The sequence below is a fragment of the Ovis canadensis genome, chromosome 7 (genome assembly GCF_042477335.2).
Source record: "Ovis canadensis isolate MfBH-ARS-UI-01 breed Bighorn chromosome 7, ARS-UI_OviCan_v2, whole genome shotgun sequence".
Classification (NCBI taxonomy): domain Eukaryota; kingdom Metazoa; phylum Chordata; class Mammalia; order Artiodactyla; family Bovidae; genus Ovis; species Ovis canadensis.
The window spans coordinates 107,513,825-107,658,003 of record NC_091251.1 but is presented as its reverse complement, the minus strand read 5'-3'; the positions used below and the strand labels follow the sequence as shown (position 1 = coordinate 107,658,003).

Sequence of the window (144,179 nt, the reverse complement as noted above, 5' to 3'; positions counted from 1 at the left end):
GATGAGAAATTGTCAACCTGTGTTCCCAGGACATCAGTACTATAAGCCTTTCCTTGGAAAGTCCGTACAGATTTCTATTTTTAAAGAACATTTATTAAATACCTGAATGTATGAGGCATTGTGTAAGACCTGCCTGTTGAATTAAGTAATGAACAAAAAGGATGAATGGGGCTCCATCAAAATTAAAAATTTCTGTGCATCAAAGGACATCATCAAGAATGAGAAGGTGACCCAGATCATGGGAGGAAATAATTGCAAATCATGTATCTGATAAGGACCTAGCATCAATGTCCTCATAAACAAACAATGAGACTTCCAAGAGTTAGGGACCTCTGGAAAATCTGCCCAAATGTTGGTTGGGGCAATAAACAAGTACTGAGTTACCACAAGTGGATTACAGGTAAAAACAATCAACGTTAGAAGGAAAAAAGAAATGCTAACTAGAAACATTGTTTATAATCTGTGGTTTGGGAAGCCTCGTGCCCCTCTCCTCCGTTATTTAGGTCCCGAGCACAGCGGGTTTTCTGGCAACGGGGGGAGCGTCAGTGGAGTTGACAGGCAGCCCTGCTTATGTTTGCAGCGGTCTCAGCTAAGCGTCACTCCCCACCCTGTTCTTTCTGGCTTTTCTATCACATGTATAAGCTTTTCCAAATCGCCTTTGAAGGAAGCAGTTTGACATGCTAAATTAAACGGAGCTCCAGAGACATTTGTTTTAGGCAGCAAAACAAACTCAACTAGACAAAAAAAATGCCGAGCCCATCAGATCTGAAACCATATTTCTCCTTGTCTGCATGTTAAACGGCAATAATGTAAATGAATGTGAATCGCTTGGCGAACTGTGAGAAAATAAGCTGCAAATTACGAAGCTGGCGAGTGAATGCTGAAATTGGTGGAATGTGATGATAACGCAGTGGGTGGGGACCTGCGCCTTCATTAGAGATTCTCATTTCCCACTCATTTCATCGCCAGTTATAAAGTCCAGTGAAATGGATCTTGGTAATTGCATTGTGGATTGCCATATCGGTTTAGGAGAAATGAATAAAGTTATTTCTTTCCCCCCGCTTTCTCCCTCTCTACTTCCTCTCCCACTCTTTTGTTACATCCATGGGATTTTCAGACAGCTTTTCCAAACTATCAGGAGGATCAAACTCTTTAGTAGCTTTGACATTTCCATGGCCTGTGGGCAACAGTGCAATTTTCTCTTTTCAAAATGAGGCGTGATAGCATCACCAAATGACAAATCAGAGCTGAAGACTTGGTACCCTGGATATCACAACTCTTCCTACAGCAAGAAAAGAAAACTAAGAAAATCTCAGCTTGTCTAAGTAAAGGCTCTATAAGGACAAGAAGGAGACGCAGAGTTTATTGGGTCTTGCTGGTGACAGGAAGTAGACTGTGAAATCTTTCACATCAAAGGTGACCATTTAACTTCATTCAAAGCTCTTTGCAAGTTAAATTTACTATAACTTTATGACCACTCTCCCTGGAGAAGGAAATGGCAACCCACTCCTGTATCCTTGCCTGGAGAATACTATGGACGGAGGAGCCTGGTAGGCTACAGTCCATGGGGTCGCAGAGAGTCGGACACAACTGAGCAACTTCACTTTCATTTTCACTTTCACTATGACCACTCTTAAGTAGATTTTGTGGGACTTGTCCAGTAGTCATCTTTTCAAAGAAAGCCAAGAGAAACAACGGTGCCAGGTGTTTGTTGATATCTGCTTCTTGTCATGCTCAGAAAACATGTTGAGAACTGACTAGTTCATAGAAACCACTTTTGTCATGAGAATGGCCAGATTTCAGCATGGCTGGCACAGTCCTGTTAAGGTCTGTTGGAGGCAAAACTGGAAGATGAGCAAGGTGAAGATGAGGTGCCTAGACTGTGTCTAGGGATGATATTAGTAGATTTCCAAATTAATGTAGGGAAGCCTAATAGAGCTGATAGACTTCCTGCCCAAGGCATCACATTCCTCATGATCAGATTCCACTCTATGCGTGGGATTTAATTCCTTTCCAAGAAAGGTAAAGTAGAAGCTCAGGATAAGTGCACGTTAACTGCCATGGCTCCAGGGAGGTGCACAAGGGAATCTGACCCTTGCTGATTGCTGCGATATCAGGTTTAGGACTAGCACAGCTCAGTAGGGAGTGCTGCTGCTGCTAAGTCGCTTCAGTCGTGTCCAACTCTGCACGACCCCATAGATGGCAGCCCACCAGGCTCTGCCGTCCCTGGGATTTCCCAGGCAAGAACACTGGAGTGGGTTGCCATTTCTTTCTCCAATGCATGAAGGTGGAAAGTGAAAGTGAAGTCGCTCAGTCATGTCTGACTCTTCGAGACCCCATGGACTGCAGCCCACCAGGCTCCTCCGTCCATGGGATTTTCCAGGCAGGAGTACTAGAGTGGGGGGCCATTGCCTTCTCCATGTAGGGAGTGAGTCTCACCTATATTGGTTTGCCCTGAATTGCATGACTGCAGTTTCTGTCACTTTGTTTCTCTGTGTAGTAGGCTGCAGATTATAAAAAATTAAGTCACAAGGAACACCTAACTCATATAGAATCAGGCAAACTCTATTTTTCTCAAACGCCAAGAAGACAAAATTCTATCATGTGACAGCTCTGTGCTGTCAGCTTGAATGAGTCACAGGTGCCCAGACATTTGGTCAAACATTGTTTGAGTGTCTCTGTAGGATGTTCTGCTATTTAGCCGCTCAGTTGTGTCCTACTCTTTGTGACCCCATGGACTGCAGCCTGCCAGGCTCCTCCATCCACCGTATTCTCCAGGCAAGAGTACTGGAGTGGCTTGCCATTTCCGTCTCCAGTAAGATGTTTAAGTGAAGTAAATTGCCCTCCCTTAATGTGAGTGGACTTTATCCAATCAGTTGAATATCTGAATAGAACAAAAAGGCTGAATTACAGGGAATGCCTTCTGCCAGTCTATTTGAGCAGGAACATTGGCCCTTTGTTACCTTCAGACCTGAATTGAAGCATCAGCTCTTCTTGGGTCTTGAGTTTGCCCTACATTTGGACGGATCTGCACTATCACCTCTCTGGGGTCTCCAGATGTTTGACTATAGATCTTGGGACTTTTCACCTGTTTAAGTCAATTCTCTTTCTATAATGCATATAGTTCATTATAACAGAGTTTCACGCCTAGGAACCCCCAGGGTCCTGTTCAGTTTCATTGCGACAGTAGTGGTGAAGAACCCACCTACCAATGCAAGGAATATAAGGGACATGGGTGTGATTCTTGGGTGAAAGATCCCCTGGAGAAGGGTACTTGACAGGCCATTCCACTATTCTTGCCTGGAGAATCCCATGGACAGAGGAGCCTTGTGGGCTACAGTCCTTGGGGTTGCATAGAGGGGGACATGACTGAAGTGACTTAGCAGCTAAAAAAAAAAAAAGTGGAATTTAAATATTGAGATATGTACATTTTGGCTCTGATGTTCCAACTGCCTGACTTGAGTTTCTCACAGCAAGGTGGAAAACACCTAGAGAATTTTTATATTCTATGTGTTAGGAATTATGCCAAGACCTTGACAAACTTAGCAACAGACTTGCAAATATTAAGTCATCGAGCAACTGGTTTGGCCGTAGTCATTCATTCAGTGGCTAAAATAGCATCCATATCGGGTCGACCTGATGCTCCCTGACACTAGGAGAAAACGGGTGACAACGTGGCCAGGATGTCACCTCTGATCAGGGTGAGGAGATGAGCAGCGGTCGGCACCCTTTAGTCGCCCAAACTATTGATCGCTCCGCTCATCACCTCCCCTTTTTTTTCTTCTTTGCAGATACCGGGATGACACTTAGCCCTGTGCACTCCATTTTCACTTTAAACTCATGGACAGAGCATGGAATTCCAGCCAAGAGAGATTTCAGGACTCTCCTTTTTGGCTCATTGTTGGGGCAATACCTCAACCAAAGTTTAAAAGAAATGGAAATACTACATATACACTTTTTAAAGTAATTTGTAACATATTGGAGACTCAGATGTATAATCACCTATACCCATAGCTTTATTTTGGGGGTTGGATGAGAAAGGAATAGGGCAAAGTTGGAGTGAAATTAGTCAAGCAATTTTACATGAAAGTTCTTTCTCTATTGTATGAAATAGGTGATTTGTTGAATTTATAAAATAAGGACTTTGGACATGATGTTTCTAATTTTGTCCAGGATTAACATCATGTGTTTTTATAGTTCTATTTCTAAAAGAGAAATTCCACAAATATCCAATACATCCTTTGTCTAAAATTCCTTCCTCTATTCCTTCATTTGTAATCTGACTTTTGTCCCTTTAACACTTGAGATTTACAAAATTCTTCTTGGCAAATTCAAAAGACTTTACATAGTGCCACTCTTCCTAAGCACTGTATAGTATTTGGCGCTGTAGGTCACCTGAGAATTTATATAGAGATATGTTTTTATGCAATAGTATAATCATGCAGTGAAAAATCACAGTATTTTATCAGAATTTCAAATAATCAAATTTCATGGCATACAAAAAGATCCTTTTAGTTGTATAATAATAGAAAAAATAAAAAAAAATAGGAAATCATTGGAGACCATTGTCAAAGTAGTTCTATGAAGTATTTAGAATAAAGGCAACCTATTGCAAAAATGAACTGAAAAATGAGAGAAAACTGAAGAAGCAAGGACATCAGGTATAGTTCATACTTTTCAGCAGTAAATCTCTTTCCTTGTCATCTTAAATGTTCTGCATGCATCCATGCTAAGTCACTTCAGTCGTGTCTGACTCTTTGTGACCCCAAGGACTGTAGCCCGCAAGGCTCCTCTGTCCAAGGGATTCTACAGGCAAGATATTGGAGTGATTTGTCATGCCCTTCTCCAGGGGATCTTCCCACCCAAGGATCCCACCCACGTCCCTTCTATTCCTTGCCTTGGCAGGCAGGTTCTTTATCACTACCACCATCATGAAACTGAACTGGACCCTGGGGGTTCCTGGGAGTGAAACCCTTTCTGTGTTCCCCATTTCTTATTTGTAGGGAATAGATTTCAGTCTCCAGGACCTTCCCTGAGTTCCAAAAAGCAGGTTCAAGCAGGTGTAAATCAGGTAAGGGAGAGGATGCAGAAACAAGCGTGGAGCAGACAAGAAGCAATATTGCAGCCTTGGGAAGGGATCTGGGTTCCGCCTCAAGGGATACACGTAACAGTATCTTTGAGCTCTTCTGCAGAACTAAAAACCCCAGCAAATGGAAGATGTTGACTACTGGATGAAGCATCCTTTAGAGATCAAGAGGCCACCTGAGGCCAGATTAAAGGGGTGTGGACCCTGAAACACACCCTGAAACACACCCGGATCCTTATCATCAATCCCACCCTTGAACCATGGCTATAAAACTCCTCACCAAATCCCTGCAGACTAAGGCACACAGTTTTTGAGGGGCATGAGCCCACTGCATCTCCCACTGACTGGCAAAGCATTAAAGCGATTCATTTCTACTTCACCCAAAAGTCTGTCTCCGAGATTCAATTCAGCACCAATGTCCAGAGGCCCAGTTTCAGCATCATTAGCAATTTAAGGCTTACATTCTGAATGGTCATTGGCAGGATGTGTAATAGCCACCAAATTCTCTCACTTGATAGAGTGTTTAACGAGTTTATCCAAATTGACATAGAGATTTGTGGCAGATCAGGATTTGGGTGTCCAGATCTTATTCTTTACCCAAACTGTCTATATCATTTTCTATTGCTTCTTAATGTTTTATGTACGTATTTACTTGTTTTTATTTATTTATTTACTTATTTCTCTCATACTCTTGGCTAAACTTATATCTCATCAGATGATGTGATTAAGAAGAAATGGGCTTTGACTCACAGGGCCTGAGTGTGAGCTTGGCCTCAACCGATACCAACCCTCAGTTTCTCCATCTGTAATGTAGAGCTAATTTCACATTCATCTCACTAACTTTGGGGTGTTTTGTTTTGTTTCTGTCTTTTTTTTTTTTTTTTAGTGCGTGCATGCACACAAAGCTCGTTTCAGTGCTTCAGGAGAATTCCACAGACGCTGGTGCAATCATTACTTCAGTGCTTGCATCGTTCTGCACAGTGCAACGCAGCATCACCCAGAGTGAGGGCTTTGACGGTCAAATCAAGTGTCTTCCCTTTCTCGATGTGGAAATGCAGGCAGGCCTTATTATCACAGACTTATGAACATGTAAGCCTTATTAACACATGGAGCAAATGAGTATATTAAGGTTTTCAGGAGTCACCATGCTCACAATTGGGAAGCTCTCACCCACGCCTACAAGGACTTCATGGAAAGTCTGTTTTTCCCCTCTGGTCTCAGCAGTCAGGAGTTAGAGCTGATTAGTCACCACTCCCCTCCTAAATCTCTGCAAATAACTGTTTACTTGGTAAAAACAAACCTTCCTAGGTGCAAGGAGCATGTTGCCCTTTTATGAATAAGCATTTTGTACACGAAAGTAACAGATGCCAAATGCATTGAGGTGACAGGACCCAAGGAAACTAAACTGAGGAAGGTACAAAAAGGGCTGAGGGGTGAGTTTTGCTATTGAGAATTTAGAAGGACTCTGGCTATTTTAGCCTCCTTCTCTATCACACTTCTCCTGGCCAAAATATTTTTCATCACAATATAATGCTGAAAATGTCACAGTTGTGGCTAGAATGGCATGGTGCATGGTACTGGCACAAACCCACGTGATAATTCACGTCTGCATAGCATACCCTGTATGGATAAAATAACTTTTCCAAGGACCACAGTAGTACCACATGGACCTCTCAGAAAAGAGTGTTTTTGAAATATGTGAAGAATCAAATGAAAAATTAGAAGTTTCCCTCATTCGATCTTATAGAAATAAGAACTTATCTTTACTACGACTTCATTCTAGACACCTGGCAGTAAAACTAGACATTTTAATCCTGATCAATAATTCCATAACCTGGGTGTTATTATTTCTACTGAGTCAAGGAAAGGTTAAGCAATCAGCCAGCTTCAGTGAATTGTAGAGGCAGGTTTGGTTCCCAAGTACAAATTTTAGTTTCCTGAGTCTAAATCCTAGTCTCCTGCATCTGGGTTCTGTCACCTATTGGCATGCTCTGTGTTATAGTAAATTGTAAAATCCAGGAGATCCTTTCGCAACTGGTAACTTTCATCATTGTCCTCTGAAAAGAATATCACTATCAAGATCATAGTCCGTCAGAAAATATCTATTTTGATGTAAAGACCAGCACCACACTGAATGATTAGCAATCAGATAAAGACAACACGTCTATTAAAAATGAGTCCAGATTCCCTTTTGCTTCCTTAATTCCTTGCCTTCCAGACAGTGTGTTCCAGATTCTCAAAGTTATCCCCAAAGAGCGAAAGGAATAAAAGAACTAAATCAAGGGAAAAGATATTGTTTGAGCACGTAAACTTAACAAAACAAACGAAAAAAAAAGGTAGAAAGCTTTCAAATTCATTTTCTGGACCTGAGACCTTGAAATTCTTTCCCCATCAGCCCATCAGCACCACATTTAATAAGACCAAATTAGTGTCACCCCACCGGAAGAGCTCGTTACCGCTCCTCCTCTTGATATGATAGGAGGATGCTTACTTCCCCAATGCCAGCTGTTTCCAAAGCCTGGGGCCTGCTTCACCTCTAGGAACATTAGCTTTAACCTTTCAATCTCATTGATTTAATCATATAACCATGTAATTAAATTCCAATAGTCAAGTTTCAAGGGCAGGGAGGCAAGGTCCGGGCAGGCCCACTTAGCCAAAGCAGATGGCAGGCACTGCTCCTGGGATAGCGGGCTCAGATTGCATGTTGCCAGCATTTGTGTTGAGTCCCTGTTAAACACATGCAACAAAAACTTCTAGTCCGCCCGCTTAAAGAATGAAAGCCTCTTCACCTGCTTCCCTGAGATAAGATGCAATGTATTTTTCATGTACACTTTTATCTCTCCTTGGCAGTCAAGATGGTTTCCCCATGATAGCCAAACCATAAGGTGAGCAAAGCTAATGGGTCTGATTTGTAGACAACATATGGACCCCTAGGTTCAAATTAATGTATTCATTCTTCTGTTGCCTGAGGCTTTTCAAAGAAGAGCTTTCAGGATTGAGTTTAAAGATGCTTCTTCAATTTGTATATCTGCTGTTAATAGCCAGGTGTTATTTCAACATCTGGTTGAAGTCCGTTTTATGATTTTACCAACAGGACATCAGCAACATCTCCAACCCCGTTACAATGATAATGTGCTGATGAGGCCATAGTAAACCAGGGTTTCCGTATACTGCAGGTACATCTGTATCTTAGTGCAAACTGTTGAAAGAGTGTGATAATAGGAAATGAAATTCTAAACTATTCATACCTTTGCCCAACTTTCTCAATGATTCAAGTGTACAAGCAAAAAGGTGCTGCCTTTATAGTAAAAAAATTAATCTGAATATCCTTCATTGAACCACTGACTAAATAAATGTTGGCATATCAATAAGATGGAATATTATGTTCACAAAACAAATTTTATGAATATAGATTTCCAAGTTGGAGTCAAATCAGTTTAAATGGATTATCCCAACTTAATTTCTGTAAAGAATATACACACAGATATGAAAATGATGACATTAGTTGGCTTTGGCTGATGAGACATGGGTAATTTTTATTTTGTACTTCATGTACTCTTTAGATTTTCAGCAACAAATATATACTGCAATTAGATGCAGAGAGAAAGTGATTTACAAATGACTCCCATGAAATTGTCATAGCTGCCTCAAATCTATGCTATTATTCATAGGAAGATCACAAAGCAGAAAGCTGCTCTCTTCATGGCAGCCATTCCATCAGAAACGGCTCAGGATAATATCTGGCACAAACATAAATGTCAAGGGGCATTTTTGTTTTGTTTTATTTTGCTGGTTTTAATTTAATTAGTCTTTTTGGAGAAGAAAACGGCAACCCACTCCACTATTCTTGCCTGGAGAATTCCATGGACAAAGGAGCCTGGTGGGCTATAGTCCATGGGGTCGCAAAGAGTTAGACACGAATGAGCAACTAACACACACACACACACATACACAATTTTAATGTCCTTTGCATTAAGTGAAATCATTCTGGCTTTCATCAAATGGCTTTGAAAAACCAGACTATAAATGACACTCAATCAATTAATATCAAATAAACATTAATGTGAGAGGACAGATACAATTTTGAATCTTACTCGCAGAATCACAAAAGCCAATAAAAGGCACAGTTTCTTTGTTCTTTAATTTAGAAGAAAAATAGGCATTAATTCTCTATTTTCTTCATTCATTTTTTTCTTTATTTTCTTTCTTTATTTTTTTTTTTAGAAAGCCTGCTACTCAGATCAATCTCCGTGTCTTTCTAAAGGCAGCACACAGAGGATTCAAGCACATTGACTTATTCTCAAAACATCCCTGCAACACAGGCCAGGGATGGATCTTAGGAGATCACAGAGGTTAAGTGACTCAACCAAGATTACTGTGTGGCTGAACTCTTCATACAGCCTGGGTGTCCATACACCAGGGGCAGGCTCTCTCAAAGGTGACTTTGAAAAGGGGGAACACAGAATACTCGGATTGGAGTTTCTTTCATGGTCTTCTAGGAAAAGGCAACGAGTTTGGGTAACACTGTGGGGAATACTAATAGGACCCCAGCAGAAGACTTTTTGGCTTTGCTAGAGGTTTTCCTGAAATTGCTAAATGATACAGTTAAATTGAGATTCTAGAGATCACTGGTGAGAAAGTTTAGTTCAAATGACTTAATGGGACATCTTCAGTGATGGGACATAGAATCTCTGGATATCCTTCACACAGGCATGACTAGCCAAATGGCACTCCACTGATGCCACCAGAAGATTTGTCAACTAGTTTGACCAAGTTGGTAGCGTTCCAAGTTCCATCTGTTCCCTAGTTGTGATTTTTTTTTTTTTTGCAACTTTGTTTAAATCCTTCCACTTGTATATGTGACTCAGGAAATGCCTCCAACCTATCTGTGCAAGGACTCAAGTGGATCACTAATTGAAAGTGTTTATTTTTAAAACTGTATTTTGAGTTCAGATGCAACACTGTAAATGTCTGGAACTCAAAGGCTGTTTTGTCTCTTCTAGGTAATGACAGTTATGGCAGCCATTGCGTATCAGTTGACTTAGATTAAAATCTTCACTCTCTCCTAATTGCTGTCATGTCGTTAAAAGCAATGTCCATTCATAGCATGGAATATGATACACCTTGAAAAAGTGAAAGTGTTAGTTGCTTAGTCATGGCTGACTCTTTGCGACCTCATGGACTGTAGTCCACCAGGCTCCTCTGTCCATGGAATTCTCCAGGCAAGAATACTGGAGTGGGGAGCCATTCCCTTCTCCAGGGGATCTTCTGGACCCAGGGGTTTAACCCAGGTCTCCTGCACTGCAGGCAGATTTTTTACCATCTGAGCCACTAGGGAAGCCCCATGATATGCCTTACACAGACTAAATCTAAAGGCTATAAGTTCCACAACTTCAGACGTAAGTGACTTTAGAGTGAATAATATTTTTAATCTCTTTCCTTTGTTAAAAAGAGTTGGGGAGACTTGTGAAGAAAATATTCAAAATAATAAAAATATCAAATTCATTGGTAATTTCTATTTTTTAAAAAAACACTAAATGCATTTTTATATTTACTAGTTGCATTGGGCACATAATTTGATATTGCTTTTTGCCTCATTTTTTATTGAAGTATAGTTGACATACATTATTAAATTAGTTTCATGTGTACAACATAGTGCAATTTGACATAACATCAACAAAAAAGCCGAATATTCAAATCTTACCATTGGCTCAGTAAAAGATGAAGATTATATTTAAGTTGTAGAATAAAACCAGTGATTTATTCTTCAATTTTATGCTTTATAATATTTTATTAGATTTATAATATAAAAATTAAAATGACTGTTTAATCAGATGAAGAGCATCACAAGAAGAAAATTCTCAGGAAATATTTTTTGTAGTAATAAACAAAAACTAAAACCTGCTTTTGGCTAGAAAATGAACTTTGCTTCTAAAAGAAAATGTGCAACATAAACGAAGCAGGCCAGAACTCTTTCTGGAACAATCAGAAAAAAAGCTTCTCCCTAATACAAATATCACTGCATTTGAGAGCATCTAATAGTCCTACATAATGATTCTCCAAATAATACATTATTACAAATCACTGAAACATCTTCTCAGCTAATAAGACTATTAAAACAGAATTCTAATTAACTTCAGATAATACATTTATGAAGGAAACTTCAGCAACATCAAATATGGAAAACATTTGAAATAAAATATGATTTTTGTCCTCACGTCTAAAGAATTTTATACATTCTTTGTTCATTGCTTTCCTTATAAAAAGCTGCTTTAATGAGAGCTAGCTAGTCTAGATTGTGTTTTTGGTGTTGATTTAAATCCCATATTTAACACAGAAATCTTCTTTTTTCAAATGTCGTATATGTATGGTCCCAGCCCTAGTGAGAAAATATATATAAGTTGATAAGTGATGAAGGACAATAATATAATTTGAAATTTCTTTTATTAATATTATTTAGGAGAAACAAGAAAGCTTTGATCAATTTTCAAATTTAAGTTGAAATATGCATGCTGAGATTTTCAGAAAACCATTAAAAGGAATAGAAAAAGAACAAATATCTTCAAAATCAGTTCAGGAGAAAAAAAAAAAACTTCCTCATAAGAGATACAGTTTAAGAATAAGGACCTGGAAAGAATAAAAATGAGAGGAAGAAAATGACATGAACATATTAGTCAAAATAAACCTGGTAAAATTGTGCTAATAATAAAAATAGAATTTAAGAAAATAAAACAAAATGTCCTTGTGAGAAATTAAATGGGTCATACCTAATCATGAAAGCAGTATCTCATCAACAAACATACAACTATTCTAAAATCTACTCACTGAATAACATAGTCAAAATTAGGACACAGTGAACAATCTTTTAAAACATTATCCGAATAATTGATTAAACAGGCATGCATAACAAAAGTGTAAGAAATAAAATGAAGTAATATTTACTCAATATAATGAATCCTGTAGACAACATTAGGAAAAGAACACTTGTTGCAAGCAATTGACCAAATTACTAAGTCATAAAACACAACAAATACCAAAGAACTGATAGTTTATATATTCAGGTCACATTCTCCAACTTAAATAAAAATAAATTAGGAATAAGTAATTAAAGATATATCTCTCAAACAAAAACAATTGAGACTTTCCAAACAATTTATGGGTCAAAGAAGAAATCACAATCAAATTAGAAAAATTGAAGATCTGAATATTAATTTAAAATTACATACTAAAAATTGAGATGGTCAGCTAGACTGGTACTTAGAAGGAAATATATAGCCTTACATTAAGAAAAACCTTTAGGAATTACTGCAGATAATATAGAAAGTTAATGTTTTATATTTGGCAGTAGAAGGGCCAATAAGGAAAAAAAAATCCTGAGCAGACAATGAATAAAGTAAAAGAAGCTCAAACGCAACAGGAATCAGGGAAATGCAAATGAAAACCAAAAGGAGACACCATTTCCATTCCTAAGATAGACAAACATTTAAATGTTTTAAAGTAGGAATATCAAGGATGTGGAAATGAGAACTCACATATTTCTGGTGGTAATTAAAATTTGTATAAACACTTTGGAGAGCAATTTGGTAGTATCTACTAAAGTTAAAAATGAAAATTGAATGTTCAATCTAGCAATTCAGATCCTAGATATATATGCCTAAGGAATTCTCATCCACGATACAAGATATTTAAAAAATGTTCACTGAAAGAGGTTTTATGGTACTGAAAAATGTAAAATAACTAAAATGCTTATCAATATGCTAAAGTAAAATTTAAATTCTTATGTACGTGTTAAATGCTTTTACACAGTAAAATAGTATTCTATACTGAAAATGAGTGAATTAAAACAACATGGTTACATTTCACAAATATGATACCGGGCACAAAAAAGCAATACTAAAATGATTCACAAATTATAAAATGATTTATGTATAAATTCAAAACATAAAACACTATATACTGTTTATACACAGGGACATAGTAAATATTTGAAAAAGGAAACAGGCTTTGTGTTAAGTGGGCACAAGGGCTTTGACTATATTTGTAATTTTTTTAACGAATAGAAGATCTGAAGTAAGTTTAAAATACTATTTAGATCAAAATTTGTTGACAAGTACATGAATGTTTTTGTAAGCACTCCCTTTACATTCCTGTGTGGTGAAATAACAATAATTTCCTAATAAAAAATAAAGAAATAATAAAATAAAGCAACAAATTTTATGATGAGCTAGTACAGAACTATTATATTCTTCTCAGACTATGAGAAAATATTCTAATTGTATAAGGTATGTATTTTAAATTAATGGTATGTATTGCCTCTGCCCAAAACATAATTGAAATTATTGACACAGTTTAAAGATAAGTGAAGAATTCAAAGTTGACACACAAAAATAATGATATCTTTTATTAAACTTTATAATGAAGTAAAGTGTAGACAATGTGAGAAATTTCACTGTAAGGTAATTCGTCTTCAAATCTTGTCTAAAACTAGTCTGATAAAAACAATGTTCTGTTCTTCAGGCTGAGCTTTTCACTTGTGAAGATCAGCCTGACACCCTTCTTGCACATTATTCAAACACTTAATCCAGTATATTCTGTGCCCCTGATAACAAATGTGGTTAAGGAGTCCATCTGACAAAACATTTTGCACAAGTTTGAATTAAGCTCAGCCTCAAGACACGCATATATGTCTTGCTTCCTGATTATCCTCTTGTTTTCAAATTATTAAAGCACATAAACCAAAAGACCAATGGTTGCAAATAGGAGTTATAGCATCTGTGACAGATTTTCGTCATCTGCTTCAGGCTAGTTCTTCAGATGAGCTATTAAATCATCGAAATTTGGGTCAAGTGATTTTTGCTCAAGTAAATTGTTAGCCAAAATAAGTACATTGGGGTTTTCTGGAGGAAACTGTAGAAGATTAGTTATTAGAGCACTTCTAGATTTCTGCATCCTGTCTAAAATGTACTTTTGCATTTATGATTCTTCAATCAGACTTCAGGGCTATCTTCAGTCACAGAGAGGAAGTGGACATGTTGACAGGGACAGTAGCAACTCTCCCCCAGAGAGACAGGATTTCTGTCCATCTCAGTGATCGAGCAATGTCTCTGGGCGACATACACTACACGGATGCTATGAGTTCAAAGAAACTAGTAAGCTATAAACAGAAAGACAAACTCTGTGCCTGCTTGCTGCTGCTGCTGCTAAGTCACCACAGTCGTGTCCGACTCTGTGTGACCCCATAGACAGCAGCCCACCAGGCTCCTCTGTCCCTGGGATTCTCCAGGCAAGAACACTGGAGTGGGTGGCCATTGTCTTCTCCATTGTGCCTGCTCACACATGGCTTAAAATCTATTGATTCAAAAAATTTTAATCATTTTTTTAAGAATATAGATCTTATTTGCATATTAAACATTGGTAAAGCAAGTATACCTTCTGTGCACTGAGCATAGACATGGAGGGATGGGAAGACCAAGAGTCATTTAACACCCATAATATATAAATATACAGCAGTCTCCTGAAGTACCACATATTCTTGACACAGTAAATGTACATAAGACATATGAGGTATTCAAAATGTAAGAGGTTGTGATCAATCAAGGGCTTCCCTGGTGGCTCAGTGTTAAAGAGTCTGCCTGTCAATGTAGAAAATGCGGGTCTGGTCCCTGGATCAGGAAGATCCTCTGGAAAAGCAAATGACAACCCACTCTAGTATTTTTGCCTGGGAAAACTCACAGACAGAGGAGCTGGGTGGGCTATAGTCCATGGGGACGCAAAGAGTCGGACACCACTTAGTGACTGAACAACAACAAACAACAGATCCATCGAACATTAGTAACACTCCTCCTAAATCCATGTAAATGAAAATAACATCCATACCTGCTCATCCAGAAACTGGCATCTACAGCTGTGTGCACATGCCCCTTAGCATCCAAGATAGAGTATACTGCCTTGGACAACTTCGGTATCTTAGGGACCTTGCCTTAAATCTCAGCTCTGATCCTCGTAACCATGCCATTGGCAGGGAAGGCTGAAGGCTAATCTATTCAAGAGGGAGAAACTACAGATATATTCAACTGGAGATTAAATACTAGGGTCCATCTAGCACACTTGCCCTTTATTCTGAGAAGAACATTAACTGAACTCAGTCCTTCCCTTTGTTTCCAATTGAATATGTCAGCTGATTTGAGCATCTGAATTTTGTTTGCATGTCTCTTTGTTTAAAGACCTCTGGGAAGGTTAAGACAACTCCCCACATGACATTCAACCACAGAAAAAAAGTATCATCTATTGGTCACTAATTTAGATCATATATCTTATTATGAAGGACAGCACCTTCAATCTCTAAGTGAATCTTCTCCCAAGTGGTGCTGCAACTGAATTTTCATTTGTTCATTCAGTTCAGTTCAGTTCAGTCACTCAGTCATGTCCGACTCTTTGCAACCCCGTGGACTGCAGCACGCCAGGCCTCCCTGTCCATCACCAACTCCTGGAGCCTACTCAAATTCATGTCCATTGAGTCGGTGATGCCATCCAACCATCTCATCCTCTAGTCCCCTTTTCCTCCTTCCTTCAATCTTTCCCAGCATCAGGGTATTTTCAAATGAGTCAGTTCTTTGCATCATGTGGCCAAAGTATTGAAGTTTCTGCTTCAGCATCAGTCCTTCCAATGAATATTCAGGACTGATTTCCTTTAGAATGGACTGGTTGGATCTTCTTGCAGTCCAAGGGACTCTCAAGAGTCTTCCTCAACACCGGAGTTCATTGGTTCATTATACTCTCTTAAATGGTGGGTTGCTTCAGGCAGCTAGTTGCACATGATACACAAGTGAATCCTATTGACCTGAGCCCACTTTTAAAACTTCTTCGTGTCTTATAACCGAATCCACTGTTCAAAAACAATGCTGCATGAATTACCATCATGGGGTACTGTTGAGTAAAATCAGAGGCCTGGTAACAAGAAGTGCAAATCCATAGGCAAAATAATTGTCTATCCCACAATGAATAGTTGCAGCTTCCATAATGGAAAGAATCCCATGTCATTATCTGTCATCAGATAAATTACTGGCACCCCCAGGGCATGGTTCAATGTATTAGCATTTATCACTGGGGTTAGCAGCTTGGGTATTCAGTACTGGCCATATCAAATTAGTCATGTTATTTAATTTGTGTTTAAATTACATCCTTGCTGTCATGAACTCTTTATTCAAGACACCTTCAGCAAGCAAGGGATGGTGCCTAATTAAAAAAAAAAAATTACTTAACATTCATACCTTGGGCAATTGTATTCATGCAGTCATTGAGCGATTCCTCATCTAAGAATGTCCTCTAAGGAGAAATCTCCTGGGACAGGAATATCCCACGTAAGCTCTGCCAGTTCTGGAAACTCCTTTTACATATCTCTGCCCTATACATGCTAAGTCACTTCAGTCATGTCCAACTCTCTATAAATCCATGGACAGTAGCCCACCAGACTCCTCCATCCATGGCCTTCTCCAGGCAAGAATACTGGAGTGGGTTTTAAGCCCTCCTCAAGGGGATCTTCCCACCCAGGGATTGAGCCCACATTTCTTATGGTCTCCTGCATTAGCAGTTGGGTTCTTTACCACTAGTGCCACCTGGGAAGCTCTATACCTCTTGTCCCTCTTCCTCCTTATTATCATTTCTCTAAACTGCACCCTTACTCTGTCAACTTTTGTTTCCAAGCAGAGGAAGCCAGCAGATGTGCCACTCAAATATCTGTGCACTTGAAAGATTTCTCTTCCCTATAGCTATTCTGGGAAGCACGTATGATTAAAGTGGCAATGCAGCAAAATAAAGTCCATTGAGAGGGCAAAAAATTGCTCAAGTGACAAACTTGAGCATTCAGCCAATCTTATATATTCCATTTCCAATTGCTGTAGGTGGTTTGTCATCGGAGCTCACATTTATTGAGTTGATAGAAAAACATGATCATCGTGGTTTCATGACCACGTGGGAGTCCAGTGGTCAAAGGTTTGGGCTTTTCCAGCATCTTTCAGCATGGAAGGATCTTTTCTTCAAAAGAAGATTAATAATTTCAGGAAGAAGATATGATTTTGTCTTAAAATCCCAAAGATCTACATTATTAATCCCCTCTCGGATTTGCAAAATTTTCCAAAACGCATGACCATCTGCACACACACAGTTTAGGCACTACTGAGTTTGCTGAATCATTCTGTCCAGTGGCAGAGAGAACAGTTGGTACCACAGCCTGGATGAGGTGGAGAGTCTCCTCTTGTTCTGCAGCAAACCGATGTCCCACAGCCATAGTGATTACTCAGGAAACGTTTGGAGGAAGTGCATTTAAAAATGGCGCCTGTTGCTTTCAGACATCCAAGATGGCAGAATCCAAGATGGTGGCCACCCAAATGGGGCCTGTTTCTTTCAAAGAGATGTCAAGGCATGCCCCCACCAAACTCTCAGGATTTTGAAAAAGATGGCAGGTCCTGAATTTTCATGGGGAGGGGGGATTTATCCTACTTTCTGCCATTGCTGTTGTTTAATTGCTGTTATTTCCCACGCAGTGCAACCCCATGGACTGTAGCCCGCCAGGCTCCTCTGTCCACGGGATTTTCCAGGCAAGAAGACCGGCGGGGGTTGCTATTTCCTTTTACAAGATCTCACTTGCTGTGGAGCAGCAAAGCCCTTGCACCACAACCATTCAGCTTGTGCTGTGGAGCCGGGGAAACCACAACTACTGAAGACCGTGCACTGTAGAGCCTGTCTCCACAAGAAGAGAAGTCGAGTCTGTGAGAACCCCACCTGTAACTGGAGATTACTCCCTGCTCCTCACAAGCAGAGAAAAGTCCATGCTAAAAAGACCCAGCACAGCCGAAATAAATACATACGATTAACAGAGAGAGGAAAAAGAAGCTAAAATGAGTCACGTGATAAACCACTCCAAAGTTCTTATCCCCCAAGTCTCTGGTTCTATAGCTAGGCTGAGGAATTTCTTGCATCTTGACTTCATTTGGTGTGAACCACCACTGAGTCCATGTTTCAGTCAACCAATCCACCACTTATATAAGTCCTCTTGACTTCTTGGGCCAGCATATTGGATGCAGATTCTGGTATGAGCAGCCATACTGGCTACTTTGGCCTAATATGTTTATACTTTTTCCCATCTGATGCACCTCCTTTCAAATCTATTTGCCACACACATTCCTCAGGTCTCTGCTGATAATGAAAAATAACCAACTCTTGCCATTTGTTAATGTTTTCAGATATTCCCCCTGGCTCACACTTTGTATTTGATCTCTACTCACACACTGGGAACCAATTCAAACCTTAAGTCTGGAGGCAGTGAGGTGGTAATGACAAGCTATGAGGAGAAATGACATTCCTTACACATTAGCTACTCAGGTGAGTCAGCTCTCTAATAAAGGAAAAATCAATCTAACAGAATAGGGATGAGGAGGCCTCTACTGGCAAAGATGTTTCAGCAGTTAGACATTCAGTGTGGTTAAGAGAATCTAAATCCGTCTAATATTCCCATTCAAATTCTTTGAGTTCTCAACCTTTCTCATCTAATGCTGTAAATTTCAGAGAAAGCCTGGTAAGGCTGTGATTCAGCACTTGCTACAATTTAGTAATAAACAAGGTCACAAACAGTGTGCATGTTTTTGCCAACTGCAGCCCTTCAGCTATGAGATATAAAAATTATAGGAAGAAGTCATGGACACTTCCTGGACTCCTGACATACCTTGAGCAAAGTATTTAAAACTCTGAATTTGTTGTTTTCTTTTTTTACAATCTTCAGGCCAGAGAGCCAGCCTACCTTTCAATTATTATATTTATATTTCCGTCATAAAATTCTATTGAAGAAATCACAAAACCTAGGCTTTCATAGGTACTTCATTCCAGGTGACCTTTGGTAATGATAACAAGCCAAGAATCAGCAGTGTTTTATTATGCACTGACAAGATTGTCTCCTTTCATATTTTGCTTGTTTGCTTTTTGTTTTTTGTGTTTTTGTTTTTTTTTTGCATGCACATGTGTTCAGTGGTGTCCTACTCTTTGTGACCCTATGGACTGTAGCCCTCCAGTCTTCTCTGTCCATGGGATTCTCCAGGCAAGAATATCAGAGTGGGTTGCCATTTCCTCCTCCAGGAAATAGTCTTGATCCAGGAATCGAACCCACGTCTCTTGCACCTCCTGCATTGGCAAGGGAGTTCTTTACCCCTGCACCACCAAGGAAGCCCTACTCACCCAGATTAGGCAATTCCAAATTTATATCCTCATATAAAGCAGATCTGCAATCAGTTTTGGAATTAAGTACTTCATCTGATGAGATAAAATGCAAGAAAATGATAGCTTAAGGTTGTTGGATTCTTGCTGTCTGACATTTAGCTTTGGGACCAGGGACCAGGCTTGATCACTCAAGAGCTTTTGTGTAGCAGAGTTTTATTAAAGTATGTAAAGGGACAGATAAAGCTTCTGACATAGACATCAGAAGGGGGACAGGGAATGCCCCCCTCGCTAGTCTTAGGAAAGGGAGCTATATATTTTTTCAATTGGCTATTACAATAAATCAAAAGAATGTCTCAAGGTTGTAAAGATCTTACTAGACTCATTCCCACAATTTACATTTTAAGATGACAGGATTAGAATTAACAAGAAAAAGGTCTTCCCAGATCCACTTCCATAATATAAATTTTAAGATGACAGGATTAGTCAGAAGGTTCTCAAGAAGGAAAAACATGTCTTCCAGTAGGATACTTTGTTGTCATTGGTACCGAGTTTAAGGGAAAACAAATTCTTGAGCAAGATTAGTTGTTTTATTGTGCAATCATTAGCTCTGGGCTTAAAGGAACAAAAAAGTTTGTCCTTTCCTTCTCCGTGAGAATCCCAGACTCCTATTTCCTCTTTGAGAGCCCCAGACCCTTTTCTCCTCCTTGGGCACCCTGGACTTCTTATCAACCTGCCAAGGAATTGATGCTCTCAAAATGAAAATGATTCCAGGTATTTTAAGCAAGAGAGGAGCTAATACAAATATGAAGTGTGTATAGAATCAGTGAGAGAGCCTGGGGGTGGGTGGGTGGGGGTAAGGAAGGAAATCCACGACCATTTCTTACACTATTATTTACATTGGTGCAAAAGTAATTGTGGTTTTGGACCCTGAATTTCAAATCATTATAAATAGACTCAAATATATCTTTATTAATAAAATAGGAACCATTGCAATCAACACATTTTTGACAATAAGAAATAAGTTTGTTTATTCCTACAGCATAAAAATCCATGCCTCAGGATTTGACGGACTCTCAGAAAGCTTTTTCTGCATCAGGCTGGTTGTGAAAACTTTCTCCCTGCAAAAAGTTGTCAAGACACTTGAAGAACTGGTAGTTGGTTGGCAAGAGGTCTAGTGAACATGGCGGATGAGGCAAAACTTTGTAGCTCAATTTGTTCAACTTTTGAAGTAATGGTTGTGCAACTTAAGGTTGGGCACTGTCTCAGACAAGAACTGGGCTCTTTCTATTGACTCATGTCGGCTGCAGGCATTGCAGTTGTTACTGGAGCTCATCAATTTGTTGAGCACACTTCTCAGATGTAATGATTTCACCAGGATTGTGAAGAAAGCTGAGCTCCAAAGAATTGATGCTTTTGAAATGTGGTGTTGGAGAAGACTCTTGAGAGTCCCTTGGACTGCGAGGAGATCCAACCAGACCATTCTGAAGGAGATCAGCCCTGGGATTTCTTTGGAAGGAATGATGCTAAAGCTGAAACTCCAGTACTTTGGCCACCTCCTGCGAAGAGTTGACTCATTGGAAAAGACTCTGATGCTGGGAGGGATTGGGGGCAGGAGGAGAAGGGGACGACAGAGAATGAGATGGTTGGATGGCATCAGGGACTCGATGGACACAAGTCTCAGTGAACTCTGGGAGTTGGTGATGGACAGGGAGGCCTGGCGTGCTGCGATTCATGGGGTAACAAAGAGTCGGACACGACTGAGCGACTGAACTGACTGACTGACTGACTGAGAAAGCTGTAGTGGATCAGATGGGCAGCAGATCACCAAACAGTGACCATGACCCTCTTTTGGTGCAAGTTTTAATTTGGAAAGTGCTTTGGAGCTTCTTCTTGGCCCAACCACTGAATCAATCACCAGTAGTTTTCATGTAGTGATGATTATTGTCACTTTTCATCATAAGTCACAATCTGATCGAGAAATGGTTTGTTGTTGTTACCTTGAGTAAGAGGAAGATAACACTTCAAAATGATCATTTGTTTGATTTGCAGTCAGCTCATGAGACACTATCATGAGCTGGGAATCCTTGATAGCTCAGTTGGTAAAGAAGCCACCTGCAATGCAGGAGACCTTGGTGCAATTCCTGGGTTAGGCAGATCCACTGGAGAAGGGATAGGCTACCCACTCCAGTTTTCTTTGGCTTCCCTTATGGCTCAGCTGGTAAAGAATGTGCCTGTAGTGTGGGAGACATGGTTTTGATCCCTGGGTTGGGAAGATCCCCTGGAGAAGGGAATAGCTACCAACTCCAGCATTCTGGCCTGGAGAATTCCATGGACCATATAGTTCATGGGGTCACAAAGAGTCTAACATGACTGAGCAATTTTCATTTTGCTTCACTCCATGAGAAATGTACCAAGCTTTTCCACCGTTCTAGGTGCTTCAAATGTCAAACGACCATAGAATGGTCGATGTTGAGTTCTCAGGCGACTTCTCATGTAGTTGTAAGAGGATCAGCTTTGATCATTGCTCTTGCTAGGCTTCCCTGGTGGTTCAGATGCTAAAGAGTTTACCTGCAATGCAGGAAATGTGGGTTTGATTCCTGGGTAAGAAAGATCCCCTGGAGAAGGAAATGGCACCCCACTCCAGTATTCTTGCTTGAAGAATCCCACGGCCAGAGGAGCTTGGCTGGCTGCATTCCATGGGGTAGAAAACATCAACTACCAATGGGTGGCCACTACGCTTCTCAACTTCAAGGCTCTTGTCTCCTTTGCAGAACTTCTTGAGCCACCAATGCACTGTACATTTGTTATCAGTTCCTGGATCAAATGCATCGTTGATGTTGTGAGTTGTCTCCACTGCCCTACTACCCATTTTGAACTCAAATAAGAAAATTTTGCTTGAATTTGCTTTTTGTCTAACATTTGTCTAACATTACCATAGTCTAAAATACATATATAAACTAAACAGCATGTAGTAAGTCATTGGGCTTCCCTGGTAGCTCAGCTCGTAAAGAATCTGCCTGCAATGCAGGAGACCCTAGTTTAATTCCTGAGTTGGGAAGATCCCCTGGAGAAGGGATAAGCTACCCACTCCAGGGGCTTCCTTGGTGTCTCAGATGGTAAAAATTCTGCCTGGAATGCAGGAGACCTGGGTTTGATCCCTGGGTTGGAAAGTTCCCCTGGAGGAGGGCATGCAACCCACTCCAGTATTCTTGCCTGGAGAGTCCCTATGGACAGAGAGGCCTGGTGGGCTACAATCCATAGGGTCACAAAGGGTCAGACATGACTGAGTGACTAAGCACACACACACACACACATACACACACAGTAAGTCATTAGCAAAAAGCATAAAGTAAAAAATTCACATTAGAATGGTGTATAACACAATCACATTTATTTAAGAATTATTCCAAAATCAAATGGCAAATTTCAATAATGCAAAACTGCAATTACTTTTGCACCAATCTAATATATCCAAGAACACTCTGCGGTAGCCTTTATCTTGAGAGCAGGCCCTCCTGCTACTGCTTCTTGACCTCAGTGAAGTCTGTGACCAGACACTGGAATACTGAGTATGCAATCATGCCTGACCTCTACCTGAGCCCAAACATCCAAAGGCGGACTTCACTTCGACTTCACTTCAGCCTTTGAAGGGGCATAATAAATTGAGAATGATGAATACCGCACCAACTGACCATAGTTAGGACTTGTCTAAAGGAGCTGACTCTCAGAACTTGCCACACCAACAATAATCACTGTATTCCCTTCTTTTTTCCTTTGAGGCTCTTATGTATTTTAAAAGCCTTCTCTACTTTTAGTTTTTACTTTAGTGGGTTTTAGCAGAAATAAATTATACACTAAATACATTATGGGGGGGAATGAGAATATTGCCACCCACGTGATAGAGAATTGCACTAGATAGCCAACGAGCTTTATGTGTATTTAAACTCATTTAGCCCTTGCACCAAATCTACGAGGAATGTTGGCTACAGTTTAAACAACTTGCCCAAAGTCACATGATTAGTAAGAAGCCAGGTCAGGATTTCCACACCTCATCTGTGCTATAGAAAAGCCTAAGGTGATCTCTATACTTTAGAAATATTCACACTAATTATCTCATGCTCTTTGAGATAATTATCTCATGCGTCTTTGAGAAAGACGAGGAGGCAGCTTGTCATGAAATATTTGCCAGGTCATTTTGGTTGTTTGCTATGTTCTAATCAAGGGGCTTCAATTTCTTTGCGAAGCTAGACTCTAATAGAAAAGACTGAACCTGATCACTGAGAATCCAGAACATGTATAAAGATGTAGTAATATTCACAAGACACATTATTTAAAAGTGGGAAACTTATGGCAGCCAGTGCTTCTGGGCTTCCCAGGTGGCACTAGTGATAAAGAACTCGCCTGCCAATGCAGGTGTCCTAAGGTGGCAGGATCAATCCCTGAGTTGGGAAGATCTCCTGGAAGAGGGCATGAAAACCCCCTCCAGTATCCTTGCCTGGAGAAATCCCATGGACAAAGGACCCTGGTGGCCTGTGGTCCATAGCGTTGCAAAGAGTCAGACACGACTGAGGCAACTTAGCACAAGACAGCACAATGGTTCTGTAATGGCAAAGACCTTAATGAGACAACTTAGTCTTTATTATCATTATTAATGAATTAAGCCTCTTCCTATTTGCTTCTAGAGAGAAACCTGTCAGTGGCTTTCCTAAGGATTAAATAAAACAAAATCTCAAGGTATATAACACTTGCTACACATATACTTTTGTGACTAAATTTTACTTCCCTGGGGAATCTGGGTCATGATCTTCATTAAAAGCTGGTAATTGCGTGACTGCAAGTTCCCAGAAGGATGGTTGGGTCATTAATCCTTGGAGTGCCTTGCTATCCTGATAAAAGATATAGTTTTGGAAATATAGAGCGCAGGTTGGTCATTTTTATATTTCCTCAGTTTTATCTGCGGAATGGTCCACCACCTTACAGTGGGCTTCAGTTATCTCATCTTTAAAATGGGTGATGCCCTTGATGATAGCAACAGTCTGTAAGTATGATTCTCAATATCCACTCTAATTCTAGCAATAATCAGGAGAAAACTCAAAAGCTCTCCAACAGGAGTGGAGGCAAACCATTCACTGCTACCATTCTTTGGGCCCCTTAAAAAGTAAGTAGCTGAAAGTAAATCATAAGTTTCAGAATTATTGGTGGGGCCCCATCTTCTGTTTGTGTTATAGAAAGCAAATGTGGTACCTTGAATACCTGAGGGCCTTTAATATTCATCTTTCCACCCATGAGGGTAAACTGCTACCAAGATGAGCTCCTTATTTTAAAAGCATAAACCACTTCAGATAGAAAATTCAATTCGCTTTCACTCCTGTCAAGATTGTGTCGACATAATGAGAAGGTATGTTCATAAACAGCTTGCCATCTGCTAAACTGAATTTGTCAAGGAGTACTGAGGCTGGAAGAAGCAAATAGGACAATGGTGAATGAAAGGGGCCATTTTCCCAGTTTCCAGAGGTTGATTGAGAAAATCAGGGGATCCTGCAGGGATAGTTAAAATAAGAGAACATTGTTATTCTACATAATTTAAGAGAAACATAAGAGAAAATTGTTTCAGAGTAGCAGCTGCCTACTACGGGAATTCTTTTGATTTCATTTGAGTTTTCATCTAGTCACAGGAGACACTTCTCTTAACAATCATTTTGATTATCTTTTTCATAGATATTTTTATTTTCATATAGAATTGATAAACTTGGTTTCACATGGCTTCAAAGAATTGAATGCTGACTATTTTTGTTTCTTATACTTTGTGTTTTAAAATTTTCACTCAGGGTACATTAGGGTGAGTTTCTTAAAAATTTGACAGTCATCAGAGAAGGGAAAATGCCAAATACTGATTAATCAAAATAGAGTTGCTATAAAAATAAATCAAAACTTGGGCCATGCATAGGTTCATGAACATCATTTAAATACGTAGAATTAAGCAGTCATAAGTTTTAACATGAAGATAGTTGTACTTTACGTTTTTCAACAAGTAAGGAGCACCTTTAAGTTCAGCCTCACCCTTTCGTAAAATGATAGTCGGACCTGCAGTGAAATTTAAACCTTGAGCAGGAGGCTCAAGAAGGAAGCTTCCAGGGAAGGCTGCCAGATTAGCATGCAAAAGACTTATTCTCGAGGACTCTTGCAATCCACAGCTGTGAAAGGATGACTAAGAAGGAAGGTCAGGGTAGGGGGAGAAATGAAGCTGCTATGAAATCTTAAATGAAGCCTAAACTGAACCTTCAGTCCATTTGTAAGAAGACTTGACCGCTCTGAGCTGATCCAAGTTGCAGTGAAATGCCCAGACCAAGACAACAGTCACCAGGCAATGGTGATGATGACCTGGAGAAGAGCATAGAGGTGAATACTCTTTCTCGGCCTTTGTTTAGTCACTAAGTCGTGTCCAGCTCTGTTTGCCACCGTCTGGACTATAGCCCACCAGACTCCTCTGTCCATGGGATTTCCTGGGCAAGAATACTTGAGTGGGTTGACATTTCCTTCTCCAGGGATCTTTCCAACCCAGGGATTGGACCCATATCTCCTGCATTGGCAGGCAGATTCTTTACCACTGAGCCACCAAGGAAGGCCCACTCTCTCTTTACGCTCAACAGCACCGGAGCTCTTCCTGGCCAGCCGGCCACACAGGCATATCTTGCTCTCCTTAATGTTGCTCCCAAATTTGGCATCCCTTCTGGTGGCTATTTATCTTAGTGGCCCCTGCTCCGAACTTCTCCATCTTTCCTCAATTGTCTTGTTCCATCCTCTACTGCTAATTGTTATGCTGGGATAAGACACATATCCCCAACTTCCATCATAATAGCTAGTAAATGCTCCACTTTTTGAAAATTTTGATAACATGGACTCCTTTTGGTAATGATGCCTGGTATCAAGGGGATGAAGACAAAGGTGGCAACTCCAAGCAGAATAGAGAATAACGGAACAAAGAGGAAAATCAACAGAGAATTTAAACTCCTTTTAAATGACATAACTATGGGCTGCATATGGCTTCCCTTGAGACTCAGATGCTAAAGCATCTGCCTGCCCTGCAGGAAACCTGGGTTTGATCCCTGGGTTGGGAAGATCCCCTGGAGAAGGAAATGGCAACCCACTCCAGTATTCTTGCCTGGAAAATGCCATAGATGGAGAAGCCTGGCAGGCTACAGTCCATGGAATTGAAAAAGAGTTGGACACACCTGCGCGGCTTCACTTTCTTTCTTTTTATGGGCTGCATAGAGTTAACCTTACTGATATACCGTTGAGATATTACATCATGTGAAATTTGCAAACATGCCTCACCAGCTCTCCCAGAGATATCTACAGAAATGCCAAAGGAAATGACTATGTTTTAAATCTTAAAGTAATAATTCAAGCAATAAATGAGCATACCCAAACTATGGCAGCATTAATGGGTCCCGCTCAAAGCTGCATCACTCTGGACTAATGAAACAGCATCTCTCTCTAGCTGAGGGTCTCATGGAAGGGCATACCATGAGCACCTGTGACAGGAGTACAGGAAGGCACTTAGTTCTACCAGAAGGGATAGCAAAGGAAAGGAAAGAGACCAGAAATTACAGGAAGAGGTTGGATGCGGTAAATACAGCTAAGTGACTGCTATAAACTAGACGCTCTTCTCGTAACTTTCAACGAATTCTCACAGCCACACTATGGTAGATGTTTTTATTATATCTTTAAATATATATATATATATATATATATATATATAAAACAAGTATTAAAGAAGTTAGTTATTGGCTAGGGAAAACAGCTGGTAAGTGAATGAACAAAGCCAAGTTCAAAGCATTCGAACTCCAAAACCAAGGCTTTTCCCATCATCTCACACTCTCATATGTCTTATGCTGTGGAGATTCTTAACCAACCTTTTTTTCTTTTTTAATTTTGGCAGCGCTGGGTCTTCACTGTGCTGCATGGCCTCTAGTTGTGGCTTTGTGGCATGTGGACCTAGTTGCCCAGTAGCCCGTGGGATCTTATTCCCAGAGCAGGGATGGAACTCCTGTTCCCTTCACTGGAAGTGGAACTCTTAACCAGCGGACCCCCAGGGAAGTCTCTTAAGCAAGTTTCAATAACAGCAGTTCAACTTTCTCGTACTTAGAGGATTAATATTTTAAACAACTTGTCAATATTTTTAATAACTTCCTGGCTGAGATGTAAATATTCTCATATATCATAAATTATTTATATAATTAAATATGTTAACTCTTATGTCCATAATACACATTGCCTCTTTTTATGTAAAAAAAAAATAAATGTACTTAACACCATTATTTCCTGGTCTGTACTTTGATCACTCTCCTGTAAAATATATATGTTTATGTTCTTTATTTGTGTGTGTGTGTATGCATTTGCCTGTTAAAATAGTAGTAATCCAGTATAATCATTTTGTTTTTCTTTCTTTCTTCCTTATGCTGTTTTTGTTGGTTTGTTTTGGTTTACTTTTTACATCACCTTAGCTTTTTAAAATAGACTCAGTATAGTAATTCTTTCATTAATAAATTCTATCTTTATTAAAATAAATGATTTCCAAAACATGTCTCTGAAGTTTTGAATTTCCCTCACTATGGAAAAATAGTTAAGATTAATAAGAATGTGTTTTTCCTTGAGGTGACTCCATCTATGATTTATTTATATTTAAGTAGTATTAGAGATGTTTCTAAACTGCTAGGTAGAATTTTAATGTTTGAAAAAATACTATTAAATAATTACATAATATTTACTTTGATCAATCATTTTTAAAATGCTATTTTGGTCTTTTATAAAGGCAGACCAATATTTACTTAACTAACATTAAAAAATAATTATTTTTCTAATTTGGTTTCATTAAATTCCCTTTCTAGAATTAATGGACTTTAAAAATTTAATAACAAAGAGCTAATGAATAAGAATCGTAAATAGCAGCTTGGCAACCAATCCATTCTGAAGGAGATCAGCTCTGGGATTTCTTTGGAAGGAATGATGCTAAAGCCGAAACTCCAGTACTTTGGCCACCTCATGCGAAGAGTTGACTCATTGGAAAAGACTCTGATGCTGGGAGGGATTGGGGGCAGGAAGAGAAGGGGACGACAGAGGATGAGATGGCTGGATGGCATCACGGACTCAATGGACGTGAGTCTGAGTGAACTCCGGGAGTTGGTGAGGGACAGGGAGGCCTGGCGTGCTGCGATTCATGGGGTCGCAAAGAGTCGGACAAACCTGAGTGACTGAACTGAACTGAAAAAGGTAAACAGATAGAGATGCCTCAACCTGAGCTCCAAGGATGACTTTCCAAACATACAATTAAAAGTCATTCATTTAAATTCCACATATAACTGATAGATGCGATGCCTGTGTCTATGGGAAAATAGTCGGAAAAAGTGCGTATTTGTGCTTGTATCGCTGCTTCGCTCTGCGTGTCTGTGCTGCCACGTTAGGCTCTTTACAACCCCATGGACTGTACTCGCCAAGCTTCTCTGTTCATGGAATTTTCCAAGCAAGAATACTGGAGTGGGTTGCTATTTCCTACTCCAGGAGAAATCACATAAATGCTCCAATAAAAATTATAAAGTTATTCATTTAAAGTATCAGTCAGCCTGTTATAAGCTATTATAAAGTCTGCAGTAGGGAACATCTTTAATAAAACAATATATCCATTATTAAATTCAGATGTATGATGTAATCAAATAGAGGTACTGTTTACTATTTGCTGCAGGGATTCTTAGGTAATGATATCGAGGCTAAACATTTTGAAATTAATATCTCACTGTTATCTAAGCAGTGGTTCTGTAAACATACTGAAGGTCCTGAAAAGAAGCATTTTCTAATTATTTCAAATGCTTGTCCTTTTTTTTTTTAGACTACAACTGTATACTTTTTGAAGGTTTAAAGATAAGAAATGGCAGAGTCAGGGAGAGAATCTGTTTCATTTCATCTAAAATAAACATTTATCAATCATCACTTTCCTGGATATTCTTCTCATAATTTTCTGTTGGATATTTAAAGTTTAATAGCTATTGTATAAAAGGCCAGCAAAGATACAGGTGAATTTAATATTTTAAGAAACAATTTTGCCTCATATAATTGTAGGGAAATCTACCTTTGATATATTTCATTGAGATGAAGTATTTTATAAATTGTCTACTTAGTAATATTGCTTGAATTTTCCTGTTTTAAAGGGAAGGTAATTGCATTAATCAGAAAGAGCTTTGTTCCACTTTCTTCTCTTTTTATTCATTTGTAATTTTTCAGCAGCAGTGGTTACGAATGAATTTCTGTCACTGCACTGAGCTCTTGAAATAAATTATCTCACTGAGTCCTCATACGTTTTAGTACCCTGTTTCACATGGGAGGAAACTGAGGCTCAGGGACTTTAAATAATGTCACACCGGTACAAAGCGGGAGTTGTGATCCCACAACTTGTACTCTTAATGACTGTGCTTGTTGCTTCCCAGACATACTGAGTTTACTCCTATTATAACTAATAGGAGACATGCCAGTCTTTATGATAAAATTAATGAAACTGAGGGAATGCTCCCTGATTTTCCACTCCATACACATTTTTTGTAAAATTGGTAAGAACATAGGACATAAAGCAGTCTAATTAAACAAAGCTAAACTTAAAAGAAAAATTAACAAGGGTGAAACAGAATTTCAAAAACTTAAAAGATCAACCAAACTCTGATGCATTCAAATATGAAAGAGAAGCCTGAGAAGTGAATGGTCTCACTCAAAATGCAAGAGAGACTTGAGCTATGTAGCCCAGAGTTTGGACATTAATTCCATATATTTCCAGGAAGTAAGTGACAATGATTGAGCACTTGGTATGTGTCAAGCATGGTGCTGTATTGTTGCTGAGATAAATTTTGCAATTACCCTTTGTACATACGGGAGAATTGAAGCACAAATGTGTCCGAGGCCCAAGCATTAGTCTGGGATGTAGCAAGATGAATCGGGCTCTCGAAAGCTTTGAGCTCAGAATGAAAGCAATTCACCATCTTTCAGTAATTTAGCTTCCCACCCAGCAGGCTGTATAGAAGCTGCCGGTCTCTATCAGGTGTCATTGGCCTCTATGACAAAGCAATTGTTTTCCCCTTACTTCAGATATACTTCAGGAGCATCCTATATTCCAACTAACCAGGGCCTCCACTATGTGAAATATTTAACAATAGAAAGAGCTGTGGGCCAATCTATTAAAACAGACACTGACCCAAACAGAAGAGAAATTGGCTCCAGACCATGGGATTGGTAGCATCATCTTACAACTATCAAAGAATTGTCCTGAAACCAATTACACTCTGCAGTCTAGGACTAGAATAGAAAGTATTTATTTTTTCTTCCCTTAGCATCAGAATATTTGACCTTCTGTATTTATTGATCAAGGAAAGATGGGATTAAAAAGAAAATAAGGCTAATATAAACCCCGGTGAGGGAGCTGCTTTGAGACTATTTTAACAACCATGAGCAGAAAGCATACAGAAGAAAAAAAAAAAAAAAACAGCTGAGGAGGATGCGTGTTTCTTAATTACAACTAGATTATGAAACCAAGAATGGTATTGATTGCAGAAAGGAACTGTGTGACAGCTGGTAGACTATCACATCTGCACTTCAGAGCCATTACAACCCTCTTCCGTCCGGCTGGCACCAGCCAATTCTCGATCAAGCGTGGATGCACACTGCCATAGTCTGTGGTGTAGCAGAATGAAATACACCTATGTCATTTACCATTATAGATTTCTGAAACAGAAAGTTATTACCTTGATTTTTTGTTAAGCGTTTCAATTTCTTGATGTCTTTGGAACACTTGTTTTGATACTCACCCATGTGAAACAGTTCCTGAATTAATTTCAGGATAACCATGCCTACATGTCCTCTGCAGATCAGAGACGGAATAGCTACACTACGAAGAAGTTGATCCTCTTTGTAGGACAGTGTTCTATCCTGTTCGATGGATCCCACTCACCAATGAGACAGAAGGCCTGGTATTGCTTTGTGTTGTGCTAAGGAATCTCCTTTTCCCCAACCGTTCAAGAAAAAAGAATGTGTGTGCTCAGTAACCTCTGACTCTTTGAGACCACATGGACTGTAGCCCACCAGGCTTCTCTGTCCATGGAATTTCCCAGACAAGAACATTGGAGTGTGTTGCCAGCTCCTTCCAAAGGCATCTTCCTGACCCAGGGATCGAAGCCAAGTCTCTTGCGTCTCCTGCACTGACCCTTTACCACTGTACCACCTGGGAAGCCTGGTACATGAAAAAAGAATAGAGAAAAAAACTTCCTGTCAAACTTGTACTAAGAATGGTTATACACAGTGATGTGGGATTTTGAATGCTAGCTACCTCTAAATAGATGACTCCTAACAATCTGATTTTAATAATTCTAATAATTATTCTGACCTTAATCCTCAAGCAGCTTCGTTTCACTACTTAAAGTTGGCAACATATCACCCTGTGCTTGTGAATTGGGTGTCTGGAAAATACAGAGGCTGAATGTCATTTCTTTCAATCCCAGATGATGCATTAACTACTATGCTTGTGACCTAGGTCGCTTCAGTCATGTCTGGCTCTGTGATCCCATGGACTGTAGCCCACCAGGGTCCTCTGTCCATGGGGAGTGTCCAGGCAAGAATACTGGAGTGGGCTGCCATGGCCTCCTCGGGGGATCTTCCCAATCCAGGGACTGGACCTGAGACTCTTACGTCTCCTGCACTGGCAGCAGGCTCTTTAGCACCAGCGCCACCTGGGGAGCCCTGCTCTGTGTGTCAGTCACTCAGTTGTGTCCGACTCTTTGCAACCCCATGGCCTGTGGCTCGCTGGGCTCCTCTGTCCAAGGGATTCTCCAGCCAAGAATACTGGAGTGGATTGCCATTCCCTTCTCCAGGGGATCTTTCTGACCCAAGGATCGAACCCAGGTCTCCTACACTGCAGGTGGATTCTTTACCCGCTGAGCCACTGGGGAAGGCCACTGACTGCTATGCATGCCTCCAGTTCTGTCGGCCACCACATGCGTTAGTCTTTGCTGTCTCCATCTAAGGTAAAAGAAACTGATAGCCCTTTAAAGTGTAAGTTATTAGCAAGGCCAACTGGCAGGTCAGCGACAGAGGCAGATTTCAAAAAAAAAAAAAAAATCAGCTTGATACAAATTTGAATAGTTATCACTCTCCACTGCTTCCTTCTTTATGGGAATATCATTTCTAGGAGAGACCATTTACACTCATGGTAATAACCAAGATAATACAATGTGAACTTTCAAATGATATACGCTGTATTTTTGGTATAGGATATGACACGGTGAATAATGACTGTTCCTTTTGATATTGCTGATGGAGACAAACAAAAAAAATATATAACTCTGAAAAAAAAATATAACTCTGTTTTTCATATGTGAAGAATTCATTCTGACTAGCAAACTGTCAAAATGTTTTTTTCTTTGACTCTGTGTCATCCAATACTTTGCATATTTTTCCTGACGGTGACATTTTGTTGCAAAAAGATTCTTAAAGATAGCACTTTATATCCCTTTTGCAAGCTGGCTCAGTTTTGAGGTTGTGTGTAAAATATTCTTCAAATAATTTTAATAGTTCTCTTAAGCATATCCTGAGTCCCTTTCAAACTTTCATATCAGTTAATGTGTGACTATCGTATAGTCACAAAAACAAAATTCTGCAAAAAATAGCAACGGGTTACCAAAAAATATTACAGAAAATATGTGTTTTACTTTTGAGCAAAACTTATTCTACATAATTCACAATTCTACAGCTCTTTCTGAGGCTTAAAAAGAAAAAAAATCCAGCTTCAGTAGATTGACTGGGTATCTGTTTTCTGAGATGCTGCTGTGTTTGTAGAGCTGACTCCACAGAGAGCCTGACATCACCGCTGGGCCCCCTGTCCTCCAATCACATTTTCTCCAGGACCACATGTGGGGTACGTGCCAGGGGCTGGACACCGTACTCAGCACTGGATGAGACACAACTGTCGATAGAATATGTGCTCTGTCTCCCAGAACCCAGAGCATAGGCATGAAACAGACCCATGAAATATTCCAAACTATCAGTGCCACAGACAAAAAAGTAATTCCTGGAGTAACTGCACAGAGAGGTCATATCGTGGATAGGTGTGACCCAAGAAGCTTTCCAAGTCAATGCTTGTTGGGAGTGGTGGTGCATTTGAATTGTAGAAAAATGTCACCAGACAAGGTGCTTGAGATCTTTGGAGTCAGACTTAAAGATTTTAATTCTTTTGCTCATTTAAAGTATATATCTGATCCAGAGTCCATAACGCACGAGGAGGAAATACCAGTAAGCAGTATCAGGCAGCAATGTGTGGCAGGACATGTATGTCACACAAAGAGTTTGATTTCTCTGTTAAGGTCACACTAATGAAACATTTTGAAATTCAGATACGGTCACACCGGGTATTCTTTATAGATTACCCTTTGTCCCTCTGGCAAGACTGAAGTGGAGAGGGGAGAGGAAAGGTCTTAACCGTGTCACACATTTGAGAGATTAAGTACTGGAACTAGGCTTGTTAGCCGATTGTTTTATAGATGCCTGAACTCTCCAAGGGCTTCTCTGATAGCTCAGATGGCAAAGAATCTACCTGCAATGCAGGAGATTCAGGTCTGATCCCTGGGTTGAGAGAAGATCCCCTGGAGAAGGGAAGGTCTACCCACTCCAGTACTGTTGTCTAGAGAATTCCACGCACAGAGGAGGGGAGCTCTCCAAGAAGGCAAAGAGGGAGAAATAGCCTAGGCTATGAGTTGAACACTAGCAGCTTCCAGGATAGATTTTTGATGATGCAAAGTTAAGTCTGCTGGAAAACTGTCTTACTCAGCACCAAAACTTACCTGGTCTCAGCGAATATTTGCTGAATGAAAACAAAACTAACGAAGACCCATACTAACCCAAAACAGGGAGTTTAATAGACTCTCTGATCCAACACAGTTTTATATTTGATTGGGTAAAGATGGACCCATGAAAGAAGCTTGTTATGGCAAAAGATAAGAATTCCCCTAAAGGGTACATTGAAACGTTCATCTAGTTTAGACCTCATACCAAGAACATGGACAAATGAGATCATCAGTTGGTGTGTATGTTCCAGTGACACTCGGTGTGGAGTTAAACATTAAAAATTCTTTACCCTTGACTTTCTGTAACACTAATGAAATAAAGCTTGTATAATAGCCTCCAAAGCAAACATTCTATATTTGTGCTATGAAAAAAAGGTCTAACTCCAGAAGCCAGTTTGCTAACAGCCTAATAGATTCTGACATATGAGCATCTTCAGCAGGATTTACAAAATATTTAAAGCAACCTCTCAAGTATGAAACAAATTCATTACCCAAAATAACCTGACTCAAGTCCTTTTAATACTTCTCTCAGCTCACCCTGTGGATATACACAGAGCTTGATTCCATCTGAAGCTTTCAAGTCACATTAGTGTGCAGACATCAAATAATCACAAAAACAGAACTACTGTTAAAATTTAGGAGTGGATGACCAAGGAAATTCAAAGATATTTGGAGGTTTGTAAAGATATTCCGTTGATTTGTCACACAAAAAATAATGTGTCCACTGGGTGAAGTTGTGATACCTCAATCATTAAAAATTTTAAACACTAAGAATTTGTCCTCAGGACTAGTCAGTCTTAAGGCTAGTCAAACAAGTTAGAAGCAAGAAAACAGTTAAGAAGGAGTCAGGCACTGTTATTATTATTATTTTGGGTTGATTTCCATTCTGGTGCTTAGAGGTTGCTGTCTGTAATCACCAGACAATTCTGAAATTTTCAATGACTTGGTGTAAACTTGAAAAGTTAACTCAATTAAAGTCTGATTTTATTAAGGCACTGTCACTTTGCTTCATCTACTAAACACCAAGGTCATTTATCATTTTTCTATCTAACATATAACTTTGATGCGTTATTACATTTATCAACAGGTATGTACCCCTCTCGTATCTTAGATATTCCATTGAGTTTTCAATGAGAATGTCAAGTTATTACATGAGCTCTGAGACACTGGGATGTGTTAAAAAAAAAAAAAAAAACAAGTTTATCGCACAGTCTGTGGGCTTCTTGGCAGCGAAGTTATGTTTTTCTCTGAATCCCCAGTAGAACCTAACAAGTGCTGTGTGAAAAGTAGATGAGAAGTAAATACATGGGGTGAACAAATGAAGTTCTTTAGAAACATGGTAGAGGGGAAGATATTCTTGACTTGGCCACGCCTATATTTTAGTCTTCTATCAAACCTTTGAACTCAGACCAGCGCCTAGGGCAAGGTCGATGTCTCCTAAACATTTTTGAATGAATGGTATCCGTTGACTAAGGATCTAGTCTCCACAGAGTAAAGTCTGTACCTCTTGGCAAAAGTAACCAAGAATACATAGATGTTGTATGTAAAATCTCCCAAATTTAATATGGATCACCCTCTTGCACTTTCATAGTTAATTCCCCAACAAAGATTTGCAAATCATTAATACTAGTAACTGGACTGTCATCACTTTATTTCCTGGTTCCGTCTCTGTCAAATACATTATTAGTAAAATGGCCAAGAGGGGTCAGAGAAAGGGGGTTCAAGAAAAATCAGGAGATTAATCCTGAGTTGAACTTGAGCATAGGAATAAACACGTTTCCATGAGTGCTCAGTGAATGTATGGGTGGATGAGCCATAAACAATTCTGACGTAGAAAGTACCATGAGGATTTTTAAGGGAAATGACATTTTAAATTGATATATTATGAAATAGGGAAAATGACTATTCTGATGAGGTGACTACATTGGTATTTATCTATATTCTAAACACAGATTTCACAAACATAAAATAATATGCTCAGGTAGGTGTGTATATTCAAAAGATATTCATAGGAACATAACAGTTTAGCCAGGAAGTAGAAAAGAGCATGAAGATTTCATATAAACCCCTCACACAAAACAGGAGTCAAATGACCTTAAAACACAGAAGCTGTGTTCAAGGAAAAAGAAAGTGAAAAACTCTATTATCTCCTCCACCCTTCTCAACCTCCAGCATCCGGAAGCATCTCTCATTTCTCTTTGACTTGAACCCAGATATGATGGGCAGCAACCCAATGAACTTACTCAGATAAACACAATGAGGTTTCTTTTTAAAATAAGCCTTTACTGAATATATCAACAAGGTACTGTATAGTGTAGAGTGAAGCGTCTGGTTAACAAAGTGTGCGACGCAGCCGGTCTCAGAGGATGTGTGATGCACGCTCCCACCCTCCTTGCAGTCCCTTGTCAGCGAGAACGCACTACACAGAAACCAGGAGCAAATCGGCACGTGGCTCAGACGAAAACAAATCATCAGGACTAACTGTCAGTGGCTATATACTGGTCCTAGAAGGGGCACACAAGTGGCGATGCCTTCACCTTGCCTCAGAAAGGTTATACATCTTCCATTCCATGGATATAACTATGAACACCCCAGTGTGCGTGTGCGTGTATGCAAGTGTGTGTGTTACACTAGCTTAAAAACGCCTGTTGTGATGGCCTTGCTTTGTGCTCTTCTGGTGAGTGTGCTGCTAGAAAAGCTAAAACTATAGCAAGAGAAGGTGATATTTTGTTATAACAACAGGATCCCATGTGTACAAAGCTTTCTCCCATAATCAGGGACAAGCACCCCCTTTGTCAGCTCACTTTTCACCCTCCCCCACCCCAGGAAGAAATTAGAGAAGGGGGGTAAACTAGTGCTCCCTACATGACTTAAAGAAAGTGCATCATGCAAGGCTGGACAAGACTAATAAAGAAGGAGGTTTGGGGTTTGCTTCGTGTATCTCTTCCTCTTTGGGAAGCTCTTTTCTGTTCTGTTTTCCCATGAAGTTGGAAAGGTAAATCACGAACAAAACCCTTATGCTCACATTCTAAAGTGAAACACTCTCCTTTTCATAGGATAGTGAGAAAAATGTTACAAGCAAAGAAGTAATGGAAATTGATGACTTCTAGACCTAAGGTTGCAATGGATGCTGCAAGTGTGATTAGCTGACCAAGCCATCTGCTTCAGGTGGACAGCAAGTGTATCACCTTGTGTCTGGAATGGATACTTTGCTCACAACATCCAGAGTTTGTCTTCCTCAGTGGGGAAGAAGTTCTAATTCCTGTGGAATGACTAGGACCATTATGATCCAGTAGGAAATGGAGCCGTAATATTAGCTATTTTATTCATCCTTTTTACCAGACTGGTCACATTATACCTTTTTTTTTTTTCTTTTAAATCTCAGGGAAAACATCCAATAAATATTCAACAAACATCCAGATAACTAGAAACTGCATGATTTCTCACGGTAGACTTTTCTCCACTTTTCACACAAGAAAAATAGTCAGGGGAACACCCTTTTTTTCTCTGCTTTTGCTTCTCCCATGTGATGAGCGGCTAATGCATTTGACAGTTTGAAAGAAGCTAGGGGCCTCTCCATGTTCAAACACATCTCCCTAAATAAGTAGGTATCCATGACAACCCTGGGTATGAATAATGGTCAGCAATATCTGTATGCTCCCGGTTATGCCTCTTCCTTTTGGAATTTTTTTTGCACAGTAACAGTTACTAGCTCTAAAAGTAGACACATGGTATCTGACATCACCACCATTGGGTCAGACAAGCATCAAGCTCTTTATCAACTGGAAAGTATGGCTTTGTTCACGGTCTTGTCCTGCACCTTCAGTTTTGACTCTTGTTAACCCCAAAATGCATAATAATGATGAGCACAAGAGAGGTCCAACATTGAGATGATGTTTCAGCAAAAATTCCCATGACAAAAGTGCCAATCAAAGCAGAATCTGCCACTGATGGTCCTTCAGCAGTTTTCCTGAGACACGTAAGACAGTGCAGATTCCGTGATGTGCTTTCTATTCTGGCGTGGGTGAGAGTCCCAGGTATGCTACTACAAACGGGAGACCAGTCTTGATTTGAGCAGTCTCTGTCATGTCGTATACAAGCTTAGAATTAAGCCTCTAACTAGATTCTATCTCTTCAGGAATGCCTTCCAGCAAAGGAACCATTTCAACTCATCCTAATCTTTTCACATGACCAGGTCTCCATCATAGGACTTAAGCGCCAGAGAATTCTGCGAATCTCATAAGACATTATAGAAACCTCTCTAACCTTGGTCTTCTTGGCTCAAAGCAAAGACATTTGTTTCAGCCGCCACATATCCCCCTGGAGGTTATACACACAATACAAATAAATGAGAATGATTATTTTGTAGATAAAAGGAAAAAAAAAAAAACTTCAAAAATCAAAGTACCATCATTTGAACACATAGTTTTATCTACACAGCCAAGGAGAAAAGGACAGTGGAAGGGAATTATCCAGTTAAATACACAAAGCCCCATGTCATGGTCCTGCATTTCAGATGCCTTACTGCTACACTGATCATTTTCACAGACTGTCTTTTCCCTTCACTGTGTGGACCTAGCATTAAAAAGGCAACAGTCAAAATGAGCTAGCTAATAGACTAAAATGAAAACCAAAGTCACTTTAGAATTAATTCAAGTTAATTCATAGTTAATTTCAGCTTGACTGCACAGTTTCAATTCTTGTGTCTGCAACATTATAACTTCAGTTATATTTTCGGCTTATTCTGAGGGACAAGGGAGATTAAAACATACTACTCGGGGATATATTATTAAAGAAAATAAAGCTCTTACTATAAAGAAAAACTTGCATAGCATTTTATACCTAAACTTTTACAAAGAAGACACATCACAGTTCTATTTTGTTAAATGTAAGAAGGACAGGAAAAGCCAAAGCAACATGATTGTGATGCTAACGTCATAGGTTCTTAAAATAATGACTAGTGATCAAGGAAATATGCAATACAGAAGGAAATGCCTGAATTTGATTTTCAAAAGAATTTTCCAAGGGTGTACTTTTTAGATAAGGTGTGTATGTGATCGATAGCCCTTCTAGATCTAAGGGATGGAAAGGAGGACATTATACACGCTTTCTGAAGACGGACGTTGCTTCAAAAAATATCTAGAATTAAGCCTGGACATCCTTCTCTTCTCCATGCCCTTTGCTCAATGCCCTGTGCTGCCAAGATTAGGGGAACAAGCCTTCCCTCCCAGGCTTGTTCATTTTTCATCTGTTATCCTGTTAATATAAGATTGATTATCCCTCACAATTCCCAAAGAAGAGGAACATCCACAATTTAAAAGGAATAAACGAAATTTAAAAAAATGGAAGCGGATCAAAGTCAGTTCAAGGTGGAAACACAGTATTGCTTTAAAAAAAAAATACGGTATTTTGCCAGCTTTGATATGTCCTTACAGGATTATTAGCAGGGAAAATTAGTATATATTTTAAAGTGAGTGTGGATATTTTGTGCAATGAAGACTGGCATCCATAGTTTTCTTTCAAATTTTTAGCAGAGGGGTGACCAACAAATGTATATCATCAACAGCTAATTATGAAAATATATGTGAGGTGATTGGAAGACAAGAATTTCTGAGGGGATAAAGATATTAATTCAAGCTATTTCAACATGATACTGACAAAGTTAGTTGATATAGTATAATGGGACCACTGATTACGTGCTTTTGTCTAAAGGGTATCAATAGTTTTTAAATAACCAGTTTAGTATGTTCCAAACATTGATCCCTTGTTGGTCTAAATATCATGTTGACATAGCTGCAGTGAATCTACCCAAATAATTCTCATTATCAAAAATAATTCCATTCAATATAATTCTTCCCATTATTTTATTAGCCTCTTCTAAAAAAGTATTCTAGAATATATCTCTGTTGAATGTGATTCAACCTGATGTATAATTTGAACAGTAATACTTTCAAAGGGAGTTTTCTTGCTGGGGTATCCTACCTGTCCCGAAGATGACTGAAACCAGACTCAGGCTTCTGTTTCACATAGGGCCAGGGGAGCCTGAAGGTGATTTTTCAAGTTCCCAGTCAGAAAGCCAACCCCTGGATTCAAAGGTTTTTTCCAAATCTTGTCTCATTTTCCTGATTCTGCCAGGATGGGTTAACTTCTCTCATAGGAACTGATTTCCTCCAGAGATGCCTTCTGCATTTGCTCCTTCAGGTCAAAACAGGGTGACTACCTCCTTTCTTAGATTCGACAAGTTTTCACTCTTCCTCCAGAACCGGAAGTATACAAATAGTAGAAAGATATCTGGGGAGCACTTCTTGTTCTATGACTATTATCTGCCCTACTCTGATGAGCCCACTTTAACCTGACCTTTTATCTGACCACCAACTCTAGGAAACGAATTTGTTCTGAAGCATCAACAGTGAAGTGGTGAATTGCATCAGGAGGAAGAATCACTCATTCTTTCACCCTGGCATTGGGTTCTCATTGTACAACCCTGTACAGTACTTCAGCAACTTTTTTTTTTTTTTAAGATTTAAAAAGCAAAGAGTTACAAAACTGTTTGTAATTAACTTGGAATAGAAAAGATAGCACTTTTTTTTAAATCCCATTATATAGTACACCGTATAAATTACAGAGTATTCAAATGCACAAACGCATCAGTGTAACATTTATCAAATGTAACTCGCGTGTCTTTCTGTGCACACACGTGCGTGTTCTCGAGAGTCTCCATGTCCATCCGCTCCGTAGCTCTGGGCCTCTGTCTGTCACGTATGGCAGTGCTCCAGGTCTGGCACGCTGCTGTTGCAGTATCGCATGTTGTTGGGGATATGGCAGTCTGTGTAATTAATGCCCCCATTTGGGGTGTAAATGGGCTGCAGTCTGAAATCTCCTTTAAGGAGCTGATCGTTATTTAAGGAGACGATCTGGAAACTGGTCTCTGTCATCTCCAGGATGGAATTGTCCTTCTTCGTGCCTGCCTCACAGTAGTCGTCTTTCCGCCTGCCTCGGTTGTATTTCCACTTCTGGGAGGTGTAGCGCCCCTTTCTGTGCATGTGCCAGCAAAAGACACTGAGCAGGACCACGAGCACGAATATCACGGCACCCCCGATCAGGCCCGCTAGCAGAAAAGGGGAGCCCAAGCTGTGGGAAGTTGTCTGCTCGTGGCTGGAAGCCGTGTTGCTGCCATTGTTCACATAGGAGTCATGGGTGGTGGCCTCCGAACAAATGGTGTCTTCTACAGCTCGGTAGTTAAACGCATCCAGGGGCACTAAACAAATCCGATAGGTGGATCTGGGCTCCAGATTTATCAGGCTCAGATGCTGCTTCTCACCGCTGACGATGCGTTCCTGAACGATGCCCCCCACCAAACTGTGGCCCATTTTCACCCATGTGAGCTTGTAAGCCATCACAGTGAAGAGAGACAGCCAGCCGACTTGGATGGAGGTGTCATTCACGAAACGGATAGAGAGTTGGATCCGTTCAGAAAGCGGTGGGGTCACCCTTTCTCTGCCATCCCAGTCGGGAATTGTGGGGGGCTTGGATGGTGTGGGACTCAGGGGTGTGTAGCTTCTGCTAGGGACCGGCACGGAGAACGTGGTGGGCTGAGTCACAGGAGAAGCTGAAGTCGGGGCTGGGGTGAGGGGAGGCAGGCCAGGGGTCGTGGTGGGGCAAGACAACAGATTCATATTCAGCTCCCGCACGGCCATGCCCCTGACTTGCTCGGGACCTTGGCACATGAAACCTCGTACGTTGAGCGAGGCGGGGATGTGTCTGAGCCACTCCGTGACCCATTTAATGCTGCAGTCACAGAACCAAGGGTTGTTCCGAGCGGTGAGCTGCTTCAGGTTGGAGAGGTTGTCGAAGACCCCTTGAGTCAACATGCGCAGCTGGTTGTTGGAGATGTCCAGCCGTTCCAGCTTCCGGAGGTTGGAGAAGGCTGTCAAAGGGATGTGGTTGATCTGGTTGTCCTGCAGGTAGAGCCTGACCAGGTGTGTGCCTGGGAGGTCAGGAGGCGGGCGGGAGAGTGAGTTCCGGACGATGGAGAATTCCTTGAGCTTGGTGAGGTGGCTGAAGGTGCCCTCGGCGATGCCCTTGTTGGTCAGGAGGTTCCCGTCCACGATCAGACGCTCCAAGCTCGTGAGGTTCTGGAAGGCCATGTCTGAGATGACGGCGATGCGGTTCTCATCCACACGCAGCTCCTGCAGGTCCATGGGGAGGCCCACTGGCACACTGCTGAGATGGTTCTTGGACAGGAACAGCAACTTGAGGCTCAGGGCCTCGCGGAAGGCTCCATCTTCCACGCCCACGGTGGAGATGGAGTTGTCATCCAGGTGCAGCTCTTCCAGCTTCAGGAGCTGGGCCAGGGCCGCCCGTGAAATGGTCTGAATGTTGTTTTCCTGCAGGTGGAGGACACGGACGTTCTTGGGGAGATTCATGGGGAATTCGTCCAGTTGGTTGCCGTAAAGGTAGACGGTGTGCACAGACTGAACGTTGTGGAGTTCTGCAGGAAACCCAGCATTATTAATTTGGTTGTTATGGAGGTAGAGTACAGTGACGCCCTCCGGGATCCCAAGAGGCACTGAGGTCAAGCTTCGCTCGTTACAGTAGACGAAGTTCCTGTCACAGCGACACACACTGGGGCACGCCAGGAATTTTGACACTTGTGAGGAGAGCCCCAGGGAAATGAGAAGCCAAGATTTCAGGAAAAAAGCCCCCTGGCCGGGCCCCTGTGTGGTCTGTAGGCCCATTTCTGAAGTACGGAAATCAAACACAATGCTGTCGGGAAAAGAAAAGTAAAAAAATAAAAATAAAAAAATAGAAACAGATAGCTAAACCAAAATAATTGAGCAGGGTTCTCAAGTCCAGAACTCCAACTAGAGGAAATGTCCTGAAGGCCAAGGGCAAAGAATATTCTTGAGGTCTCTGCTCTTCTCAGCCTATGTTGGCCTCTTTGCTGTTGTCCTCCATGTGCAAAAATATTTCAAGAGGAAGAATTTTCCACCCAGGCAACAAGTGAAGCCAAGTTATCCACGGCCAAGAGGGGCCCAACCAGGCCGATAGAACCTCTTCTGTGGTCAGGCAGGTCAGCGTGGATCAGCCCACGAGCTTCTTGGTTAAGCTCAATCTGCAATCTATTGTAGGAAAGAAGAGAGAAAAGAGTCAGTGATGGGTAGATAATGGATTAAGTGCTGATCTGACTGTAGGTTTTTCAAAAATGCTGTGATTGGGACTAAACACCCAGAGGCTAGGAGTTGGCATTAAGTAAAGTGTTAAGTAATAATAATTCACTTGAAAAGGTATTCAAGAAACGAAAATGATTTGTCTTCATCGTCAAAAGAAAATCATAGTGTTGCCTCTTATTATCAATGATCATGCAGTGAATTTTACATCACAGTCAGCATCTTCTCTCAGAGATCTATTTGCATATCCAAACAGAGAGGCATAAGAGGCCTGGGGCCGAATCTACCGAATCAAGGATGCCTATTTATAAATGCAACTGGTCACAGTCATATTTCACCATGAAATGACTGACTGAGCAAAAAATACAACTTAAGGGGAAAAATGTGAAACCCTTTTCAGTTATAAACAAATGCAAAATGGAGACTGATAAAGTTATTTGGAAAGATGCTTCTTGTCATTTGCCATTTTTTAATATAAAAACTGAATCAGTACACCTGAAACTAAAACAACATTGCAAGTCACTTATGTTTCAATGAAAAATTATCAAGTAAAAAGTGGGAAGCGAAAAAGATGCATCTTTCTACATAATTTTATCTGTTCCCAATTTGCATTTGGCTTCCCTGCTGGCTCTTAGCACTCTGCTTCCCTGGGGGCTCAGATGGTAAAAGCGTCTGTCTATAGTGCGGGAGACCTGGGTTTGATCTCTGGGTCGGGAAGATTCTCTGGAGAAGGAAATGGACCCACTCCAGTACTCTTGCCTAGAAAATCCCATGGACGCAGAAGCCTGGTGTCCATGGAGTCACAAAGAGTCAAACACAAGGAGACCCGAGTTCTATCCCTGGGTCAGGGAAGATCCCACTCCAGTATTCTTGCTTGGACAATACCATGGACAGAGCAGCGTGGTGGGCTACAGTCCATGGGGTCGCAAAGAGTTGGACACAACTGAGTGACTAAGCACATGAACATATATCAACTATATATAAAACAGAAATTTGCATCCTTTTGATCTGACACTATGATGAGGCAGTTTAAAGGTGACGTACAGATGCATGTGTGAAGGCAGAGAGAGGACTTCTTTTTCCCTCCCCACTCCTTGCCTCCTCTCATCTGTCTGCCTCCCAAATAGCTCACACTTGAGTTACCACCTAGAATGACCAAACTCCAATCCATGGCACATTTCCACTTATCCCCTCTTTTGAGACCTCTAGGTACAGATGAGACACACCACTGTGATTCCTTTGAGAGCTGACAAGCTCATGACTAGGAATAAATTATTTTTCAACAACGCAACCTTCCTCCCACCTGTGAGTGTTTTCCTGCTTCTAGAAAAGGACTTTCAGCAAACTTTGAAATGATAGGAGACGCATTTGGGGAAGTAAAGGCAATCTGAAGATACTAATCAAAGCTTCTTGCTCCAGAACTCTTCCATCTATTTTTATATTAGAGAGGTAAAGACGTTAATTGAAAGGTGTCAGATTTGATTTCCCTACAAAATAAGCTAACATGACAGGACACGGCAAGCTAGAAGTCACTTAATTCTCACCAATACACAGTAATTGAAACAACTTGCATCTAATGCACAGAGGAACTATTTGAAATTGTTTCCGTGACTATCTTTACATGCATGAGAACTAAGTCACTTCAGTTGTGTTTGACTCTTCGCAAGCCCACAGATGGTAGCACGCCAGGTTCCTCTGTCCATGGGATTCTCCCGGCAAGAATCCTGGAGTGGGTTGCCATGCCCTCCTCCTGGGGATCATCCTGATTCGGCGATTGAACTCTCGTGTCTAACGTCTTCTGCATTGTAAGCAGGTTCTTTACTACTAGCACCACTTGGGAAATCCACTGTTTATGTTTTTAAGCATAGTTTAAAAAGACAAAAAAAAAATGTAACCTCTATTCAACTGTCCAGAATGTTAAATTTGTTCTACCATTAAAAAGATCGTGAACCATCTAAAATATGCCTTTGCTGATCAGAAATGGTAATATACATTTTCAGTTGTTCAGAAAACGCTGGAACAAAAAGGAGGCTGGTCGAGAGAGTCTCTTTCCAAGCAAAAAGGATGGGTGTGATACTTTATTAAAAATCAAGAATTATTTAATTGGTTAAAAATTATAAATATATGTTTTGTCACAGGAAACAGGAGCAATCCTCTCTAGCAAAAATCTCCCTATTAGCTTACCGAATAATTTAGGAAAAATAAAAAAATAAGGATAGTGTGGGAAAAGTGAATTCAGTGCCATCAGCTTGATGCCATCCCTAGCTTAGGTTTCAAATTATCAAAACGTCCCAACATTCCCTCATAGCTGCTACTGAGTGTGGTTTTTGGTCCAACAACATGAACTTGACCTGGGAAGTTGTTGGAAACACAGAATGTGTGCCTTAGCAAGGGCCTAGGGCACGCACAATAAAATTTGAGGAACACTGCCCTAGACAGAGCACCTTCTTACTTAATCATCAGAACGCTTTAATTTATTAAATGTAAAACAAATGCAAGAGTATATCAAGTGACTGATTTGAAAAGAATAAAAGCCTAAGGCATACCAATCACTTTGGTCCCGAGGAGATGGTCTCAAATTATATCTTATATGTAAATGACATCTTATAAGTAGAGTAGCACAATGACCAAATATATCACTTGGCTTCAACAGATCCTTGGAAATGTATGTTTGAATCACAGACACTAATATCCAGTAGGAGCTGAAAGAGTTATTTGTAATCAGAGGAACACATGCTCATAAAGTGTGATTTATTTAAGAACAAAAATCTGTTTGGTGCTATTAGCATTTCCTCTTCAAAAAAGGTAGGAAAGTGAGACTAAAAGAATAGAATCTAACACATTTTTGAGGATTCCACAAGAATCTTCCAAGTGTGAAAGTGGTGCACAAGAAACAGAATTTTCCAAAGCAGAAAAAATAACTTCCCCAGGGTCTTTAAATTCTTATGTAAAAATAATAGATGCTTCTTAACTGCATTTGCAAGCTTAGTTTTAAGGTCCTAGAAACAACAAACCAATGTTTCAAGATGGTAGGATTTGTTTAGAAACTTTATCCATGAATAGCCTCAAGGCACTGATGATTGAAGCATCAACTCACAGGAAAAGACCCTGTTGCTGGGAAAGATTGAAGGCAAAAGGAGAAGGGGACCGCAGAAGATGAGATGGTTAGAGAGCACCACTGACTCCACGGACATAAATTTCAGCAATCTCTGGGAGACAACGCAGGACAGAGGAGCCTGGCGTGCTGCAGTCCATGGTGTCGAAAAGAGTGGGACACGACTTAACGACTGAAAAGCGACCATGATGATGACTGGCTGCCAACAAAGGATTCAGAAATGGGGCTGGGGGCCATCATCGTGCATCCAAATGCAAATATTCCACGCGCTTCAGTCGGGTTCTCTGAAAGGGGAGGAAAGCACCCTAGCAGCCAACCCTTCGCCCCAGGTCTTGCTCTCTGGCAGGTGTGCTTTACTTATAAGTGGTTCTTGTATCATTACATGAGGATGTGGTCCTGAAGAAAGCCCCTAATGGGATTACATGGGGCAAACTGTCACTGTTTATCCCCCTCAACAGGAGAAAACTCTCATCTGCATCACACTGTGTGCATCAGCTATGACAAGTTCAACGTTGAATGTAAACAAACTCTCAGGGTGTGCTTTGTGCTTCTTGGGAATCCCACAAAATAACTGTGTATGGTAGACTTGTTCTAATTCTTGGATCGACAACAGTCTATATATTATGTCAGCCAGTAACCTGAATCTTTGTTCAAATCAGTGCAAGTGTTAAATCGCAGCCACCTAGGCAATAATGATTTTTAACTCAAGCAGGCTGAATTCTCCATATTTTCAGCTGTAAGTCCTACGAAATACGAAGGGGTAAAAGCCTTCTTTCGAGAGGTCTGTCTTGAAAATTTCTTAAGAGAAATCCCAAGATAGAGACTGAATTTATAGAGAAAGTAGCATAGTATAATGTGTAAGGTCGGTCGGACCTTGTGGGCCATGATGGGCCACCTCTTCTCCCCCGACCCTCTCCCGCCGGCGGGGGACGTCCCCAGTGGAAGGAGCCACCCAGATCCCGGGGACCAGTGACAGCACACTTCGCCAGCGAAAGCCCCCCCACCCCAGCCACGTAAAAGGACCTATTAGCCCGCGATGCCTCGGCCTGGCGAACTATCTGAACCCCCGCCCACTAACCTGACCATCCCTCGCAACAAACTTATATAAGCCGCTTCTAATATGGTCCGGACACGGACTTCCTCGACCTGCCTCGTTGGGGTCCAGGAACCCCACCCGGTAGCGCTTCACCATTAAAAACTTGTTAGACTTTTTTTTTTTTTTAATGTCCTGGTCATCTTTTTACCTAACATAATGGTCAAAAGCATAGTCTCTGAGTCCTCACTCCACCTCTGGTCCCTTACCTGAAAAACGAGGATAAAATAGTTCCTAACTCAACAGCACTGTTGAGAGGATTAAACAGGATAATATTTGTGAAAAGCTATATGAGGCCTGACACGTGACAAGCACATAATACATAAAACTGTTATTCTTGGTGTACTTGTTATGATTCACGATATCCAAAGAGGTGGACTCCAGAATGTAGAGTAAAATAAAGATCAGCTTTGACCACCCAGGTTCTCCATACTGACACCTACTCTGTGATTTCTCAACATCAGCGCTATTCAAAGTTTGAGCCAGATAATTCTTCTGCTGTGGAGCTGCTGTGAACATAGAGATGTCTCCAGATATAGGCATGTCCCCCGGGGAGGCAAAATGCCTCCGGTTAAGAACCAGTGACCTACCCCATCTTACAAGTACCTTAAAAGTTTAGTATTTTTATTCTGATTTTATAGATGAAATTAAAGATGCATTTCTAATAAACAGCCTAAATGTGTTTCATGCCATGGAAATCAAAAAAGCATGGAAACTCAGGATGTTTTTCATCTATTTATTCAGCCAATATATTTGGCGGGGGGCAATGGGATGAGGGTACCTTCATGCAGAGCTGATATGGTTTTTGACTTTGTCAGTCTTAAAAATATAATGAGGGGAGAGAAGTGCATAAACAAGGAATTATGGTGCTGTGTAAAGGTTTCTAGCCTCAGGGAATCAGGGAACTACGGTACCTTGTAAAAAGCTCTAGTCTAGTCCCCGGGATAACAGGAAAAAGACAGCAGTGGGAGGACTGCCTTTGTGAGGCTCTAAAGGATAGGAAGGCGCAAGCCAGGGAAGAGATTTCAGAAGTTCTGCCCAGGGATAGCCGTAAGGTGGATCCAGAGGTGAAACCCAGGCCCTCTCAGAGAAGGAATGGAACTTTAGCCCCGCGGCACTTTCCTCCAACTCAGTCTGCTTCCCACTAAGACTGTGCTATTTCTAGAAGCTAAGAAACAAAGCTGTTTCAGAATCATTAGCCACTTAGTAATGGTTGGATATGAAAAGATTCTACTTCACAAGATGAATTTAAAATACTGAGCAAAAGTTGTGCTTTTTTTTCTTTTTCTTTTTCTTCTTTCATCTTTGCTGTCTGTTTGAATATTGCACTGACTGTGTCTCCTCTCCAGGAAAGGAGAGATTATGAAGAAAGACTTGATGGAAGATGCTAGGTAAAAACAGACATTTTCATTTATATCAGAAAACACAGTTTCAAAAGCCTAAGTATAAGTCAACATGCAACCAGTTCTCCTTGGAGATAGCAGCAACCTGGCCCTACCTGTCTGTTAAAGATGACAATAACAGCAGCAGCTATCCCAGGCTCCTTTAATTTAACTCTTTCCATAGAAACTGAGACTTAAAAGATATAAATCAGGTAAAAGCTTTCTGGAAAGTGTTTCTCTCCTAGTGCTACCTACAAAGTGTTTTTTTTTTTTCTTTCTTTCCTTTTTTAATTAATTCCAGGAGCTTGTATTCCAGGAGCCCTTAATAAACTCAGACTATAAAAATCATAGTACAGAAAATAGGGATTGTCAATAAGCACTGCTGATTGCATAGTATAATGACATCAGGCCAAACCTAATAAAATCTTCAATGGTTCGGCCCTGAATGGATCATGCCAAGAGACAACACAATGCCTGAGTGATGCTAAGAGTGAAAAAGCTAACTTGACAAGGAGTTCTCCTGGAAAAGTGTCCCTGGGTACATCCGATTTAGAGATTCTGGAGTTAAGTTTGTGCTTAAAAGTCAGACACACACAGGTGCAGAATCCATAGGCCCAACTACACTGCGAATGTCTTTGTTACAATCTGGAAACACTAATGCAATTTATAGACCTTGTGCACTTTTCCACATTCCTCTAGATAGGTTATAAATACTGTCCCTGCAAGAATCAGGAGAGTGCTATAGTTAGCTGGCCAAGATGTGGGGATTAGCAGAGGAATTCAGAGAAAAATATAACAATAGCTACCCCCTAACTTGAAGCCATTTTTCCATCTCATTCACTGAAGCTTAATCAAGCCCCTTGCAGTTTTTCTCATTAGACAAATATTTTTCTTTGCTAAAACAAAGAGAGAGAAAGAAGGGAAAATGGGGGAAAGAGGGGAAGGAAAGAAAGGAAACACTTTATTTAAACAGTTGACAATTTTCTGGCACCAGTCAGTCTAGAATTGAAAACATTAAAATTGGACAAAAAAAATAAGAAGAAGAAGAAAAACTATTCTCCTGACAAGCATAAAATTCTCTAACACATTGGAAGAGTTGTTCTCACATGGATTTCAATGCAGTTGGTTTAAATAATAGGGGTAAGTTTAGGATTAGTTACAACATTACAAACTCAGATGCATAAACTTTGAGGACACATTTATTACTGCCATACGGCTGCTCTCAATCTACTGGGGAGCTCCCACTGACCATCCCTGGGGTTCATATAAATCTACATAATCGAGGGCTGCAAGACTCTTTAGGATATTTAATAAGCTCAATGGTGAACAGACACTAATAGAGAAGAATTTCTTTGAGGCATCACCAATAGGGGGGAAAAAAAGCATATGGTCCATAAAGGATGGAACTTGCCATAGCTCATGTCTATACAATTTTCAACCCATTTTAAAGGGAGGTAGTTCAGTCATTCATTCATTTGCTCAGATACTAACGATCTCATGGTTCAGGTAGGAAAAAAAAAATGCTGGTATTTTTTAGACTCATCTTTTGGAGAGATTTTCCCATCATCTGATCCAGTGATTTCCCATCCCCAGGGGTCAGCAAAAACACTTGGGGAAGGTGATGAACCATTAGATTTCTGGGTCCTATCCCTGTAGATCCTGGTTTGCCTGGTCTTCAAAGAAGTCTGGGCAGAGACATTTTGTCAGTTGTCTTTTCCCCAGCTGGGTCTGATGATCATTTACTTCAGTGTCCGACAGCCCAGACACCACTGATCAGAAACTGCTTTCAGGAATTTGAGACAACTGGTCCTTCTTGTGTCCAGACCAAATGAAGTGAGAGGTAGAAGTGAGGTGGGGGTGTGGAAACACCAAAGGATATCAGGATTTAATGGAACCAGAATTTAATCTGACCTCAGCTCAGAGTTCCAGAGAATAGCAAGCAGAGGTAAGAAGGCCCTTCTTAAATGAACAATGCAAAGAAACAGAGGGGAAAAAAAGAAACAGAGGAAAATTCCCATTCTAGAATGAGAAAGACTAGAAATTTCTAGAAAGTTGGAGATGTCAAGGGAACATTCTGTGGAAGGATGGGTAAGATAAAGAAAAGATAAGGACCTAACAGAAGCAGAAGAAATCAAGAAGAGGTGGAAAGAATACACAGAAGAACTATATAAAAAGAGTCTTCATGACCTGGATAACCACAATGGTGTGGTCACTCACCTAGAGCCAGACAATCTGGAGTGTGAAGTCAAGTGGGCCTTAGGACTAGCATTTCCATGAACAAAATTAGGGGACAGAATTCCAGCAGAACTATTTATAATCCTGGAAGATGATGCTGGGAAAGTGATGCCCTCAATATGTCAGGAAATTTGGAAAACAGGAGAGGCCACAGAACTGGAAAAGGTCAGTTTTTCATTCCAATCCCAAAGAAGGGCAATGCCAAAGAGTGTTCAGACTACAGTACAGTTATGCTCATTCCATATGCTGGCAAGTTTTGCTCAAAATCCTTCAAGTCAGGCTTCAATAGTACATGAACTGAGACCTTCCAGATATATAAGCTGGATTTAGAAAAGGTAGAGATGAAGAGTGATGACAATCCTGTAAATGTACTAGAACTTTTTTATTAAAGGAACTTTTTCCCAGAGGTGAACAAAAAAAAAAAGAAAAGGTAGAGAAACCAGAGATCATATTGCTAACATCTGTTGGTTCATAGAAAAAGCAATAGAATTCCAGAAAAAATCATCTACTTCTGTTTCATTGACCACACTAAAGCCTTTGACTGTGTGCTGCTGCTAAGTCTCTTCAGTCGTGGGTTACCATTTCCTTCTCCATTGACTGTGGGGATCACAACAAATTGTGGAAAATTCTTAAAGAGATGGGAATACCAGACCACCTTACCCGCCTCCTGTGAAACCTGTATGCAGGTTAAGAAGCAACTAAGAAGCAAGTTAGAACTGAACATGGAACAACGGTCTGGTTCCAAATTGGGAAAGGCGTATGACAAGGCTGTATATGGTCACCCTGCTTACTTATCTTCTATGTAAAGTACATCATGTGAAATGCCAGGCTGAATGAATCACAAACTGGAATCAAAATAGCCAGGAGAAATATCAATAATCTCAGATATGCAGATGATACCACTCTAATGGTAGAAAGTGGAGAGGAATTAAAGATCCTCTAGTTGAGGGTGAAAGAGGAGAGTGAAAAGCTGGCTTGAAACTCAGCATTCAAAAAACGAAGATCATGGCATCCAGTTCCATCACTTCATGGCAAATAGATGGGGGAAAAGTGAAGCAGTGACAAGATTTTATTTTCTTGGGCTCCAAGATCACTGTGGATGGTGACTGCAACCATGAAATTAAAAGATGCTTGCTCCATGAAAGGAAAGCTAAGATAAACCTAGAGGGCATATTAAAAAGCAGAGATATCAGTTTGCCGACAATGGTCCATATAGTCAATAGCCATGCAGAAATGTGAGACTTGAACCATAAAGAAGGGTGAATTGAACCATAAAGAAGGGTAAAGCACTGAAGAATTGATGCTTTTGAACTGTGGTGTTGGAGAAGACTCTTGAGAGTCCCTTGGACTGAAAGGAGATCCAACCAGTCCATCCTAAAGGAGATCAGTCCTGAATATTCATTGGAAGGACTGACACTGAAGCTGAAGCTCCAATACTCTGGCCACCTCATGCGAAGAGCAGATCTGTTGGAAAAGACCCTGATGCTGGAAAAGATTGAGGGCAGGAGGAGAAGAGGGTGTCAGAGGATGAGATGTTTGGATGGCATCACCGACTAAATGGCCACGAATTGGAGCAGACTCCCAGGGACAGTGAAGGACAGAGGAGCCTGGTGAGGTTCATTCCGTCAGGTCAAGAAGAGTCAGACAGAAGTTAGTGACTGGACAACAAGAAACAACAGCTCAGCCACTTCCATTAATGGAAGGACAGCAAACATTAAACCTCTTTAAACATGGCTTTTTTAATGTCATTAGGAGATAATAAGCCATGGGAATTGCTGAGAACACTAAATATAACACATATGAAGTAAATCCAAACCACTAAGTAGGTATTTAATAAACTGTGATTTAGAAAGATAGAGATTGCAGTGGGTTGACCAAAAAGTTTGTCACGTCATATGAAAGAACTTGAGTGAACTTTTTGGCCAACCCAATATAAGAGAGAGAGCGCCTGTCTCTGGGGGCAGCTGACTTGGACAGCTTTTCCGCAGACGAGCTGTGCTAACTTGGGCACATTACTTCATTTCCCTGTGCCCTAGTTCACTCATATGCAAGATGGGGAAAACAATGGTACTAATCTCATGGATGCTGTAGGACTATAAATCACTGAGAATTTCATCTAACATATGGAAAACATGCATGCAGTGTGCCATTCCTATTATAAGATAGAGCCCTTGTTTCAGGGAGCTGTTGTCCCCAATTTAGTAGAGTAGGTTCTTTTGAATTCATCAGGTTTTATTTTCCTCTGATTTTCATTCCCTATTTTTACCATAGTTCTTTCCTATCTAGACACATACACCTTTCCATACATTAACCTTACAAATATGTGAAGATATTCATTGGGTCTCTGAGGTCTTCTCCTTTCCTGTGTAAATGTCCCTTCTATTTCAAGTGTTCCAGGATCTCAGCAATGCTGATGCCTTCATTGGTAATGCCCTTCTTGATATGCATTGCTCAGAATGGAAGATAAGACTCTTAATGGCCTGACCAGCAGCAAGTGCAGCTTAGCAAATACTCAGGGAACATCCATTCCCTGCTAGGCATGGAGCTGGTTACCAGAAAGACAACTATGACACGGCCCTTGCTATTGAGTGAGTAAAGGATCATGTCAGATCAAGTAACTCTTTGTATTGGCTCTTTATGGGGCTTCCCATGTGGCTCAGTGGTAAGGAATCCTCCTACCAATGTGGGAGACACAGGTTCCATCTCTGGGTTGGGTAGATCCCCTGGAGTGGGGCATGGCACCCCACTTCAGTGTTCTTGTCTGGAGAATCCCATGGACATAAGAGCCTGGCAGGCTACATACAGTCCATGGCATTGCAAAGGACTCAGATACTACTTAGCAACTAAAAACAAAACATAGACTCTTTAATATCCAACACATTTTAATATGTTTCGTTTTATCTAATCCCACAACAACCCATCGGAGATATTCTTATCAACCTCAAATGAAGTCCACGGAGACGACATAATTTGCCTGAAGCCACATAGACAGCACAGAAAATCAGTATGATCAATTTTCTACATGAAAATGCAAACTTCAGATATAATTTTATGAATGGTGTTACAATAGTATTGAAACCAGTACCCACCTTCCTGCAAATCTAAAGCCCCTCCTCAGTGCTGAAATTTACAAAGCTAGCAGAAGCCTGGGATTTACGTGGGTACCACTTGCAAGCAGCACTGGGACAAAAGTAAAGGATAATTACACCAGGGTGCCCATTACAGCTCTCCCTAAGTGACTTCAGTCCTCAGTGGGAACGGGAAATCAAGGGCTGCCCAGCTGATGAGCAGCAGCAAGGTGCCAAGGATTGGAGGCACTAAAGGACAAGTGGCCACTGATAAGCTGGTAGCAAGACAGACGGCAAAGTCTCCTTGTGTGTTACTTGCTCAGTCCTGTCTGACTTTTTGCCACCCCATCGACTGTAGCCCACGAGGCTCCTCTGTCCATGGAATTCTCTGGGCAAGAATACTGGAGTGGCTGTCCATTTCCTCCTCCAGGGGACCTTCCCCCCCCCAGGAATCAAACCCGGGTCTCCTGCATTGCAGATTCTTTATTGTTTGAGCCACCAGGGGAGCTCCTTGCCCCGTTCATATCCAAGAGTCCCTAATTTGTCACCATTACATTCTACAGTTTGGGAAAATCTTTAGGTGGGGTCACTATAGGAAACGTAAGAGATGTGGGTTTGATCCCTGGGTCAGGAAGATACCCTGGAGGAGGGCATGGCAACTGAACCCAGTATCCTTGCCTGGAGAATCCCATGGACAGAGGAGCCTGGTGGGCTACAGTCCATGGGGTCACAAAGAGTCGGACTCGACTGAAGTGACTTAGTGCGCCTTCACGCACGTGCTGCAGGAAAACCACTGAAACGAAAAAGTAATTGACAGCTGTCTGTCATACAGCCACCTTATGTACACTCTTTAAATGAAATGTTGTAGGTGTCCTGAGTTTCTTGAATTCCAAGTGAAAACATCTGTACAAAGTGGGAAATGTAAGCTACCAAACAGTACTTTTAGGGAAAATCTTGCTCCGTCTTCTTTTACTCTACAAGAGGCTGTATTCAGACAATCCCATAAAAGCACTGACACCAGGGAGTCTAAAAGGTTTCCTCCCCCTCCTTCCACCGGAGAACTCAGCATGCATTGCTCCTTCTGAATACGTGTGCCCCTTCCCATGCTCGCCCCCAAGTGCAATCTGCCAGCATTGACCTGGAGGAGCGGTTGAGAATGAGAATTCATCCTCTCTTCCTCATTCTTGCCTCTCTCTTTTTCCGAAGGCAAGCTGTGCCGTGCTAGAACAAAAGATTCGAGCTTAAATTTTAAACCATTCCTGATAGTTCAAAAGAAGGAATAATCGAATAACTCTACCTGCATTATTCACTAGTCTCCTGTATATTGCCAACCTGAGTTCAGATTCAGCTAAATATCCTAATACCTACTGACCACTAGCTACTACTAGTCTTGTGAAATACCTTACAGAGGCCTGAGAAATAAGTCATCACTATTTTACAAGTAAGGAAACAAGCTTGGAGAAATTGGTGTCTTCTACCCATTCAAATAATAGCATATCTCAGAAATAGGACTGGAATATGCAACTCACATTTCCTGGCTAAAAAACATCAGTGCTCCACCCACAACACCACGTTTCTTTCCTTACCAGCTTAGGATATATGATCTCTCATTTAAAAAATTCCTCTGCCAATACCCCAGGGTCTCTTGTCCTCGATTCTTGCACGACACTAATCAAGCAAACACTTGACTCCAATGTCCGCCTGAGTTTCAGAGTCCCACCAGAGAAAGTCACTTAACACCACAGGCTAGGTCTATCTTAAAGAAGAAATCCCGGGCCTTTCCTGGTCATCCAGTGGTTAATAATCCTCCTTCCAATGTAGGAGAGTCAGGTTCAATTCCTGGTAGGAAAACTAAGACCCCATATGCCGTGGAGCAGCAAAGCCCGCATGCCACAGCTTAAAAAGCGTACGTGCTGCAAGTTGAGAGAAGCCTTCAGCCCCACCTAGCAATTTTCCTGTATTCAGACTTCTCTGGAAGGCACCCTCTCCATTCTCCTCAAAGATGGCGTTAACCTTCAGTCTCTTTACACCTCCACTCGCAATAAAACAATGCATTTCTACATCTATGATCCCCATAGAGGGAATGGCTCCAAGTTATTAAGTAACTTCTCCAAAGCAGATCAGCAGAGAAGAGGCATGGATGGACTTGAACTCGGGCATGGTCTGCAGGGCCTTGCTCCTTATCTGGGTTCTGTCTCCCTGTAAACTCCACACAGTCACAGAGTGGTCTGCTTGTGCTCACTATTGCCTCCCCAGAGTCTAGAGCAGCACGTGGCAGGCATTCAAGAGGTGTCTGCAGAATAAATGGACATATCAAAGGGCGACCTTCAGATGATTACTTTGTTTGAAGAGGCAGTCTGTAAAAACTCTTCCACACCTTCAATCTGAGGTCCCATAAGGAATCGTGGAGATAATATTTCAGAACTGGCTTCAAGAGTTTTATGCTACACTAACCCAGCTGGAGAGACTGATGGATAAATAGTCCCTAAACACAAAGGAACTAAATGACCTTAGGAAAAGACACAGACCACGCAAGTGGAAAATCATTGTAATTACTACAGCACTGTACTTGTTTTACAAAATGACATCAAATTATCTGCTCTTCTTCAGCAAGAGTACCACTCACATAAGATCAGTGTGATCTATATAACTACAAACTCTGTTTGAGGAAAGGCATGTTTGATCATGCTAGCTACTTAACAGCTCAGTTCTAAAATGGTGATGCTCTGAATGCAGGTAAGTCTTTACAGTGTATAGCAAATATGTGTTTGTGCTCATATATACCAACAGCTTATAAATATTTACATACATTCGGTGTGACAGCTCAACTGTGATTTAATTGTACATCACTTTACCACTTCACATAGTTAGCATCGTCACGAAACAGGCCAGTTTGAGAGCTATAAAAACACTTATGAAAAAAATAAACTGAATCCAAAAATATAAACATGGCCTATTTTCCCACCAAAATACTGCACCCCATATGTGTAGATATAATGAGACAAAAATCTCATGTCTCCTTCACAAGGAGAAGGCAGATTTCAGGCATGACATTGATTAGGCACACGAAATGAAGTTACGTAGTGTGTACTTTCAGGTACATTATCTGGTTTTGATTCTAAAAAAATGAAACACTCCATTGCTTAAGCCTATTTCAGTATGATAGGAATGGCTCTGAATGTAAATGGTGTAAAATTTCCTCACTGAATAAACTGGCTTTACAATGCACTTTCTCATCTTCAGAATACTTGTCATGCAGAAGTGTCAGGCTATGTTCTGGGGACTATTTCTGGATTTAGGAGATGAGAAGGGACAAGAAACTGCAGAAAGACAACTATTTCTTATCCTTGACCCTCTCCTTCTCTCAAGGACATTCTCCCTTGCCCTGACCCTGGATCACATTCAGATAGGGGCTAAAATTAAATCAAGGGATTTCTGAGATTTAAAATAAAACCTCAGATGAGAGGTATCAATACCATGTTCATTACGGCTACAGAATTCAGATGAGAAACAGTTCATAAGAAAGCAACAATAATAAAAAAAACCTACACAACAGATTTTGAAAGCTACCTTTAAAAAATCTATACTGGTGGCCTTTCTCATCTGAATTAATTTTGAAATATTCAACCCCCTCCCCAATTCTTAGCAATTGAAACATACAAGCAGATCCTTTTATAGGTTTATACACAGTCAGAGTCCTGCTTTCATTTATAAACTCTGCAGGTTTCTAACTTTACCCCACATGCAAAAAGCTTGTATTCTCTAAAGTATATGCTGCCAAACAATTTCAAACACTTTAGTCTTTGTTTAAATAAATAAATAAATAAATAAAAGAGCTTTCACCAAAAGGAGAAGAAAAAAAAATTAGGAAAACCTGGTAACATTTCTTTTCTTTTTTAAGGAAAACAAACCACAGCCTGACTTGGTCCATGTCACCCGGCCCATGTGCACAGAGCTGGCACCAGAGGGAGGCAACGGAGTTGTAAGCTGATCCCAGTGAAACACACACACACACACACCCACACATGCGCATGCGCGAGCCACATGAAAAGAAAGTTTTCACTGGCTTTTCATCTTTGTCTCAGCTACTTTATAGTTGTTCAGAAAAGAGTTCCTATCTTCCCTTGTAAATAAAACTAAAATCCCATATACTAGAGAGTAATGTGAAGTTTGGGATGATAACACAGATTTTAAAGATCATGAATGGGAAGCAGAGCATCACATGTTTGAAATCAGATCGTATTACTCATTCCTTCCTCAGCTACACTTTCACGCTCGACTGAAATGCAGGGGCCCCTGGTCCTTGGGAGTATTGTGGTGAGTCTAACAAGTTTTAACTTCTAAAGTATTACATCTAAATGGTAGGTCTGCTCTCTTAGACAAAGCACTCAAGAAACAGATCAAGGAAAAATACTCGTGGGTGGGCAGCCACTTAATGTGACATGGTTTCCCAATGGACCTCTGTTTCCTCAAAAACCTTTTTACACCAGCTCCCTGATACAATTTCACAACTACAAACCAATTTCTTTGGACTAGAATGTTACCCTCTCTAGAAATCCAAATATCCTTGGCAGACATTCTAAATCAAGCGAAGTGTACAGACTTTCTCGTAAAGCCAGTATTTCTCATTCATTCATTCATCAAACAAGTGTTGAGGGGCTATTCTGTGCCAGACACAGCTCAAGACCCTTGGGATACAAAGATGAACAAGACAGATAAAGTCCCGACAGTCAGAAAGGTGATATATTTCAAAAGCAAGACGGAAAAGAAATATCAAATAACAACTACAAACCTGCGACTAGAAATGATAAAATTACGAGCGATGTCATGAAGGACACAAAGGTACGATAGAGAACACAGGGTGGCTGTGAGTGCGGACTTAAACATGGCACACGTGGATGGCATCTTGGAGAATGTGATTTCCAAACTGAGCAGTCGATACCCACGGGGGAACTGGGACCAGGGCGAGCAGAGGTTAACCCAGCAGGCCCAGTCTTAGTGTGAGCAGGGGCAAAGTCAGAAGGGAAGAAGACTGCTCTTTCCCGGGAAGTCAAAGACCAGTGTGGCTGGGGATGTTTTAGGGAAGAATGGGGTGTGTAGCGGGGCCAAGGATTCTGACAGGCCTGGACGCATAAGGCCTTGAGGCTTTGGTAAACTACTTGGACTTTTATTTTAAGGGCAATAGAAAGACTGCAATTAAATGGACTAGAGCAGCCAGGGAGAAGGAAGGTAAAGATGAAAGCGAACAGCCTGATGCTGTGCAGCTTGGAGTGGAAAGAAGTGTGGGGGGAGGAGAAGTAAGGAGGAAGCAAAAGAGGCAGTTTTATCAACAGGAGGAGCCGGGGGCAGAAAAGCACCTCCAACCTGCTAAGGTCTGAATTGTTGCCGCAAACGTTGTTTTTCAGAGAACTCCCCAAGGCTGCCCCGCTCCCATTTTTTCATGTCTCCAGTTCTCTTTGGAAATAGACGCTGCCTACATAACAAATAAATAAAAGAAACACGGCTCTGCCTGAAGAATCTGGAAGACAAAGCGAGGTAGCCATGCAGCGTAAAGATACCACACCATTCATTAGAAAGCTCTCCCCACCTTTTATTGCAAGCCCTGAAGCCAGTCACCCTGCTTGGCAGACTATCCCTTCTATCGGGAAAGGTGCAGACCACCCACTGTTTCCGAGCAAGTCAATGGGTCCCTCGCTATAAGTTATTCTATGTGGTGAAGAAAAGCATTGGCTTTTAAATTTTTTTCTTGAAGCTATGAACACAGCCCGGCAAGTCACCACAGGTAATTCTGAAATCGCGGCCTTTCATGACCCCAGTGGCACACGAGTGGCGTCTGTGGTCAGGTTTGGCATCCACGCGTGCTCAGGCCGTCTCACGGGAGTGCAGGTGTGTACCACCGCCCCGGCTCCCTGCAGGTGAGGTGGGCACCCCGCTTCCTGCCTTTACCCGAAATCTGTTCACACCTTTCCAGACCTGAATCTCCTCACAAGGAGCGAGTCAGTCTTTGCGGGAGACTTCACAGGTGCAGAAACTGTGGGTGTTTGGCATCAGGATGTAATGAAGCAAATTCCCACATGAAATAATCACTTCTGTCTGCTATCTTTGAACAAGGTTAAACCCTGACCTTGGGCTTCCCTGGTGGCTCAGAGGGTAAAGAATCCACCTGCCATGCAGGAAACCTGGGTTCAATCCCTGGGTCGAGAAGATCCCCTGGAGAAGAAAACAGCTACCATCTCCAGTATTCTTGGGCTTCCCTTGTGGCTCAGCTGGTAAAGAATCCGCCTGCAATGCAGGAGACCCAGGTTTGATCCCTGGCTTGGGAAGATCCCCTGGAGAAAGGAAAGGCTACTCACTCCAGTATTCTTGCCTCAGGAATTCCATGGACAGAAGAGCCTGGGGGGCAGGCTACAGCCCATGGGGATGCAAAGAGTCGGACCCAGCTGAGTGACTAACACACAAACCCTGACCTTGGTGTTTTCTCAGAAAGTTCTGATTACCTGACTCTCCTGCTCGTGCTTCAAGGAAGCCAGAGTATGAGGATAATCTCAAAGCTAGTGTGAGGTCCTGAAGGAGCTGAAACTGGTCAGAGAACCACCCTCAGACCACGACCCACACCCTCCAACCAGGGCAAGGAGTGCACAGGGCCAAACACCGTGCCCGCCTGAAGGCTGGGCAGCATCTTCCAAGCTGTGCTCTTTATAGCCAAGGTCCAGAATTCCCTGCCCCAAACCTTCTCCCAGGGTTGGGTGATTCTTTCATGGGTCTGTCCTCTCGCGGTTCTGACACCTCTAGGTGTCGCTTGCTTCCCTGGGGGAGGAGAGTGCAGAGCTGGTATGCGTGGGCCAAGCCCCTTGTGGTTCAAGATGGAACCCCAGTGGAAACAGAAGAGGCTTGGGACCAACTCTCTCTTTTGCTACTTTCCACGCAGCACTGGTGGAGTCAGACTTCTAAAGTCAAACCTGCCTGGCTTTCCAGGACATTCTGAAAGACAGATCAATCACAGGTCCTAGATAGGAGGACTGTACACACTTTATGAACAGTCTGTTAAAAAGAGATAACTTTTCAAAGATTAGATCTGTGGCCGGCATCTCTCTAACCCTTGCTCAGGGGCCTGCGAATGTTTGGGGCAAATCTGATGATGGCAGGGGCTCTTCACATGATGAGACAACCTTCCTCCGTGAAAAGTGGTGAAGAGTTACTGAATAAATATGAACATCACCTTGGGATTTTACTTCCTAAGCATATCTTCAGGTTAATAGAAATATAACTAATTTAAGAAACTTATCAATAACTCACACGTATTGCTAGAATTGCTAATTCTTCAAGCAGCAGATATATGAATAAATAATTCATTTGTAGGACCTCCCTGGTGGTCCAGTGTTTAAGACTCTGTGCTTCCATTGAAAGGGGCATGGTTTCTATCCCTGGCCAGGGAACTAAGATCCCTCATGCTGCATGGAACAGCCAAAACCAACCAAACAAAACAAAATCCACTCATTTATTCATTATCAAATGCCCACTACCCAACTGGTAACGGATTGTTATAAACTGAACCGTGTCCTTTAAAACTCAAATGTCAAAGTTCTAATTCCTAGGGACCTCAGAATATGACATAAGGTCTTTAAAGAAGCATTGCGTTAAAATGAGGTCATTACAGTGGGCCCTAATGCAATACGACTGGTTTCCTTGTAAGAAGAGATTATAGGACATGGACGCACCCAGAAGGAAGGCCATGATGTAAGGGGAGCCTCAGAACCCTGCCTTGATTTTGGATTTCTAACCTCCAGAATTATTAAAAAATCAGTTTCTGTTGTTTAAGTCACCCAGTATGTGGTACTTTGTAACATCAGTCCAAGCAAACTAATACAGAGATATGCTCAGTTTGATGATACAATGGAAAAGAAAGATGCCAAAACTAATCGTAAGACAAGGTGATTGAGAACAGCTCACTTACATCCAACTTTCAGAGCAAGACTGCAAAGCAGACTTGTTTGTAAACCGAAGGAAGGCTTTTCTTCTAGACATCCACTTTAAACCTAATTTCAGCTTCTAGAACTCCCCAGAAGGATTTCTCATTCTTGGAGCTGAAAACGTTCTTTTCCCAGGTGCCATGGTCATGTCCCCAGCAGATCCAAGAATCCACCCACCAGATTATTTTCCCTTAAGGGTGTTAAAACCCAGTGAATATAGTTCCCTGTGCTATACAGTAGGTCCTTGTTAGTTATCTATTTTAAATATAGTAGTGTGTATATGTAAATCCCATCCTCCTAATTTATACTCCCACTTCCCCTTTGGCAATCATAAATTTGTTTTCTAAGTCTGTGAGTCTATTTCTGTTTTGTAAATAAGCTCATTTGTACCTATTTTCAGATTCCACATATAAGCAATATATATGATATTTGTCCTTCTCTATTCGACTTACTTTACTTATCATACTTTAGTATGATAATCTCTATGTCCATCCATGGTGCTACAAATGCCATTATTTCATTCTTTTATATGGCTGAGTAATATTCTATTGTATGTTTATAGCACAGCTTCTTTATCCATTCATCTGTTGATTAATATTTAAGTTGCTTCCATTATAAAGAGTGTTGCTATGAACACTGAGGTGCGCGTATTTTTCTGAATTACCGTTTTCATCTTTACTGGACATACGTCGAGGAATGGGATTGCTGGATCATATTAGGTGTGTTTTCAGACCTTTAAGGAATTGCCATAGCGTTCTCCGCGTCGGCTGCACCAATTCACATCCCCACCAACCGTGCAGGAGGGCTCACTTCTCTCTATACCCTCTCCAGCATTTATTTATAGGCTTTTTGATGATGACCATTCTGACTGGAATGAGTTTTAATTTACATTTCTCTAATAATTAAAGATTATTCAAACTCTGTATTATAATTAATAAGAAAAAATTTATAATGCAATAAAGTAGGGAAACAAAAAGGAGCTATTTATTGTATGAAAAACTACTTGGATGGCTTAGAAACATTCATGAAGACAAGTTAGTCAAAGTTTTTAGCAAATTAGGGGACATAGAAGTGAGGAGAGGGCAGAATCTTAACAATCTGTAATGAGTCTACACTCAGATTACTCTCCTCGTGCCTACTTGCTTTTGTTTTACTATAAGAAACTGGAAATCAGAGTTGATGCATTAAGAGAAGGAAAACAAGGTTAATTCAATCAGTGGGTCCACAGGCAGGCAATAACTTGGACCCTACATCAAAAGATTGGCAAGGTAGTGTCCATTTAGTTAGTTTTGTGTTTCACTGATCAAATATTTTTATGACTTCTTTACATAACTGAAATTACTATCAAAATTATGTCTGGTATTAGACTACTTGTACACTATATACATTTTCAAATGTATGACATGGTTCTATTAGCCCTATAATCTGGGGGCGGGGGAGGGGGGTGGGAAGACCTGACTTATTATTGAGGCAAAAACTTAAGCAGAGGTGCTGAGCACCATCCAATGGAGAGAGTACTGTTACTGAAATAAATGATGCTCCCTACTTCCAGTTATGTGTGTAAGTTACTGAAAGAGTAATGTGGCCAAGAGAGATAAGACAACGGACTTTCTTGACAAAAGAGAGCTGGAGACAGAGGCAGCTAAATAGACACAGAGGCAGAGAAGCGGCAGAGAAACAGCGAAGCAGGTGAGGGGCGAAGATTCTAATCAGACGGAAAGGAGCCCGGGGATAATATTAAAGGAAAAGATGAAAACGCACCAAGTCTTCCATACCCAGGCACTCTGACTACCTGAATTATTTATCAGGTTCGCTGCAATTAGGTCCCCAAAGGGCTGTGAATTCTTAGTGGTGTCTTCTTTGCAACCTGTGATGATTCTGAAACTTCGCTAAGAGTCACACCTTTGCTAAATAGCAGTGACAGCGGAAGAGGCTGAGAGGGCCACTGTGGTCTTCCCATTTTCTTTCCTAATCCCCCAATCCCACCCCTCTGGGCAGAAGCAGCAGGAAAGACTAATGTCCTCCCATTTTCTAAGCGCTCTTTGGAGGCATTTCCCTAGGACTGCTCTGAACTGAGCTATTTAGAGCAATCTGGTTTATCTGCATCCTTTTATTCCTGCTACCATTAGTCCAATTTCAAAAGCAGTAAGAACAACAACAAAAATCTCAGTTTTAAAAACAATCTTTAGGCTTATTTGTCGTGCTTCTGATTTTTCTTCTTTTTCATTTTGGTGGAGCTTTCTACCTCTCACTCGATTTCTTCATCCACAGTAATTTGTCCAAACAAATGCTGCCCATAGCAATCATTAATACTGAAGGGAGGACCTACTGTGAATAATAATGTTCAAAGACTTGGGCTTGGTTGTAAGAGGTCAAAAGAAGTCAAAGATACAATCTGAGTCCCTGAACCATGTACATTATAGTTCCGTAAACAAAATATACACATTAGAGGATATCACCAAGCAGCAGATAAACATGTGAAATATAAACAAAATAGGTATAAGTGAAGGAGGATCCGGATAAGTGTTATGAAATAAATCATGACTTTACTCCTAAACATTCCACTGATACAGGCAAGTCACTTAGTTTCCCTGGGCATCCTATCAGGCATCTTTATGGAAAAGGATGGACTCCCCATTATATCTAAGCTCCTTTCTTTCTGTCCATCCCGCCCCACCCCGCACAAAAAAAAAAAAAAACACAAAATCTTCACAAAAATGTTTTCAAAGACTAATAAAATAAGGTAGGGTTAATTTAGGTGGGACCAGCTTTCATATTCTTGAGTTCAGAGAAATATATTATAGATAGCAACAGATGGGGGTTTTAACCAAAGCAGCACATTTTAACATTGTTAAAATGGTCCCATTAAGACACAATGAAAAGTCATCTTTTGCTACCCAGAAACCTGTACTGTTTTAATCTCTGATCCCTTCTCCCTTCTTCACTCAGGATTCAAATACCTGCCAAGATTTGACAAAAAAGAAAAAGAAGGAAAAATAGAGCGGGAACCCCTTCATCTTCTATCAGAAGTTATCTGTCCTTATCTTGTCCTCAGCAGAAAGCATCACTCATCAATGAACAATAAGAAAGACAGGGGCATTTTTTAATACGCCGGTTTTAAGCTAATCAGTCATTCGGTCAATGCTGTTTTTTCTAGAAAGAATTATGACATGTTGTGGTTTTTTTTTTTTTCCTTCCTTAATAATCATGGCCCAGATCCTCAGCTTTCCTCTCCTCTATGGATACAAGCAGAGGGGTCTCCGTCGACTCTTTCCCGGAGCCCACCTCACTGGAGCAGCTGCAGCTACCAAGTGAGCGAGTATGAAGCGCAGGGCTCGAGACTAACAGCCTTCAGGGAATTCAGAAACGAATTAGTCCAAGTCCTTGCCCGCCTGTTACTTAGGAGACCAGAAGACGAGGAAGATGGATAAATGAATAATTGAAGGCAGAAGGTCATAGATGCCATAACTGGAGGTGGCAACACAATTATATCCAGGCAGAAAAGAAAGGGAATATTTGATTGGGTGTATCTGAAAGACTTGGAAAGTAAGTGGCATTTGAGATGAGCTCTAGTTCTAACTCCTTACTGAGTTGTAAGGAAGAAAACCACTTCACAACCCCCAAACTCCCTAAATAAACCTGAGCACAGTGATAATCATTAATATGGGATTAAACAGATTTTGCTCTGCAGTGTATCTTAAAAACAGTTATTAATTTGTTTCAAACAGGAATGAAGAATCCCCACACAGAATTCACATGCATCAAAGGATATGCTATACACTTAGAATATCCAAGCAACATGTTTCCTAATAAATAATTTGCCAGATATATTCAGCTAAAGGGCAAATAATGTGATGTGAAGGTTAAGTTCCTAAAGCAAAATTATGCCCACTCCCTCTATTTGAGTCTCCATAATAATCAGAGGTTTTGTGAAATCACAGTTTTCTGTACTGAATGTAGACCTCCATCCATTAGGCTACTCTGGCTTTGAGAACTCTTACGTGGCTTTGAACAAACACTGACAAAGACAAAGAGAGCACAGAGAATAATCAATCCTGATTCCTCCCATTTGTTCCCTGAGCTACAGGGTGCTGTAACGAAAGCGGAAATGCCAACTCCCTGCAGCGAGGAAGGTGGACGGAAAGAAGAGCCGAGAGTGAACCAGCGATGACTCTTGAATGATAACAACAAATCTGAGCCCAGAGACTTTCTCAAGGTTGTTTTAGCAAGATGGTTCACTTCGAGAAACTGGAATAAATGTATCATTATTTGAAAAGACAACTTTGTAGGAGAGAGCAAAGAAAACAAGGTAGTCATGTATGCATGTTCATGCAACAGACATATAAATTTTCACATGCATTTTGTAAGATGAGATCAAACTGTCAACATTTGTTGGATCATAGAGAAAGCAAGGGGATGCCAGAAAAACAGTCTGTTTCTGCTTTCTGGACTACATTAAAGCCCTTGAGTGTGTGATCAAAATACACTGCGGAGAATTCTTAAAGAAATGGGAGTCCCAAACCACCTGACCTGCCTCCTGAGAAACCTGCATGTAGGTCAAGAAGCAACAGTTAGAACTGGACATGGAACAATGGACCGGTTCAAAACTGGGAAAGGAGTACATCAAGACAGTACTTTGTCACAATGCTTTTTTAACATATGCACAGTATAATATGAAATGCTGGGCTGGAACCAAGATTGCTGGGAGAAATATCAATAACCTCAGATATGCAGATGACACTATTCTAAAGGCAGAAAGTGAAGAGGAATTAAGGAGCCTCTTCATGAGGGTGAAACAGGAGAGTGTAAAAGCTGGCTTAAAATTTAGCATTAAAAAAAAGAAGTCATGGCATCAGGTCCCATCACTCATGGCTAATAGCTGGAAGAAAAAGTGGAAGCAGTGAGAGATTTTACGTTTTTGGGCTCCAAAATTACCGTGGATGGTGACTGCAGCCATGAAATTAAAAGACTCTTGCTCCTTGGAAGGAAAGCTATGACAAACCTAGACAGCATATTAAAAAGGTCCATATAGTCAAAGCTTTGGTTTTTCCAGTAGTCATGTATGGATGTGAGTTGGACCACATAAAGAAGGTGGAGTGCTGAAGAATTGATGCTTTCGAATTGTGGCATTGGAGAAGGCTCTTGAGAGTCCCTTGGACAGCAAGGAGATCAAACCAGTGAATCCTAAAGGAAATGAATCCTGAAAATTTGTTGGAAGGACTGATGCTGAAGCTGAAGCTCCAACACTTTGGCCACATGATGGGAAAAGCTGACTCACTGGGGAAAAAAACCCAAAAAACTTGATGCTAGGAAATACTGTAGGTAAAAAGAGAAGGGGGTGGTGGAGGAAGAGATGGTTAGATAGCATCACCAACTCAGTGGACATCAATTTGAGCATACTCTTGGAGATAGTGAAGGACATGGAAGCCTGGCACACTGCAGTCCATAGGGTCACAAGAGTTGAACACGATTTAGTGACTGAACAAAAACAAGATGAGTGTGTATATGTATTTATACACGAAATACATTTATACCCTCAAAATCTACTTCCCTACCCTCTCCTATAAATATTTATGACAAATTTCAGATATGGCTTTTAAAAAAGTGTTTATTGCAGAAAGGACCTTCCTCTATATGGACAGAGATATCCTCTTTTTCATGGACAAAGAGATCCTCCAGCTGAACTTCCGGAGCAACCATGTGTATAGCCTGGTATTCAGAACACTCCGCAGTAGACTCAAGGATACCACTCTCAAATGTGAGTACTGTATGTCAGATATGGGGCAAGCCTTTTGCTAGCAATATTTCTTAGCCATTCACATCTCTGTGGCTTTTCCAACAATAAAGACAGTTGTTTAAAAAATTAACAATCGGATATAATTTAAAATTTACAAGAGACCCTCCCATACATCTCATTTGATCTTCATAACATCTCTATAAGGCAAGTCTGTCCTAAGGCAAGTTAGTCCCATTTTGTAAATGCAGAAGTGAGGCTCAGGCAGTTTCAGAGATTTGCTCAAACTTCTCTAGGTAGTGGGGGCTTCCCTGGTGGGCTCAGATGGTAAAGGACCCACTTGTAATGCAGGAGACCTGGATTCAGTCCCTGGGTTGGGAAGATCCCCTGAAGAAGAGCATGGTGACTCACTCCAGTATTCTTGCTTGGAGAATCCTCATGGACAGAGGAGCCTGGTGGGCTACAGTCCAGGGGGCCGCAAAGAGTTGGACACGACTGAGAGACTAAGCACATCTAGGTAGTGGGCAGCAAGGCTGGGGTTTAAGTCCAAGTGTTCTGCTTCCAGAGTTGTGCTCTTTGCTTTGGGGGGAGAAGAGCTTTAGAGCTTTTCTCCCCAGGCCATTAATCTACCGCAGCCTGCCATTCCGGAGCTGCTAGAGCGGCCTGCTGCCTTCTATTATCCGGAGACCTGCAGTCTCCCTGGGGAATTGGTGATGTGGGGCATGATTTCAGTTCTGGATGTCTGGCTGTGCTTCAGGACCTCTTTATTAGGATCACGCTGTGTCCTTCAAAGTTCAATAAGGCTTGTGAGCAATGCTGACAAAATGGCTCACTGACGGTCTCTGAGTCCACGCAAGTTCAACCCAGTCCTGATGGATCTGGGCTGCCGGTTCCCTGCCCGCCCTGGGCCACGTTCTGTCAGTGATTCTCTTCCGCATTTTCCTTCCCTCCAGGCTCATCGTATCCTCTTTCCAGCACTTCTGTTCTGTCCCTGCAGCCTCACTGTCTTTCTGAGCCTCATCCCCATCTGGCCATCAGCTGAACCTGCTCCTTTCTGATGTTAACCTGTGTCCTTCATCCCACGTCCTCCCCATCATCCTCCCTACCATAGGACACGGTTTCCATTTGCTTCTTTGAGATCGTGATTTTTCAAATGTATAAAATGAGGGTGATATCTATCTTTCTGGTTGGATGAAAGGTCAAATTAGTCATTCAACAAACTGGGGTGGATGAGGCCATGGATAGCATCTCGAACTAGGTCTTCTGTGATGACAAAGATGATCAGGTCTCCATGAGTCCAAAAACTCGCTCCCAACACTGGGAGTCCATCAAACGTCTAGTCCATCTTTCTCCTTGCCTTCTTGTACGTTACATTATGTCTATTTCTTACCATCTGGATCTTTACAATTCAGTTCACACTATCTTTAAGTATTTTTTTTTTCTGTCCTTAAGTACTTTTGAAACTTCTTTCTCAGAAGTCCACATTATGACTTCATAATATAGAACCCAAAAGTCTCTTTCAGTCTTCCTTCACCTTGACTTTTCTGCAAGGAGCAATACTCCTGAGCACCTTTCCTTTCCCTAAACTCCCCCTTCTTCAGTTTCCCCGATATCCCATCAGTTTTCCTTTCACTTTTCTGAACCCATTTGTTTTGTCCCAGTCTCTAAATGTGGTCAGTCCTTATAGTTCTGTCCTCATTCACCTTCTATTTGGTGCATCATTAAAACATAAATAAAATGGTACTGCTTTAATCGTATGAGTGTGGATCCCCAATCTATCTCCAAAACAGTTCCAACACCCCATCAGAAATCCAGTCCCTACATTTCCATGCCCACAGACATCAAGAGCTACACATCAAATCAGGACTTTCCTCTGACTTCTTCATTTTGACCAGTGGCATCAGCATCCTCTTAGCTACGCACAGTGAAGAGGTCACCACGGTCTCCTACTTCCTCCTAACTTACTAGGCAAATGAGTCATTGGTGAGGTCAGGTCTAACTTTAAATCTCCCTCTTCCGATACTTACTGCTAACTCCATAAATAAGCTAAACTGAATTTGCCTCATATCTTCTTGTCACCAGTTTCTCTTCTCTATTCACCCTCGACTAGTTACAGAGAAATATCCTGAAAGTATCATGCATTGCTCTCCTCAAAACTTTATTTCTACTGCTTGTGCAGATACTATAATTTAAACTTTTCTGCAGCTGGATGCAGTCTCTATATTTGGGTCTTGGCTTTAAGTTCCAGATATATCATTCCTGGCTGTATGGCCTTGGGGGAGTTTAATTTAAAATTCCTGTGGTTGCCTCATCTGTAAACTGCTCATGTGTTTGTTAACTCACTGATAAAAGAAAGCAAGGATGAATGATCAAACTGAATGTCTAAAGTGCAAATTAAGAAGGAGAAATTCCTTTTGTTGTGCATGGCATCATTAGACTACTTAATAATTTTTTATTGTTAATTAATAAAATAAAATTAACTTTTTACTTTTAATTTTGTTGGTCTATTGTGGTACATAGGGAAACATATAAATTTTACAGTTAGAGAAACCAGTTTCAATTACTAAATATTCTATTGAGTATCTGTATAACATTGCAAAATTCATGAGTCATAGTTTTTTCTGAGTAAATGGGAATAACAATACTAACACTACAGAATTATTTCCAGAATTAGGAATAGCATCACATTATATCTATGGTAGCCACCAATTCGGTGGTAGCTACTAAGGCTAGTTCAAGAATGGTATAAGGAGGGGTATTTAGAATGTGGCCATCTATAACACTGGGAAGCATTTTTCATCTATAGATTCGAGAATCTTTCATGAAGTCAAAAGCTACTTGCATTTGTCATTTGAATTTAAAGCAAACAAACAAACTCATGTCTGCATTTTATCTTAATGCATAGCTGCATAAAATTTGATGTATATGACTAAATCTATTACTCAACACTACTTTTTAACAAGAGGCTGTCTAAACAGTCAAAAGAGGTAAAGTCATGGATTCCAGAAACCTGGCTCTTTGTCATTGTTTTGTCACTAACTAGATGTGTGGCCTTGGGGAAAGTCATTCATTCTCTAGGCTTGAGTACTACAACCATAATGGGAAGGGGGTTATTATATTGCCTAAGGTCTCTTTCTGGTTGAAAACCACATAAGTCTCTTGGATGGAGTGCCACCCATTGGCAACTGGGATGCGGTTTCAAGATTTGAAGGACTTCTCTGAGCACCTAAATATCCCCAGAAGAAATCAGGGCTTAGAATGAAAGGAGTGGACATAAAGCATTGAGGAGCATGACAAAGAACACTTGATTTCTGAATTCTGTTTCTACTAAGCATCATCTGTGTACTACAACCAAAAATCACGTGAAAAATCTAAGGAGGTTCAGAATTCCAGTAAAATAGCTTTAGTCAGTTGAGAAACCTGCTTAGCTCCGGGAGGAATATACATAGTCAGAGAGACCTGTGTGTCTGAACACTTTCCCTGTCATTAATGAGCTGTAGGCAAATATTCAGCAAATCATTTAGCTTCTCTAATCCAAAACTTCCTTACAACATGGTTGTAAAGATTAAATGAGGGCATTTATGCAAAGCTTTTACTTAGTAAATGGCCTGAATGGAATAACTGCTCAATAAATGGCATTCATGATTTTCATCATTTGACTTAGATGGTGTCTATATGAAGGAACCAAATTAACAGTTTTGAATGAAACAATTACACTGAAATAGTGACAAGTGTAGAGAAGCCACTAAAGAGAGTCTAAAACTCAGGAGATCAAAGGTTTATTTTCTAACCATAGACAATTATGTTTATGACTGTAAATAAGTCTGTTTTGCTGGTGTAAAAACAAAATATGCCACCAGAGCATATTATCTCTGGAGTCCCACTCAGCGGTCACATTCTTCAGTATGAAATTTTAAGTCACACACTTTACCGTGTAATTCACCAGTGACTGAAGCATAGAGACACACCGTATCTCTGTGAACAGACCAGACTTCTCACAGGTTGTCTAAACCCCTAAATATCCTTAAGTTGACTGCATCTCAGCATCTCCAGCATTCCATTTTAACCATGAAAACAGTGCGATTTAAGAAAAATATCACCCCATAGGCTTTTAAAAAATAAACTGGGGAATAACCGCTATCCTGTGCTGTCTTCGTTTCTGCTATAGAGCAACAGTGTGAATCAGCCGGAAGCGCACGTACATCCCCTCCCTTGTGAGCCTCCCTCACCCGAGGTCATCAGAGCACCTTGAGAAAGAGTAATTCAAAAAGATACCCACATTGAAGCACTGTTTACAATAATCAGGACATAGGAGTAACCAAGATGGCCACTGACAGAGGCATGGATAAAAGCTGGGGCAGACGTGAGCCCAGGGGAATGCTGTCCAACAGGCTTTTGCCATCCAACTGGGAAGGACAGTTGGCAAAACCTAACAGAACAGACAAGAACACAAACCTACAATGGTACCTCTGAGTCTTTTCCCATAAAGAGATCAAATATCTCCAAATGACTCACCTCAGTTCCGTTCAGTTCAGTTCAGTTGCTCAGTCATGTCCGACTCTTTGCGACCCCATGAATCACAGCACACCAGGCCTCCCTGTCCATCACCATCTCCCGGAGTTCACTCAGACTCACAGCCATCGAGTCCGTGATGCCATCCGGCCATCTGATCCTCTGTCGTCCCCTTCTCCTCCTGCCCCCAATCCCTCCCAGCATCAGAGTCTTCCAGTGAGTCAACCCTTCGCATGAGGTGGCCAGAGTACTGGAGTTTCACCTCATTGACCCACATATCTCTCTCACTTAATAGGAGAGTGTGTAATGGGTCCTTTATACACATGTAGTTCATGCCTAAATGCCTAATATTTGTCTTCATTTTTCTTTCACACCCTGCCACATTTTCTCTCATTTTCCAACTCCTTATATTACATTTTTCCTTATTATATTTCAATTGACTTTTCATATTATATTTTGCTGGAAAGGCTGATCTGAGTTCAAAAGCACCAAGCGCTGTATCTTTGGAGCAGAGCCTTATGTCATATTTAATTTGATCCAAACTTTGATAGTAAATTCTGGTTTCCCTCTTTCTATGTTTTTCTTCTCCGCACAATATGATGAAGGCAGAGCTAATAATCATAAAGATGGAAGAAGTCGTTTCTGTCATTCAAACCCTCCGATTTCACCTTGGCTTTCACACTAGTGAAACTCTATCATTTTAAAATGTTTGCCTGCTTTCTGAGAATCAAATCGTTAAAACCATATGCTATCTCCCAGCCTGGCATCCTCATTACCATTTAAAGTGTGCTTAAAATCAATTGAAAGTCAACACACCACATAACAAGGCCCAGCTAACATGTTCTGATCTGTGCAGCTACACAATCACTGCTTGCCTATGAAACATCTGAATTCTCCCAGGTACCGCGGTGAGAGACAGAAAGAGCTTAAACAGTGGAAATGTTTAATAGAGAAGCAAAAAAAGAAAAGAAAAGAAAAGAAACTCTACCGAAAGATGACGGGCTAAATTACTTTAGAAATTCCAAATCTGAAGTTCTTTTATCTTCTTGCGCCTTGGACAAATCCAGAAAATAAATTCTCACATGAAAGCCCTTTTCCCCTTAAGAAAAGAAAAACGTTACTTCAAAAAGAGCCTGCCTTGTGTTCCTATCTAATCTCTAGTTTGGTCCATGGCTCAACAAGGCATCAACATGACAAACAGCAAACAAATGGGAGGGAGCTTCTCAAAAGCAGAAAAACGAAAACAAAAAAACGACATGAAAAGTGTGCGTTGGACTTCTTTACTATTTACAGTAACGTCTGACTCCTGTGAGGATTCTTCTGAAGATGAGGGCTGGTGGTTATTGAACTGACCCCACCCAAATCTGAGAGGAGAGATTCTGTGTCAGTCTCCAGATCTGGAAGAGAAGATAACCTGTGAAAACAAACCGCGGCGAAAGTTCAGAGGAGTGTGTTTCCTGGCCCCTGGGTGAGATGTGGCCTCCCTGCCCTGTGCAGGGAGAGGCTGTTTGCTTGTTGGACGTCAGTATTTTTAAAGGTCCTTCCTGAACAGTCAAAAATGAACTGTAATTTCCTGAGAGAGGCAGCCACAAGCCTGTCCAAAGATGAATGAAAAAAAAAAAAATCCCAGTTCCGACAGCAGAAATCTCAAAACCCTCCACATCCTTCCCAGGAGACTCACAGAAGTTGACTCCAAGCGACAGACCAAGCAAGGAACATGCTTGCCTCTTGCCAGTCAACTGAACCGTTCTAAGGCACCAGGAGAATATATACGTGAAGACAGGAAAATACAGCAAGACAAATATAGACGAGTTGTCCCACGGGGCCTGTTACTTGATATTGAGAACTTATCCCCCTTAGAAATAGCTATGGGTTTCACTTCCAGGCCTTTCTGCGTTAAGACTTCAAAGAAAATTCGGAATATTAATCCTATTGATGCTATTTGAACATGGTAGGCACTTATACCATGGATAGCAGCAGGACATTAATTCCTAAGCTCTTTTCATTCGGACATCAAAAGGTTCTTTCTTCCCTATCTTTGAAAGGAATCCGTGAGTTCTCCTAGCTCTGTGCATACCCATATACAGAAGAAATAAATAAGCATGAATTTACATTCAAAATGTGTCCAGGAACCACGGACACTGTCTCCAGGCCAAGCACCTTGTCGGGCGTTTCTTTACGTCTTATCACTAATCCTCAGAAAACCTGTGCAGGTACCTCATTACTGTGATTTTTTTTAAATCTAAACTTAATTAAAGTGAAATAATTTAATCAAATTCACGCAGATTATACACCTCAGTTTTGAACCTAGGATGATGAGAATACCAAATCCCAGGGTCATTCAGACATATCACAGGCTTTCCATTAGGTAACGACCAGGGCTGTGTATGAAGCTGTGGAGAAAACGGTTGAGTCCTTAGCAAGATTATGTGAAAACGGAATGGGAGGACTTTGAATCCAATGTGCCAGAAGATAAAAGCCTTTTGTACGTTTACAGACGGAAAATGACTGAGATGAGGACAACATTTTTTTTTGCGGGGGGGGGGTACAAATTCAGTGTAATATCTCTACCAGAAGCAAATTAGTTTTAATTAATTAACTTGTTTGGCCATGCCTCATAGCATGTCGGATCTTAGTTCCCTGACCAGGGGTCAAACCCATGATCCCCTGCAGCGGAAGCAGGGTCTGAGCCACTGGACGGCCAGGGAACTCTCAGGGACAACTTTTAGGGTCCAAGTCCTTTCAGAGCTCAGGAAGAACATGTCTCACTGCTTATCAAGCACCTGCTAAGGTGAGAGGGACTTGGGTTTGTGCTGAAGGGCTGAGTGGGTATAATTTTAAATTAGGCATTTGAACTGAGGCTTGCAGGAGGGAAGGAGCTGGACACACAGACCCCTGGGGAAAACGATTCAAGAAAGCTCTGCTGTCTCTCTCTCACACACACATACACACACAAAGCCACACTCTGAAGTCACACACTCACACACACTCCATTCTAGAGGCAACAAATTCTCAGCCCTCCCCAGAGTAGGGATTGCATCCACATTTCTCTGTCTCTTCCTCTGCTGAGGACAAGCTAGAAACACAGATAGAACGTGAGCAAAACTCTTACACCCATTTAAAAAGTCATCCAACACACAAACCACATTTCCATCCCCAGCGAAATGAGCGACTTCCTTGTACAGATTTGCCACTAGCCATTGGGTTAAGCCCCCGCTTCCTGACGTACATGGGGCATGTTTGTGGAATTTTTTCTCCTTTTATTCCTTTTCTGTTTCCTTCGGTCAGATGGTTTGTTCCCTTTGTCTTTTCCTTTCTAAAATCACCTCTGTGGGCTTATTCTTATTCTAAGTTAGAAATCAACCTCGTCCCATTTTAAGGGTTTATTTGTAGCAGGAGAACCCCCTAATCAAGATAAACTTTTATTGCAAAATGCATTCTTATCTGAAGAAAAACCCTGGACTGGCTCACAGGAAGGAAGTCACGCTGATGGGTGACACAGGGCATCCAGCCCGCTGTGTCTCCTGCCTCCAGCCCACGCTTCATGTCCTCAGCCATAGAAAGAGGCTCATGTCAGTCACATCTAGGCAGAACCTAGTTCATTTTTCACGTGGCTGTGGAATTACCTAGGCCTACCAAGTGTAACTTGAATTTTCTAGAGAAACTGTCCTGAGGAGCTTAAACCTAGTATTGGTTCATTAAAATATTCAGAAGGCCACAAGTTGGAGTAGACTAAAAATCTCATAATGTTAAAGACTCTTTCTAGATGAACTCGAAAACAAATTAGTAGCAGATACTTGTGACTGTCATGTTCTTAAGAAGCCAATGGATGTTAGGATCTGTAGTATATAAGATAGACAGAAACTTTTAAAATACTATTTCTAGAAATCGGATATTGAGATGTTTTAATGTTCAGAACCAGGCATAAAACAATTTCAAAGCAAGAAAAACCAACCAAACAACAACAACAACAAAAACATACAGGTAACTAAGAGCCCTGTAAACAATGCTAAACAACCGCTAAACAACCAAAAGACACAGCAAAGGGTTGGCAGTGCTGTAAAGAGTTCACAACCTATAAAACGTTATTAATTGGTTTTCAGATAGACTATAAAGATCCGACAATATCCTTCAGTTCCAATCCCCAGAAAATACACGACATATTTAAAATCCTATTGGCACCTACTGATTTTGACTGAATACGTTTAACCTTATCAAATCAACAGGGTTTCAACTGTACTTAAAAAGACATTATATGAAAGGCACAACAAGCCTTAAATTAACCTACTGGCCATGCATTCCAGAGATGAGCTACAGAAAAAGAGAGCTTGAACATCATAGGAAGAATCAGCTTTGAGTTTCATGGAATATGCAGCACAGAATGGGGCCACACAGACATCACAGAAAAATGCAGAAATGTTTAAAATAATTAGGTGCTGGGGGCCTGTTGTATAGCAGAAGGAGCCCAGCTTTGCGCTCTGTGATGATCTAGATAGGTAGGAAGCTGGTGGGGGTGAGAAGGAGACTTGAGAGGGAGGGGATATATATATATATATACACATATAGCTAATTCACTTTGTGGTACAGCAGAACATCAGAAAGCAATTATATGCCAATAAAAAAAGGAAAAGTCTAATAACTCATTAATTAAGCATTAATCTAGAGTTAGTATACATACTCAAGTCAAGCACCCCTTTTCTGCTTTCTTCTGAAAAGGCATCACTTCTAAAGTTCTTAAACATAAGAGGAAAAGAAAAAGTTACCGTTATCCAGATGTGTACTGAGATTTAGTGTAAGGGAGATGGAAATGTATTTTGTGTATTTTCCACCCACTGATTTGAAAATATTATGAGATATATTTATGTAACTTGCAAACAGTATGGAATGACTACAAAGAGAGCCCTGTGCTTGCAGAGAGCCCATGGAGCATGTTCTGCGCGTCTGGAGCCCCCACGGCACTCAGCAAGGGCAACCTGCAGAACAGGTGCAGAATTAATGTGGCTGCAGCTTCTGACTGAGCAAGTGATACCAGTCCTTCAGTGTACACACCAGGTTCCACTTACTTTCAGAGCTGATGCACTTTTATCCCGGAGGTTAAAGGATGTACCAGTTCTTACCTGATGAAGAAGCAAGGGAAGGAGGCGGTCTCCGTCTCCTACGTGTCCTACAGTTGGCAGCCCAATGTCCTATACAGTTGGGCGGGAAACCAGGGACGCAGCTACCAGTATGAGCAGCACAGAAGAAAGGAGCCACCTCTGTCTTTCTCTAGAGCTCGCTCCTTCTTTTTCTATTTTGTCCTCCATCAGAGGACAGAATATATCGACTAACACTGAGAAACCAGAAAGTCATCTTTATCCTACCACTTTGTTGTTGCTGTTAAAAAGTCTTATAAAATATTTTTGCTTTCTTTGCATCACATCTGTTTTTAATGACCCATCTCAGACAGAGTTCAGCAATAAAGAATCTGTCTGCCAAGCAGGAGACCCAACCATGATCCCTGGGTTGGGAAGACGCCCTGGAGAAGGGAATGGCAACCCACTCCAGTATTCTTGCCTGGGAAATTCCATGGATAGAGGAGCCTGGCAGGCTACAATCTATGGGGTCGCAAAAGACACAACTTAACAACTAAACATCTCAGACAAGGTGAAATCAACTACTACGCAGAGGTAGAGAAATATTTAATTTGACACTTGAAGTCAATTTGCAATTTACTTTGCTGCTCCAGTTTACTGGAGTGACTCATTCATTTCTTAACTGTTACTGTGTTTGAAGAGCTAAGATAAATGCATATTAAGTTTATATAGCATTTTATGTAAGTATATTGCCCCTTTACTTCCCACATCCGCAAGAGTCAGGGTTTAGCTCATGAAATATTTATTAGCAATAAAAATGCTATATATTCAGCAAACAAAACTCCACCTCATTTATAAATTAGGTACCCATGTATACTTGTCACACAATAAATCAAAAGCAATTAAAAAGAATTACATTGAGTTGCCTGCTAATCCATAAAGATTGACTTTACTCTCACCTAACTATTTTATGTGCTCACTGGCCAAAACAATTTGATGGCTATTTTGGAAGCCTGGAGGTGATAGGATTTCTCATCACCTAAGCGTTCACCTAGGTTACCTTTTAGGAGCTATGGGAACCCGCCCCATACATTCTTCAAGCCAGAGGTGGGAGTCTGGTCTGTCCTCTGCCTGTGTATCTTCAGACCCTCAGGGTGCAAGCATTTTTCTTTTTATACTTTTATTGATTTATTTATTTTCCTCCACGCTGGGTCTTCCTTGCTTTTCCTGCTTTTCTCCGGTTGTGGAGAGTGGGGGCCTCTCTCTAGTTGGGGGGTGTGGGCTTCTGCTTGTGGAAGCTTATATTGTTACAGAGCTGGGGCTTTAGGACGCTCAGGCTTCAGTAGTGGTGGTGCCTGGGCTTAGCTGCTCTGCAGGACATAAGATCTTCCTGGATCAGGGATCGAACCCTTGTCTCCGGCATTGGCAGGCGGATTCTTTACCACTGAGCCACCAGGGACACCCTCAAGCACTTTCTCACTGCAGACTTTCTAACCTTGAGAATAAATTTACACAGGGCGGTGTGCACTTCAAATGCACCGGCACTGAGAGAGGGCGAGACACGCCCCCCGCCCCCGTGAAATGAACGGAGACACGGACATCAAGACGCCACCGATGCGCGCTTTTACTACTTTTTTCCGAAATGGTTTTGTATTTATACCCAAATCCTCAGCTACGAGAAAGCCTGAGGAAGTGTCTACCCCTGAGAAAACCGAAACCAGCGACAACTTGGGAAAGGTGTGTGTGGCTACCTCTTGGCTTTCTTCTTAAAGTATTTTATGTACTGATGGCTGACCAATGGAGTATTTCATCTTGAAAGTCAGTTATCTCAGTGAATGAATACACTTTTCCTTTCCAAAAAAACTGTATTTACCTTTCAATGAACCAGATGTCTTAGAATTCCTTCCAAAAGGTTTAGGAGTAAACACACCACTCTCCAAAGAGAAAGGCAAAAAGCATTGTGATGGAAGGATGGTTCTCATTTTCTCAAAAAGAAAAAAAAAAAGAAAAAAAGAGGAAGCACAAATGATTCAGTGACTTGCTGCAGGCCACTTAGTGATTCAGAGGAACCAGTGATGGAAGTCTGACTCAGCAAACCCATTCAGCAAGCAAGAGAGATGGACACTTAAACATTTACTGTATGGCTCTTCATGCGTGCGGCTATGCGTATGAAGTTGCTGGTACAAGGCACAAACCCACCACCGTTTTACACTGACCACACCCACAGTGAGAACAGGAAGGCGTTTGTCAATGCACTCAGTCCGTCCTCAGGATGAACAAGCAGACGCTAACCATCACTTGCCAAGGGCTAAATCTCTGTGTTCAGGAGAAAGAAAGGAGAGAGAAGGGAAGCTGATCACTGTTGCTATGTCCTATATGAACAGGGCGTGGCAACGGTAAGAAGAGTGAAAGTGAAAGTCACTCAGTGTGTCCAACTCTTTGAGACCCCGTGGATGGAATTCTCCAGGCCAGAACACTGGAGTAGGAGGCCTTTCCCTTCTCCAGGGGATCTTCCCAACCCAGGGACCAAACCCAGGTCTCCCTCATTGCAGGCGGATTCTTTACCAGCTGAGCCACAAGGGAAGCCCAAGAATACTGGAGTGGGTAGCCTATCCCTTCTCCAGGGGATCTTCCTCACCGAGGAATGGGACCGGGGTCTCCTGCATTGCAGGCGGATTCTTGACCAACTGAGCTATCAGGGAGGCCCAAGAAGAGTTGAGAGGGAGGGAATCCGTCTAAAATATCCCCAAGCTCTGCCACGTAACTAGTACAGTGATTCTCAGTGTGGCAATTCTGCCCCCCTTCCCAGGGGACGTTTGGCAATACTAGAGACTTTTTACTAGTCATGGTTAGGGCTGCAGCTGGCATTTAGTGGGAAGAGACAGTGGATGAGACCGTGGATGTTGCTCAGTCTCCAAGAAGGCAGAGGCAGCTTCCCACAATGGAGAGCTAATTTCAGCTCAAACTGCAGATACAGCTGCAGTGGAGAAACCCTGAACGAGTGACACGACATTGAGTAAGTTATTGAACTTCGGGAAATGCAAGTCTCTTTATCTGTATAATACTATTAATAATACAGCAGTCCCTACCTTGATGGATGGGTGAGCTACTGCAAGAGATAATTCAAGTGAAGTCCTTCATTCTGTTATTGGAATGTTTAGAGAACTGAAAGTATTTTTAAATTATTTTTTGTTAATAAGCCCATGTCACTTCACATAACAGCACGTGAAGAAAGAAAAATATGTGGGCACCAGAATAATGCAACAGTTTAAGCTTAATGATAGTATTAAAAAATAAAATTCAGAATCAAACAGTCTCATTTGGTTCAGTCTAGACTATTTTAATTTAATCCCATCCCCACCAATAAGAAAAACTATAATGGAATCAATCCCCCAGAACATTCCTCATCATTTACCCTGTGAAAGTTCTAGAGATTTCCCTAAAAGGGTGATTCAGACAACACAGCCTTACAGTTTTGTGGGGAGTGTTTCATCAGGAGAAATTTATGCTAAACGAGGATGTGTAAAATTATTATCATTTTAATATCATCTTTGAAATCCGAGCTTTTATTCCAAGAATGATTTTTTTTTTTTAGTTCAAGTCTTCAGGGTTTTGATTTCATTCTTTTGAACTGTCAGCTGTGACCACATCTAAAGAGACAGCTTGCATTTGTCTGCGGAACCCATGGTAGGGTTTGAGTAACAGCAAAGTGCTCACTTAAAAAAAAAAAATTCCACAGTCAAGTCCTTTAATTTGTTGAAACAGTTAGAAGCTGAGCTAGACCTAAGAATCGAATATGTTTTTCTGCTTTAGGTGGTGAAAGCGGCCAGAAACCACAAGATTATATGTCAAATGAGCAAACAAAGCAAGTCTGGAAAATCTCGGACAGCAGAGGCAGCTCTTCCTGGGGAATCCTTTGGCGCTGCTGGCACCCTGGTGTCTGCTGCCAGCAACGATTAGAGACCAAGAGGAGGTCTGCTACTTTTCATTCCTTTGCCAGATACAAGCTAGATGACAAAGCAGCTTCAAGGCTGGGTTACTTGTGCCCATGTCCTGAAATGTTGAGCGAATGTAACCGTGCTTTTCTCTTAATATCATTTTGAAAGCAAAGTAAAAGTGAACTTCCTCCTTTGATGGTTACAAATACTTCCAGTTCTCTAAACATTCCAATAACAGAATGAAGGACTTCACTTGAATGATCTCTTAAAACCTCCAGTTGGGAACTGCATCACCTTTTCGCACACACAAGCAAGGGTCAAATAGCAAATAAGCTATTGCCTATATAACATAGTGTAGATTTGCTTATAGCCAAACTGGAGAATTCTAATCTATAAAGGAAAGTCAACTCAAAAATGAAAACCGGTACTATCTTTAACATTCACATGCTACCTGGGAATATCTTTGACTCATCTAAATTCCATAAGAACCAGCTTACCTTTCTGCATTGATTTCTTGGATCTGAACATTTTTTCTGACTTTGAGAAATACCATGGCCCGATTATATAAATGTTGGGGTCATCACTAAACTGATGCCATGCCTACCATGCCCATGAGAGTTTGCCTACTGGTGTTCTAGCTTCAAATGTTTATTTTTTTTTAATTAAACAAAAACCTCCTTTTACTTTGACACCCACACATATGGCTATATATAAATATATAGGTATATATAATGAACATCGTATTTCCAATTCCTAAACTGTGGAAAGATTGACACATAAAGATGAGTTTTACCAAGATTGTAAAATGCTGCTTTGGGACTTTATGTCATTTCATTTATTTTATTTTATTGTGGTAAGAGCACTTAGCAAGATAACTCTCAGCAAATAAAGTACAAAATGCAGCAACTGTTAATACAGACACCATACTGTAAACAGAGGACTAAAACTTACTCATCTTGCGTAACTGAAACTTCATGCTCCTTGATCACTGTTTCTTACACCAGTATTATCAGTGCAATGAGCAGAACAGATAAAAAGCTCAGGCTCCACAGCACCTGGGGCTGAAGCTGGGCTCTGCTGTTAGAAGCTGTGTGATATGTGCGCAAGTTACTAACCTCTCTGTGCCTCATTTTCCTCCTCCATAAAAATAATTAAATAAATCATATATGCGTATATGCTATATATATATATATATATAACACATAACATATATGTGCAGGAATATATTGGTATGTGTGTGTGGCGTGTAGAACTAATGCCAAGAAGACAGATAACGTAAAAATATTTGTGATCATTATCACTATCAGCAAGCTGAAGCACTGGTACACCTAAAGAACATCAAGAAAGGAAAATGCATATGCCTTTGTATTCTCATTCTAAAATGAATAAAATCCACACATCCTCGATCTCAACGAACTTTAACATTGCAGAATCCAGAACACTGAATAAAATACCCACTACATATGCACTCTCATACCTATAACACACACACACACACACACACACGCAATGATTCTGTATACTGAGATTATAATTGCTGGTGATTTCACTCTTTTAACTTTGGATTTTCCAAACTATCTACAAATAAGCTCACCTCACCTCTTCAATTAGAAGTAAAGAGGTTCACATTTTTCAAAGGAGGATAGTTGTGGAATTCTCATTACAGCTGAAAAAGATGAGCCCGGTTTGAGTGAGGGAGGCAACGTTAGCAGACTGACAATACAGAGACTGCCCTGAAAACATAATCAGCTGTCATGAAGCAGGTGGGGAAAAGAACAGTAAGAGAAATAAAACATTTGAGTGATGTCTTGCTCTTTGAACGCAGAGGACAGATCTCGAGTCAAACCTGAGGAAGGGTGGCTTGGAAACGCTTGGGCGCTGGAGACCTTATTGAATGCTGATGATGGATAACTTGACAAGCATTATCTGCCTCAACCTCACCTCCATCTGGTAGGTCGCTATTTGGACCATTTTACCAATATGGAAACCAGAGGTCAAGGTCACGTCGACCGTCAGCAGCCATGACGAAAGGCCAGTCACATTCCCCAGCTCTGTTACTTACCCTTTCAGGATGCCACAGAGGCCCTCGTCTGCGTCGTGCCCCTCCTCAGCCTTGATACCTTTTATCACTGCCTGTACCACACTGCCCCTTCATGCCCACCCTGTTCCTGGCTTTTGGGATGCAGTGAAGAGTCCACAGGAGTAAAAAGCCTCATATTGCTCCCATGCAGAAGGCCTGACTAAGGTAGGGCCAGAGGTGTCTGCACCCACCAGCATCACAGATGAGCGGCAGCAGGCATGGACACTGACTCCGTGAAGCTTCGGAAAGCATCTTTCAGCGCCATCTAGAAACCTCTGTCAGCCGGCATCTGAGGAGGAGGCTAGGTTCCGCACAGCAAGTGGGTCTCTGCTGAAGTTGGGCAGGCCTGCACGGACCCCAGAGAAGGATGTCTGTCCTCTGTGGCTCTGGGGGGCACACTGTCCTGATCCGAAAGACCCGAAGTGGAGAGAGCTGCAGAGATGACTTAGGATGAAACTCCAAGCCCGCCTGCACCCGGCCACCAGATCTCGGCAGCAAAAGTCTATTGCTCGACAGAAACGCAGAATCAAGACTTCACAAAAAATACCTTTTATGATTCTAACTGACTGCCACATTTTTTTTTCATGTCTACCTTTCAGCTTCCCCCTCCCTCCTCATGTAATTTCTCCTGCTAATTATTTAAAGAAGAAAGGAGCGCAATGCCCAAGTCAATACCGTAAGGCCTGGTATGTGCTCACGCCATTCCTAAAATGCATTTCCCAGTCCTGTACAAGTATTACTCAACTCTTGCATTTTATGAGGCAAGTAGTGAAGAAGCCCCAGTTCATCAGTGCTTAAACAGGGGTTAGGACAAGAGAGCAATGTAATTGCGGAGGCTTCCTCAGACTGAAGATTCGCAGGTAACGGACAGGGAAGCCCATATACCCTGAGGGATAAATAAATAAATCCTATTACAGGGAAAAAGACAGACCGGGGCACCACAGGAGCCCATCAATAACAAAAACCTAGTGCCAATCTCCTCCCATTCTTAAAACCTCCATATACCCATTGTTAGATTCTGATTAGCTTAAGAAAGGCGCCTTTCTCTCCTTTTCACTGATTTTCAGGACTCACAGCACAGTACAATCAACAGGCAGCACCTGTGTTATATAAAGTAAGTTGCATTTTGTCCCTTGTACAATGCCTTGAGGAAATATTCTTTAAGTAAGCCAGGAGCGCTGATCTAGACTGTATGCTTCAGAGCCCTGGGATGTGCTGGGAGGCTCCCCTCATGGCATATACCTCCTGATTCTGGGTGTACCCAGGGCTTTGAGCCACTGTTGCCAAAATAGGAGTGTTCTGCTCCCAGAATTCATGGCTTTAGCCCATATCTGAATCCTGTTCATGGGACACAGTGCCTTCAGCTGCTCCAGGAATGAGCTCCTTGACTGTTACCACTGGGGAACTCTGCCCACTCCAGTTTACCAGCAGCACAGATTTCAGGCTTCACATGCACAAGGCCCCGGGTTCAATCCTCAGCACCTCCAACTGGAACTCAGCTTCTTGCGTGGCGTTACTTTGGTGCTAACCAAAAATGGCCCTTGGTTTTGAGGACTTCCCTTGTGGCTCAGTGGTAAAGAATCCACCTGCCTAAGCAGGAGATACAGGAGACTTGGATTTGATCCCTGGGTCGGGAAGATCTCTTGGAGAAGGGAATGGCAACCCACTCCTATATTCTTGCCTGGAGACTCCCCTGGACAGAGAAGCCTGGCAGGCCACAGTCCATGGGGTCACAAAGACTCAGACACTACTGAGCAACTAACACTTTCACCTTTCTACTTCTTTCAGTAGTATGACCTAGCATAAAAAATTAAATGAATCAAAATTAAAAACAAATAAATGCCCCCAAAGTATTTACTACCAGAAGGACTGGGACATTCTAACTTTCAGAGTTGATCCCTCTCAATAATTTTCAGAATCTTATAGAGAGTATCTTTCAATGATTTTCTGCACACAGTTTCTAGAGCCCTAACTTACCTTCACAAGGACAATTTCATTCCTCACATGGGAGTTTTCTCTAGGTCTATTTTTTTTTTTTTTTATGATCGGATGATTTTCTATTTCAGAAAAGGGCTAGGAGAGGAATATGGAGGAAGCTTAGCTTAACCTCCAAAGACGTGCAGTGAGACAATGTACAACTCTTACTCTGAAAACTTGTGCAGAATATAATGGAATATAGAACAAGACAATAAGATTGATCTAAGAGGCAGAATCCTGTGGAAAGGTGCCCTTTTTTCATAGTTACCACTTAACATCTCTCAAATTAGGCGCTTTCATTCTAATAATAAAAAGCAGCTAGACTTTACTCAGCACTTTCTTTGCAAGACAAATTAATGCTTAATGATTGTATGTAATCCCTACAATGAGTACATAAGATAAGGCTAACTCTTATCCCCATTACATATATCATAATAACGATTGTAACAGCAACAATAGCTAGGATTTATCTACTTAGTGCTTAACTAAGTGCTAGACACCTTCCGGGTAGCTCAGCTGGTAAGGAATCCACCTGCAATGCAGGAGACCCCGGTTTGATTCCTGGCTCGGAAAGTTCCCCTCGGGAAGGGATAGGCTACCCACTCCAGTATTTTGGGGCTTCTCTGGTGGCTCAGATGGTAAAGAAATCCACCTACAATGCAGGAGACCTGGGTTCGATCCCTGGGTTGGGAAGATCCCCTGAAGGAGGGCATGTCAACCCACTCCATGTCCTGGAGAATCCCCACGGACAGAGGAACCTGGCAGGCTACAGTTCATGGGGTCACAAAGAGTCAGACACGACTGACTGACACCTTACTTAATCATCTTCATTTAATCCATATAATAGCATTATGAACCTAGTTCTCTAGTTGCTTCCATTGCACAAATAAAGAAATTAAACCCGCAGAGGTTAAGGAACTAACCAAGATCATTACCAATGAATGCCAGAATTTCAACCTCGATTGAAATCACTCTAGACTTCTTAATCACTTTAATCTATTGCCTCAAACAAACACAAAGTACAATGAAAGTCAATAAGTGGGATTGAGGAACATCTCTATGAGTTTTTGTTTGAGGCAGTAGGTCAAAGTGGTTAAGAAGTCTAGAGTGATTTCAGTTTCAGGCTCGTTGCCACTTTCACAGAGGTTCCTAAATCAAAAGAAACTATGATTACCCATTATACACACACGCACACATCACATAGTCATAAGGCATATGTATCAAAATAATGCTCATCTTGCTGTTGATAAGAATATAAAATCTTTATTTTATTTTGCTTTACTATCACCCTGTAGATCTAAGAGTAGGATCTAAGTCACCTTAAACAGGCAGATCCCTCACAAAATGGGATGGTAGGTGATTACGTAAATATCTTTCACTGTTGGAGTCACTGGTTCCTATAAGTAGCTTCCTCTTTAAGCTTCATCAAAACTTGGCAGAAAGATTTATTTTGTACAATTTAGAGACATGAAAACTTAGACACAGAAAAATAATGAATCACACAAATATTTAAGGTGACTTCTTCCTCCAAAGCTGGTACTCTTTCCACGAACAGATGGGGTCAGCTCCCTACTTGTCACCCCCTCCAAGAAAAAGCAGCCAGTGTAAACGATAAACTCTGTGAGCAGAGAAGTCCATATAGTAAAGCACCTAAGTTGACACCATCTGCCTCTGTGTTCACAGGTACAGCTGTCATCTGTAACCAAGTCTTCATCCCTTCAAAGACTAAAGCCCAGGTTGAAACAAAGTAACAGAATCATATTTATCACACATCCTAATTGTGGACAAATAATATGGAAAAATAGCACTGCAGAAAGACCCTAAATATCAGGCCTTTATTCACTCAAATGAAATGTGGCAAAGGGATTTTTGGACCCTATCCTCTAACCTTGACCCCACTCTCCCAACAAAACACTCTCCTTTGTTTCTGAATAAAAATAAAGAATTTTATTATTTAAAATCTAGTTTCGCAAATTAAAAACAATGGACACTGTAAAACAAACATTATAAACTACACATAATGTCACTACTGCAGAGGGAGAATGGTTGGCCTTTCGCCCCGTTACACGATGGAGGTCCTCACCCTCGGGTCAGGCTTCAGCGCCAACATGACTGGATTTGTGACTTCAGTTGTCACCCAGGAGGACTGACTGGATCTTTGAACCAAAGGAAGGGAACAGCCACCATTTTGTCCCGGGAAGAGGAGAAGTGGTAGAATTTCCTAAACTGTTTGAACTAGGACTGAATGGTCCTGTGGAACTATTGTTTTCCTTTCTTTGACCACCAAGCATAGAGGCCGGTCCTCTCTGGGGGTAAGTGGCATCCTGTAACGAGCCAAGCGAACCCACCAGCTTGTCATTCAGGGCACTGCCGGCTCTGTTCTAGAATCCTGGAACACCCCCGCCTGCCGCAGCATCCTGACCATCTCCAAACAAATGGGAAGCTGATCTGCATAAACCTCATTTCCATTTTATTTATCCTCTGCCCAAATCTAGATCAGAATGTTTAATATCATCCCCACTGTGGGAGGTCTCGTGAATTCAAAGGCCATTCGTGGTCAACGATGAGAAGGTCTGGATTCCCAGATGTGGATTTATATTCAAAATTAAAAGCAGAAACAAGAGAAAGTGTGTTGCCAGATAGAGAGCATGGAAAACAAAAGAACCAGTAAAGGATAAACGTGGCAGAAACCAGAAACCGCTGCTAAGGTCACCCGTTTCTACTGATGAGCTAGCAAGTCGCCACTTAGGGACGCCTAAGATGACACCCGGCTCTTTACTTGCATTTCCACATTTAACCATTTTTTAACTCCCAAATATACAAGGAAAGATCCAGAGGAAAATGATAACCAAAACGAAGGAGGTTTTCTCAATGTTAAACAGCCTCTAAACAGAAGAAGCAACATTCAAACTAGTGTCTGGCTGTGACCTCATTCCTTCACCCACCACCCCAGCTCCCCTCTCTTCCACTGACCCTTGGTTTTTTGACATTAGCCCAAAATACATCAGAAAAGTGTCCTAATAAAGGTAAACAAAAACTGGTGACTCATTCAGTATTTGAGTGTTTTCTTCTCCTTGAACATTAAAAGGACAAACTGTTAAACTAAACTCTAGGTTTGTGAGTCAGATTTTGAGAGTGTGTATGATTACTGGTTTCCAAGAATAAATCTGCTTAATGTTGTAATAAACACATACACACATACATATATGAGCACATAATTTCTTGAGCAAACACAGTCCCATTAGAAGGAGAAAACACAACTACTTGTGAAAACTCTGCAAAAATCCTGCAACACAAACAGCATCTCCACTGACTCATTAATTCTGGCCTAAATTTGCTGCTGTCAGGCAAATCAGGCACACTGTCCGGCAGACACCCACCTGCTATTAGGCCGAATGTGCCTGGCGTCTTGACATTCTATTGATTCCAATCCAAAGCTTATGTAAAAAAAAAGGCATCTCAGAGTCCAAAAGGAATTTTAGCCGCAAATACTTTGGGAGAAATCCAAACAACTAAACACAGAAAGAAAGACGAGATGCAAATCTGAGTGGCAAAATCGAGACAACCCAAACCAGCCTGGTAGAAGCTCAAGGACAAATCGACAAAGGATCCTGCTTCCCCTTTTGGCAACTACCGATTTTAGGACATTCCAATGGCCCCCGCATTGAGTGGGACTTCCCAGGTGGCTCTGATAAAGAATTCAACTGAGAATGCAGGAGATGCAAGAGGCTTGGGTTCGATCCCTGGGTCGGGAAGATACCCTGGAGTAAGAAATGGCAGCCTGCTTCAGTATTCTTGCTGGGAGAGTTCCATGGACAGAGGAGCCTGGAGGGCTACAGTCCATAGGCTTGCAAACAGTCAGACATGACTGAGCAACCGAACACCCACCCTCGACGAATCTGCAGTATCACTACCCTCAAAGCACGTCATTACTGCGCCATAGGTGTTGCTTTCAAAGAGGATGGCCAGTTTCTGTCCCTGGAGTCCTGTGAGTCTTCACTAGAAATCTGCTGTACCATGCATAGGATCCTGATCAGGACAAAGGTTCTGAAGCTGTTCAGAAGAACCAGAAACCACTTACAGTGCTTAAGAATACTGCATGCTTTAATCTCCAGAACAGCCCCATGAGCTAAGAGTTTTATTGCCATTTTACAGATAAGGAAAGCTGAGGTTCTGAGAGGTAATTTTCTCCAAATGACTGAAACAATGAGAGACTAAAGAAGAGAGGGCATCAGGATTCATTTAGAAAGTTGCTGGCACCTCCCCAGCCTCCCTCCACTCCTAAAATAACCTCGGCCTAAATGGGATGGGTGTATGTCCAATTTCCAAGTCCTGGCACTCGTGGCTTCAGTGGCAGCTGCTTGTCACAGTCAACTTTGCATAAACAGGCTGGCTCTAGTGGTGTTCTTTAAAACCAGAATAATTCTGTCTTTACTTTAGCCAAGGGAAGACATGCATTTCAAAATAAAAGTGAGTATCTATCTGGATAAAGAGGCAAAGGAGAAACCTGCAATCCCACGGAGCAACACGGCTCTCAGCTGGCCCCCCCGCCCCCAGCCCCCGTCCTCCCCTCCACCCACCTCCCAGCTGCCATCAGCCGCTGCAGGGCGCCCTCTGGCTTCAAAAGCAGTTCCAGGGGGAACAGAAGCCCCAGGTTCAGAGGGCCAGCTGGCAAGGGGACCGCACCCCTCGGGAAGGGTGGAAGAGGAGCGGAGATTCACCGCAGAGGTCGGTCAGCTCAAAGACAAGAATTCAAAGGGTTTCCAAAACCTGATTTCTATCAGGACTGCCAGGGCAGATCAAAAGGTATGAGGTTCCAACTGGGAGGGATGTGTTTCTGCTGCTCAGATGCCAGGTTTGCAAGGGGATCCCGGGTTTCTGAGCACCAGGCTGGATTTCAGGAGCAGGGGCGGCCATCAAGGTATCCATCAGACTCATTTCATCCCTACCACCTCAAGGCAGCAGAATTTCACCCACCAATAAAGCTGTCTGTGACTCTGAGCGTTTCTGGGAGTTAAAGCACTCTGCTTTTTACAAGAGTGCTCCTGAACTGAGCTAGATCAACGAAACGCGTGAAATAAAAAGCTCCTTAGGATAGTCTGCAGCGTGCCTCGACCCCAGCTCCCCTCACTCTGCTGCACTGTCATTGCCTTCGACCCGTGACTGGGGTTGGAGGCCCTGCCTGCAAGTCGGGCCAGCGCATCCCTCCCTTTCCTGGGGCCTCTGATTTACAAGGTGACTTTTCAGAGACAGCCGCTTAGCCATCTATTCTTGGTTTATCATCCATCGGTTATCATTGTTACTGCTGCCATTTATTCAAAATGATTATGGACTTAGAAAGATGTTCTTCTCTGATAATAATGTTTGCAATATGCTTTCACACCGCCTAGTTAACACGGCGTGCCTGTGATTTTTTGTTCTGGCACAAGTCGCAAAAGCTGCTGCAGTGGAATGTTTCGTAGCTTTCAAAATGGTTACCTGTAAAACTGTTTGGGGGCGAGGGGGAACAGGTACCCATGTACCTATCTATCCATCTATCGATATCCGTATATCTATGTAGATATTTGCATATCCACAGATAGATAGATATGTATATACATACACATATATATTTTAAACAATGAATTGTGTTAAAATGAGAAAGGCAGCGCCGCAAGCAACATTGAAAATATCGGCCCTTTCCTCTCAACTTAGTGGGACAGACTCTCGTGGTTGTGACGGCCACTTGCTGAATCAAGGCCCAAGTCTGCCCTTGACCCTCTCCCTCAAGTCCTACTGACAGCTGGGGATGTAGAACAGGCATGTTAAAGGCAGAGCATGGTCCTCAGAGGCTAATAAACTGAAAAATGGTGCACTGGCCAGAAAGCAGAGTCTCAAAAGGGACTGCGGCTGCAGGAAATTAATAAAACTCCATGCATATCTTTTTAAAGTCAGCAGCAGTGGGCTGTGACTGGAATTCACCTCTTCAGTCATGCACTCGCCTCCCCTCGATATGGACAGGAGTCCTATAAGAGCACGGCAGGAGAAAATGGATTCATACGTCATTTAAAATGAATCATTTCACTTCCTCTCCTCCATTTTTATACATATTGACAAAATATAAAAATACATTTTAAAAAATCAATTCGCCTTTGTCGTTTTCTACCCCAACAGCAAAAGGAGACATCAGAATTATAACACTTGATAGCCTTTGAATAACTACTTAAATGGGGCCACTCACAACGGGCATTCCGAGGGCCTCAGATGGGCCAACCCCAAACGAAAAACAGTCAAGGCATTACAAATCGCATCTTATTTATTTCAAGATTTGAATTTCCATTTTATTTTTAACAAGAGCTTCACAGTTCACTGACAAATGTCCTGAGCTATATTTAGAGGCATACCAGTATTTAAGATCAGGGGCTCACATGGACAGATTGAGCTTTTCACGTTTCTAAACAGAAATACACAGCATGTGGGCATTGTGTGACTTTCACGTCAAGGATTTGGATTAGTTATCAGAATTTCTGCTCTCCTCTGAGCATAGCATATCATTGCTCTTGGGGGTTTATCTGAAGGGCTTTCGAGGGGTGTCTGTAGCGTCTTTTCTCTGATGCAATAGAATATTTCCACCACCAAGCAAGCAACCGTTTTAATACGGCAAACTGCGTCTGAAACGCATTTGAAAACAAAACCAACAAATGACTTGTTAGGCTACTCACAAAAGGTACAAGCCGTTTGCACTGCTGTTGCTTTAGGAATTAGATTTTCAGAAGTTGGAAAGCATAGTCTTTGACTTTCCTTGAAAGAATGCTAGAGGCAATATGCTGATTATGTTTCAAAGAAGGAAAAGGAAGTGTTGAAAGCTTTTAATAACGTGTACAATTCTGAATTTGTAAGCACCGAACACAAAACAATGATAATGTTTTATCACTTTATAAGTGTAAGGGACTCTCTCTACTGTTTGGAGACAGCAGATACTTGTAGACAAATTATAACATCCCCGCTTCTATGCCCAGATAGAGGAAAACAACCAAATATGAGGCATCGGAAGATAACCATGGGGATGAAAATACATAGCTGTTGTTCCAAAAGGAAAACACGAAAACACCAAGCATAATTAAAATAGTAGCAAACCTGAAAGCAATTCGAATAACTGAGGCTTTGCTCATAAGTTTCCGAGACTGTCTCTGACAGCCAGAGTTTCAGTTACAGCAGAGACTGCGAGAAAAGGAAGATTGTTTTATCTCTAGGTTGGTCACCGGTGAACTCGATGGCAGATTATTAATCAGAGGAAGTACAGAGTATGAATACACAAGGCTGTGAATACTCTCTTAAAGCCTTAGTGCAATAAGCCTCCTTCCCAATTCTAGAAAATGCCTTCCCAAACAGTTTTATAGGCAAGAGAGAATGAAGGTTCACTGAACTCCTTAAAAGCCATGTCCTTCCCAGACACTGCGCTAAGCACTTAACATATATTCCTCGCTTTAATCTTCCGGATAGTACAGCCAAGGAGGCGGGATCATCCCTTCTTTACAGAGGAACAATTTGACACTCAGAAGTGTGGGCGCTTAGCAGTGGAACCATGGCTGGAAGGTGGTTCTCTGGAACAAAGGGGCCGCTTCTGCCTTCCCTCCTGTACCCTCTTGCTCTCCGTAGCCTTTAGAGAGGCTTGAAATTGCTGCAGCAGGTTGTTCATTAGCCCTTCCGCCCCGTGGGAAGAAGCACAGTCTAGGCCACGGTTTCCAATACGAGCTCTGAACAGCTTTGATTCAGAGCCACAGGCATTCATCCTGTTCATCTCTCCTTACTCCATTTAGCTACCCAGGTGGCTCAGTGATAAAGAATCCACCTGTCAATGCAGGAGACACAAGAGATGCAGGTTCGATCCCTGAGTCGGGAAGATCCCCTCAAGGAAGAAATGGCTACCCACTCCAGTATGTTTGCCTAGAGAAACCCATGGACAGAGGAGCCTGGTGGGCTACAGCCCATGGGGTCACAAAAGAGACAAGACACTGCTGAGCAGAGCACAATTACCCTTGTGGGGCCCGATAAGCCCATTCAAGAGAGAGAACTTTTGTTTCCCCACTTCCAACCTAACTTATATATACGTACAAACAAGGAGAGTCGGTGTGAGGACACCTCTCTTGAGCTGCAGAGCACCTTGTTGCTGGCACTGTTTACTCAGTCGTGTCTGACTCCTTTGCAACCCCATGGACTGTAGGCCTCTGTCCATGGGATTTCCCAGGCAAGAGTATTGGAGTGGGCTGCCATTACCTTCTCCAGCCCAGGGAGGGAGCCTACATCTCTTGTGTCTCCTGCATTGGAGGCGGATTCTTTACCGCTGAGCAGCCGTATCAATATTGATATCAACAAACTGTCCTCAGCTCCAGAAAGTGGGAAACAGAGTTCTAAGTCACAGAGTCCCTTGTTTCACCCATATTCGCTGCACTCAAAGTTACCCAGGAGTGTCAGATAGAAACATTCAATACTTACCTTGAGCCTCTTTTAGACTAAGGAATGCGTAGGATGATCTGGGTCCAGGCTTCAAAATCTCAGAGAGATGATAAAATTCCAGGAGCAAAGGCTGCGGATAAACAAGCTTCAGATGGTGAAGGCTGCTTCCACACAGCTGAACTACTGCCTCGGCAACCACAACAGTTAAAGGCACTGTGCTTGGACTGCCAAACTCATAAGACAAGTATGCCCATTAACTGTACCTGAAAACTTATTAAATAAAAGCCAAAGTGAAAACATCTGCCCACCTAGTGACGGCAGGGTTTGTTTGTTTGTTTGTTTGTTTTTGCTGAGTCAGTCTATGCTAGCTAGGCATGGATGGTACCCAGAGATCAATTTCAGTGGGAATGAATCCTGGTGGTGTTGACCATGACTTTGATCTGCTCTTAACAATGGCCAAGGCCTTTGTTTTCTACCTTTCCCAGGATGTCTTGGGTAATTTTTTTTTTCCCCCCAAAGGAGACTAAAGAGATGCAATTTACAAAGAGTGAAAAAATATTCCACTTAGAAGAATAACTATTTGGATAGACAACAAATTGGTCAATGGGGAGGCCTCAGATTCCTCACAAGTCTCATCAAAATAAAGTTCTGAAATTTAGGAGATGGTAGCCATATCCATGGGAGAAGGCAGGGGCACTCCACTCCAGTACCCTTGCCTGGAAAATCCCATGGACAGAGGAGCCTGGTAGGCTGAAGTCCATGAGGTCGCTAAGAGTCAGACACGACGGAGCGACTTCACTTTCACTTTTCACTTTCATGCACTGGAGAAGGAAATGGCAACCCACTCCAGTGTTCTTGCCTGGAGAATCCCAGGGACAGGGGAGCCTGGTGGGCTGCCATCTATGGGGTCTCATAGAGTTGGACACAACTGAAGCGACTTAGCAGCAGCCATATGAGAAACACTGGAACAGATTTCCACATGAAGAGATGGCTTAATAGGAGTGGGGTGGCTAGATTCCTTTGCACTCGAAAAGAACCTCTTCAGTTTATTTCAGGAGTAAAGTGAACGCAGCACTGGCAAAATGCAGCATTAAAGGAAGGAAACAAACACGAGATTTTACCAAGTCACCTTCAAATTTCTTTCCAATACAATGATCCTCCAAAGGTTTAAGATGCAAGTTTGCAGGCGGTGCCAAAGCCTCCACAAACCTCTTTTTGTATAGGGATCCTTTTTGACCCCTTGGTATTAACACCTGTGAAAGAGTCAAGACTCTATTGGCTTTCTACAGCATAAAAAGTGGCCAGGTAAAATAAGATACTTTGAATAGAGCATGGGACGTAGACATGCAAACAAATATTCACTGCTTATCAAAAATTCAAATTTAACTGGGCATCCTGTATTTTTATTTATTTTATGTATTAACCCTGTAATAAAGAAATGCCAACACAGTCTAGTATTCTTTCCTGGAGAATTCCAGGGACAGAGGAGCCTGGCAGGCTACAGTCATGGAGTCACAAAGAGTCGGACACAACTGAGCCACTGACACACACAAGGCTTCCCAGATGGCTCAGTGCTAAAGAATCCACCTTCCATGGAACAGATGCAGGTTCGATCCCTGGGTCAGGAAGATCCCCTGGAGGAGGAAATGTCAACCTTCTCTGGTACTCTGGCCTGGAGAATCCTTTGGACAGACGAGCCTGGCAGGCTACAGTCCATGGGGTTGCAAAGAGTCAGACAGGAATGAGCAACTGAGCACACGGCCCTATAATAGAACAATCAAGAAGTCATGAGCAAATTGTGAATGAACTGTTTTCGAGCTGGTTAATGGCACAACCAGAAGTCCTTAATCAGTGGCATGCTTCAGGCTTTCCTGGGAAGCTCTTTGAAAATGCAGACTCCTGGGACCTTGCCCTAGAGATGCACTCTCCTATGGGTTGAGAATGACTGTTTTAACCCAGACTAATAAAAATAAATGAGGAAGACACAATAAGGCAGATTTCTCTGATGACTCAAATCACTCCACTATAGCTTTAGAGGTGGCTCAGATGTCCTAAATCTTAAGATGGTATGAACTTGAGAATACCAAAGGATACAGCGTAAAACAAATACTGGTTAAGAAAATACTGTCACAAACCACTTCTTCCTTAGCCACATGAGGACACTGAGGGAAAATCACTGACTAAATTAGCAACCCAGAAGTGCAACCCAAAATAGCATCTTTGACACCTGATGCCAGAATTCATCCCATGCTACATTTCTAAACAGTTCCTCCTTACATCGTCTTTCTCAGACAGCTGAAAGAGCTGGCACCCCCAACAGAAAGAGCTGAGACATTCTTCTCCCCTGAGCTAATGTGTGAACTCTTTTGCCCCCGTGTAATATGTCCAATCGCAGAATACCAGAATGATATTCACATATGAATCAGGAACTAGTCCAATAGATGTGTCTTCACTGTATCAGTAAATGCTAACACAACGTTAACAGTGAGTAAAGAAAAATCAAATTGTTCTTTGCTGAAAATAAAATCCCATTACTTACTTTTTGTTTCCAAGGATATGCCATTGGCGTGTATGTGTGTGTGTTGACTATGAAGGGACAGAAATGATGGCGGGAGTGTTTCCTTCTCTTACCATCAGAATTTTTCCTCTGAGATGTGTGTGAATATGCGGGCGTTAAGTCTTTCAGTTGTGTATGAATCTGTGATCCCATGCAGTGTAGCCCACCAGGCTTCTCTGTCCATGGAATTCTCCAGGCAAGTATATTAGAGTGAGTAACCACTCCCTTCTCCAAGCGATCTTCCTGACCCTGGGATTGAACTTGGGTCTCCTACCTTGCAGGCAGATCCTTTACCATCTGAGATAGCAGGGAAACCTTCTCTGGGGATATACTGGTCATTTACATTAACTCTCTTCCCATCCTTCAATTTACAATACATAAAAATTTTCCTTCCAGTGAAGCTATGTTTGACAATCCTGGGTTGCTAACTGTGAGGTCCAAATGACCAAAAGGATGACTCAGCTAAAGAAATATGTTAACACAGAAACTCTGGTGCATCAGTGATTTGGATGGTCAAGAGCTGGAAAGCTAGAACTGAAGCGTGGGTCTGGGTGCAGGAGAAATTCAGTAGACTGAAATTTAGGGATTAAAGCTCTGTCTTGAGAGCTTTTCAGATTTGCATTTAAGTCTGAGTTCCGTCCTGACTGGCCCTGAGACCTTGGGCAGGTCACTCAAACTCTTTGTGCCCCTTGCTGCTGCTGCTGCTAGGTCGCTTCAGTCGTGTCTGACTCTGTGTGACCCCACAGAAGGCAGCCCATCAGGCTCCCCCATCCCTGGGATTCTCCAGGCAAGAACACTGGAGTGGGTTCACATTTCCTTCTCCAATGCACGAAAGTGAAAAGTGAAAATGAAGTCACTCAGTTGTGTCCGACTCCTAGCGACCCCATGGGCCACAGCCTACCAGGCTCCTCCATCCATGGGATTTTCCAGGCCAGAGTGCTGGAGTGGGGTGCCATTGCCTTCTAGGCATCTGGAAAACGTAAGCAGCAGCTAATTCAATGAGTTCCTATGAGGATTAAATACACGAGAATTTGTGAAGCACCTACCGCAGGGCAAGACGTGTTCTCGTTAAATGGGAAGAATGAGAAGCAAGGATGTGAGTCTCTGTGGGCCAAACGGGTCAGCCCATAACCATGTATTTGCCAGCATTTAGGCACAGACTCAACCTAGCTACATACAGGACAAATGAGCAACAAAAGAACATCAAAACCCACTTACTGTCTGCACATACTTACATTCAACCTACTTACATGTCTGCATCGTCTTATAATCACTGAACCAAAGTTTGCTTAATAACAACACCTGCTATGAACTTGGGATCTGATTAACTGGTGTAAGGAACACAAAACATCCTAAGACCCGCTGCCCTGCCGCCCATGTCTTGGTTGAGGAGATCACATACATCTCCTGAAGAAGTTAATAAAACAGATGGTAGGATAATAACAACAAAAGCACAACATAAAAGTGCAGACGGCAGTAGCTGAATCTCTGATGAGCCTTCAGACAAATGGTGCAACTGATAAAGCCCCTGATGACCTCAGAGGAAAAGAAAGCTGCTATGAGTCAAAACAGCCTGGGAATTCTTCATGGAAGATAAGTCACTTGAGACTGGCCTTGAAAGAAGAGTAGGATTTAGATAAGCAGAGAAGAGGAAATCCTAGGTTTATGACCCAAGGAAGAGGAGGGCATGGCAACCCACTCCAGCAGTCTTGCCTTGAGAAGCCCATTGACAGAAGAGCCCGGAGGGCTACCATCCATAGGGTCACACAGAGTCAGACAGGACTGAAGGAACTGAGCGCACACACATGCATGACCCAGGGAAAGCCACGGAAATGAGAAAACACAGGGCTGAGTGATAGGCCATCCAACCAGTCCGTCCTAAAGGAATTCAGTCCTGCATATTCATTGGAAGGACTGATGCTGAAGCTGAAGCTCCAATACTTTGGCCACCTGATTCTAAGAACTGACTGATTGGAAAAGACCCTGATGCTGGGAAAGATTGAAGGCAGGAGAAGAAGGGGACGACAGAGGATGAGATGGTTGTATGGCATCACCAACTCGATGGATGTGAGTTTGCACAAACTCCAGGAGTTAGGGATGGACAGGGAGGCCTGGTGTGCTGCCGTCCATGGGGTCGCAAAGAGTCGGACACGACTGAGCAACTGAACTGACCCAAAAGTGATGCCTTACCGATATGCAGTCCATTATCCATGCTGTTTGCAGCACTGAGTGCAGGACATGAACGTTGGACCATTGCTGTGCAGGCCTGTGGGGTTCAACATTTTATTGTTTGTTTTACCACTCTACGTTCTTGGGGCTCCATCCAAAAATATTTTGGTGGCATAGATAAGACTGATTGCAAATTAAATAAAATCTTAGCAAATTGGCACTAGTATCCTCCCCATTCCAAACACACACCCACACACAGTTTCCATTTCCCTGAAAGCAAAACAACGGCCTCTCAACACATAGTTTACTGGCTGTCTTAAGAAAGGAGCTTCGAAGAGCTTTGCTAAGCCAGATCAAGAGACACTTGATATGAAAAGAAGGTGCTCAGGATGGCTATGTACACAATGCTATGTTGAAAATGGTTGACCAACAAGGATGTCCCACATAGCACAGGGAACTCTGCTCAATATTACGTAACAACCTTCATGGGAAAAGAATCTAAAAGAATATAGAAATGTATATATATGGTTGAATCACTCTGCTGAGCACCTGAGCTACCAACTCTCACAATATTATTAATCAACTTTACTCCAGTATTAAAAAGTTTTTATTTTTAAATTAAAAGAGGGAAGATCTGTATACTTAACAATGTACATATCACATCTTAATAATAAAAGAATGACCCAGAAGCCTGGACAGAGTAATGGAAATTTTTGTCTTAAAGTTACTAACAAAAATGTCTGATGAAGGTGAAAAAAAAATAGAAATGCTGTGTTCTTCAAACATCAAGTGCTCTGAGTCAGAAGGAGGGTCCTTCTATGGCTCTGCCCCCATGGCTTCACCCCAGTAAGTACCTTGTCACAATTCCTTTTAGTCTGCAGTGGTAAGACAGTTACAGAAATACTCAATACCAGATGAATAAAGAGTGGGCTTCCCAGGTGGCGCTAGTCATAAAGAATCTGCCTGCCAAAGCAGGAGACATAGGAGATGGAGCCAGGGTCCATCTATTCTGGGTCAGGAAGATCCCCTGGAATAGGAAGGAAATGACAACACCCTCAGTGTTCTTGCCTGGGAAATCCCATGGCCAGAGGAGACTGGCGGGCTACAGCCCATGTGGTCACAAAGAGTCAGACACAACTGAGAACACTTCATTGCCTTTTTTGGAATTACACTTTGGTAGAAACTCTACAAATTTCAGTGAAAGAGAAGAGCCCAGAGATTAGATAAGCCATTTCTTCTTTCTTAGGCCCAGATCAATCACTCCGGCCATTGGGTTGTACTTTTTAAACTGCAAACTGTGAATCCTTGAATTAAAATGTCATAACAGGCACTATTTGGCCATCATATTTCAATATCCTTTTTGCCCCATAGGGTTCTTTATAGTTTGTTAAAGTTTCTGAAACTAATATTTAGGAGGGTGATAATTTCCATTTTAAAAGAAATTCTAGAATATAAAAATGTTATAGCAGGTCCAAATATAAATGCATCAGATGTTTGAGCATGCTAAGTTGCTTTAGTTGTGTCAACTGTTTGCAACGCTATGGACTGTAGCCCACCAGGCTCCTCTGTCCATGGGATTCTCCAGGCAAGAATACTGGAGTGGTCTGTCATGACCTCCTCCAGGGGGTCTTCCAGACCCAGGGGTCAAACCCATGTCTCTTACATTGGCAGGCGAGTTCTTTGCCACTAGCACCACTTGGGAGGCCCAAATGCGTTATAGCCAACCTAAAGCTAACATCACTGGCTCTTAAAATTTTGTACTCTTCCAGTGGAAAAAAACCTTAGCAGAAAGCATTTTGTGATAAAATAAGAATATATCCATTTTAAATTTCAGCCTTGAAATCAGATGAAGAAAAGCCCTGAGATCCAAATCCTTAGGATGTCAGCGGGGCCAAAGATACATTGTAATCACCTTACACCACCCAAACCCAGTACCACTGAGGACCATAAACAGGTATTTTCCTAAGAGATGGTTCTTACAAACACTTGAAGCCACAAACACTTTAAAATCTAAACTCTTGATTCATTGCAGACTGCAATAAGTATAATGGTATATATTAAGACACTGGGACAGTTTTCAAGGAAATGATAAAAAATTAAAGGAAAACACAAACATAAAGAATTCCTTTAAACCATGCGCTTCGCTCTTGGCTCTTTCATTAAATGGGTAAATTAAAGCACATCTATGTGATGCTAAAACACACACACATACACACACAAAACCTCTAAATGCAAGCTCATTTAGCTGCTTCCAATACTGTGGTCAGGCTGAGGTAAGAAAGTACAACTATGAATTCTAATGCCCAAAATGAAAAGAGTTCAGTTGTTACACGTTCAGTTTTTGTATGTGTCCACTTAACTATTCAGAATATCCTCATACAGATTACAACCTGGAGTTGGAATTTGAAACCTACAAAACCAAGGGCTTTCACCTTCAATAGTCAACACAAACTTGGCTTTGGAATGAGAGAAAGTCTTTGAAAGAGCCGAGGTATAATCTGGGACAAAAACGGTGACTTGACTCTCCTGGGTGATGACGGGCGATACCGGAAACTAGAGAATGAGGAAGGAGGTGATACATAGTCTTAAATAGTGTGAAAGCTTGTCACTTTCTCTTCTTGATTTTTTTCCTAAGGTTGAAAGATGATATGTCCGTTTGGAGAAAGCCTGTTTAAAAAGAATAGATTAAATGAACATACCAACATCCCATCAATGCCACTAAGACTCTCTGTCACATTTCATTAGCATGATCCCCAAACTGAACTGGCCAAAACTTTTCAAAGAAAACATCTTGGTAATGGCAGCACTTGTGATGATTTTCATTGCTAATGCAAAATCCTTCCAAAGAGACAGGAAAAAAAAAAAAAAAAAAGATGCTTTAAAAAACCTTATTGCAGGATTGGTATCCTGCCATTGTCTCATTGGTGTTCAGCAAGATAAATGTATTTTTCAGTAGCTCTGATAAGACCAAAATAAACTGCTATAACCAAAGGGCTCATAGACTAAACAAACCTCATCGGAAACTCTCAAAACACACTCCTGATTGTGAATCTCTGCAGAATTTTATGAGAACGCTAAAGAGCACTCGCTATTGTCCTGGTTCCTCCTGGGTCCTTGTCTCCAGCATTTGTCCCTCAGGGCTGAGCTCAGGGCATCCAGGGTGGTGCTGGCCGCAGGAAATGATCTCTTCTTCCTGCTAACCTTGCCCTGCTCCAGCCCACAGTCCTGGCACAGAGGCCTGGGTTCCACGCTCCCTGTTGCCCCTGGTGCCATTTCTTGCTCAATTCAAGAAACAGAGGAGCCCAGTTGTGCCCTTCTCACCTCCCCAGGCTCACAAAAGGAAACCTGCGCTAACAAGGGTCTCCTTAACAATAGATGCTCAGCTGCCAAGGAAGTGAGATAACGGCAGAGCTGCTTTGGGCAGACACAGCTCCTCTTTTCTTTCTAGAGGAAATCAAGAACTGTGCCCAGAGGCAAAATGATAACCTCTTCTAGTAGCTGAAGTGCCTTCCTTGTCCCCTTGTAAAGCCCTCAGTAGTTCGTCACCATGTCCCAAAGGTGCCTCATGAATACAAGCCCTTCTTCTCAGTGAAGGGTTGTGGTTGCTAGGAAATTCACATCACAATGTTAAGACTTATCATGATGGGGTTCGCTTATCGATTGGTGTCATGGCTGGAATTTCTAAGATCAAAAATTGAGCTGCAAATCCATAAGACAGTAGAACAAGAGGAGACGGGAAGGGATGGAAAGAAGGAGAAGCAGAGAGAAGTGGCTAACATACAGCTGGCACGGTGCTGGACACACAGACCATGCCCATTAACCTCAGAAGTGATTCGAGGCTTCTCCATGTTACAAAGAAAATGGGTTTCAAAAGTCAAGTAACTAAGAGGGGAGAGATAAGGAGAAGAGGAGGAAGTAGCCAAGGCAGAGCCTACGATGGGAAACCTTTATTAACTGGTGGGGAGTGGGTGCTGGATGGCAGGATCAGGACAGCGGATCCCTGAGGAGGTTCATGCAAATAAAGACAAAAGAAATGACAGGTAAACCAAGCGTGAAGCTCAATTATCATCCTGTGTGCCATTTGATCCAGAGTCGCTCCAAGCTTCCTGAACATGAAGATACTTTTTTTTTTTCTTGTTCTTTTTTTTATTTTAAATTAGGGGATAGTTGCTTTACCGTGTTTGGCTGGTTTCTGCTGTACAACAATGAGAATCAACTATAAGTATACATATATATGTATACTTCCCTGCCTCTCCCTCTCTCTTGAGCCTCCCGACCCCCCCATTCCACAGTTTAGGTTGTCACCAAGTTGAGCTCCCAGTGTTACACAGCCACTTACCACTAGCTATCTATTTTACAGATGGACGATTAACACATGAAAAGATGCTCAACGTCACTCATTACTAGAATAGGGCAAATCAAAACTACAAGGAGATATCACCTCACACCAGTCAGAATGGTCATCATCAAAAAATCTACAAGCAATAAATGCTGGAGAAAATGTGAAGAAAAGGAAACCCTCTTGTATTGCTGGTGGGAATGTAAATTGATACTTGAGAACATTTTTAAGAAAAAGTCCACATCTAAATCATAAGAAGAAGGAAAATTAAATTCAGTTGGAAATAATACTTAGCAGTGCTAAGGTCTCCCTCACACGTAATTAAAGTTTTTCAATCATTTTTTAAAAATTCTATTAGATTATAGTTGATTTTTTACAGCCAGTGTGGCTCAGATGGTAAAGAATCTGCCTGCAATGCAGGAGACCTGGGTTCGATCTCTGGGTTGGGAAGATCCCCTGGAGAAGGGAATGGCAACCCACTCCAGTACTCTTTCCTGGAGAATCCCATGGACACAGGAGCCTGGCGGGCTGCAGACCATGGGGTCTCAAAGAGTCAGACATGACTGAGCGACTCACACGATCCCTTTCACACAGTTGATTTCCAGCACTGTGTTAGTTTGGGGTGTACAGTAAGGTGACTCAGTTATATGTATATACAGATTCATTCTTTTTCAGAGTCTCTTCTCAAATACGATGCCACAAAATATTGAGTAGCGTTTCCTGTGCGAGACAGCAGGTCCCAGTTAGTTACCCATGCGGTATACAGTAGTGGATGTCAGTCCCAAGCTGCAGACATCTGAATCTCAGCACTCATCCTCCTTACGATAACCCTTTCCATTGCCCATTAACAGGAAGCCGAGTGATCAGCCTAGGGATGACCTGGAACAAAACCTGTCTGCTCTGCCTCAAAGACCCACTTTCCTCCCCCAGTACCCCCTTCCCCAAGTCAGTGAGGTTCTGTGAATAGAGATGGTGTTTGCTGCTCTCTCACTTCTTTGTCTTTATTTGTCCCCTGATGAAACAAGAAAAGGGGCAAAGTTTCAATGGACCTGCCAGGAGGAGAACAGAGCTGACGACTCTCTAAATAAGTAGGAAGACCCCTTGCTCTACAGAGGAGCTGTGCAAGCCTTCTGCAGCCCGCCTGCCAGAAGAAGGGCAGGTCATGCTGCTCATAGAACTTGACTGGCTGCTTGATCAGTTCCCTTCATCACGTTCCCTTGATTGCTTTAGGAAAACAAAATCTACTGAAAAGTCCTCTGCCAGGGGTAGACTCCATCCCAAGCACTTTACAGATAGTACGTCCTTCAATTCTCCCAACAACCGTGCAAGCAGGTGCTGTTACTGTCTGTATGATACAGAGAAAGGTACTGAAGCAGAGAGATAAAGGGCTGTGCCCAGCTCCTAGGTTAATTAGTGACAGAGCCAACGTATAAGCCAAGATGGTGAGCTGAGACTGGTTCTGGAATCCATGCCCTCAATCCATATAATATGGCAGCAAGGCAAACATACCTATGACATAGACACAGTGTATCTCTTCCTAGAAAGTTCCATTTCGGTCTAAGACGTATGTGGAAAGAAGCGCCAAATACTTTTGGCGTTTCTGTTATGTGAAAGCACCATGCCAGTGACGGGAATACCATGATGTTCAAGACATTGCCCAGGTGCCCAAGTGGTTCTGAGGGGACGTTATCAAACATGGCAGCTAACCTGGGCTGGTTGCAGCCACTTCTGCCAAGCTCAAATCTACTATCCTGCTCCCGATTGATACATGTGTGAGCACACACCTTCCCCAGTTCCTCTGAAAAAGATTACCCCTGAGCAGGGCATCAACACAGTTTTCATTTAAATAGATTCTAAGAGATGTGTCCTTCTTCCAACTTTCAATGATACTGGTTGAATCATGAGAAATTTTGGTGACCTGTGGAAACTATTTTCATTACTTTTAGACCAACACAAATACTAACGCTGTTGAAAGTTCTGTACTGTATTACCCTTCATCTGGCAGAAACAGACTGTTTTTTCATCCTGACTAATTCACAAACGACCAAACTGAAACATATTTACGCTTGCTTCATTCCTGGGAAGCTGATATACTGAAGGGGTCTGTTCCTTTTTAGTCATGCCAAAGATTTGATAGGATGCAACGCTGAAACTGGTTTTCAGTCACCGGATGACATTTTTTCTCCCTGCAACGAAGCCAGGAATATAAACCCTGAAGAGTCTACCATACATATCTGAATCAGCTATGGAACAATTCTAAATATTGCATTTTCCCAAATGCTTTCACCAAAATAGCAGCAGAAATCTCCATCTTACACACACACACATACACACACACACACACACACACACACAAACACACACACACACTCATGGTAGTAGTAAGGATGGTTTCTTTAGGATTAGACTTGAGAAACTGCCAGGAGCTATCTGATGGGTTTAAAAATCAAAACGATCCTCTAGATACCTCTACAAAGCAATTTCATTCTTGGAAAATTGCCCCAACTTCAGTCTTGAATGTAGTAACAATGCGCGGTATTCATTCAGTGAATCTCATCTTCCCTGACCAGGAGTGAGTGGCTCATCAGGGGACTTAAGGCCACAGTCCTTTGATTTTTTTTCCCTCTAATCCATCTAGAGACTACTCTTTCTTGCCTCGTGTGCTCTCGCTTGGGCCCTCAACCAGAGTGACCTGGGCAACTGCCAATAGGAAAGTGGATCTCTGTCCAGGTACATTCAACTTTGTCTTCCAATCTGCATTGTAAGAATCATCAGGATAATTCATGAGAAGACTGCTGCTGGCATAGCAGCAAATTTCCCTGAACTGGTTGTTTTCCTCCACTGGTTTATCTGTCGGCATGGCCTAGATCCGACAGAGCAGAGACCCATCTTTCTTCTGCTAATGATGGGAGCTATGGGAGAATCGTACAAGAAACGATGCATTTTGCTTACTCATTCTCTACTGAAAGCACTGAAGTTTCTGTCTGGAGGACTAACAAAGCAACGGCTTTTCTCCCTTAAGATATGGCCTGTCGCTAGGCATATTAGAACAAATTTCATTACAGGTTCTAAACCTTCCCAAGGCCCCATGGATTCAATAAGTAGGAATACATCAGTGTCACACGTCAAGTACATTTTCCCTCATGATTTGCAACAGCTCTTTCAATCTAGGACCTTTTTATGCTATTTCCGAGTGTCTTTGCAGCATGACAACCCAAAATAGTAATTCTTTTTTTAAAGCTAACAACATGTATTTTAAAACTAAGAACTTGAGCACAAAGACCCTCAAGCGTATACATCTTAACATAACTCTTGTGAGTTTGGCTCCTGAAATCATTTGAAAATTAAAAAAATAATAATAAATTTGGTCACTAACTGTGCAAGTACAGGAGAAATGCTGACATTCCTATTTATCAGATTAAGAAACTATCGGGGTTCCAGATGTTACATAACACTGCAAATGCTCCATCAAGGTCATTATTTTTACACCCAGCCCATTAAAACAATTGCAGATTCCCTTGTCTCATTTCCACATTTTAACTGAAAATGGATATGTCAGATTTCTTATGAGAAAAGTAATAGCACGCGAGTGACATTATGACAAAAGCTATTTTTATGACTCCATACAACCTGGGAATATTAATATCACTTCTCGTTTGCAAAAACAACTGTCTGACATTGCGGACTGCACGTCATTTGGGTCTGGAAGAATTTTGTTATCTTCATCTCAATAAAAATAAAAACAAAACAGTGTTTAAAGTAGGGCATTTCATTTCATTTTTCCTAAGATTCCTGAAAGAAATGGAAATGACAGAAATGGAAATCTAGTATAAAATAAGCCGTCAGGATTTCCGTAGCATTGTACCTTGGATGGTCTATATAACATCTTATAAATTCTGTTCCTAAAACTGGTATAGTTCATAACCCCGCGACTCTTTTCCTGCTGTTGTAGAAATGGTGAGACAGAAACGAGATAAAACCAGGATTCATATGATAAATATATTATCTCCTTCATACTATGAAACAATCAGAGAAACTTCAACAATTTCCCTTTCAATATCATATAAATTGGTTGGAACCCAGTGATTCAGGAGTTTGTATTCTTTTTCATATAGAGGAAGTAATATTTTAAATTCCCAAAGACTTGATTGAATCATAAAATTAAATTGTTTGCTTTCTGGTAAGACCAGGAATGCAATGGAGAACTAATTCATGACTATACAGGAAATATGAGGAGAACAATTTCATGAAACAAAAGGAAATAAATGTAAATGGGTATTATTATGCAATCATAAGACAGGACAAGATAAGCCACATGAAATATGTCTTAATGTACAAACTATCCCATAGAATCAGAATAACAGACACCGCTAGGACTTACACGTGAATAATACTCGTCAACTTGCAAATCATTTTTTTGATAGAATCTCATACCTGATCACTACAAAAACCTTTGAGATCAGCACTATTATAATGCTCATCATATAGATGAAATTGATTCGCAGATCTAGAACTGTTACAGTAAATTAGATATCATTTGTTTCAATCACAATAGTTTAGTAATATTTTTCTGTGATAGTGTTAACCATGCCTACAAAAGACTCAGAAATTGTTCATATTGCAGAATGTTACTCACAAATACTTACTTTTTTTGTTATTTGTGAGTCTAAAAGGACACTCAGAAAACTAGCCCTTTTTGCCAAAGTCAAAATGTCTTCACATAGGTCTTCCATAAGCGCATTTCAAACGGTCATGGTCGGCCCAATGGACATGTAATGATTTCGGCTCTTAATTACCTAAGCATGTTTCTAAACCAGGTCATTAGTGATGGTTTTCGTTGTTGAATTTCTGATTATCCTACATCTTCTAAGATAATCATTTTGTATAAAAATGAGGGAAACCAGTGTTCTTTTTAATACTCCTAAATCGGTACTCACCAAAGGTCTAAAAAAAAAAAAAAATCACTAAAGCTTCTAAACCTATCCATCCAACTCACGCAATGCATAGTCATCAATCACATCAATTCATGAGACATGAAAAGAAAGTCATTTGGTTATAATATTCTCCATAAAAAGGCAGAAAGGTGCAGACTGCCAAGTACCACTTTGGTTTTCAACCAGGCACGTATTAGAAACTGCACTGAAGACTGAGCTCCTGCCTACCTGATACTGCCCTTGATTACATCATCTTACGCAGCAGTTGAAGGAAAGAAATCAATGGCCAGACTTCCAGCTGTCTATTCTAGTGTCAAACGTAGAAATACCTTTTTTAAGGACTTTATCATGTTCAGATTTGAACCTGCATCATCACTGTCTTCCTTTTAACTCCAGCATCTTCACTGAGATCTGAGTCAACTATCATCTATGAAGTTATATACAAATGTCAGACACATCCTCCACCTAGGAATAAATGTATATAACAGTCCATATTTTTCAGAGAGAAGTCCAAATCGCTCTGTTGTTTTTCTTTCTCAAGGTCATATAGAGTACTGGGGTTTGGAGCTAACAGAAAATATGAACCATGTCAGTCACAAAAGAATTGCCCCTGGCAGGGAGGGGGGGTGACATTTAATTCATCTGGCATTTGTTAAACAGCATAGCCTGCAGTCACATAGAGCTGGTCCCGTTCCAAATTCATGACTTCCTGATTGTATAGCCTTGGTGACAGAGGTAACGGTGGTGATATTACTTGGGTGTAACTGTGATAATTCATATTTCATGAAGCTTCTGTGGTAGATACATTGAGTAAGGCAACAAAGTCCAAAAAACCATAATTCTCAAAAACAATGACATGTGTTTCTCTTAAAGACCTGATGTCCTATAGATGCATCAAGCTATTGAAACTCACTTAAGAAAAAGAAAACAAATTAAAAAATAGATGTCTTATTATCTTTATACTTAACACAGTGGAAACCACCTTCAGAAAGCAAAACAAGAAGCTGGAGTTCTAGTCCACACACACCTTCTCAATCACCTCTGGGTCTCTGGGAGTCAAGAGCTTTGTCTCTTCTTGCCGGGTTCTATTACAATCCATTGATTTTTCCTCACAGTATAAAATTTCCTTTGTTTAATTTCATTGGGCCATTTCCCCTGGGTCACTCTGACCGCTTATGTTCCTTGTTGTTTATACTGTTCAACCTTCAGTAGATTTCATTTTGAAGAACATGACACAATCATGCGATGCCATTCTTTCCTGTTATTGACCTGTTGTTGCCCAAAGAATGTCCTAAAGAATAGGAAAATAATTGATGCCTCTAAGTATCCTCTAATCATTATGATAATTGTGAAATAAATTAGAGAGCCTACATCTTGATTTAGAAAAAAGGTGGAGTAAGGACGGGAGTTGGGAACTAGCCTCAAGTAGCTGACATTATATACCCATTTACTCTCTCTCTCAGATCCTTGTATCACCTCATCTGACTCTCAAAACAAGGCGTGACTTGGTATTATTAATGTCAGTTTACAGAGGAGGAGACTGGATTTCCAGAAAGCCAATAACCTGCCTCCCAGACAAAAAATGGTAGAGATCGCACTCAAACTTGGTCCTCTTGATGCCAACTGCCACGCGTCCTCCGTGGCAAGTCCAGGAATCACACAGAATATTTACCTTGTATATGTTACATTCCAATTTCTTTTGGCTTGCATTTCAGAAATATCCCTTTGGAGACCTGAGTCAGTGGGACTCAACAAGCTGGCCAGCTGTGTGGAACTTTCAGAAGCAGATGATACCTTTCTTCCATTGAACACTCTTCCCCAGTTGTTCAGTAGCTGCTCCAACCCTTCCATTTCAGAAACGACCTGCATTTAGTCCAAGGCTTTACTTATAGTCTGAAAATGCAAAGCCTTTCAGGAAATGAATGCTGAGCATCGGTGTCTCTCATGTTCAGTGTAGTGGAAGTGAGTTCCAGCTTTTCTTGAGACAGGTTGTATTGGTAAGGTAGCTTGAGGACGGAAAAGAAGCATGGCCATAGAAGGGTCCCATAGAGGTGAAGCTCAGCACTGGGATCATAGGGGCACTAACACCAAACAAGCAACAGCTATTACAGAGAAAACAAGAACCACAGTGGAAACAACGGTACTTTTACTCAAGTCTGGGGCTGTCATAAAGAACGAATGATTCTCAGGGCCACATTACTATTCATTGTACAACAGGGGACATTTACCATTCTGTTTGGAAAGGTTCTGGTGTGATTCTACGTGATCTCATTCCTACTTTATCACTGAATACTAGGCAGCCTTTCTGCAACTTTACTCGTTGTCAACAATGTCACCCACTGTAATAATGGAAGGAGAATTTCCACGAAGGCAAGGACCATATATCAGGATGCCTTGTCTTCTACCTGCCGGGGCTCTGGGAGCATTCTAGTATATTTCCAGCACCCATTCTGCACAATACATAATCTCACAGATGGCACCATTAAGCAAGCATCCCTCGCAGTCAGTCTCTTTGAAAATGAGGGCAAAGAAATGCAGAATAAAAATTCCGTTGACTTGAAGAAACTGCATCCTTATTCCTTATGGTGTGTTGACAATGGCTGACAAATTCCTAGCGGATAGAATCTTGCAGAACATGCACGGTAACGTTTTACAACAACATAAACTGAGATTGTAAGATACCTTGATAAATAGCTACTTTCTCACCCCAGGCTGTGCGCTCCCCTCTCCAGACACGCGCAGCTCCTATTACCATCCACAGCCAGGGGAGAATTACATACTTCTCAGGAGATGGCTTCTGAAACGATGAGGAGATGTTAAAAAGCCACACTGGAATCACAGAGTGGTGGAGCAGGAGGACGCTAGGCAGAATGTAATAGCAGCTTTGGAGGCAAAGACATAGCCACTGTGCAACCGCAAGGTAACGGGGAAAAAAATTTAGTGCTCCCCTCACTGACACCAAGCCGTTAACAAGGTAAAATTACCAAACATTGGTGCAATTCAGAGCTGGCATTTTCTGTTTGGGGAATTGTGATGATGTGACAAGGTTATCGTGATAATTAGCTGAGTAATTAAAGCAGAGGAGTAATTGCTCTTCTGCATTTTTTTTCACAGTCAGAAACATCACACTGTAGAAATATAAAGGAGAGAAAAGAACATTCTTCATTCATTTTAAAAAATTTCTCACGAGTATCTCAGAAGCCAAGAGCAGGCAGTCTAGAAACACTGCACCTAGCACCTTTCAATTTTCTTCTCTTGAACCACTTCTTTTTTTTTTTTTTCTCCTAGCCTTTACAAATTACTTGTCACATAGTATGGATTCTATGTGTGAAGACTGTCTTTATTGGGAGTCGGGTTTCGGGCTGTGTGATATCATTTCTAAACCGGATAGGTTAGGATGTCTTTCTCCTTCGTGCTTCCTGATTTTGGACTTAATTTCAAGCAGTCGAATGTTCACCCTGTCTCACCTATAAAAATGAGGAGAAACACAGTTGTTTCACCCAGGCAGGTACAGGTCCACATCCCAAGAGAGACAAGTCAAACTTTAGAAAGAAAGAAACCTACCCATCCCTGCAGAGTCAGAGCTGGAATGGACGAAGTCTGATGTCTGTCTGGCAGAAACACTTTCAAGTACGGAAATGAAGGAGCAGCATGAAGAGATTTGGAGAAATTCCTGGGGCGGGGGGAGAAGGGAGCCGCTTTGGCAGAGCTACAAGGAAGTCAACATTTCTGCTCAAATCTTATGGGCTTCTTGGGACAGGTAAACAGTCTGTCGGTCCAGCGTGAAGTGAGAGTGATGGAGCCAGGGAATCCATTGAATGGTACTGATGTCGGGGGAAGCCTGGGATCCGAGAGGGAACCTGGAACCTGCCATCCCGCCTCGGGGTGGCAGCAGGCAGCACACACCTGGGGAAAGGTGGCGGGTCCCAAGAACGTCCTGCGAGGGAAACTGGGCCACGAGAGCCCGTGCAAGAAGCAGAACTTCTATGGGCCTCCTTTCCCTCATCTGGAAAATAATGACCCTATCCCTCTAACTCGTTGAGCTGCTAGGAGGTAAAAAGGGGTTGGGGGGGGAGTGTAAAAAGACTTTATAAACATGTGTAGTACATGTACTCAAATGTATCTACATTACACATATATGTGCATATACATATATGGCATAGCACATATAATCTTTACTGTGCGCAACTATGGCTTAGCTCCCTGACTCCCTTTCCTTGGGGCAGTGCATTCAAAGGACAGCTGAACTTTTTAGAAATAAAAGAAATCATATTCATTTTCGTATAAACTTAGCCCCAAAGTGCTCACTTACTTTGCCTGGTAGACCTCAAAGCGCTTATCTGCTTAACTAAATTCCTGTTTATTCATCAAAGATCAGCTCAAAGGTTAGTCCTTGTGGAGCCTTCCCAGAGGGGAGATGAGCCCCGCTTCTCCTCTGCCCCCAGGCCTCTGTGTACCTCCTCAGCCATCACAGCCTGGCCCCCTGACCATCCACCACCAGACTGCAAACAGTTTGAGACAGCGGTTGAGTCCCTGGCACACCTGCACCATTAGGCTGAGCACGTGTTCAGAAAGCATGTGGTGTCTGGGCTGAATAACAAGTTCTTCGGCAAGAGTAACTACAACACTTATGTGTGTGCATGTGTGTGTATATATGTGTACGTATATACGTGAGTGTCCATGTGTATGAATAAGCATGTGTACACATCTGCGTGTTTAGATGTGTATTTATCTGGCCACATGACTATATCTTAACTACAGGTTTCTTTGATGAGGACATGAACCACTTAGGAAGCTGCTAGCCACCCATATTGCCAGATCCAGAGAAAGAGGTGGGAATAACCAGTTCCTTTATTTCAGATCACGTTATTTCCTAAAGGTCTTAAACTGCTCTGGCAATTGCAGCATCATAGCGATCACTCTATGAGAAGACGGTGTCCAAAATCAGGAGGCAAAAGCACTAAAAAACGAAAACGTTGCAAAAGGGAATCGTGCAGCAGGAACTCCCCACTGAATAAACACCAATGCTCCGGCCGCTGTTCTGAGCATCTGCATCTCCCCCTGTCCTTTGTGATGTGATTCTAAACTGAAAGCATTAGGTAGCAAGCAGCCCTGTAATTCAAGCTTCAAACAGAAAATGATTGAGGAAACACTGAGAAAGACTTCTCCTTTGAAAGTGCATTTCAATTCTCCCCATGTCTCTGAAAGAAAAACGCTTCTGACAGTCTATATTTTACCCGTTTCATTTAATAATGCAGATCGACGTTTATCCAGGAGCATTGGCCTTGGTTTTACTTTTCATTTTAATCAGCTAAGCACCTGTCCATTCCCATCTCCCCCCTACCCCCCCCGCTACCTCCACCCACCCAGTTTGCTTTTCTCTGATTGTTCTCATTTACTTATTTTTTAAATTAATTTTTGAGGCAAGGATATATGTTTCATGCTGAAAACACTAATTTCCTGAAAGATCTGAGTATAACTCTCAAGGCAAAGGAGAGCCTCTTGCCTCCTGTTCTGCTTGCTGCTACTGCTGCTAAGTCACTTCAGTCATGTCCGACTCTGTTCGACTCCATGGACTGCAGCCTACCAGGCTCCTCCGTCCATGGGATTTTCCAGGCAAGAGTACTGTTCTGCTTACAAAATGACAAAGTCATAGGCCAGTTGAACACACACACACAGAGGACATACACATTCCAAGAAAGAGAGCCGAGCAGACTACACAGAGGTTTCATTATTCTGCTGATCTGTGCGTATAACATAGGAAGAGATTTTTTTTTTCCTACAAAATTCCATTATGTGCTTTATTTCCTAAAAAAGGATTGCAAGTTTACTATTTCTATAATCACCACTTTCCTCTAATATGAGCTCGTGTTATACATTAGTTCTGAGAAGCATCTTTCATACTTTGCTTTTATTTTATAATTTCTGGGTCTGTGCAGGGACATTAATTCGCCTATCTCCTTTTTCAAAATTGAGGTACCCTAGTAATAATACCTCCTATCCACAAGGCTATAAACCCGAAGAAGGAATCATTCAAGCATTTATTCCTCACTTCAGTACTCTGTTAGGAGATGTGGAGACATTTCAAGATGAATATGATATGAACCCTGCTCTCAGAGAATCAGAAAACTAGCAACAGAGCTTCCTCGTAAAAATGCTTTAAAAAGAACACTGTAAAATAGTTACGGCTTTAGGCTTCCCGTTGAGTAAGAGGGTCTGTGTATTTTGAGGGGGTTTATCGCTTAGAAGACAGAGTTCACGTCATTTACTAAGACAGAGGAATTTAGCTAGTAAAGCATTATTCGTAAGTAATCATCACAGTCCTTACTTTAATGGGTATAAACTACATGCCAGGTACTGTTCCGAGCATACTCAACCAATTCATTTAATCCTCCCAACAACTTATGCAGTAAACCTTATCTCCATGCTCAAGCTGAGAAAACTAAGGCCAAGAGAGAGAGAAGCAACTTATCTAAGGCAACCAAGTACAAGGAAGAGAGGGGATCTGAATCCTAGGGAGTTCGCTTCCAGGACTAGTTTAATCATTTCCTATGACTGCCTCTAAGCTTCAGTGTACCCCTGCAGTGTAGAGCACACACAACATATTGGGTTGAAAATGGATTTTCTCCAAGAAACCTGTGTGGTCCCCAGACCAAGCTCAAGCTCTGATTCCATTTTTAAAGCTACAATACTTTTAGCAATATAATTTTATCACTAGCTTTTTAAAATTAATAGAGCACTACTTGCAGGTGAATTTAGGGAAAGACAGCAGGGAATCTGGCAAATTAGACTCAGTCTCAGTCCCAGTTCAGTCACTCAGTCGTGTCCGACTCTTCGCAACCCCATGAACCACAGCACGCCAGGCCTCCCTGTCCATCACCAACTCCTGGAGTTTACCCAAACTCATGTTCATAAGAGTAAGTGATGCCATCTAACAATCTCATCCTCTGTCGTCCCCTTCTCTTCCTGCCTTCAATCTTTCCCAACATCAGGTTCTTTCCAAATGAGTCAGCTCTTCGCATCAGGCGGCCAAAATACTGGGGTTTCAGCTTCAATATCAGTCCTTCCAATGAACACACAGGACTGATCTCTTTTAGAATGGACTGGTTGGATCTCCTTGCAGTCCAAGGGACTCTCAAGAGTCTTCTCCAACACCACAGTTCAAAAGCATCAATTCTTCAGCACTCAGCTTTCTTCACAGTCCAACTCTCACATCCATACATGACCACTGGAAAAACCATAGCCTTGACTAGACGGACCTTTATTGACGAGTTAACGTCTGTGCTTTTGAATATGCTATCTTTGTTGGTCATAACTTTCCTTCCAAGGAGTAAACGTCTTTTAATTTCATGGCTGCAATCACCATCTGCAGTGATTTTGAAGCCCCAAAAATAAAGTCTGACATTGTTTCCACTCTTTCCCCATCTATTTCCCATGAAGTGATGGGACCAGATGCCATGATCTTCGTTTTCTGAATGTTGAGCTTTAAGCCAACTTTTTCACTCTCCTCTTTCACTTTCGTCAAGAGGCTCTTTAGTTCTTCTTCACTTTCTGCCATAAGGGATATTAGACTAGAATTTGTCAAAAAGTAAATTAAATATCTAAAATTAAGCTTTACCAATAACACTAGGCTGTGCACACACCCATGTACACATAATTTTCAACCAGCCAGCAGGCATCCTCTTTGAATTGAGAATACTGCAGGTGGAACCCATACGGCTATCTCTAGGATGTGGTGGTTTAGTTGCTAAGTTGTGTCTGACTCTTTGAGCCCACGAACTGTAGCCCACCAGGCTCCTCTGTCCTTAGGATTCCCCAGACAAGAATACTGGAGTGGGTTGCCACTTCCTTCTCCAGGAGATTTCCCACCCCAGAGATTGAACCTGTATCTCCTGCATTGCCGACAGATTCTTTACTTCTGAGACACCAGAGAAGCTTGTTAGGATACTAAACTTTTAAAAAATTATAAACATCCTGAGAGTGCTGCTTAAGATTGCTTTAATTTTAAGGAAATCACCTATATATTCTAGACAGTTTTATGGAAGTACAAGTCCTCTATGTTCACAAGACTATATTTAACAACTTCATTTCTTTAATTACATGCTTTTTATCTATACTATAGTGACATCTCACTACTAGAAAACAAAAACCATGCTTACATCTTTATGCCTATTTCTTCTGCTAGTTATTAAAAGTGTTAATAGTCATCAGCTTTCTAATTTTTAATAGCTGGGTTTCTTCCTGCGCTTCTCTCCTCACCAGATACATTTTAAGATTTTAGACAGGGAAGAAATACTTATGTTGCTGACCTGTAGCATCTCATAGGAATGTAGGCAGATTCTGACATACTGATTAGTTCATTTCTGAAGGTGCAGCAAGATTATTAGGACTGCTAACCTTTTTTGGCCTTAGCTCAAGATCTGAATCTACTGTGGAATCTGACGTGAAAAGACTTCAATACTTTGCCACTCTGAGACTTTTCCTCCCTCTCTTTCAATAAAGATAGCTTTTACACAAAGAGTAAAATCAAATTTTGAACTAGCATACCATGTCTCTAAGGACCAAAATTGCATTACCAGAATGATGCCTATCTCCATTAGAAAGGCATTATTAGATGATGTTATAGGTCTTTAATCCACATCAGTGCATTCCGTGGTGGTGATGTATACCCGATGAGTGAGGGCATGTGAATCTGATGTGGTATCAAGGAACACCTCTGACTGCAAGACAGCAAACTACCTTCAGGAAAAAAGCACCTCAGAATCAGACCTCAGCAGGCACCAGGAGCAATGAAGAACTGTTCTCTTAACTGGGCTGAGCTGATTGAAATTCACAGCAGCAGTTCTCCATTTTTGAATTCAGAAAGGAATGGCTAAAGAAACGTAACCATGCCTCGGATTAGTTAAACAGCACCCTCACATTCACCATGCTAATTGTTTGGTCAAAGCCAATGAATTAAATTTTACAAATAATAGATCAAGTAGAAATATCACAGTCTTGAGAGGGAGAGAGTTTCAGCCCGATTAGGTGAGTGGAATTCATCGTCAGCTCTAACTGGAAAGTCAGGATTCAGTTTAAGGAAAGAGGCGGAGGATTCAACACAGGTATTCAGACCACTTAGAAGGGGTCCGATAAGACCTGAGTTATCTGTATGCCACTGGCAAGCTTTGAAAACAGAAATGAAAATGGAGTACATCCTGGACGGTATTTCTTAGGTGCATTAATGTATCAGGAAATAAAGCACGTAATACTTCTACTCTGCAGCCAGGGTGTCTTCACCCTGCGATGGCTCACTGACGACTGTTTCCTCTTCTATGATGTATTTTTTGCTGGATGACAATTTATTAAATCACCCCAGTGAGAACACTAAAAACTGGTACTTGGAATGTTCCACTATTTGGGGCTTCAATTAATAACTGTTGATCACTGTCTCCATCACGAATCTTTTTTTTTTTTAACTTAAAAATATGTGGTACCATGCAGAGCATGATGAAGCCCCCTAATAAATTCATCCAAGGCTAAGGTTTCTGTTCTTGATGAGATTTTCCTTTCAATGGAAACCCTCAAATCACATTTGAAACTATCTGCCCTATTTTATAAGCTGATGAATGGAAAACTGAGTCGATGCTGGTTTTTGAATAACTGTGTCAAGCACATAGGCAGAGCTGTACTTTAATTCACTCCAAACGTCCTCTATTACGCTGTGCCTTTAATAGGATAAAACAACTCTATGCGCTTTCCAAAACTACAATGCAGAACCACCACCACCGCCAACAAAACTTCTTATCATCACTTATTGAAGGAAAGCTCAAACCATCTTGATTTTTACCATCTCCCTCCTTCCTTCCTCTGCCCTCTCACTCCTTTCTGCCACAAATATTTGTTGAATCCCTACTATATCCCTGATCTGTGCTGCAACCTGAGGATAAAAGGGCGATTCAGACAGCCTTCATCCCAAAGGATTCAGTAAGGGAGAGGACCCTGAGATGTTCCTGCTGGCAGAACCCACTAAGGAAGAGGAAGAGACAGAACAAGGATCCCTGGAGGCAAGCCACTCTGCCAAATGCCCTGTCTGCACCCTTAACATCGTGTCATCACACCTCATCCTGATTACACATTTTGTGGCCACCACTGCAGATGGTGATTGCAGCCATGAAATTAAAAGATGCTTAGTCCTTGGAAGCAAAGTTATGACTAACCTAGACAGTATATTAAAAAGCAGAGACATTACTTTGCAAATAAAGGTCTGTCTAGTCAAAGCTATGGTTTTTCCAGTGGTCATGTATGGTTGTGAGAGTTGGACTGTGAAGAAAGCTGAGCACCAAAGAATTGATGCTTTTGAACTGTGGTGTTGGAGAAGACTCTAGAGAGTCCCTTGGACTTCAAGGAGATCCAACCAGTCCATCCTACAGGAGATCAGTCCTGGGTGTTCATTGGAAGGACTGATGTTGAAGCTGAGACTCCAATACTTTGGACACTTGATGTGAAGAGCTGTCTCATTTGAAAAGACCCTAGTGCTGAGAAAGATCGAGGGCAGGAGGAGAAGGGGATGACAGAAGATGAAATGGTTGGATGGCATCACAGACTCAATGGACATGAGTCTGGGTAATCTCCAGGAGTTGGTGATGGACAGGGCAGCCTGGCATGCTGTGGTTCATGGGGTTGCAAAGAGTGGGACACGCCTGAGCGACTGAACTGACCTGAACTGAAACCTTTATCACTGCAGTGCCTACTGCATGTTTTTGCTCTGTCTGAATGCTGCAGAGTGAATGTGCATTTCACCACAATGACCAGTGCAGGTACCTGTCCGCTCTTACCCGAATCAAAGGAATGAGCTAACAGGTGGGAGGTGGCTGCCCTCTCAGTATCCCCTGCCTTATTTACCATCTGTGGTGCCTGAAAGCAATTCACAAAAGATTCCATACTGAAAATTTACTGAGAGGCCTAGCCTGAGCACTGCACCCTGAAATGCTGTTTCCCTCGTGGTCTTCTAAACTGAGATCCTACAGGTTAGGCTGGTAAAATTGTCAGAAATAGTGTAGTGGCAGAAGCATCAGATATACGAGTAGCAAGACTCATTACTTACAGCAGTGCAGGCCTCTTGGAAGGATTTCTGGAATAGCTCCCTCACATCAAAGGTTTCATGATCAGCCCTCCAAGCATTAGTTGCTCAGTTGTGTCCAACTCTTTGCAATTCCATGGACTGTAGCCCACCAGGCTCCTCTGTCCATGGAATTCTCCAGGCAAGAATGCTGGAGTGGGTTGCCATTTCCTCTTCCAATTTGCTTCTCAAAACAAAATGCTTCTGTGTCTTACCTGTGTGCACCAGGAAATTCCATGCTACTGCAGAATCATCAATAGTTATCTTTGTGAAACATCGGCCGGGCTCTTAGAGGGAGCGAGAGGGACCACACCTCTTCCTGAAGAGGCGACGAGAAGTTCCTCTCTGATTACCCTCTGATTACTTGGTAGCTTTGAAGAGGATGACTTGTCTGCTGGGTGAGTAACACAGAGACACATCAATGTCTACTGCTTTCCCCAAACCTCCAAACTATCACTTCCAAAGGGATCCTTGGCTTATTCTTTTAATAAGCCCCGTTGGAACACTTGCTAATATTTACTGAGCACTTAACTCTATCCAACATTATGTTCCATGTGTATTACCTCATTTAATCCTCATGAACACTTGTGTTTTTTTTTTAAATAAACACATTTAATAGAATTGCAAATCTGAAGAAACACATGCAAATAATATTAGTGATTGTTACCAGTATTTGGGATAATACATGACATATTTTCCTTTCTATAATTCCTAGTGTTTTGTTTGTTTTCTAGATTATTGGATGTTGCAACTGCTGTATTAATTATTTTTCTTTGCTATCCTTCTGTTTTACTGTTGCTGTTGATGGTGGGGTTATTGTTGTTGTTCGTTTGCTTTCCTTCCTTTCTCTTTGTGTAGCATAATCTCCAGTTCTTTTATTTTAGAACTTCAGCTAAAGTTTTTTAATAGGATTGAGATGTCTCTTGTAAATAGCATAATACTTGCTTTTTTCCTTTACCAAACACGGAATCTCTGTCTAATGTGTAAATTAAATCTACTCACATTTATTTTGATTACTTGTATATTTATTTTGCATTTTATTAACATGTTTTTTCTTTGGTTTGTTTTTTACTTGGCCTTTTTTTTTTACAGTTTATTTTACTGAATACAGTTGATTTATAAGGTGTTCATTTATGTTGTTCAACTAAGCAATTTACTTATACATACATTCTTTTCATAGTCTTTCCCATTATGGTGTATCACAGGATATTGAATATAGTTCCCTGTCCTGTACAGTAGGGCCTTGTTTCTCCTCATGGCAATTTTTTAAAAGGGGTTCTAGTTTTCCTACTGCAGAGATGAGAAAGGTGCAGCTTATAGAGATGAAGTACTTTGCCAAGGTGCCAGAGCTGTGAAATACTGAAGCCAGCTAAAGCCCAAGCAGACAAGATGCAAAGCCTACCCTAACCTCTAATGCTGCTCCCAGATCTGAGAATTAGACACTTATGGAACTACCCAGTCTCAAGCAGATGAAGAACCTGAGGCTCAAGAGGGTTGGATAATTTGACAGAGATCCAAGATTTTTTTTTTTTTAAGGCAACAAAAATTAGAATTCAGACCTTCTGCCCACCAGCGTATTGACCTTATTTTCTTAAACTGGGGTAGAGCTGCTTACACTGTTGCGTTAGTTTTTGCTGTTAGTTTTCCACAGAGTGAATCAGCTGTATGCATGCACCCATCCCCTCTCTCTTGGACCCCCTCCCACCCCTCAATCCCACCCCTCCAGGTCATCACAGAGCACCAAGCTGAGCCCCCTGGGATTCATAGCAAGTTCCCACTAGCCATCTTTTTCACACACGGCAGTGACAAATGTCAACCCCAGCCTCTCAATTCACAGAGTCTGTCATACAGACCGAGGTAAGTTAGAAAGAGAAAACCAAGTATCATATAGTAACACACGCATATGGAATCTAGAAAAGTGGTCCAGATGAACCTACGGATCTTTTGATGATCTCATACTGCTCGTCTAGTCCAATTCATGGCACCGATTGTTTCTGACTATTTGGTACACAGCTACACAAAACAGAAGTGGACGTGAGTTTCCCATGTTATCTTCCTCTCTACGAATCTATGAGATAGCAGTAACTGCACACACCAACTACAGACATCAGAAAGTAAAATGATGAAACATTTAGGCTTTAAGAAACTAAAGAAGTAAGAATTACAAAAATGGTAAGTATTAAGAAAAACAATTCCAATCTTCAACTTTACATTTCATACCATGCTTTCCTTCTGGCAATAATTAAATTAAATCTTTAGTTATTCCATTAGGGTCCACTGCAATTCTAAATAAAATGAATCTTTAGAGATTTCAAGGCAGAGTATACAAATGCATCCATCCATGTATGCACTCAAGCATCCATTCATTAAAGATAGAGTTAGAGTGGTGATTAACCAAACACACATAAAACTAACAATAAGATCCTACTCTGCATAACATTTGCATAACTTATTTATCTTTATAAGAACTCTATAAAATTTTAATGTCTCCATTTTATACAAAAGGTTGAGATAAAATTTATAATTTGCCCAAAGAGTAACAGTGAGGTAGTATAGAAGAGCTGGGATTCAAACTCAGGGTCACCTAATTCCAACACTGAACAACTGTGTCATCCTTGACATGCCCTCTACCTGGAGTCATGCCTAGGACCACAAAGAACTAGCTCCTCCCACTTCCTTCTAATTAAACAAGACAAGTGGAGGTGACACAGGAGGTTGATTGCTGTCACTTGGGCTCCAGAGAGTTAAATCACAGAGTGACAGGAGAAAAGCAAACGCTGCATTTTTGAAAACCAATTCTCAATAACTGTCCACTGGAGAAGGCTGAGAGCTACTGTAGGCAGAAAAGAAGATTCTAGAAGATTATCTCTACCAGGGGCATGCCCACGTTCTTCTAAAGCTCCCAGCCCACCTCCACGTCCTAATGTTCCCAAACAATCCTGTTCCTTGCATCACTTCCACTGTAGCCTCATGGTTCTGTTCATACTTCACAGATACCAACTAGCTCTCCATCATCAGCAACATACTCTAAATCTTGAAGAGAGATATGGGACTTGAAGCCTCAATCCTTCCATCTTCTCATTAGGAGTTCTGATAAAAGGGTGGAACCTCAATCAAACCCAAGCTGCCATTAAATGAAATTAGAGATTTCCCTCTTCATTTCATTATTTACAAGTCTGTCTGTCACTTAAGGATGAATAATCATCTGAATACTCATTTCTTCTGGAATTCATTTGCTACGTGTTTTCACAGAAATGCCATTAATGATCTAGAAATGAAGAATCATGAAAACGAGAGGGGGCAGTGAGAAGCCAGCCTGTGTGCACGCCTGTCAAAGAATATCAAATTTAAGCTCAGATATCAAGATAATTATTTGTGCTATCTGAAAAATTGTTAATGAAGGAAACACTACAATTTTCCCATAAAACCCCTTCCAAATGTCCAAAGTATTTTATATAAGAAGATCAAGATTTCCATACAAAGAAAAATATAATCAAGGGTAAGCTTGGATATTGGTTTATTAAGTGTAGAAAATGTTGTATAGATCCTTCTTTATCTGCTAATATGTGTTTCCAGACTGTGGACAAGCCTTTAAAGTGAAATCTAAGTAAATCTGAAACAACACTTACTTTTTACCAGATAATAAGTCTGCCCATATAATTTCACATGGCTAGAAAGGCACCTTCGTAACTCTGGAAAGCACTAAAACGCATTATGCAGCAAAAGAAACCGTATTCATTATCCAATTATAATTACAGTGGTCATTCATGCTAAATGAAATGCCTTGCATCCATCGTATTTTCCACAAGGTGGACTGGCCACAACAAAATTATTTACTTCATTTGCCTTTGTTGCGTCCCTCTTTGTAATAGCTTTCATTTCACTGTTTACCTGTTTCCTAATAGGCGGTCCCTGGAGTTCTTGAAGAGTTCATAACATTCATTCTTAGAAGCTTTTACTTGAGATTTTTACATGGCTGCAACACTCACAGCATCATCCCCACAGAATATATTATGAGCATTGCTATTTGCGTGCTTATAGTGACAAGATCAAATTTAGTACAAAGATTCTCTTCTTTTTGCCTGTTGATAAGCCAGAGTCCCCTGCGGGCAGTTGTTTTTAAGAGCACTCTCTTTGGGTAATTCTTTTCTAATAATTCATGATCCCCACTGTTTTTTAGGCGATAAGACTGCTGGAAAGATTTCTTTCTTTCCCAGAAAGCAAAGTGATTTTAAGAGTTCTTTGACAGTGAGTGTTCTAATTGAGACAGAGAGAAAACTACTAAAACCTTGTTTCCTCTTCTGGACCCCAGAAATAAATACTGCTAAGGAGAAATCGGGCAAGAAGTACTATGACTGCACAGAGAGATCCTTTAGGGAAACAATGACACGGTGTTACAGAACTGACTCGTCTATGCAGGACAAAAGTAGTCATGTATAAACCACAGCATTGGTGCTACTGCAGGTTGGAGGGCAAAAAAGAAAGAGCTAATGCTTACTAGCACTTGATGTGTGACATGCTCCATCACTCAGTCGTGTTCGACTCTTTGTGACCCCACGCCCACCTGGCTCCTCTGTCCATGGGATTCTCCAGGTGAGAATACTGGAGCAAGGAGCCATGCCTTTCTCCAGGGAATCTTCCTGACGCAAGGATGGGATCCAGGTCCCCTGTATTGCAGGTGGATTCTTTACCACGTGAACCTCCAGGGAAGCCCCACTTGATGTGAGTCAAGCATCACTTAATCTATTCATGACAGTGGTCCTATGAGATGTGTATTATTTGTCCTCTATTTAAAAACTGAGGAAGTAGAAACAAAGAGGAAGAAACACACTCAAGCTACCCTGGCAGAAACAGATTCAAATCCATCCACCCGCGTAATACTCCACCACACGTATGCACCACGTCTTCTTAGTCCACTCCTCTGCTGATGGACGTTTAGGCGGCTCCACGTCCTAGCTATCAGAAAACAGTGCTGCCATGCTGCGGTGCCTGTGTCTTTTTGAGCTATGGTTTTCTCTGTGAATATGCCCAGGAGTAGAATTGCTGGGTCATATGGCACAGGGAACTCTACTGTGGTAACCTGAAAGGGAAAGAAATCCCAAAGGGAGGGGATATAGGCATTTGTATGGCTGATTCATTTTGTTGTACGGTAGACACTAGCACAACTTTGTAAAGAAACTATACTCCAATAAATATTAATTTAAATACTAAAAAAATAGAAAAAAACAAACAAAAAATCCATCCATCTGAATCCAAACCCCACGGCCTTTATGCTACCCCCACCCTTTGTCATTACACGGCTCCCTTTCTAAAAGAATACACTTAATGAAGATAATAAAATGCATGTGATTGTTGTCTTTTTTCAAAACATCCAGATGTCTTCAAAGATTCCAGCAAGCTGGCGTCTATGGGTTCACAACGCTGCAAGCATCTCTTTCACTGTAAACCAGCACACCACTCATTTTGGCTATCAAGCCTCAGTTATAAGAATCCAATTCAACATCATCAAGTCTAATGCCTCGGACTATTTCTATTTGCTCTTGCCTAGAGGCCTGGAAAGACTACAGATTTTACAAATATCAACAGAGAGTTTGTGATGCTGATGGAATGTTCTACCTTCCTGTTTTCAAAGCAAGAGAGCACTGCTTTGACAGAGTGTTCCAGAGAGGGAACAAAGGAAGCATCTATTTGACAATTTTACAATTCAAATAAGCAAGAGTTACTTCTGCAAACTTTGTTAATATTAATCTGCTTAATATTGAAAATGATGGAAAGCAGTATACATAGAGGGAGACGGGAGATTTGTCCTGTGAGCTTTGGAGGTAAGTTGGAGTCAGATACCTGAGTTCAACTGAGTTCCTCAAACATTTATCGGGGACAGCCTTCCCCTAAATGAGTTCGTAGACAATGGACACAAAGCATTAGGTAAGATTTCACACCGCAATGAGACTATTATAAAGATAAAAGTGAGAGCTCATCCTAAATTTATTTCAGAAGAGAAGATGAACTTTTCTTTGGGAAAATAAAGGAAAGCCACAGAAAGAAAGACCTTGAGTGTCAAGCTTAAAAGTTTAGCCTTGACCTCGTGAGTAATGAAAAGTAGTATCATCTGCAGGAGAATGATCAAGAGTAGCTACGGTGTGCAGGTCAGGGGAGGAAAGACACACCTAGGTTCAACTGCAATGGAGCCAAAGTCAGGGCCAGAAGGACAGCATTTTTAAAAGAGGCATAAAACTGGTGATGGAGCAGCTGAAAATGAGTGAAAGGGAGCAATCAAAGATGAGTCAAACTCCTGGTTCGAGACAGCACATCTTGCTTAATAAAGAAATAGGAATTGCACAGAATGAAATTGTGTTGAAAATGAGCGGCTCCCCTTAAAACATATCAACATTGAAGTCTAACAGAAAGCCCAAGTGAACTCAGCACTCAGAGTAGAGAGGGGAAAGGGACCCAGGGTTGCAGGTGGATGCTTTAGAGATGCAGGCTGTCCAAGGGACCAGGCAACCATTTTCAGCAAGACTGACACAGGCATGTTTCAGCGTCTTTCATGCAGCCTGATCACTTCTCAGTTGCCAACTGCAGAGAGCAAATGTTTTGCTTCCACTGGATTCAGTTAGACCTCCCACTGTCATAGACAGAAATAACACAGAATTTACCAGAGGGCCAAACAGAGCTGGTGTTTTCATGCAGTCCTGGAACTGAGGGCCACTCACTGAAGTGGACAGAGCCTGCCTTCATAAATAACCCCATCGACAAGCCCATCCAGATTGACCCAACTCAGAAGGCATTTTATGCTGCCCCATCCACAGTGGTCTCATGGCAGATGGTGGGCATGGGGTGACAAAAGAACATCCAAACAGCAACAGCCACCATCTAGATTAAGCACCGGACCTCTTAATTTAGACAGTTAAGAACATACAGGGGCTTTCCTGGTGGCTCAGCAGTAAAGAAATTGCTGCAATGCAGGAGACTCAGGTTTGATTCCTGGATGGGAAGATGCCCTGGAGAAGGAAATGGAAACCCACTCCAGTATTCTTGCCTGGAGGATCCCATGGACAGAGGAGCCTGGTAGATACAGTCCATGGGGTCACAAAAGAGTAGGACAAGACTTAGCAACTAAACAACAATATACAGAACTAGGAAGGACAAATAATTGGAGAGTCTTAATTACAGTCCCCAAATTCATAAAACACAATGTGCACGCATGCAGAGCTGAGGACTCAGCAAAAAGGGTGAAAAGGGACGGATGGTCAAAAATCAAATTCAGCGGGGTGAAGGCTTGTAAGCGCTGGGCTTATTTCAAATTATCAATGTGGAACAGCCTTTTCCAGCCCATCTCTGGGTCATTTTTTTGCCCAACAGGGTTGACCACCTGAGCAATTACATAGATTTAGAAAAGGAGAGAATTTGACCTATTTATAATATAGTCAATTGCTCATCATTTCCAGGCTCTCTCAGAAGCCTCTGACTATATGCTATTTCCTGCCCTCTGGTCACTCTATGGCCCATTATCACCTTCCACAGGGAAAAAAAGAGGTGCATCTCACATCAATCAATTTAACTATGTATTAGCAGTGTTGGTAACAGGGTAAAGATAAGAAATGGAGATGTGCTCTCCAATAACTGACTCCGTCATCCCTAGATACTTAACACAGACCCCCTTTACTACTGCAAACATGCTAAAAGTTGTCACACTATTTTTTTTTTTTTAATCAATGACTCTTTTCGTCCATGGGATCTTCCAGGCAAGCGTATTGGAGTGAGATGCCATTGCCTTCTCCATTTCTCATTTTATAGAAATATACTAACAGGCACTAGAACTGTTTTCATTCAAAAGTGGCAGAGAACAAAGAGTGACTTCTTAGCTAATTACCTGTAACAAAGTTAACTGTGGAAAGATGGACCACACGCTGCCCAGGGGACAATGAGCAATCAGCTGATAACTTGATTTTAAGACATGGCAAAATAAATTTAGAGTGCATTTTGGAAATTACCCAGTGCTTATTTATTCTATAAAACTAACTAACAGGAACTACAAAATAAGATGGGCTTCCCTGGTAGCTCAGATGCTACAGAATCTACCTGCAACACAGGAGACCCAGCTTCGATCTCTGGGTCAGGAAGATCCCCTGGAGAAGGGAATGTCTACCCACTCAAGTATTCTAGCCTGGAGAACTCCATTCAAAGAGGACCCTGCAGGGCTACAGTCCATGGGTCTGCAAAAGTTGGACACGACTGAACAACTCACACACACACACACACACACACACACACACTAAGATAAGCAATCTGATGCAATTCTCTCTTCTTTAGTTTCCCTGTATCTTGTTGTTGTTGTTGTTTAGGCTTTAAGTCCTGTCTAACTCTGCAACCCTATGGACTGCCACACACCAGGCCTTCCTATCCTTCATTATTTCCCAGAGTTTGCTCAAATTCACGTCCATTGAGTCAACTGACATCCAACCGTCTCATCCTCTGTCATCCCCTTCCCCTACTGCCCTCAATCTTTCCCAGCATCAGGGTCTTTTCCAATGAGTCAACTCATTGTACCCAAAGTATTAGAGCTTCATAAAATGGAGTTATTAGTGGAATTTCTAAAGTAGAACTACTTATCCAGGATTTTCGTGAATAGTTAAACATGATAATATGCATGAACTGCATAAGCAGAACCCTAAACGAATTGTACAATCCATACCATTACCACTGTGAGCTATCACTACTATCACTATTATTACTAACCCCCCTAGATGAGAACGTGGCCTTGCTGACACCCAGCATGATTCAAGAATCAGGAAAGGGTATTTTTTCTAAACAGTCCCATAAATTAACTCTGCAAAATCCTTGGGCAAAGGTAGCATTGAAAGTGTTTGCCAGTCTAGAAATGGCCCAGGAGGGACCAAAGGCTAAAGTGGGGGCATATGAAAATGTGCTCCATGATCTGATCTTGTGAGCCACTGTTTTGCATAAAAAGGGGGAAAGAGGGACCAGAGTATGTTTCTATGTGCGTATACCCCTGTCACCAGCAGGCAAGTCCTCTCTGTCCATCAGTCGATTGTCCACCATGAAAGCAGCAAGGTGTTAGAGCTGTCTCCTGGCCAACAAGAGGGACCTGAAGTCCGACTTTTCTGTCCCTGCCATGATCACGTTAAACCACGCAAGTTTAGAATGGGTTGTACCCTTTGCACGTGCTTTGCTTCATTCAGCGTGAAAATCGTGAGGACAGGGTGGGTCCTACTTTGTGGAGGTAGAGTGACTAAGGTTCTATGATTTCTAGTCTTCTTTTCTCCTCTCTGGGGGGGCCCTTGCTCCTCAGATATCACCATCGGGAAATAATGTGCCCAGGACAAAATAAACAAGGAGCAAGAGCCTGCAAAAGAACAAATGCAAAACATCATTACAAGTTCTTTGCTCCCTTTAATTCTGCCAGGAAAGAGACACAAAGTTAACACTGTGAGTTAGATTTCTGATTTTATGGAAACCACATCTGCATGGACATCGACTTAACTGATGGTTCAACTCGGTGCCAAGAAAGATGTTTCATCAGGCAAAAGTATTCCTTCTTTAAACAGATCTTCCAGTGTGGCATCGGAAATCGCCTCATGTGAGGTTCGGAAAACTTGCTGCGGATCAAGGTTGGGTTAACCAGAAAGCTTTTGCCTGACAAACCTGTTTAGAGTAAGGCAGAACGGTGGTGGTTGCATTTTTTTTTTTCCCCATTGAGCAACCACATCTATAGGAATGGAAAAGCATTGCTGAGGAAGAGGGCCCTATCACTAGATGATGGACGTTCTTGTTTTCCAGGAGGGTACGGCATAATTACATATGTATTCATTCAGTCACCTTTATGCAGAACCTGGGGCACTGAGCACTATTGTTAGTATTAACAAAGGGACAAATGAGCCAAGGTTTTGGAGTCCAGAAAGGAGGGCAGATATGGGAACAAATGATAATACAACCTCAATGGGGAACTCACAGTGGGACAAACAAAACACTCTAGAAGCACAGAGAAGGCGATGACTAATTTTGACAGGGAGGGAGTGTGTCATTCTTGTGGGTCTTAAAGGAAAAGAGTTTGCCAGGTGGTGAATGAGCAGGTAATATGCTATGTAAAAGATAAACAGCACGAGCGAGGCTGTGTATCAAGAGGCCTGGCCTTATCACCTTTGGAGCATCAGTGCTGAGGATGGGTGCTGGGGATGAGGCCTGAGAGATCGTCTGAGACCCAGACTGTCATGGACCTCATGTCATGATAACAAGCTTGGATAAGCCTTATCCAGAGGCACAGGAAATCCAGGCCACAGGTGACTAGTAAGTCTGAGCAAGCTCTGGGAGCTAGTGAAGGACAAAGAAGCCTGGCGTGCTACAGTCCACGGGGTTGCAAAGAGTCAGACATGACTGTGCGACTGAACATCAACCGCAGCAATATGATGTGATTTGCTTTTTGAGGGCACTAATTCTGAGGACACCAACAGTGGTAGATAGATGGTGGAGACACCACACAGGAGACTGTGGCTTCCAAGAAGGAAGCCAGCCGCCCTGATGTCTGGTCACTGCGAAGTTTCCCCTGGAAGAGCTAGGTTAAATGGAGAGACATTTCCTAGGTGGCAGAATATACAGAAAAAAATACTTTCAGAAATTCACAAGTGACTCTAGCCAGACAACTATAAAACCACTGAGCCTCTGGCTTGGGAAAAATTCTAAAGATGATCAGTTAGTGATCTTCAGTACCAGGAGCATCCACATTCCCAGGCTTCATCACGGACAGAGGACACTGACATCTCCAGGTCTCAGGTTGAAGACCTGCATTTTTAACCATCTCCTTTAGTTCACTCAGATGGCTGAGTCAAGTTTGGGAAGGGAGAACTCTAGGTCAGGTTCATTGGATTTCCTGGTGAGAAAGGACAAGGTCTTCTCTGAAAGAGTATCCCAAATGCTCGGCACAAAACTTAGCATGGTGCCTTGTCATATGGTTAAAAAAAAAAAAAAAATCAACCTTTGTCAAATCCCCAGATACAGGCTTGTGACTTGAATGGATGTCTGCTTTGCATTCCTTCGGGACTCAGAGATTATGAGAACTGAGCTTTGAATTCCATTGCTCTCAGCACTATTGGACTTGTTCCTTACCTATTTGGTTAAGAAAAAAAAAATATTTTAAACCATTTCCCAAAGAATTTTAATCTCTCTAATACGTTCTAAAGTAGCAAAACAGGGTCTTATTGTTTTATGTTGGGTGGAATGTTGGTTCAGAAGCTACTTACTAAGACGTGAAGAGCTTGCCAAGTACAGTCCTGGTTCTCTCTGCTCTGATATGATTGATTATATGTATACATATTACATATATAGGATGTGATTTTAATAGGAAAAGCTTCTGCGTTTCCAAACTTGGAAGTTAGGGGTTCCTAACATCTTAAATATATAACCTTCATACATTAATTTACAGATTCAGAGTGTCAAAGAAAAAAAAAAAAGAACCAAGTCTCCATTGTTCAGTAGAATGCAGAAATTATACTATACATACATGTGATCATAATGATAAACGCAAAATAACCCCAGCAGTGTGTATTTTGACCAGTACTTCTGAGCGCTCTTAGGAGGGTCCAACACAGGCACGGTAAGAAGCTCCTTTACTTAAATTAACTGAAAATGGCTTTCTGAAAGAAATATTTCCATCCAGAAGTGCTAACCCAGGAGCCTCATTCCAATTTGAACATCCATCATTATACAAGCAAGGCATAATCATTCTATAAGCACAGAATAAGCATGATATGAACAGAGCAGTGATTTACGTGTTAATATTCTGCAATAAAATATTTTCTTGACTCTGCCAAGAGTCATGTGTGAGATGAGTTGTGGGAAGCCAGTGCTTAAAATGCTTTCTGATAAAAATCTTCGTAGACCAGCAGAGATATCATAGCCATGGTTCACTGTGTTCAGGGTCACAGTCTAGACGTGGGACTTGTTGCAAGCTGCAGGTAAGGTCCCCATGGAAAGGGGCATGGAGGTGAGTCAGGGTTGGCGTGCCAAAGGTGATGCTTTCAATAACCAAAAAACCTGTAAGTTAGGCAGGACCCCGCTGATGTCACCTTCCAGTTCCCCAAACTGGGACAAGCCTCTTTCTTTTTTTTGTCTCTGTTCCTTCTCTTTGGACCTTCTCACACCGTCAGTCCACACTGCACCCTGCTAGCTATGAGCTCACTCTGCCATTGAGTGGAAGGCCCTTTCCTCTGCCATCCCTTTCAAGCCCTGTTACCTGAACAGACCACACAATTTTCTTTTGCAGAAGAAGCTGTAACCTGTTAGTGAACAAGTTCAAGAGGTCACAAGGCTTCTTTGGGACTCCAGGGAAATGCAAAGGCATTTGTAGAGGGGGAAAATAACATAATGGAATCATTATCATTTCAGAGAGAAGGATCTGCAGTCAGCATTTATTAAGCCTCTACTGTGTGCCAGACAGGTAGACGTTTTACATAATTATCTCAATCCTCAGAAGAACAGCTCTGGGAATAGAAAGAATTTCCTTCTATTTTTTGACTTGAAGAGGTGAAGACTAAAAAGCATATTTTAAAATGTGCCCCCAAAGTGAATGTGCTAAGTCACTCAGTCACGTCTGACTCTTTGTGACTCCATAGACTGTAGCCCGCCAGACTCCTCGGTCCGTGGGATTCTCCAGGCAAGAATACTGGAGTGGATTGCCAGTCCCTTCTCCAGTGGATCTTCCAGACCCAGGGATCAAACCCCGGTCTCCCCCGTTGCAGGCAGACTCTTCACCATCTGAGCCACCAGGGAAGCCCCAAAATATGGTTTGCAAAATTCACACGGGACAGAGCCAGCATTAGAACCCGAGACTCTTTCCAAAAGTAAAACTCTTTTCATTAATATTCTGGGTTCCTGGCACTGTTTTCAATCCTGTGTGAACCTGCCGTGCCGTTAGCTTTTATGTCTTCCTCTGTCCTGGCTGGCCTGGGTAGCCTCAGGAGGGATCCTGCATTATCTACACTGACCTCTCTAGTCTTACTCCACGCCTGGTCCATGCTAAGTGGTAAAAACCATCTCCTGGATGTATGGAAAAGCTTTCCTCATCATTGGATGTAAACCTTCTGCCTCTACCTCCTCCATGAGTACCAGCCCATTCACGCAAAGGTATAGCCCCTCATTGCAGTGTGTGTTTCTATCTATGTAGAGCTTCCCTGGGCTCCCCTGGGGGCTCAGTGGTAAGGAACCCACCTGCAAATGCAGGAGACATGTGTTCAATCCTATGTCGGGAAGATGCCCTGGAGGAGGAAATGGCAACCCTCTCTAGTATTCTCGCCTGGAGAATCCCATGGACAGAGGAGCCTGGTGGGCTGCAGTCCATGGAGAAGCAGAGTCAGTCACAACTTATTGACTGAAAATGCTCTTCACAAGCCTTATTGTGCAAAACCAAAGTCTGAAAAAGGCATCATCTATTCCAGTAAGGACTGTGTTTTCGCTAAAGGTTAACTTGGATGGCTAATGTATAAAGCCAGACAAAAAGAAACAACCTTACTTCAGGGAATGTTGATTTTTTTTTCCCTCCAAAAGATCCCCAGTGGAATCCATTTGTAATAAATTCAGTTTCCAACAACAAGCCAAGCTGTCAGGGAAGGAAAGTTTGGCCCTTGCGCCCAACTCGCCCTGATCAGAATAGAGCAAACTCACCCAAGGAAATGATGCACCATTAAACGAAGGGATGGAGTGATGGAGAGGAACACTAGGCACTTTGTTGGTGAGTGAAATCTCAGAGAACTCACAAAAAGCAAAAGCTCCTGGAGGGCAGGGCACTCTGACCTGGCTGTGTGCGTGCACACTCAGTCATTAAATCGTGTCCAACTCCTTGCCATCCCTTGGACTGTAGCCCGTGAGGCTCCTGTGTACTTGGGATTCTCCAGGCCAGAATACCAGAGTGGGTTGCCATTTCCTACTCCAGGGGATCTTCCTGACTCAGGAATAGAACTGGTGTCTCCTGCATCTCCTGCACTGGCAGGCAGATTCTTTACCATTGAGCCACCTAGGAAGCCCTCTGCCTTGGTTACCTTTCTATTTACATAAAACCTAGAACTATCCTAGCAGCTGACAGTCCTGCAGTGATAAATGTTATCAATTTGACTAATGCCTCTTCATGGGAATATAACACTGAATTATTAGTAAGGTATTTTCACACCCATTAATCTTATTTGACCCCACAACAACCCTGTTGAACTCTGCAGAGAGGAAATTAAGTCTCCAGAAGATGAAGTAATTTGTCCAAGGTCATCACTGTAGAAAGGAGTGTGCTGACATGAGAACACAGATTTTCTTTCTATTAATACATCTCTTCTTTCTTCCAAAACAACCTCCCTATTTCTCATTCCCCATCACAGTACAAGTCCCAAAACACAAAGCTGACATCATAAAATTACCCCTGGGCTAATAGGCAAACATATATCTAGCATGATGGCGGAGAGACAGTGAAAGGCTCTTTTTACATCTAAATATTTACACGATTGCAAGATTTTTTTTAACAGTTTTAATTTTTTTCTTTTTTAAATCCACCTCTGATCATTTTGGTTGAGTTTGTAGAGAAGGAAGTTTCTGAACTGAATCAGAGAGTTCAACATCTAGGTAATTAAACGTAATATTCATGATTCTGCACAAAGTCAAATGGTTTAAGGGAGGAGTCTGTGCAACCTTAGCCTTCAACTTCCTTCTGGCTCCTGTTACCCAATGAGAAGCCAGGTGGGTGGGGCTTTCTGGGACCAACTCACAGAAGAGGAAGTTGTGGAGAAGACATGAAATCCTCTATATGAGCACATAACAGAAGAGGGGGAGAAATGATTGGGAAGAATGTGTTTTAAAATCAGTGCCATAAACACTGCTTTGACTCCACTTAGAAGAGGTACCTAGAATATTCAAATCCATAGTGTCAGAAAGTACATTAGTAAGTGACAGGGGCCTGGGGGGGTGGGGGTGGGGGTGGGGGTGGGGGTGGGGGGTGGGGGTGGGGGTGGGGGTGGGGGTGGGGGTGGGGGGTGGGGGTGGGGGTGGGGGGTGGGGGTGGGGGGTGGGGGTGGGGGTGGAGTTAGTGTTGAATGGCCACAGAGATTCCGGTTAGGAGAGTGAAAACTCGCAGAGATGGATGATGTTGAGGGCTGCACAGCAGGGAGGCCGCACCCAGCGCCACTGAACTGTACAGTGAAGTGTGGCTAAAGCAGCAGGCTTCATATCACGTGACGTCCACCACCATACAAAGCATTTAACAAAGAAAGAATAAAATCGATATCATGCTTCAGGGTCTAAACAGAGTTTTCTGGAACTTCCACCCCCTCACCTTCACCATCTCTTAACCTAATGCCCGTGAGGAATATTAAAAGCCCTCGAGTCCAAGCTCTGGAGTCAAGTGGAAGGGAGAACTCTCGCACAGGCTATCCTGACACTGGACTGTAATGAAAGTGACGCGCGCGGGCAGCTGGGGCCGAGAGTGACACCAGCGTGTGGGCCTATTTTGGGACGGATATGAGTCTAATGTTTTCCATTCAGCCGTATGACCTCTGTATTGGTGAACCAGTTTTAGGAGCCGCTGTTCTGCCGCTCCCGTGGAAGGAGGTGTCGGTGTCCTGAGACCCAATGGCCCTGGTGAACCTGGAGACCTGGTATTTTTCGGTGGGTTTAAATCGGAAAGCCCTCGGGTCCTTAGAAGGTTCAGTTGGAAGATCCTTTTATCTGTTTCTTGAAAGCTCTAATAAAGAGAACTGAAATACAGCACGTGACCTGTGAATTGAGCAGAAACAGAGGAACTTTTGCCAAGGTTCTCGCTCATTCCCTTAAAACCAACCTGGGAAGAAAGTGAGAAAAACTGCCTAGTTCTAATGAGCGCTGAACAGATAAGAGCATCCCAGATTGATTTTGAAAATGCCTCAAAAAAAAAAAAAAAAAAGGTTTTCAACCACTGAACTGCTGGAAAAACATGTGCCCTTATTGAGTATCTGCGGAATAATTGACAGGTATTTGAGAAACCTAGCTGTGGCCGTTTGACCTCCCAAATTATACAGGAATATTTTCGGTGACCTTCCCTTATGACAGGTCCATGAAAATGACACAGCTTTGTTCAGATGACACATGGCGTTACACTCTTCTGCGGGAACACCCCCCACCCCCATTAAATTAAGTTAGAGGTGGTATTTGAAAGATAAATAAATATCGGAGTTCCAACTCACTGCAAATGGTACAGCAGGCCAGTAAGTGGGGAGCCTGCAAGAGAAGGACTTCTTTTAGAAAGATGTTTTACAGGACTTTTTCTGCATCATTAACTCCTCTGGAATCCTGAATATAACATGAAGAATTTCCCAAAAAAGTAGCTACTGTTTAATTTTGAATCACTTCAAAGAGCCACAGTAGAAAGAATCAAAGTAAACCAAAAAGACCAGTAGATGTGAAATTCGCCAAGGGGAAAGAAAAAAAAAAAAAATCAAGAAGGTTCTAACAGATTTGACCATGTACTGAAAATACCACTGATTATTTTACTAATACAGTGTTTTACTGTTCCGTGCGACTGAAATAAGTCTCTGTATTCATCAGAACACAGGATATTTTTATTACAATATTTGTGTCAGAATCTTTTAAAAAGAAACATATTTCAAACCTTGAAAAGAATCTCTGTCTTAAAATGGCCCTTGATGTGTACCTGTGTATGTTTTACTAAAAACAGATATTTAAATGGAAGTCATGTTGATGAAAGGAGTAAAAAGATACTGATAACCTTACTCTGATCCCCAACATGCAGTTTTGAAAAAAGAAAAGAATGTAACTTTAAAAAAAGCAAGGCAATTTGGAGGGTGGGGAAAAGTAATAAAGTTGGGATATTATAACGGTTGTCTAACTTTAAAAATAATAATGATAATAATAATTGGTCTTTAAAAATGTCTTCGGTATAAAATCTGCCCAGGGGAAAAGAAAGAAAGCCTCCTAAAAATTCTATATTCCCAAATACCAAGAGATCAAAAACCATCTGGAAAATGTCAGATAATGGTATCCACCCACCTAAGAAAGTCAGTAAACTTTGTCTTCAATTACTGTTTAGGATAATCAGCTCAAATGGAAATTTTGATTCGAAAATGCTCAGAAGACAAAGCTGGATTAGGAACGAGATTTTAAAAGTCTCCTTGAAAGACCATCTGTTTACAGACACCCTTCTCACACCCCACCTCGCCCTTGATTTGGACCATAAGTTCACAGCAGAAGCACCGCTGAATTTAAAGACATACACGCACCGCTACTATGAAGTCTAGTTCCCACATATATGTTCTGAGCTTGTCTCAAGTTTCCCTTGTTATGTAAGCACTCTGGGGCAATAAAGCTTCACTTACATCCAGCAGTTTGTGAGTCTCTAAACATTAGTCTACCTAACTGTACAGTGCTTTTATTGGCAATAGACAGCACTGGTGTTTTATTTACGTTGATCACATTGTCGATGCTATATGGAATAACCATTTAGTAGCCTATTAGCCTGTAACATTTTTATTACTGTTGTTAAATATCATTACCCATACTGAACTGTGCAACAGAAAAATCAAGTCGGAAAATCTAAATACTCAGAACTACAGAGCTGTTGCTCACCACCCCCCAACCCTGCCCCAACACACCCATGTAATCTGTAGATTCTGATGAGAAGAAAGAAAAACAATGAGTTTTCACTTCTCACAGATAGAGGTCACTAATGGCCTGGATTTGAATCGCTGTGGCAGAAACCACAAAGTTATTAAAGTAATCTAGTGAAAAATGAACTTGAATAGAAATTAAAGATACCGAAAGACGGTTATCCAGAAAGGTCTGACCTGAATGGAAATGAAATCACATCACCTTGACCTTTGTTGCATCTTCTAAGCAGAGCAAAACCAAAAGAGAGCTGCCAGGCACCCTTGCTGTTTTCTTAACTTCAGACACTGGGGACCGCGGAAGTGGCAATTCTTCCTTGCAGAGCATAAAGCTGAAGAGTCAGGAAGAGGAATGTTCACACCAGGTCTCTACAGAATAAGGCTTCTGCACTTCTACATGCTTAAGCCTTTCTTGAAACCAAGCTTCAGACTTGGAAGATAGAAAGTTGCTTTCGGGAGATGTGGCTAAATCCTAAATCAAACTCTCCAGCAGGCCAGAATATAAATGTAATGGTATCAGAGGAGGTTCAAATTAGATCCAGGCGGTCAAAGGCAAACCCGGATAAGATCACAGTGTCTGAAACCTGGCATACAGGAACAGCCATGCCTGTTTGGGGGAACCTGAGGCAGCGCAGCAGGATATCATTTGGAAATCTACTTTCTGGCGTTAAAAGCTTCCCCAGGAATTTCTAAAACTGCAATGAGGCTACTGAAGTGTTAAGAAACAGGCATCTTAAAAAAAGAAAAAACAAAAAAATAACATTCCTTCCATGCTAGGTTTGTAATAGGCCTGGTACAGTACAGATAGCTCAATTCTTTTTCCAATTTCTTGTACCTACTGCCATGAGACATGGAGTGATGTTTGAAAATGCATTTTCCAACCTCCTCCAGTAACAGACCCTTGCAATTCAACATGACAGTATGGTGTTGCACGGTCATCCATGTGATTATTAATAATCCATAAATGGTTTAACCCTTTCTGCACTTCTGATGCAGGGGTTCTGATGAGGGGAGGCAGAAAAGTTGGACTGGGGGACTAGTGACATGATAGGCGAATAAGCAACTTTTCATATCATGCCCTGAAGACTCTTTAGTCAAAGACTGATTCTCATCTAATATGGTGGCCTGTCAATCTTATGTATCTGGCATGTTGCTCAGTGATTTAAAAAAAAAAAAAAGCCCAGGGCTAACACCTCAGATACTAACCTAAAATTGTACATTTCATACTGATTCATACTGCAAGGACCAAATACATCCCCAGACACATGCCAACCTGCATTCTATCTACCTTAAAATGTTTGGGGGTGGGGGTCATCTTTTAGCTGGAGATGTAATAAGGTCACAGAGCTGAAGTCCATAGATAATATCGGCGGGAGAAGGAAGGTCGCCATCATATTAGCTTTTGGCTGGGAGAAGTTAGGCATAATAAATTTAGCAAGAAGCCTGTGAGCCAGTGGACATGCCCCCAAAGCTCCCTGACCCTGGGTGATTAAAGAGTCTCCCAGCTGAGTGGGGAGCAAGGGCTCCCATTTAGAAGAGGCTTTGCATACCAAATGCAGCATGTAAAGAAATCTAATCAGCACCTTGCACTCCTGCGCGAGCATTTACACGGATTTGTGCCTTGTACTTGATTAGCTTACTGGAAGCTTTACAAGAGATTCCCTCCACTAAAATTAATCAAGAGCTCTCAGAGACTGATTTCCATTTACAAGAGAAGGCAGGAGGAGTTTTCCAGGTGAATAAATAAGGATCATAAGAAAGATGATGGAGCAACAAACGCCGAGATGCTTGGAAACTGGAAACTCGACTAGGGGGAAAGGGGCGTCGGGGAGTTGGGGCTGGACCCTTTTTGCTCTCAGGGTGAGACGCAGGAGCTATTTGACCGGCATAAGAGAGGTTGCTGCTCAGGAAACGTGAATCCGCTCCCCGCGGCTTGGAGCATACACGCGACCACTCACTACCCCCCACGCCACTGTGCATCAGGCCACCGAGGAAAACCGGCCTCTCCGCAACGCCACTCGCCCTCCACACACACTCACACACCCGGGCAGACGATCACTGCACATCCATACCAACAATGGCTAACATGGTTCCTCTGACCCTTCTGCAATCAAAATGAGACTTCCAAAGTTCCTATTTTATGACGCCAGAAGGTGAATGGAAGGAGGGAGGCAGGGCTCTGGGAATGCGAAAGAGTGAAAAATACATGCTCCCTTTGCTTCCGTCTTGTCGCACCTCGCCCCCTCCCTGCCAAGTAGCTTTCTGGCATCAGCTCAACCCGGCAGGCGAATGAGGATGGGCTCGTATCGTTTTTAAAAGATACTAAATCGGGGTGAGAGAGTAGGAGGGTGAGGACGGGACTGAGTGAAATCTACGCAGCATTTCCCTGGACTGGAGAAGCCGTTGAAGAAAGATTGTAAATGTCCCCCGGGCTCCAAAATGAGGCACCAGCTGGGGCCGAGGGCTCCCACCCGTCCTCGGGGGAGGCTAGCCTCCCAGCCCAGCTGCCCACCCGGCGCGAAGAAGCGCCGGAGATCTCGCCCACGTTCCAGGAGACCTCCCCGCGCTGGGTGCCCACTCCCGGGGATCTAGAACTTCGCCTGGGTCTGACTTTCCGCCGGATCCGGCGAGCGTCAGGGGAGGGAGCGGGATCCCGCGGACCCGCCGGGAAGGAGAGGGTCGGGGGTGCGCGTTACCTGCGAAGGTTTTGGAGGTCTCCTGGCGGCCCCGGTAGGAATCCCGCTCGGCGCCGCGTCCTTCCCCAGATCCAAACTTTTGCTCCGTCCTCCAGGTGGCGGCGGCGGCGGCGGCGACGGCGGCGCCTGCCGGAGCCCGGCCCTGTCGCCCGCAGCGTCGGGGCGCGGGGGTGCGGAGGCCGGAGCCTCGGAGCGACGTGCGCCTCCCCGCAGCCGGCGGGCGCTCGGGCGCCCGGCTCGCCTGGCTCGCTCTCGCCTTCCTCCCCTACGGAGCCGCGGCATCGTCTCCCCGCGGCCGCCTCCGCCACCTCCGCCTCCGGGGCTCGGGCATGCCACTCTCCTCCCGGCTCCGGCCGCCGCGGCCCCCGCCTCTTCTGCCCGCCTGCAGCCTCCCGCTCTCCGCCCCCGCCGAGCCCACGCGCCCCGCAAGCAGGCGGGGGAGCGGGGGACCGCGGCGGAGAGCGGCTCCGAAGCGCCCGCGGCTCCTTGGAGACGGAGGAGCCCGGGGGAGGGCGGCCGGAGAGCCGGGCGGGCGGGCGGGTGCGCCTCCGACGCCGGGGAGCCGATCGCGCAGAGCAGGGCGCGGGGCGCAGCGCGGAGCGCGGGGCGCTGAGTCCGGCGGCGGCTCCGACCCGACTGCCGCCTGGGCGCAGCCCGGCCGGGCTAATGTAGGCGCCGCGGCGCCCACCCCCAGCCCTCCGGACACCCCCAGGAGGTGTTTACTGGAAGGAATTCGCGGGGTCGCCTCCGCCGCTGCCGCGCTCCTCCTCTGCCTCGGTCCCCGGCGCTCTGGCGCGCTCCCCTCCTCGAGTCCTCTTTCTCTCCCTCCCTCTCACCCCCCCGCCCACCCTCTCGGAGTCCCTCCCACATTTCTGGTTTAAAGAATGCTCGGGAGGCGCGGCTGCAACCCCAAGCTTTCCAAGAGGCAAAGTCAGCCGCGGCCGTTAACCCTGTCCTCCCTGGAGCGCGTGGCACGGCGAGCTCAGGGGCCAACCCCACGGGTGCCGCCCGGACGGCGCCCGCCCTCCCGGTTCCCTCTCTCCCCTGCACCCTCCCACCCCATCTCTGAAGGATGTGGCCACCGTCGGAACGGCCGAAACTTGATTTCCCTCCTTGCTCGCCCGGCGTGGTCCTTCTAAACCAGCTGATCTAGGATTTAGACGCTGAGGAATGATCGAAACGGGAGATTAGAGGGTAAAAAATACAACATCTTTCAACCAAGATGGCGTAATTTCAAATGCAGGCAACCTTGGTGAGTTGCCCCCTACGCCACCCCTAGTTCCCTGATCCCTGATCTTCTTAAATAATTCAACCGGGAAATAATCCAAAGTTTAATTAATTCAAACACCCCAATTTTCTCCTTGCACCCTGGCCGCTTGAACGAGCTCGTCGTCCCCACAGATGACAAGCAACGACCACTTTCAGACGCATCGTTTAGGGAACAGGTTTGACAGCGGAAAAAAAAAAAAAGCTTGATTTGCATACAGACTCAGTTTCCACTCGGCGATCTCTTTGCAAAGGTTAAAGAGGAATGTAAGAAAACCAGGTCCACGTCTCTCTTGGAAAAGAGGGGGCGGGGGGCGGGGGAAGCTGCTTCTCTTCTCTCACTTCATTAAGGTTCCTCCTGCCTCCAGTAAGTTGCTGTCATGTTTTAACAAGTCTAGAGAGAGACTCAAGCTGAACAGAAGAGGGAGAACGAGTTCGCGCCAAGCGCGGGGCCGCGCCGAGACGCGCCGTCGGTGGGGCCGGGCGGGAAGCAGCCCCCGAGCTAGAAGGCGGCTCGGGAACAGCTCCCGAGGGACCCTCTCGGCTATCGCGGCAGAAGAGTTAGGCAGGGGCGGTGACCACCGGCAACCCGGGTTTGATGTACCCGTCCTCGGTTCGGAGTCTGAGTCACTTGGCACCACTCTCCTAATTGTTTTTATTTCCTTCGCATCCCTGTTGTGTCTACCGCCTTCACGTTTCGTGAGCGCCTCCATCGAGTTAAGCAGGCTTGGAGGAAGGCCCAATGTGCCTCTCAAGCAGAAGCCGCGCCGAGATCCACCCAGACGCATGCTCGAGACGCACGTTGGCACACGCGCTGACACACTCACGCACACACGACCCCAGGTCGTGCCCGCGGGCCGCTGCTCCCGCGTTGCCTTCTGAGAAGGTGGCCCCGTAAAATGCGTTTGCCTTACAGATGACAAAGCCGCTCTCCTCCCCCAAACTCAGTGTGTGATTCATACACATCCCGGGTTGGGGGTTGGCTGGGGGAATTAAGTGGACGACGGCTGACAGTGAGTGCCATCTTGCTGGGAGGTGCCAGCATCAGAGCCCCAGAGACCACAGCAGCGGTGGCCTCCTCCTCCACCCCCCGCCGCCGCCGGCCGGAGCCCCAGGCGCTCCAGGAGTTTACTGGACATCAAGTGTGGGTTCAGCCCGCCCCAGGCACCCTCTCCGGATACTTCCTTTCCCTGGTTATTGTCCCGACCTCAACCGGCAACCTTGATCTTGGGCCTGATTACAAATGAGAAGTGATCGCGCCGGCGCTGAAAGAGCGGGGACAAGCCCGAGACCGGTCGGCGTGGCGGAGGAGGCATCTTTCCAGGCTGGGGCGCGGTGGCGGCTGGCGAGGCTCCACTCGCGAGCTCCTCGCTGTCCGATTCGCCTCTCAACCCAGCGCTGGGAGGCGTTAACTGCTCCCCTCCCCGCGCTCCGCGCACCCGGAGTCGGGAACGCAATCCCAGTTTAGCTCGGTGGGCTACTCCCGCCTTCGCCGTCCCCACTGGCGCGCCTAGAAGACGCGCTGGAGGGAACTCAGTGCCAGACCGATGAAGTCCGCACGGCTGGAGAAAGACTTGGTTAGGTGTTGGGGCCGGGGGGGGGGGGGGGGGGGGCGGGGGAGTAACTTGTGGCCCAACGAACCAGCACCCTCCGCATCTTGTTAGCCACTCATGGATCCCCGGTTGCGGGCAGGGGGCAAGCTGGTGGTTGTAGCTGCAACCGCTTGATGATAACGCTGGTGACAGTACCAGCAGATGGAGCGTGTGCAGGGTGGGGGCCTAGGGGAGCGTTGCTCTCTCAGAAGTTAGCGTTCATCCTGGGGAAATGAGAGGTTGGATTCAGGCAAGCTTAGTGGATCTAGAAACCCCAATTTAGGATCGATGCTCCGGGGGGACTAGCTCACTTGCGTCTTGACCCAGAGCTCAGTTAGAAAACTCCTTAGAGGAGGGAGGTTCGACCTGCAGCTAGATTTCTCTTCTCTGAAATCGGGGGAGAGTTAAGCAGTCTGTTCTTTCGGTGGATGAAAGATAAAGCTTAAAGCATGCTACCCCAAAGATCACCCCCAGCGGATTAAATAATAATAATTACAACCCCCCTTAAGAGACCGTGGTGTTGGCAGAGCGGCAGGTCGGTTCTGGCAAAGTCCACCTGGCACCTCAGCCCCTTTACCTGGCGGCCGCAGCTCCTCGCACTGCGCTCATCCGAATCCGACAGGGTCAGGGAGGTGGGAAGGGAAGGAGCTGGCTCCACAGCAGCGGGGCTCCCGGGGCATGGTATTATTTTAGGGGTCGCCGCCAAGGTCCCTCCTGCCCATCGTTGAGAACTGCCAACCCGATCCCTGGGCTGGCGGACGCGGCGGTGGGCGCGGAGCTGGCGCGTCTCGGCTCCTGGACGCGCGGGACCGCAGGCCAGAGACCCCCCCGGGGCGGGGACCGCCCGGCCGCTGGAATGCTCTCCAAGCCCCCTGGTTCCTTCGCGGTGAGACTGGAAGATATCACCCTCGCAAGCGACCGCGAAGGGTTTCGAACGTACAACTAACTCGCAGGTACCCGGCCTGGACTGAGAGCCGCCTTCCCTCTCCGCCGCCTGTCCCTCCTCCCGGGGAGGGAGCTAACTTAACCCTGTGCGCGCCCTGCTCTCCTCCCTGGAGAAGCTGTGATCCACGAGGAAACCGCAGGCGGCGGCTGCCGGGCAGCGAGCTTTGTTCACGTGCGTTTCCAGTGGGTGTGTTCCTGTCTGGGGGCACTCGCGTGGCAGGACGCCAGTGGCAGGCTTCCAGAGCCCGTCTCCGGCATGGGAAGGAGCCCTAGCGTTTCATCCGGACCAGACCCAGCCCTCCCTCGGAATTTTTTTTTTTTTTTTTTTTTGCCAACAGTTACTAGATTTATTGGAGTTGCCAGCGAAGTTGGGTTTTATTCCTTTTTTTTTTCCCCTGCCCCCTCCCCTCTCCTACTCGGGACCCCAGGATTATTTCCTTTCCTAGACCGTGCTTTGAAGTTGTGGAACTCTCTGCTCCTTCTGACTCCGGCTTTTTAACTGTTTGGCGTGTGCGAGACGGATTGTAGAAGGCATCCACCCACTCACGGCAAATTGAAAAGAAGCCGCAAGGAAAGGGGTCTCCCAGCCACCCAGTGTCTGCAGCAGCTCAGAGACCACAACATATTCAAATAAGATTAAGAGATCGGAAGCCGGGCGCGGGGCGGGGGAGTGGTAAGGGATTTTTGAGACCTGAATGGGGAAAGAGGTGAGGGGCGGGGGAAGACACACAGAGAGCCCGCGCCTTAGAATGGAATCAACAAGGCAAACACGGAAGAGAATGACGATGCAAAAAATATGAGTCCCGAAGTGGAAAGCAGTCAAATTTAAGAACCCGGATTTTAATGCTTATTTCCCCAGTTTCTTTGGAAGCTATAAAAAGGGAATATGAGCCTCCGCCTTGGCCACCCAGATGCTTCGCATTTTGTAAACATCTTCCAGTAAGTGCTCCGGACTCCCAAGAAGTTAACTGAAGTTGGAGGCG

General features: G+C 42.4%; 1 protein-coding gene across 1 annotated transcript; it reads right to left on the bottom strand.

Moving 5' to 3' along the window:
* Positions 1-36,429: 36,429 nt before the first annotated feature.
* FLRT2 (fibronectin leucine rich transmembrane protein 2) lies at positions 36,430-143,300 on the bottom strand. Its single transcript, XM_069595232.1, has 2 exons — positions 142,829-143,300; positions 36,430-43,289 (listed from the first exon to the last, which is right to left on the bottom strand). The coding sequence occupies exon 2, from the start codon at positions 42,903-42,905 to the stop codon at positions 40,923-40,925; it is 1,983 nt and encodes a 660-aa protein (XP_069451333.1). The 5' UTR covers positions 42,906-43,289; positions 142,829-143,300; the 3' UTR covers positions 36,430-40,922.
* Between the last annotated feature and the right edge of the window lie 879 nt (positions 143,301-144,179).

Coding starts and splice junctions, on each gene's coding strand:
- FLRT2 (XM_069595232.1), bottom strand. CDS start 42,905: ATGGGCCTACAGACCACACAGGGGCCCGGCCAGGGGGCTTTTTTCCTG.